This window comes from Salvia hispanica, chromosome 5, assembly GCF_029641045.1.
Source record: "Salvia hispanica isolate PSC_SH4W2 chromosome 5, Shi_PSC_v1, whole genome shotgun sequence".
Lineage (NCBI taxonomy): Eukaryota > Viridiplantae > Streptophyta > Magnoliopsida > Lamiales > Lamiaceae > Salvia > Salvia hispanica.
Window position 1 is genome coordinate 47,565,813 of NC_142696.1, and position 144,179 is coordinate 47,709,991.

A 144,179-nucleotide genomic window follows, 5' to 3' on the forward strand; every position below is an offset into this window, starting at 1 on the left:
CCATAAGATTGACAAATCTCATGGTTAGGATTTATTGTGGATTTTGTATTGAGATGCATTTTTGTATTGATCATATTCCTATCTCCTATAATTTAACATTGGAATATTATAGTTGGTGATTAATTGTTTCATATTTATTATTAATCTATACTTATTATATAAATGTAGTATTTCATTAAGAATAATAAAAAAAATTAAACTTTTACCATAAATATCACAGCGGAAGGATTCTTTATAATGTTCAAATGTCTACTATGCACATTCTATTTTTATAAATTTCATTATTTGCATAAAAGAAAAAAATATATAGGAATTTATCTTTGTATTAATGGACCATAAAAGAAAAGGAAAGTAGGCAACGAGATACTCTATTCGTTCTTGAAAAATATAAATTATTTCTTTATTACTTCATCGCTGAAAAATATAAACTTTCTACTTTTAAAATAATTAAACAACATAATATCCTACGTACTGTATTATTTTATTTATAATATTAGCATTGTGATACTAACACTACTTATTGGCTCAACAAGAAGGAAATAAAAATGTTTTGGGCTCACGATAAGTGGGTTTTCTCAAGTAAAAGAATTGGACTAGTAAAAATAATAAATTGCTTAGGCCCAAATACAAATTCCTTCTCTGTCATCTATACGTAACATGTTTGGCTCATTCGCATATTTCACATTGATCGCATAATCGACTACAAGAAACGTAAACCATTGTGGGCTATTCGATAAATCAGCAAAACAATCGACACTCTTGCAAGTTAATAAAAAAAAATAGGAAAAAGTCGAGGTGTTACAATGTTGTAAGTTAAATTTGATTGGTATTATACGTGCATGTATTATGTGTTGATATTAACCTGATTATTGAAAATATTAAAATTTCAAATAAAATAATCATATCATCCAAACATATGCAAGTAAGATCTCATTATAATCCTTATTAAATCATCTTAATTTGAATATATTTGTTGTGAAAAAATAGTTTAAATCGTGAAAGTTATATGAGTTCAAAGTTTTGAAATATTCTTTAAAAGTTAGTTATAACTAACAATATTCAGTTTCTATTGTTACCTCTGGTAGATATTGTTACAATAACTAGTTGACATTGCATATATCTCGATTGCCATTGTTACAAAATAATTTGACTCTGTTGATCTCCAAAGTAGAGTATTTCAAAATCGCAATAGTTACTATGTAAGACCACATTTATGATAAATTGCCATAAGGTTTAGCTAGATGCCGAACTGCAATACAAACCCATATATAAAGACCGAGAAACTTCATTAAATTTGGGTTTGAAATTGCAGTCAATCTCATGATGCGGCTCCAAGTTTCACCTTCATTCTTCACCCGCCATCTATTGCAAGTGACTACTGATCTTGCACAATCTCTATATATTCTAAGATTGGTGGTGCATTTCACTATATTTGATTGCACTAGTTTCATTTCCTACTTCCTAACTTCGTCATTGTCCAGCCAGAATAAAAGATAATTAATTTTAGTAGATATAGAAACCCAAAATAAAAAAATAAAAAATAAATAAAAAAAACAAAACTATTAATAATAGACAGAATTAGTATTAATAATAGCAGTAACTGAGAGTGTTTATCCAACAAATTGATGCTCACCAAACCGCTCCTTTGGTATTTAAATATAATATAAATATAGATAATTCATTTTTTATGAATAAATGAAAAAGGTTTTAAGCTTGAAGATAAGAGAAAAAGAGAAAAATTCTGCAGCTTCTTAAAGTCAATCCTTTATGAATAATCCAATTATAATAATCATTCAAAATATCAAAATTCACAATTAAGTGATTTGGTCAAACATTTTTAACATAATCAAAATCTGATGCTCTAAATCGGGTAATTTAGTGAAACATTTTGCATATAAATATGTAAGTTTGTAAACTGTAACAACTGATTCTATAAATATACTTAATTTCAGTCATTTAATTTATAAGGTTTCGTCTTAAAACCAATTTATTTTTATTTCATTTGCCAACACCGAAACCAATCTTGGCAAATTTCACCAACGAACCATCGCGTACCATTTGAATGGTACGGGTTGGCAACATGATATCGAGGATCCAATCCATCAAGCACATCTTTAAACGGCGAACCTACATTCATAAAAATGAAGTCAATCAATTCCATAAAAAAAAAAATATTGTTTTATTGAATTCGATAGCTAATTTGAATCAGTACATGAAATCACAAATTCTACTTCATTAATCACAATTCACATAAAATATTTAATTAGCTATCAATCTATCTAAATTCTCTTCTCAAAATCTTGGAGCAAATCCTCTGATCTTCATCGTCGTCGTCGTCGTCATCATCAACCGCCTTTCGTTTACGACTACTCGGAAAAACAGAGACTGAAACAGGGGATTGCACCTCCGGATCCAACCCCCACAATTCAGTTGCTCTGTAAAAATTGGTAACATCCCTCAAAGGCCTCCTGATCCATTTCTTCTTCCTCTTCACCAAATTGCATTTGGGCTTTTCTTCATTCGGGCCGGGCTTTTTCGACGATGAAAATGGGGGGATGTTCTCCTTGTTGTCATGCTCCAATGGAGAAATAGTCTTCACTTCCATTGATTCAATGGTGATGTTTGTGAGAAGAATGTGAGGGTTTGGGGGAATTTTATAGGCATTGAAAATTGGAGGGAAGTTTGAAAATTTGTGGTTTGGGTTGTGAAATTGTGAATGAAATTTTGGCATTTTGGAGTTTGGAAAAAAATTGAAATAATTTGAGATTCGGGGGAAAATTGAAATGTTTAGAGTGGAGGGAAATAGAATTAGTAAGTAAAGTATTTATAGGAATCTAAAAATGGAAAAGGGCGGGTGCCAAGTTTTTAATGTGTGGCGCCTTTTCGGTGTAAATTTATTGAATAAATTTTCCATTGGATTTTGTTTATAAAATCTAGATTCTTTAATTTAATGTGTTGAGTTCAGATGCTTTATTAGTGTTACGTCGATTAGATTTTGTTATTTATTGGAAGGGCACATTTGTTTGTATGATTGTGTTGTTTGGAGTGAAATGTTTATGGCGTTTGATTCGACTACTAAAAATTGTTTGAAAAAATAAATTAATAGTTAAATATTATGGAGTAAAATAGAACACAGTGTGTACTAAATCACTAAATTGAATAAATTTTTTGTCAAGCTTGGAATTAGAGTTTATTATTTAATTATTTTCAATCTAAAAAGGAATTTTCAAAAAAAACCAAAATAAAAAATTATAGTAGGAGTATTTATTTATGTTGCTTATTCTAACTTTTTTGTTTATATAATCCGTTAAAATTGAAACAAAAACGTCAAAACAATACAATGCTATAATTTAATTCTACTATATCCTATCAATCTTATCAAGTATCAACCACACTAATCCAAACGCCGACAAATAATATTAATAACATGAGTCATATGAAGATAAAGGAATAGTATATGAACATTGAATAATTAGCATTTCGCCCTCAATTCCAATTCAGAGAGGAAATTTAAAAATAAAAAAATAAAAAAAAATAAAAAACACTCCAAAAAAACTCTACTTATATTTTTAATAAAAATGACTAATCGTCGAATTCGATTGGGTTTGGGTCTTTAAGTTATAGGAGTAAAATTACTTAATTATGAGTATTTAAAATATAAAATGGTTACAGACTGAACTCAAATTAATTAATCCATCAACATTTCATTGCACTATTATCTCTTTTGTTTTACTTTATTTTCACTTTAACGAATTTATTAATACTTCCTCCGTCCCGCTTTAGGAGTCCCGGTTGAGTCGGGCACATATTTTAAGAAAAAAGTGTTTGAGTGTATAATAAATAAATGTTGTAGTGGATGTTGGGACCCACTATTAACACTTTTAACACTTTCTAGGTATTTTTTATTAATTTATACCAACCGGGACTCCTAAAGCGGGACGTCCAAAATTAATCAACCGGGACTCCTAAAGCGGGACGGAGAGAGTATCATTTTATTAAAATGTGTGGAAAAAAGGGTGACTCAGTTAACAAGGAACGGAGAAAAATATAAGTAGGGTCGAATCCACATGGAATAATCCAGTTACTACTTATACTCTCTATTTATTTTAACTTAAAACTACCATTTCAATATTTCGTTATAGCAAATATTCCAGCATCAGTTTTTTTATATAACTAAAATGAATCAATACATGAAACAATTGAATCCCAATTTCATCCTATATTCAATCAAAAATTCTACTTTATCAATCACAAAACCAATAATTCAGTTTAAATACATGATAATTATCTAAGCTAATCTATCTCTCTAAATAAATCATATATTCATCTATCATGATCTATCTATCTATACTTTCTTCTCAAAATATTGGAGCAATTCCTCTGCTCCGCATCATCATCTGCAACAAGCTTTCTTTTTCGACTGCTCGAAAAAACAGAGACTGAAACAGGGGATTGCAGCTTCAAATCCACTCCCCTCAATTCAGATGATATGTAAAAATTTGTAACATCCCTCAAAGGCCTTCTAATCCATTTCGTCTTCTTCGCCGATGTGCATTTGGGCTTTTCCTCATTCGGGCCGGGCTTTTTCAACGTCGAAAATGGTGGGATGTTCTCCTTGTTGTCATGCTCCAATGAAGATAGACTCTTCACCTCCATTGATTTGATGATGGAGGAGAAAGTGAGAGTTTTGGGGAATTCTATAGGCATTGATAATTGGAGGGAAGTTTGAAAATTTATTGTTTGGATTGTGAAATTGTGAATGAAAATGGGCATTTTTGGTTTGTGGAGGGATTTTAGAATTTTGGAGTTTCGAAAAAAATTGAAATGTTTTGAGTTGGGGAGAAAAAAATATTTAGAGTGGAGGGAGGTAGACTTAGTAATTAATTACTCTCTCTGTCCGTGAATAGGAGTCCCGTTTTTTCATTTTAGTCTGTCCGCGAATAGGAGTCCCGTTTTTTCATTTTAGTCTGTCCGCGAATAGGAGTTTCAGTTACCATAAATGTTAATAGGGTTCCACCTTCCACTAACTCATTTTACTCACATTTTATTTAAAACTAATACTCCCTCCGTCCCATTGAAGATGACTCAGTTTCCTTTTTAGTTTGTCCCAACTAAGATGACCTGTTACTTAAAATGGAAACACCTTTATCTCTACTTATTCCGTCTCTCTTACTTTACTCTCTCCTCTCAACACACAAAATAAATTTGCATAAAATCCCGTGCCGCCCAAGAAAGGGGTCATCTTCCTTGGGACCGAGGGAGTATTTACAAGTGAGACTCCTATTCCACTAACATTTTTCCATCCACTTTTCTTAACATTTCTTAAATCCGTACTGCACATAAATGAGATTCCTAATGGCGGACGGAGTATTAATTTGGAATGTTGAAATGGAAAATGGCGGGTGGGAACTATTTGTAACGAATTTTTTGAGTTCGGAAAAAAATGAAATATTTGAGTGGAGGGAACTAAACTTAGTAATTAAATTATGAATTAATTTGGAATGTTGAAATGGACAATGGCGATTGGCGGGTGGCGGGTGGGAACTATTTGTAACCAATTTTTTGAGTTTGGCAAAAAAATTGAAATATTTAATGTGGAGGGAACTTTTTGTAACACTGTGAAGGCGGCTTTTCGGCGTTGAATTTATTAAATTAATATTCGGATTCTATATGCATTGCATTAATATCTAGTGTTACGTAGATTAGATGTTGTTTTAACTTTTAAGTAATACATTAGATTTTATTATTTAGTCCAAGAGTGAATGTGTTTCATTTCAGATTGCTATGCATACAATATGGTTTATGATTACTACTATAAAATTTGTATTAAATAATTCATGTTGCACCGAATTCCATAATTGAATAGTAAGTTTATCATATCTAAAATCAGGATGATTATTTTAATTATATTTTTAAAAAATTCTAAAACATTTCCTCATAAAATTATCATTGCTTTGGTGTTATTTATTTTGAGAGATAAAATAGATAATAAAATATATGACCGATTAAAACAAATAGGGAGTAATTGATTATTTTAATAATTTTTCATCAATAAGTAGATAAATTAATATGGGTCATTCACCCATTCTTTTACGTGATCAATTACATAAAATTATACAACCAATTTATACCATATTGTAGTTTAATTTATCCTCCGTTTATTTTTTTCAATAATACTCATTAAAATATCCCGATCGTATTTTCATATATATGAAACAAGAATTCCAAAGTATTCTAAAATGAATTAGTACATTAAACTATTGAATCTCGATATAAAATTCTATGTTATTAATCATACAAAAAAGAATTCACATGATCAAAAACATGATGTGTATCTAAGCTAATCTCTATAAATATATGATTTATATATCTATACTTTCTTCTCAATATCTTGGAGCAAGTCCTCTCCTCTTCATCATCATCCTCAACGAGCTTTCGTTTTTTACTACTCGAAAAAACAGAGGCTAAAACAGGGGATTGCGCTCTCGAATCCAATCCCCTCAATTCAGCTCCTCGGCAAAAAATTGTGACATCCCTCAATGGCCTTCTGATCCCCTTCATCTTCTTCAGGCCGGGCTTTTTCGACATCAAAAATGGTGGGATATTCTCCTTGTTGTCGTGGTCAAACACAAAGATGTTCTTTGCCTCCATTGAAGATGATTGTGATTTTTTATGGTTAAAAAGTGAGGGGGTTTGGGAATTTTATAGGCAGTGGTGATTGGAGGGAAATTTAAAATTTTATTTTATGTTTAATGAAATTGGGAAAATTGAATTATTTAGAGTGGAGGGAACTAAAATTAGTAATTAAATTATTATTTGGAATCTTGAAATGGAAAAAAAGGGCGGGTGGGGACTTTTTATAACGATGCGGTGGCGCCTTTTCGGTGTTGCCTTTTTAAATTATTAATTAAATCGGATTTATTATTAGTTTTCATTTTGCATACACATTAGATTTGTTCTGTGTGAAGAGAAATTTTTGGTATAATTGCTTTCTATAGTTTCGCGTAATGAAAATATATATAGTTGATATAATGAATTAAAATATTTAAAAGCTTAATTAATAAAGGAATAGTATAATGTGGCTAGTTTTAATCCTTCTTTACATATACTAAATGTTACACATTCACTATACTTTCTAATTTTGTCATACAAAAATCAATTATACTGTTTCAACTTCACATGAACAACAACTCGAAGCTTGTCTTTGAAGTCTTGGAGTCGAGCCATAGAAGTTTACATCAATAAACCAAATCCACTACTCGGTACATCTTCTCACTCAATTGATTCTCAGACCGAGCACAACTACTACTTCAAAAAACGGTTTCTGCCAATTTCCCAAGGCATCAAGTTTATTCAACTCTCACATGGATCGGAGTAGGACATGTATTAGGATCCGGATTATGTGATCCTTTCCGGGGAGACTCCTAAAGTTAAATCTCGCATAGCATATTCCGCAGAGGATACCTAAACGATTTGCAAATGCTACGTCAATAATTTTACAAATCCTATTTCATTAAACACTAGTATAAAAAATCATGGGCTAGTCATCAATTCAAGGACTTCATAAATTACTTAAAATTTACACAACTTTTTTTATACAATAATCTAGTTTAATCTATCCCAAATTCATATTTCCTTAAAATATCATTAATTTCCACATTTTGATCGAGTTGAATTAAAGCAAATAGTCCAGCATCTGTTTTTTTTTCATTAATAAAATTAATCAATACATGAAACTATTGAATCTCATCGAGTAAAAGATGAGTTATCTAAGCTAATCTCCCTCTCTATCTACATGTATGTTTCATACCTATCTATACTCTTTTCTCAAAATTTTGATGATCTATAAAAATTTGTAACATCACTCAAAGGCTTTCTGATCCCTTTCGTCTTCTTCGCCAAGGCGCATTTGCCCTTTTCCTCATTCGGGCCGAGCTTTTTCAACGTCGAAAATGGTGGGATGTTCTCCTTGTTGTCATCCTCCAAAACAGAGATGCTCTTTGCCTCCATTTAAGATGATTGTGATTAATGTGATGGTGAAGAAAAGTGAGAGTGTTTGGGATTTTTATAAGGAATGGTAATTGGGGGAAGTTTAAATATTCATACATTTAAAGTTTTTGTAAGACTTTGAATCAAAATCAAAATTATTGTTTGAATGATTGGGGATTGAAATTTTTGAGTTTAGGGAAATAATTGAATCACTTAAATTAGAGGGAAATAAAGTTATAGTAATTTAATTATTATTTGGGACTTCAAATGGAAAATATGGCCGGTGGAGACTTTTTATACGGTTGTGTCTTTTCGTCGTTGAATTTATTAAATTATGATTCTTAATGTACTCATTTAAGGTACACTATATAGGGTGTTAGATGTTGTTTTTGCACAAATAATATGGGCGAAGAAAATCCATAATTTAAAGTTACACTTACAAATTATTAAAAGGAAAAGATTCATTGAAATCATGTCAATTGTTTTTTAAACATATTCTATCATATTGTCGGACTATTCAGTTACGGGTCAATCGAATTATAATGTTTCGGATTATAAATTGACCTTACTTTTACTAAATTATTTTACTCACATTCTACTATGGAGTATAAAACTAAATAAAATAAAATATTAAATAACTTCCAAATACTTAATCAAAATATATTTTCTAAGTACATTTTAAAAATATTTTACTAAGTTATTAAACTTTTGGAAAAATATTGAAAGTTAAAAACTGAATAATTTTTGGTAAAAAAGTACCCATTCTTTTTATGCTTATATACTATTTCTTCGTTTTATAAGAGGAATAATAGTTCAAAGCCCACGCTCAAAAGTTGTCTAAGAGTAGAACACAGGTGTATGGTCCAATTATTAATTATTGGGCTTTTTCATTTCCTGCAAAATTTACATCACTATTATATAAAATCAATATAGGTTCAATTATCCTCCATTCATTTAATGCCCCTTTTAATTATTTTGAAAACATATACATATTTTTCCCTTAATATCACAAATTGAAATTCCAACACTTGTGTTCAGTGGCAGACGCAGAAATGAACGGGAGTAGAGGATAAATTCTCAAATTTTACCTTAAAAATAAATTTGTAGGTAACTTAGATTATTAATAGGGGCTTTTATATAATAATGTGTATAGAATATGAATAAATTTTAGAACTTTATAGTAGAAAATAATTAAAAAAATGAATTCATTAAGGGCTAAAGCCCCTCCCCCATTAAGTGTAGGTCCGCCGGTGCCTGTGTTCCTTTTGTGAAAAAAGATTAAAGGCTCGTGGTTTACTTGACTTGATATAATATTGTATAGATTTTATAATGATTTTAATATGCAATGACATATTACGATATGTATCTTTATATTGTGTTGCTACCTTTCTATTCATAGCCAAATTCAATACGGACAACTTATTTAATATTTTGCCTAATATAAGAGTGACATGTAAATTTCAGTTTCTTAAAGTATACAAACATGAAATAGCTATTCTGATAAATTTATAGCCAGTTGGAAATGGAAAGAAGCTTTATCTAAATATAATTAAGAGATGCACAAGTCCTTGAACTCAAAGATCATCATTAAGTATTACTATTTGTAGACTTCAATTAATTGATGTACAAACCCGTGATGATGCATGTGCAATCATAGTATATATCAGCACACCTAGTTTCCCTTTAGGTTTCTACTTTTATCAATCACGCCGAATTCAGCCTAATGTTTGAATTCTACATTATAATTCATTGAATCTTATATAAGAGCATCACCAACGCAAGTGCTCTGCGCACTATACTATACAAGCACTTTGTCCTCGTGAGTCACTGGATAATAAACACTTTGTAATTACATTTAATTAACAAGGGCTCGTTCGGTTTACTTGACTTGATACGACAAGTTAAGATATTGTGTACATTTTATAAATATATTTTGAGTTTGTAAGATTTTTTTTAAATAAAACTAGGAAACAAAGTGAGCCATAAATATAAACACTTGTGAAGTGTACAAAATAAAATTCCCTTATCTATAATACATCAAAAAAAATTATTTTTTAACAGACTCATGGTCATCATAGTACCTACCAAACATATTTATTAATAATTAATTCAATTATGTGGATAAGCAGAAAAAGGAACGAAAATGAAAAATAAAACAAAAATTTGGAAATATAAAAAAAACCACCAAACAATGAAAGAAAAAAATGAAGAAAGATTAAAAAAGAAAGAAAAGGAAATATATTCAAACTGCAGCGCACACGACGCTGAGTCATGCACTGCACACAGAAGGTGCACTACGACGCGCCCAAGTTGTGCACTGATATTTTTATAGTACATTACTACATTATACTCCGTGTTAATATTGCACTAATATTTTTATAGCTTTTTTTTAGATATAAAATTGAATTTAAGTTAATGAAAATATACTACTAGTATTTTCACACATGTATGTATTTATATTTGCACACAAACATGAATAAAAAATATGTTTGTGGATAAAATAAAAATGATGCAAGTTGTTTCGTAGATGAATGGGACATGTTAGCATTTTGTGGAGTCATATATTGCATGCGGATAAATAATAGATACGGATTTCAGAATAATTTGGCGTATTCAATGATCACGCTCGTATATTCTGTGTCACATTTCATTTATTTTCATTTAACAATTTCCTCTAAAGTCGTCTGTCAGAATATTACATCGTTTTCTTACACTTGCCTAGCTCCAAATCACATCCACACATATTTCGACACCTTTCTACAAAGCTATTACTCCTAAGTCCTATGGTTGGCACCAACATCCATGTCTAGCTCTCTAGATGTGGGGCTGATGAACAGTTTATGGTTGCCAATTTACTCGATAATCGACCCGTAATAGTTCGTTACCGATTTACTCGTTATCTTCCGCTAGTGTATAAGAAAAAGTTCGTTTATACGGAGTAATTTTTAATTGATCTGTTATAGTCGACCGGTAAGCTAACTTAAGGCTAATTCCATTATTGGCCCACTCAAATTGAGGGGCGCCTCCCCCTGTTGTTGTCACAGTCTGTGCATATAAATATCGGCGTCGACTAAGTATCGATAGTAGTCATAAATAATGAGCTATATATCGATCCTCTAGATGGTTAAATAGATTGTTATGCTACAAATTTATTACTAATATTTATCTATTGATAATTACTATAATTTAAAATTGTAAACGTTTAATCAAATGTTGTTATGACTCAAGAATTCTTAAGTGAAATGTTTAATCAATATTGTTATGACCCAAGAATTAAAACTAGGTAATTAACATTTAAAAAAACTTGCCAAAGTATTTGAAAATACAAGTAAGTGGAGTAGTACTATAAAAGAAAGTTGATAGTTCCTAGGAGCTCTTCCATATATAGGTTTATTTATTATTTTTTCTTTTTTTTCTTTTTTTGGTACGATACCATACTGTACCGTATATATAGGTTTATTTTTATTAAAGATATTAAACCAACTAAGTTGCTTCGTCTTCGTCATAAAAAACATTAAGTAGCTTATTTATTCACAATTTATTTATCCCCAACTCGAGTTATAGTTTATAAATATATTCAATTATAATCCATATATAGAGGCTATATATGGGTTTATTATCATCCATAACGATTTTGATCCAATTAAAGTTAACTAATTTTCAATCAGAGTTTTGTAAAATCTTGTACTCCATTAAATAACAACGATCCATTTGTTTTAGGATTAGGTGAATTTATTACTACCATTAATAGCTACACAAAATGTAAGATGATTGAGAGAGACTGTACAAAACATCTATTAATTGACTATGCTTAATTTCTCACTTTCAGGCTTTTACGGCAGGTCAGAAAAGAAAATGTGTGCAAATTAATTGTTATCACAATAATAAAAGTAGTTGTACACACTAATTTAAGAGTAAATTAATTAGTTAGGCGACTGCATCGAATTAATTCATATTCGATCCTATCGTTTTTCGTTCTCCTACCAAAAGACTTGATATTTTCGTTTTGGTTAGGCAAACTTATGACTAAAACACACTAGTAACGACTATAAATAATTGTGCTTTTGTAATATTTTTTCCAAAACAATTGATGAAAAATAATTTGTTAACTATATACTCTCTTTGTTCCGCGATAATAAAGTCATATTTATTTTTATCAAAAAAATACACATATTTATTTTTATCAAAAAAATACACATTTAAATTCTCAAACAATTATTGTCTGCCTACTATACTCCGATTTTGTCATTTTACATTATTCTCTCTTTATTTATCTAATTTATTTTCTCCTTTTAATACACGAGGTTTTTATTTTTATTTTTATGCTAACACCTAATTTACATGTAGCATTTTCATTCATAAAAAAAAGTTTCTTGAAAATTGAAAAATAAAACTATATTGGTACATGCAAAAAACATGTGGTCGGTTACTTGAAAAAACAAAATTGCATAGTGTAAAACTTGTATACAAACTACAAAACCCTATTTTATAAATAGAACATTACAAACATGAGATTGAAAACATCAATTTCCAATCATTAAAAGATAAGATGATCAGAGAATGAGTGATGATGTGACCGAATATTAAATACTTACCAGTTAATTTTGACGTTGGCGTTTAGATTATAATTTTTTTTCTCCAAATATAAATATCTACAAGCAAGAAAGAACAACTATTATTGGAAATAGTTTCAATAATTGCTGGCCACACAAAAGCTGCATTCGATGACTCGAACTCTTAACATAAACAACCACAAATAAACTAACATATGCATGCCAAAAATATATTAAAACTTTATTAAATACTATCATAATTTAATATGCTCATTAAATCCCCAAAACTAATCCATACCCTTTTTTTGGTCCTCCTTGATAAGTAGTAGTTGAAGAACCTTAATTACATGCCAAAATTGGTGAGCAACGCTCAGAGTAAGTAACACCTACTAAAAATTAACGAAATCAACGTATATTAAAAATCAAAACAATATATCTGGAAAAAAAGCAGTAGAAGAACACAAGAAAACATGAACAAAAACTCTATTTACACATCTCGGCGTTATCAGCCAATTTCATCTATCAAAGGCAAGCAGTCTTGCAACAACTTCAAGCCAAAGTGGGACACAATCTTTTATTTTTGTGCTTTCATTGTAATAAAGGTTATTTATTGTGACTACTTTAGCAAGCTGTAGGCATAAATGCTAGAGATATGAAGTTACATATATACATTACCCCATCGAGCCAAGATCTTGTATTTGAAATATATGTTTGCATTTTGATTTCAAAAATTCTGTCTTTTCACAATGTATGTACCGTCGAAATTCAAAATTCAATTAATTCTAATGGTAAGTAGCTTGCAACAAATACGACGAGATTAACGTTGCAAACCCGAGATTAGTCTCGTTGTATACATTCTATATTACTATAGGGAAAAGCTATCTGACCATAATATATGGCTAGATATAAATTTAGGGCTGAAAAATCATGCGAGTTGGACTGTTATTGAGTCAACCTGAGAACGACCCGACATGTTAATGCTAACCCAAACACAATCTGTTAAAGAAACATTCAATCTGAATACGAACTTGATCTGCTACGTTCAAATCCCAATACGACACGTGCACGATGAGAATCCATTACCAACACTATCATATAAGTCTTGACATGGCACGATTATAGCACAAACATGACAACCACACAATACGACTTAGCCGTATTGCAGAGGAGATATGACCCAACGACAATGTCGTGGTGGTGGTGAAGGCAAGGAATGGAGGAGGCGTGGACTTGCGGAATTGGCGATGAAGACATGGAATGAAATGATAAGCTAGTTTGATAATATATTTATATCGTGTCAAAAATAGTTAGCCTCAGTATAAATATTACTCCCTCCGTCCCCGATTAAGAGTCACACTTTTCCATTTCGGTCCGTCCCCAATTAAGAGTCACACTTCATTTTTACTATAAATAGTAAGTAGGTCCCACATTCCACTAATTCAATTCATTCACATTTTATTATAAAATCAATATAAAAAAATGGGTCTCACGTTCCACTAACTTTTTCAACTAACTTTTCTTTAAATTTCTTAAAACTCGTGTCCGGTCAAAGTGTGACTCTTAATCGGGGGAGGGAGTAATAATTTAAGAGTGGCATAGTAAATAAGATAATGAACTTGAATTAGTGCATGCATTACTCCAATTTACGCATATAGCTTGTAGCATATTCGGATGAATTTAGAAATAAAGTACTACTTTAGTATTAATAATAATATGGTCAAATAATTCTACTCATAATTATATTGGTGCTATATTTCATAATATAAACTATGTAGGGGTATTTTCGACAACCTATTGCAACGTGTTTTAATTTTTAATGCTCATTGATTTCGACGTACATTATTGGTTGGAATGGTGACTAGTCGAGAATAATCACGCAATTATATGTATTTAATTATCCGTACAAAGATTGTTAAAAGGAAATATAATCTTAACCTAATCATGGCTAGATCCTTCAACAATAAAAATAAGAACATAGAAATTAAATAATAAATGAAGTAAATTTTAACTGATGTACCAAACATTGAACACCGATTTAGAGCCACGTCATTGAATTGGTACATAAAATAAAAAAATGTAATCTCGTGAATTGTTATACGTACCATTAGTTAAGTTGTATCTTGGATTAAAAATATTAATTACATTAAATTTTGGCTTTGTATTTGGGAGTATTAATGTGATATGAAAGGACATAGGATTGAAAAGATAAAAAATAAAGCTCTATTAATTCAATAGACCCACCACTTTTCTCAAGTCACGAGTGATGCAACATATATTAACTCATTTTACCAATAAGTATATTTTTCATTGTCAAGATATATTGGAATATTAAAAAGAAAAATTATCATTTAAAATATTACCATTGTCCAACAAAATAACCCATTTTCTTTTTTATATGTCAAAATGAAAATGATCCATTTATAAAAATAAAAATAATAAGTACTATACATATATTATTCTCTATCCATAGAGTACATAAGTAAAATGTTGTAAAACAATGATCATCTTTGTTCGGACGGAATGAATAGAACTTTACTTTATTACACGTTAGGACCACATAAATAAATAAGTGTCATCTCATTGAATAAGCCCCTTATATATAAAAATCAAAAAATTACTCATGGAACAATTGCAAAATATGGTAAATTTATAAAATTGACTTGAAGTCAACTAAAAACTAATAATTTAAATAAAACATTTAATTTGTACTAGTATAATTAAAAAGTTAATATATAATTGACTTGAAGCCAACTAAAAATAATAATTTAAATAAAAATATTTCAGTTAAAAAAAGTTTAGTTGTGTTTGTGTGTTGTGAGTGAGATGAGTGCTTTTGCCTTGTGGTATCTCCATCAAGCTTGGATATGAGTGGAAAAGAGAATGGAGCCCTCCAAGAAACGAAAACGACACAAAAAGAAAATAAAGATGAACAAATCTAAAAGAAATGAAAAAAAAAAAAAAACTAAAGTCAATAAAATATTCATCACATTCTTTTTCTTTAGAAAAACAAACAAGTGTGTGAAAAAGATGGATGGCTACAAATTCAACATCATTTAATATCACACCCAATTAAATTAAATTACATAAAACAATAACCTCATATTAATAAAAGCATATATATCTATCTCACAAACCCCACCCCCAATTACTGTTCCATTCATTTCTCTCACCAATTTCTCTCCCAACTCAAACCCTCTTCTCTCCTCCGCCCGCCGCCGCCGCCGCCGCAATCAATATATCTCATGCACCAGAGTCAAGAACCGGAGACATGAAAGATCCAGCTCAGGGCGGCGAGATCGTGGAGGTCGAGGGCGGCCAGATTCTCCGGGCCACCGGGCGGAAAGACCGCCACAGCAAGGTCTACACCGCCAAGGGGCCAAGGGACCGCCGCGTGCGCCTGGCGGCGCACACGGCCATCCAATTCTACGACGTCCAGGACCGGCTCGGCTACGACCGTCCGAGCAAGGCCGTGGACTGGCTCATCAAGAAGGCCAAGACGGCAATCGACAACCTCAACGACCTCCCGCTGCCCCAGCCGCCGCCCGGATGGAGCGACGGCGCAGCCTGGAGCCACTCCCCTGCAACAGCAGCAGAGCCAAACCCTAGCTCTGCTGCTGCCAGGGAGCAACAATCTCATGTTGGGAGCGAATATAATTTCGCTCCCAACACCAGCAGAAATAGCAACAACAGCAACAACAATAACAATAATAATAATAATAATTCGGCCTCGTCTTTTATGGGCGAGGCCGATCTCATGACCACCATGAAGTCCTTGTTTCCAACCAGCAGTTTTGCAGGTTTCGACAATGATTCTTCTGAGGGCTCGTCTTTTCAGACGAGAGACCTCGGCCTGTCGCTCCAGACGCTCCAGGCCGACAGCCGGGCGAACCCTGCCGCCCCGTTCCAAGGGAATTTCCACTGGAGCAGCGGCGGCGCCGTTTTCGCCTCGTTTTCCGAAAGGGAGCTGCTTCAGTCCAACGCGGGGGAAAATACGTGGAATCAGAGGCCTCAACGGCCTCTGGTTCCACCGAATCACCACGATCAAGATCCGAATCTTCATCAGCCTCGTAGCGCTTTCGAGCTCGGATTTCGCGTTCCGGCTCGGATTTACGGCGAGGAAGAAGCCGCGGAGAATCATCGGTGAATGAAATTCTTAGCCATTTCTTGCTTTCTAATAAATAGGTAATTTTATTTTCTTTCTTTACTTTTTTTGTGCCAGAAGAATTCGATGTTTATTGAATTGCTAAGCAGAAAATAAAATTGTGTTGTTGTTGCAAAATAGTACTAGTAAAACTCATGGTTGGAGACACCATTAATTAGTTGTGTTAATTTTATTTTTCTTTAATTTCTGCCAATAATTTTTCAGACATTTGTTGGTTTGATTTAATCAGAAATTTGGTTTATAAATTGGGGTGAAGTCTTAAGCTGATAAGCTTTTCTTTGCATGTATTTTGTCGTTTACACTTTATTTCATCTGCTGAGAGTAGATGAATATGCTTTTTACATAGAATTTTGTTGAGAAAACTGTGTTTTCTAAGTTTTGTATTTAAAATGTTGTAAGAAAATTTTTTCTATGATTTGTATTGTATTCGTAATAGCAAATTTGTGCAATAATTTATACTATAAGATATCAAATTTCGACAATATTATAAAAATATAAAGAATTCTTTAGCTTTGTGTAAAGTGTACACCATTCCATCTTAAGTATGTATATGTATACAGGGACGTGATCAAATGAAAGCTCTAAATATTGTACAAACTCAAAACTATGATCTGGACCATTGAAAAATATCAACAGATCACAAAAAAACATCAATAGGAAAATGTCAACAAAATTTCAAAGGTAGTCAATGATTGATGCTGTGTTGATATAGTGTCGACATTAAAATCTTGAAATTTGAAACTGTGTTGAAGCTGTGTTGAGGAGTTTTGAGTTTGTATAATATATAAGTTTGCATTTTATCACTACCCTATGTATATAATTTGATTAAAATAGTATAATGATTAATAGTTAAAAATAAAATTCAAATATCAAGAAATTAAATGTTTTTATCTGATCCTTAGATTAATATAGCAAAATGGTCGATTATTTTTATGTATAACAAAAAGTGTATACATTTGATAATCTACTTTTCCATCCAAAAAAACATCTTTATTCCATTGTGATGCATCCACAAATATTAACCCATTTTCATTTATATATATACACTATTAACCTATAATACTACTATCTTCATTTCTATATAGACACTACCCTAAAGAGAATCTGTATTTTTATTAACTCTTTTAGCCTATTTATGGTGTGCTAGGGTGAATGAATTATGTTTTGAAGTAAATTTCCAGAACTGGCATAACAGAACAAGCTCTTCTGTTGGTTGATTTACCATTATAGGAGAAGCATTGATTGTTTTTCAGGAAAAGTTTGAAATTTTTTTATCATCTGAAATTGGTGTATTTGAAATATATTGTTATTTCCACATGCTAGATAGTTAGGAAATTAAAGTTATGTGAATTTAAAATAAAGTTGTAAGCATCATAAGTTGAAGAGCATGTGTAAGAGGAACAGATAAGGTACTCCTCTTCAACTATTTGAATTAAAGAGTATGTTGGTGTTATGTACTACTACTTGAATATTTACTTATTAGAACAATAAAAAAAGTCACCTAACAAAAGGAGAAAATTAAATGAAACAAAAAAAAAAAAAAAACCGCAAAAGAGTTCAAAATCAAATTTAAGTTATACTACCTCCGTTCATAAAATATATTCTTAGTAGGGACCGATATGAGTTTTAATACAAAATTGGTAAAGTAAAAGACAGAGAAATAAACAATGAAAAGGTGGTTTATTTTTAGTGGAAAATATATCTCACCTCATTAGATAGATAAACTTACCATAAATAGATAGAGGCGTATCTAGGTGGATGACTCAAAAATGAAATATGACTATTTTTTGTAGAAAGAGATAGTATCAAACACCTCCTAAATTATAAATATATAATCAAATAAAGTTTGCACTCGGGAGCAAACACCACTGTCCGATCTTGACATGTCAGGGGTAGACACAGAAAAAAATGTTGGTACAAGCTTCATTGGGTCTATTTTCTAATAGTCAAATTGATATGTATACTTACTAAAGATAAATATAATACAAAAATTCATACTAATAATATATTTAGTAGTACATTTAAAAAATTTTACAATACAATAATCTAACTTATGTAAACTTTATTTCTTTTACTTTCTTCAATGTAAATTTCCTCTTTCTTTCTTAAACCATTTTTTTGCAGCAATTTTTCTCTGCTTGTTTTATTAAACCTCTGACAATTGATCTTCATCCACGTCAATTCAATAATATCTAAAGATGAGTTTTGACAATTTCAACAAAATTAATAATAGAAGAAAAAAAGGAAAAGAAATTTGTGTGATATAGATTTAAGCCCATTCACGTTTATAGAGTGGAGGTACGTGTAATTGTAGGGGTCCATGATCTCCCACTATTTGGAAAATTATGAATATACTTTTAAATAATTTTACGAAATTAGTTAAATTTAACAATTTAGAAATTTGCCCCATGTTTAATCTTAAATTGATAGGTCATGGTTAATTCTTTTTTCATTTTGATCTTCTTTGTTCAGGATTAATATCAAGAAATTGTAAATGAATAGGACTTTTGGATGTATAAGATTAAGTTTAAATTATATTTTAATTTTAAAGAGAACTTTATCGATGAAATTGTTAAACCGATGACATGATTTTTTACATTTTTAAATATCTGTAAAAAAATTATTTCAATATCCACTATATATATTTCAAAAAGTAACCTTATTTTTTTTCTTTCGAGTTTTAGTATAATTAACAAGTCATTAATAAAGTCAATATCTAAAATCAAGTTATGCAGTCTCTTGGAAATTTAACTGTACCAATAAAGCTCAACTGTCATAGTTGACAAATATTTAATGTGTCTCTCGGATAAGAACTAAAAACAATTGATACAAAGAAGTTGACTAGATATTAATTATGGGTTCTCACTTTTTAATAAATTTATTAAATTTAGCTTCCCACATCAATATTTTCACTAATTTTAAAACTTAGATATCAATTTGAGAGAAATCTTATTGTGTAAGTAGTATTAGTGAGAATTATTTAATTTACGCTATCATTATTTGATTTAATTTGAATATAATACATTAATGCCTCTAAAAATTACTCCTATTATTGATGTCATTAGTTCTACAATTTAAAAGTAAATCTTAATTTATTTATTTTCTTCATAATTTCAAATAAATGAATGAAAACCGTCTAAATGAAAGTGTAATTGGCCATATCAGTTTTCACTTTCAGAAGTCGAATTTTTACTCCTATCCAAATCTGGAAAAGTGTGCTAAAAATCAAATATTCCTATTCCAATTGAATAATTATATTTTATCATTTGACTAGACCCACATAGAACAAATATTCCTATTAATATAATATTCCTCTGAAATTCGGTGCAATAGAAATAGACCCACATAAAGTAAAACCCAAGGGCCAACATCAATTTGACTAGACTAAGAGCATGAGCAATGCTGGCCCATAGGCCAAGCCGCCCGCCTATTTAACTCGAGGGAGTCGGAGGCTCGAACCGTTCCTAAGGTTCATGAGCCGAAAGCCCGCAAAACATTGTCTTATTGTTTTAAAAACGAGAAGTGAACCGAGACTGCTATTGGCAGGCGGACCGAAATGAAAAAACGAGACTCCTAGTCGCGGACAGAGGGAGTATTTTTCATGAATTGCTTTAACGTTCATGAATCGTAGTAGCACAGGGATCTAGGCCACAGACCGCGACTCAATATGCCTACAAGGACCCCATATATAGCGGTTAGGCACATGAATAATGGTGGAACCATGAGTACTGCAAGGCCGACTTAATTTTTAGGATTTTTCTGGTCACGCCTTAAAAGCTGATGTGACATGTGAATATAAACTATACTCAGGATTTTTTTTTCCAGCGTACGATTTCATTGCAGCAAAAAAGACGATTCCGTCGTCCTGGCGGCCCCCACACTCCGGCCCGACGTCATGTGAGAGGGTTAAATCAGGGTACGCAGTAGCCCGTTGAGGGGGAGGCCTTAACCCACTGACTGCCAGAAGCCCATCTCCCAAGGCCTCACACTTGTGCCTGAGCGATGGAAGCAACTACACGACAACAGTGGGATTCGAACCCAGACTCATTGCAGCAAGATCTGCCCCCTCCATTGCCAACTGCGCTACGCCCCAGCCGTACGATTTCAATTGTCCTAAATGGGAGTCATCTCACACATAGGAAACAAGTATCAACATAATAAATTCACCAGACCCCTACGAGGTTCCTTACCAACATCAAATCAACATTGGTCAACTAAGACATATAAAAATCTAAGTGCGAAGGGTTTCAAATTTGCTCATCTAGATGCTATACTTTCTTTGATCAAATCAACAATCATCAGTTGCTTTCTCCATCACATCTCTCCAACAAAAGCATCTTGCTTTTGATGTTGCATCAAAGGGAGAGACATGTTCGTTTTATTTTTTCATCTTTTGCTTATTTTTTTCCATTTTGTCATTTGTTTTCCTTTTTTATTTTATTATTTTTTTATTTACCTTCCGTATTCTTTTTGATCAATCAAAGTCATGCAACAACAATTTTAGTTACAAGTATAAATGTCTACACATAGGAGTACTATATTATTTCTATGGATATGTTCATATATGTACTATCATACCAAATTTCACAACATTCATAGAATCTGTTTTCGTTTTCTGTTGTAACGTGCATGTATTTTAAAGATTAATGATGTAATTGTATAATAATTAATTTTAATTTAGAAATATCATAATTTAATTAGATATATAAAATATAAAATTAATAAAAAATGATAAATTAAAAATTTATTGATGTTTCTAAATTTTTTGTGGCATATAGTATTTTATTTTTATTTTATGACAGATAAATACAAATAGTCTGATTCTAAATTTGGGTTGGGTTGTGATGCCCCATAACGAGAACTCATTGGGCTAAGCTGCGAAGCTCAATTATGGATTAGCTAAGTAGTTATCTTCATTGTTTCAACTTTGATTCTCCCATATTTTCTATGCAGCTATTTTTTCACTAGTCACAACGCTCAAATAATATGATTAGTGAAATACACTTCCTCCGTCCCCGATTAAGAGTCACACTTCTCCATTTCAGTTCATCACCAATTAAGAGTCACACTTTATTTTACCATAAATAGTAAGTAGGTCCAACATTCCACTAACTCAATTCACTCACATTTTATTATAAAACCAATATAAAAAAATGGGTCTCACATTCCATTAACTTTTTCAATTAACTTTTCTTCACATTTCTTAAAACACGTGCCCAGTCAAAATGTGACTCCTAATCGGAGACGGAGGGAGTATTTGAATTTGTGAGATTATGTGTTTTTTTCAAAGTTTTGGACTTGTTGCTTCTATCCCTATATATATAGGCTATCTTATCTTGAGATTTTACAGGTTGATGGTAGTACTATTTTATTATGTCACTTCCAATAAATTATAGGTAGCAAATTTATTACTGTACATGATAGCCAAAAAAAGAAAGAATGTCAAACATTGTGATTTAATATGAATACAACAGTAGAAAATGGCCATTAATAAAGAGATCTCAATTCCATAATTACATATGGTATTTGCTCCTTTTTCCTTTTCTTGAAAAGAACAAACAGATTAATAATGCAGATCCGATCAGACATGGGGAAATTCAAAATAACAGAAAATAAAGAGGGACCATAATCTGACATCCAATGACCACTAAACCTGACAACCTCTTACACATGCATATGCATGGTCACTCGTAATCGAACCGGAACCGGCATTGTCCGGTCATGGGTCAAAAAAATCAGAACAAAAAATCTGCAGTTATCCGAAAATTCAAGATAGGTTGCATATGTGTCTTAGTATCATATTACACGGTCCGATCGATCACAGGTCGGAAACTTTTGAAAAAAATCGGCGATTGACCGACAATTCAGGATGAGTTACATTGCAGGCATAGGTGTAGGCTTTTGAAACAAGCACATGCCTTTAACCTCCTCTTTAGTACTCACTCCGTCCCGCTTAAGATGACACGTTTTCCTTTTTAGTTTGTCCCAACTAAGATGACAAATTTCCTTTTTTGGTAACTTTCTCTCTCCAATTAATACACTCAACCACTTTTTTTCACTACTATTAAAATATCCATCTTTCTTTATCTCTCTACTTTAATACTTACATCCACCTTCACTCTCTCCAATTAAACACTTTAACCAATAACTCCTAAAATTCCGTGCCGGCTAAGCAATGTGTCATCTTAGCTGGGACGGAGGGAGTAGTACAATGATATGTACAACCTTTGTCGAGCAAAAATGGCCTTGATAATGGACAACATGTGTAATACAAAATTGATAAATTAAGAGATAGGAAGAGAAAATTGGTTGAATTGTTAGTGGAAAATGAGACTCGCTCCATTAGTAAAAGATAAATTTACTGTAAATAGATAGAGACTAATTTTGGTGGACAGACTAAAATGAAAAAGCAAGACTATTTTTCGTAGACGGAGATAGTGATATAGTAATAGTTAATACACACATTTACATACATCCCAACAAAAACCCATTTTCTACAACAAACTTACATGCTTCTAAGAATAAAATTTGATGATTGGCTGATGATAAAAAATAAAAATAAAATAGAATTAAATAAAATAGAATTAAATAGCCACTCCCCTCCCTAAAATTAAGCCAAGAAAAGAGATTTTTTCTAATCAAACAAACATAAGTGCTTCTTAAATGTGAACTTGATTACTCTATAGTTCACAAAGGCTGCTCTTTATTTGGTAATGCTTTTCCTGCATCAAGGAGAAACTAAGTTAGGTATTTCGATATTATGTTCTATTTTATCAATACATGTCACATGTATAATATGGTAAATGCATAAAATAGTCAAAATTAGATTAGTACCTTGGAAATTAATGTGTGACATATGTCAGTTAACTGCTAGTTGCTCTTGCTCTGAAGTATCAGCAATTCTTGATGGTGAATCATTCTCCATTTTCTTCATGTTTTGTTCGTAGTATATTTGCCTCAGCCTCTCAATTTCCCTCTTTAATGCTTCTTGATGAGCTACAATTGTAAAAATAAATAAATAATACGTATGGAGTAGTAGTTGTAAAAATAAATAAATAAATAAATAAATAAATAAATAAATAAATAAATAATACGTATGGAGTAGTAGTTGTAAAAATAAATAAATAAATAATATGTATGGAGTAGTAGTTGTAAAAATAAATAAATAAATAAATAAATAATACGTATGGAGTAGTAGTTAACTATGAAGATGAAAATAATACTCCCTTGTCCCACTTCGAAGCGAAGCATTTCTTATTTGATACGGGATTTTAAGTAATGTTGTTTTGTGAATTAAGTAAAGAGAGGATAAAGCAGAGATATTGATATTTCTATTTTAAGAAATAGGTACGTCATAGAGTGAGACATCACGAAAAGAAAAATGTGTCACTTAGAGTGGGACGGAGTATAAGATTTTTAGAATTATCACAAGAAATGAATCTTGGAATATTTTAATTTTTTTTTATCAAATGAATCTTGGAACAAGGCTGTGAGCTTGTGAGAACATAATCATTTCATGGGTGTACGAAAAATAAACCTGTTAACGTTTATATGTTATTAATATCAAGAAATTAATGTGCATCTATTAATTTGGTGGATGTAAGTGCGAAGGGTTGGTGCTGTCACATTTATTATAGGCATATGCTAACAAATGTATCCACCAGAAACCCAATTATTGCAGGATTTTGGAATCTAGAGAAAATTTGTTACTCAATTTTTTTGGCAAAGAAAGGAAGATGAAAGAGGTACTGAATTTATCTTTTCTACTTTTTTGAATGATTGTTATTGTTTTCAATCTATAGTTGTGTAATTAATAATATTGATCAAGAAAGGAGATGGGATCCATCATGTGACTGTTCTCCCATGTTAAGGCTCTCTAGTTTCACATGCATGTGAAGATCTATCTTGCCTTAAAAGATACTCCCTATCTATCATACATTAATTTACAAATACTAGTTACTAACTTACTATGTGTGTGATAATAAATTTTAAATATTTTATTTGATTGAATTATATATAGTTCAGTGTGAAATATTGGAACCAATTACACTAGTTTTATCATTAAAAAAACATGTAAAAAACACCAGAAATTAAACTAAGCAAATTACAAACAACCCAACTTAAATTAAATAGTTTAGAATGTAACATAAAATCATGTATTCATGCACATATATTTGTAATTGTATCTGAAAATTTAATAAATCTTTGACTTGAAATCATATACTATCAAAAAGAGTAAATATTTAATGTGTTTATCTTTTATATTTGTGAATAATTCTATTATTATTTCCTAACATAATGTCAAGAAATCAACTTTATTAGTATTTGCTAATAATATAAAGAGAAAACCCTAATTGGAAAAAGAAACTCACCATCTTTGAAAACTTTATCTTGAGCTAAAGCTGCGATTCTTTGCTTGAGAACACTGTTATCAACATTTAGTACGAGGCGTTGGTGGTCCAAGTAAGCTACTCGTGGTGATAACACTGAGACTTCAGCCTAAATTAAATTCACCATTTCAATAAATATATATACAAGCAAATAAAATTACAGTGCAAAAACAATAAATTGATTGATTTTTAATTACTTGTAGAGAAGAAACGCTGCGCTCTAGCTCAGAAATGTAGTGCAATTTTCTCACTCGTGACCTCTGCGCAGATTGCCGGTTCGCCAAAATTCTGAAATTGTATTCAAAATCATTATGTTTAGTAGTTTTATTTACATGCATTATACATCTATATATATAGATACATGTATATACGTTGCAGTGTGTGTTTGTGTGTGAAAAATGGTGGTGAATAGTATGCCTTTTGATCCGCTTTGGATCGTTGATCCTCTCGCCGGAATTATCCGTTCCGGCGGAGGCGTATGGGCCGTCGTCGTCCTCCTGCGGCTCGCTCTTCGGGTGCACGGCCGACGACGGGCCTCCCGGCCCGTCGTCGTTGATGCTGTTGTGGTCGGACGGGGACGAGGGGTTCGAGGCGCCTGGCGCCGCCACGTCGTCGTTGAACATCGACATGAGCTGGTCGTCGTCGAGCCTCTCGAACCCGCCGTCCTTGCCGACGGCGGAGGAGTTCGCCCTGAGGCACTCCTCCGCCGTCGGGGCCTCCAGGAAGGCGATCGAGTCGCTCATCGACCGCCTGTGGGACCCGCGGCGGGCCGACGAGAAGTCGAGGAACTCGTCGATCCACATCGGATTGTTGTTGTTGTTGTGGTGGTGGTGGTTGATGGACAATCCCTCCATTTTTTGGTGAGAGAAATCAGCCCAATTTGGGGTGATGGTGGGGATTTTTGGAGGTAATTGAGCCATGAGACTTAAAATACAATATTGCAAGACTAAACTACAATATGTCAACATGAAGGGCTTATATATACACAATCCCACATGCACAAAAAAAAAAGAAAAAAAATGTAAATTACTCCCTCCGTCCCGATTAAGAGTCATACTTTTCCATTTCGGTCTGTCCCCAATTAAGAGTCACACTTCATTTTTACCATAAATAGTAAGTAGGTCCCACATTCCACTAACTCAATTCACTCACATTTTATTATAAACCAATATAAAAAAATGGGTCTCACATTCCACTAACTTTTTCAACCAACTTTTTTTTACATTTCTTAAAACCCGTGCCCGGTCAAAGTGTGACTCCTAATGGGGGACGGATGGAGTATGTTCTAATAATTTTTTTATAGCCACGGGAACATCATCATCACAATCACATCTCCATAATTCCATTATCTTTCAACAAAATTAAATAATTTTGTTTTTTAAAAAATAAGAATTTCTTACTGTCTATGAAGGTGGGGTCACATGGGAGAAGATTAGGACAGCTATCAACAGCTTAGTGGGTGGGGGTAGGGGGGTGAGGTGGGGGTGGGGGGTTGAGTTGAGTGAGAGTAGTTTATTAACTGAAAACTGAGTGGGAATCAGAAAGCACGTGCCCTTGTGGCCTCCAGCCCTTATTACACACTTAATTTTTTAGACAACATTCCCCACTGTTTATTTCATCTTCTTACAATCATTGGTGGCCGTTGGATCTCTCTTCCATCAACATTCATTCCACCCATCATGACCCTCGGAAGTCGGAGCAATCTTGCCAACTTATTTTTTAAATCTTTTTTTTGAGTATTGATTAGTTAAAAGATGCAAAAGAATGGAATGAAAACGAAATTTGTGGGTTGGGGCACAATAAAGACTGTCGTTGTTGCGACATCGGAAGGTTGAGGCAGTGTGGTGGCTATTGCTAGCAATAGACAGTGGATGAAGAACGAAAGAAAACACTATCGTATGAGGGGTTGGAGCAAGCTGATGGCTGATCGCTAGATAACTCACCCATGGATTGGATTCTATTAATAAAAATCCCTAGATGAGTTATCTATCTTACCAAACATACGCATAGCTATCCCAAACCCTAATGGTGTTGCACCGCTCGGATTGGCACTGCAACACGACTGCATTGTGGGAGAAAGTCGCGGTGTTGTGCCAGGTATACTAACGCGCTAAAGGTATGGTGCAAAAAAAATTAGCGAGCAACAAAACGTATCCATCGATAAATCGAATGAAACTTGGACATGTTAACCATCCCAAAAATACACGCCATAACTAAAATAGTAACACCAACAATGCATTTGTAAACAAATCAATACTCCTTCATAGCATTTCAATTTTCTAGCTTGGTATACTTCAATCCTACTCCCTCCATCCGTGAAATGTTGTCCACTTTTGCCATGTCCGTCCTCGAAATGTTGTCCACTTTATTTTTTTTTTCTATTTTTGGTAAATAGAGTCAAATTTCCACTAACTCATTACACTCACATTCATTATAAAACTAATACTCCTATATAAATGTGAAACTCACATTATACTAACTTTGTCTACACACTTTTCTTCACATTTCTTAAAACTCGTGCCGAGTCAAATGTGGAGAACATTTCACGGACGGAAGGAGTACTATTAGAACATTTTACTCAGAATAATTATCCAAAAACTCAAATATATACAACATAGTCATATTGAAAAATCACATGCAATAGTTAGATATGATATCTAAGTCATTAAATATTTTTTTATATCAAAGGGCTACCAGCCTAGCATACACGGATGATATCCGTCAACCTCATCCACGAGAGAATGAGAGAATGCCATATTACTAACAAAAGTTATATTGCAACATATATAAGCTGCTAACTAATCGACAACTATGTCATTTTCATTCGACATTTTTCACATATGTATACTAATAAATGATTGTAGCAGTAATCGTTTATATATTTAATTTTGAGCAAAATGAAAACTACTAATACCAAAGTGTAGAAAGCGAAGACGCGTATTCTTAATGATTGGAGGCATATTCTTGATTTAATTTTAAATAAGTTTATTTAGAAAAAGTAGAAGAAAATGTGGGTAATGGGAAAGGAGAGGTATTTTTGGATGGATGAGCTGTGGAAAGTGAAGGGTAATAGAAAGGGATCATGTCTACCCATGTGAAATGTTTGCATGCCCAAAACCTCTCTCCCTTCTCTTCACTCTATACTTGTCTACAAACTATACCCACATGTAGGGGCATCTCTATCTATATAGCTCTCTCCATAATATATATACTTACAACAGTTATTTAAGGTGACATTGTGCATAATAATGAGCAATATCGGATTCAATAAACGAAACTCATGGGATTGGACACCGTGATAAAGATTGGAAGCGAACCTCAACTCTGAAGGATTGGGGCGGATCTATCGCATTGTGGGATGAAGACTACTCAAAAAATCAAATTTAATGAAATTTTTTAACCCGTCTAGATCCAACAATTGAAATGAGTTATGTTTTGTAGTTATATACCGAAAGAGGGGAGAGTTATAGTAGCTGGATGCTCGATGAGTTATCTAGATCCCGACTCGATTAAATTTTTATTCGAGCTTCGTTTTTTGAAATTCGTTAATGAAGTTAAGGTAGGATTTAACTTTCGTTGTTGTGATAAAATGATAAATTTTAGTAAATTTATATGGAGTAATTAATTTGTTTTTAAAAGCAAATTAATAAATATTCAACCGAGAACCATAGAACCCAATTTATAGTAACGTGCTCACGACATACAATTATAATAAACTAATATACCTACGCTGATAAAGGACATATATTCTCTCTGTCAATGCCTATGTATTCATGTTAAATCTTTTTTCTAATTTCACCCATTTATATAGCAATTAGAATATTAAAAATAGTACTATTTTCATCATACGCGTTTAATATATTATAGATGACTTACAATCCGAAGAATAATATATAGCTCAAGAAATTCTAGTTATTTACAAATAGATTAAAAAAAACATAAACAAGTAGACACCACTCTAGTAACACTAAATACAATATGAAACTAAAACAAGATAGAAAATAAATAGTCCAACTGCATATGAAATTTAAACACGGAATAGAATGAAGAAATATATGCACAACACAGCATAGATGAAGCATGAAATATGCACAGAGGAGACACAACAAACTCATGGAAACAGAAAAATAGGGCAATCAGACATGATTCAAACAGAATTCCCACCAATATACGTAACACAACACAACACAACGCAACATAACAAAACACGATATGTATATTATGTAAGAGATCAGAAGCTAAACCTTATAACAAAGATTGCTTCCTCGAAATCCGCCTTGGCTTAAAAATGAAGATAGCTTCATCTGTTACAAGAAACAACATGTTAGCAATCGTGCTTGTGTGCATTCTGTGCATTTGCTCAGATGCACGTACAGAGAAGCCAACTGAGGAAGCAGCGGTCATGAAGAAGAGATACAAAACCTGGCTGAAACAACACAAGAAAACATACAGGGGCGACGAGGAATGGAACATGCGATTTGGAATCTACCAGTCTAATGTTAGGTTCATAGAATTCGTAAACGCACAGAATCTTTCTTACAAACTCACAGACAATCAGTTTGCAGACATGACTAACTTTGAGTTCCAGACCACCTACTTGGGTTACAAGAGCCGTAAGCGCCCACGTAATCAGCAGCAAAGCTACGAAGTTGGTAACTACGCAATACCGTCTAGCAGAGACTGGAGAAAGAAAGGCGCTGTGACTAAAGTCAAGAATCAGGGCGCATGTGGTACAAATCTCGCTTTCTTTATTTAACCTGTCTGTTTATGAGATGCAGTTTCTAAAATAAAGTAATCACCGTGCTATCTCAAAGTACATGCATTGAAAAATTTTCATCACAGGCAGTTGCTGGGCATTTTCGGCACTAGGAGCAGTAGAAGGACTCAACAAAATCAAAACGGGGAAATTGGTATCATTGTCCCCCCAAGAGATTCTCGACTGTAATTTGGGCATTGGTGATCTAGGTTGTCGTAGAGGTTACATGGAAAAAGTATATGAATTCGCGATGCTGAATGGTGGCATAAGTTCAGAAGAAGATTACCCATACAAAGGGAAACAGAGCATGTGTAACCTAATCACAGCAAGAAAGATAGCAGCAAGGATAACCGGCTATGTTCGAATACCTGAAAGGAATGAGTCGGCCATACGAGCTGCAGTAGCTCGTCAACCAATAGCAGTAGCCATTGATGCTAGCGCACCCGAGCTTCAGCTGTACTCTAGTGGAATATTCACCGGATCCTGCGGAAAAAAGCTTAACCATGGGGTTTTGGTAGTGGGCTATGGCACAGAAAATGGTGTGAAATATTGGATTGTGAAGAACTCATGGGGAACTGGTTGGGGTGACAAAGGATATATCAAAATGAGGCGTGGAACTTCTGATAAGAGTGGTATTTGTGGCATTTCCATGGAAGCTAGCTACCCCGTCAAAAAATAACTGAGGCATCCAGCCGTTTCGGCTGTCGGGTACTCATAAATTGAGTCAATATCAATTTAAATAGATATACACGCGCAGAGTAAAGTTCATGGGTAGAAATAGCCATAATAATAGTAGCCTTATAAGAATTATATGTTTATTCCTAAATTTATTCAAACAATATTCAAAATGTAATTTCTGTGTCTTGCTATGAATATAAGTTAATGTTTTAGTGCATAGAAGCTTTTCCATCTTTCTGCATTTAAGTCATAAACCTCTAGCACCCTTTTAGTCAGCTAATTTAATCAAACACTATCGTTTTAGTATACGTTGATTTATCAAGGTCGTGAACTAATTACATTCACATTTCTATACTTCTCAACAAAAAAAATCCATAGATTGGCAGGTCACATATACAAAACTGGACTTTGAATAATTAACTACCTGTGTTTTAGTATCATACACGCTCCTCGTGTTTCCACGAGACTACGACCTCAGATAGTTAACCTAATCTGTTTGATAAAATTAATTATATCTAAACACAAAGTACACTCTGTCCCTAATAAGACAACATAGTTAATCCTATGACAGAGAGAATGCGAGTAATGAAACCTTTTCATATAATAGTCACTGAGGCCTTCAAAGTCTCCAATCCGCTCTTCATGGTCTTGAATAGCAATGGTCTTGAAATGGCTCTTTAACAGCTGGATTCACTCCACACCTTATGTTGGCAAAATATTCCATCTTCCATCCATCACTCCCAAGAAGTAACGTGTGATGACAGCAATTATTTCCTCTGACATCAAATTGTAGGGGTCATAGCACCAAAATCTTCATTACCATGCCAATTCTCTGAAAATTATTAAGTTATGTAAACATACAGAAAAAATAGAGATTGAAAAAGAACGTAGGTGTCAAACTTATGAATTTGACAGAGGGTTAAAATATACCATGATGAAGATGTATATATTAAGGACACATCTGTCACCGAATATGTCTTCTTCTGGGCTTGCGGTGCCGAAAAAGACAAAATGCCAGGACAAAAATAAGAAGACCCACCTGGAGGTAGACCAGGGACTTCAAGCCTAGGAAAACAACTGATTGGTTACTCTTATGGAAGGGTGAACTCAAAGAATCATAAAGTAATTTGATACGTGGAGAAATACCTTTTTTAAGTTTCTGTGATGAGTCCTCCATCTTAATTCCAGGTTTGGCTTTTCTTGAGTTAATAAAATCCAGTTCCTGATTACTTTCTAAGTCATAATTTAATTTCTGATATGCAATATTCCCACCCATGACGCAATTGTTAGCACAAATGACAGTTCCATCATACTCATCACTTCCATCACAGCAGTCTGTATGCATGAGGTACCGCAAGCAAATTAGATGTCGAACAATGTTTTGTAGAAAGCAAACCTGACAAACTTCAATCTATAACATGCAGGCATAATCACCTTTCAATTAAGATATCGTGATTCATTTCTCTATCGAGGAACAAAAAAAATTCAGACGGGATAATGAAGGCCAGGAAGCAATTAATAACACTCTATCTATGCCATGATTTCAGCATTATAAAAGCTCGGGTGAGCGAAGCATGAATCAATAGCTCACAAATATATGCTAGTCAACCAACTATACCATGAAACCATTAGACGCTGAAGTGCCAAAGAATAGTTTTAACTCACCGCAAATCTGATCATTCACTCGAGAAGAAAACAAGAATCTGGGTGTGCTGCCTGTATTTTTACAGTAGAATTTGCTAGTTGGACATGCAGAAGTTCCTACATGACAAAGAAAAAAGCTCAAGGATATCAAACTGCATATAACTTGTTTCCAGTACTAAATTCAAATTGCATCTTTTAAAGCAGAAGCTAAAAGATTCTTATATAACCAAAAAGTTCAGCATCCTTGGGTTCATTAAAGATCATCTACCTTCAAAGCTCCTACATGCTTACAATAGTTACTACAATGCTCCCTGCTTCTCTCTCTCTCTGTCTCTCATATTGCATAGCCTTCATATATCAATTATAACTTCTATTTTCATTTCTCCAAGTGAAAGTGTTTACAAGATTATGAATGTCCCTCGCGGTAAGACTTCATCAACTAGTCAATCACATGATTTCCAGCCAAATATTGATGGTAACTAACACACTAAAGAAAGATGTAGAGACCTGAGCCTGCAATACTTATAGTTCCTTACATACTATCCTACTAAATGAACTTAACATTGAACACACTTCACACTCATACAGACTTCAATTATACACGGTTAGCACCAAAATTTGTAAACAACAGCTGGAGCAATTAACGAATTTCTACTTAACATAAAATGAAACTCAATCGAACTTCTTAAAATCACAGTGCCACATTAAGTAATCAGCTAAAATCCATCACAACACAACCGTTTTCCCTCTCTGCACCCCTAAATTAAATTCCATTCAAACAATTCAATCACCGATTCTCCACACATTTTAACTAAAAGAGCTGCAACTGATGATTATTTCTACCTACTCTCCTCCAGCGATCGACTAACAATTACAGAGCCTGTCCTCGAAGACTGAATCGAACAAAATAAAATACTCAAATGATAGAAAACGGTAATTTACCGGGCTCATCAGTGCCATCGGCGCAATCGCAGAAATCGTCGTTGAGACGGTCTCTGGTGAAGGATTTGGATCCGTCTTTACATCTGATCAGCTCCGCGTCGTAGTACTTGACATCTGTAGCGATCCAACACATATTTCACAGTTCAATAAATGTCGATCGAGAGAGAGAGAGAGAGAGAGTTGACCTAGAGGGTGGACTCCGATGAGTGGGCGAGAAGGAGAGGAATCGGAGTGGTGGAAATGGAGAGAAACGAACAAACAGGTGATGAGAGTGAGACAATTCGCCATTTTCGCCTGCATTTCCCACCACAATCGCCTTATTTCACGATGAAATTGAAATCACGTCAAATGCTATTTCAATTCATGGAATGTATATTCAAAATTTAATAATAATTCAATCTTAAAATTTGTTTGATTACATATTTTCTTCATTTACACAAATCAATCTTCATAAATTAATTTAAAATTATTTTCTCTTACAGAAGACTAGAGTCAAGTCGACTAACATCTCAAATAGAAAATGATTTATAAATTGGACAAAATGTCAAAATACTACTAGTCCATCAAAATTAGTTTAATTCTAAAAATGAGAAGTTTTAAATCAATACTAATCCTATATGTCAATCTAAAAATGGACTCTGCAATCCACTAACACTATCACATTTTCTCGTCTTCTCTCTTACTTTATCAATTACACGTTAAAACTCATGTCGTTTACAACTTTGTTTATTTTTTATAGAAGAAGATAGTATAAAATTTACTCCCTTGGTCCCATAATAGATGGCCCACTTGGGAAATGGTACGAAATTTTAGAAGATGTTGTTTTGTGTGTTAGGTGGAGAGAGAAAATAGTATATTTATATTAGAGGGGATTTTTCCAAAAAATGAAATATGACATCTTTTGTGGGACAAACTAAAAAGGAAAGTGTGACATTTATTATAGGACGGATGGAGTATGAAACTATAATCTGTCTTGAAACTTTATTTAGCCAAAAAAACCATAAATTTTGAATTTATTTGCAATATCCCATGACAAAAAAATGTAGTCGCTTACATGTAATACATCGTTAATGTTTTTCAACCAAACAACACTGTAAACATGTCGCAAACCTAAAATGCATATAAATTGTGTTTTCGTATAGATTATTGATAATACATCAGTAATTGTAAATGTCGCCACGGTTCACGGTTTTAAAATTTTGAAACGGAACCAGACCGCCTTAAATCACGGGTCCAGTCACAGTTGTTAGTGCACAGAATTCTTTACACGACACGATGCCTTGACCTGGTCAGCTTTTAGACACGCGATTTTGCAGTCTCCCGATGATCTGCTAAATCGCGAAGGATATACATTAGACACAAAAGGCAGAGCAGAAAGCAGATCAATGGCATTGTATGTAGACTCAGATCTTAAGATGGTTGAGCATCTTTTGGTTTGTTATCAGTTTCTTTTGCCACCCTTGATTTGAAAACGCCACTCAGGCCTCGTTCTTTTGCAAGTTGCTCGACCTCTGATATTCTACGCTTGAGCTGCTCGACTTCTCTGGCTAGTTCTTCGTCTTTTTGCCTCAGAAGCTGACGTGTTAGACGAAAATCAGTATATGGTCCACGAAAATCTTATATGCGTGTTATCAATACAAACCTCTAATTCTTGCTTGCGCGCTTCCTCTTTTCTGGCTTCTGACCTGGAGCTTCGTTGCACCTCGAAAACTAGAGCAACGCCTGCAACCTGATATGAACCAGTACAAGACTCGATCACCGGTCCAGATTTTTACAAACATGTTAAGACATTCATATACACTCGAAAATTTTTTTGAGGTACCGTGAACACAAAAAACTCGCCCACAAGGTCCGCAGCAGCCTGGACGGCTTTTTCTTCATCTAGAGGGCGAATGGCAACATCTGTCGCACGCCCATATATACGCCTTTGCAAATTCGTGGTGAGGCGATGGTTAGCCTGTTAAAGAATCACATCCGGTGAGTTTATTTCGAAATCACAAGCTGCATACTCTGCATTTACATTCAAAGGATGCACGGAAAGGACAATTTGCTATAGAAAAATGCGAAGGATGACTGACAGCGAGCAGTGAAAACTGAAAATGTCGAACAAAAACAGAAAGAACAGAATATAGAATTGACATGTGAACTGAAACGAACAAATGATAATCCTCTTACGAGGCCTTACGGTAAATTATCATCGTTAAACTAACTGAACATCCCTCTAAAATCTCAATGGACTTTTTATAGAGATTACGGTGAAGACCAAAGGTCTCGTGGAAGACAAAAGGCCAAAGATCTCTATCGCTGTCTCTAGCTTACCGACTGCTTTAGTTTATATTTACTTTGAAGCCGATGGCATCACGTCTCGAGAAAGGAGTATTTTTTTGCATAAATACGAGGGGTTGAAGTAGAAGATGAATCAAAAAACAGCAACCACAGTTCAGGGAGGGAAATATCAGTATCCGTAAAGGCCTCCAACGCCCTACTAATCGGGACCTAATCCCACCAAACAAACATCTGCTTCACAATTTGCAGTACAGATAAAAAATCCCAACTCAAACATAAACATAGAAAACAATCTGTAATTCATAATGCTGAAACATAACAAAATGCAGTAGCTAATGGATCAGAAACGACGCGAAAAAAACGAACCTCGGCCGTCTTTCTGAGAAGAAACAATTATTCTGATAAGATCAGTCAAGCAATTAGTACAGTGATTAAAATAATTGATTCAGAACTTATCAATGTGGTGAGCAACTCAATCCCTAATTTGTTTATCACACAAGATCATGATCATCTACAATTGAGATAGGCTATGAATTGCACAAATTAGCAAATAATTTCCCAAACATTCCATCTAAATCTAAGCAACATTATGTCAAATAGAGATCATCACAGATTCTCAAACCCTAATTAATTCTAGCTGAAGCAAAAACCTAAATTCAACTCAAATATAGCATAGAACTTCACAAGCCCTAGACAAAATCACCTGAGTTCCGCTCAATTAAGTAGTGGTGAGATGGTGAACCTGGGCGATGTTGATGATGGATTGGCGGAATCTGGGGTGCAAGCCGGCCTCTTTCTTGATGCGATTCCCGATGGGTTTGCAGAGAGTTTTCAGCGCAAGCGTCCCGAGCTTGAAAACTGGCAAAATCATTCCCCAGAGCTGTGTCGAACACCAGGTGTTTGATGTTTTGTCTGATAAACTCGAAATTCCCAACTACTGGAGTAATTAAATTGTCTACTACTACAAGTCTACGACAAAGTAAAGAAGAAAAAAATTTAATAGTCTTTGCATCCCTTGAATGGTCGGCGCGGATCTCCTAATCCATTTTTCCTACACCATTCCTAATACACCGTTAAACGGTCATCTTTATCACTTTGGTTTGCAGATTAATTAGTTCATTTTCACTAATAAACACTACGGTGCCGCATTGCTATGTGAACACTGTGTGCAATGTTGCTCGACCCCTACGGGCGCATCTAACATATTGCCCTAGGGTGAGCTAAAAAATCGAAAACTGAATATTCGAACCGAACCAAATTGAAATTTTGAAATTTGATTCGATTCGGTTTTAAAAATACAAAATTTTCGGTTTTCGGTTTGGGGAAAAAAAATTGAAAAGCGAAAAACTAAATTATAAATATTTATATATATAAAAAAAATATTAAATATATATTAATATTTTTTTTTTCGATTTTTCGGTTTTTCATATAATTTTGGTTTTTCTGGTTTAGTTCGATTTTTGAAGTTCGGTTTTCAATTTTTTGAGTTTGGTTTGGTTTGAATTTTGAACTAAATTCGATTTTTCGGTTTTGACAAAAAATCGAATCAAAGCCCCAATGCTCACTCCTAGTTGTGCCTAATTGAGTCTTTCACCCATATATTGTTGTAATCTTGTAATTAAGCTGTTGGTAGATGAGAGAATATTGAAATGGAGATGTGTCATGTGAATATTAGAAATCTAACTAAAATCTTGTGGCTATATTTCAGCAATAAAATATTTATTTGTACTACCTTTTGGCACATGCTCTACAAATTTCTTTTACTCATGGTAGTACTTTTAATTATTATTAATACTACAATTTTTAAATTTAGATTCTTTCGACGTATATATAATACACTAATTACTTTTATTGAAAACGATGTGTCGTGTCTTATTAAATTTATATTTATGGGATAGATGAAGTATACATATTCTCCATGCTTTTAAAGATTTAAAAATAAGGTGTACATATTGATAATAATTCACATTTCGAAAACCGGTATTTCAATATTTTTTTTGGTAAGAAACCACTTCACCATAAACTTGGTATTGTAAATTAAGAATAAGAAAAAATATCATGTCGTTCACTTATTTTTTAGCTCAAAATAGTGTTTGAATGATATATTGGTGTGATGTTTTATTAATATTTGTATCGACCGAAATACATTAGAACTTCTGGTGCTAACAATCAGTAATTCGAAAAGAAATTATGAAAAAATTAGAAAAAAAATAGATTTTATCCCTTTAAATCTCTCATTATTTTGTAAATCCTGTAAAATTATTTCACCATTTTCTTATTCTTTATTTTTACTATAATGAGTGACAATTATAACAGCAATATCTCGTATAGAGTAAAGGCCAAAACTGGTCCTGAATATATAATCATTTTACGATTTTGATCCTAAACTTTATCTTTTGAATTTTTTGGTTCTGCGCATTTCAAAAAAGATATTGAAATACCGGTTTTCGAAATGTGAATTAATACCAATATGTAAACCTTATTTTTAAATCTTTAAAAGCATGGAGAATATGTATACTTTCATCTATCCCATAAATATAAATTTAATAAGACACGACACATCGTTTTCAATAAAAGTAATTAGTGTACTATATATACGTTGAAAGAATCTAAATTAAAAAATTGTAGCATTAATAATGATTAAAAAGTACTTTCATGAGTGAAGAAACTTGTAGAGCATGTGCCAAAAGGAAGTACAAATAAATATTTTATTGCTGAAATATAGCCACAAGATTTTAGTTAGATTTCTAATATTCACATTTCAAATCGGATCACAACTAGTCCTCCGTTTACAATTCTGTTAATTTTATAACGCTCAACGGATTTAACTCAATTATGACCAATTTAAAATTATAATTTTTAAAATGATGAAATTCCATTTTTTGAAAAGAACATATAAAAAATGAATGATTTACAAGAAAATATTTTTAGACCTTTTTTACAGTAATAAATTTACAAGGGCCTACGAAAAGTTCATAAACAAATAAAACAAAAGGAGACAAAATCTATGATAAAGGGAAATGGAACCGGTAGGAAGATAGATTATTTTATATAAAAGTGACCATCATGATTCTTTTATACAATTATGAATTACTCCATTTCACTGAATATGAAAATGACCTTTCATGTTTAAAAAAAAAAGAAGATAAAAGAGTGGCAATGGGAGCCATCGCAGATAAAGTTGCATTTTGGCTCTAATATTAATTTTATGGTAGGTGATTATGTATTAAACAATCATGGCCAATTAGCCAATTAATGACATCTTCATACACAATGACCGTGTTGTAGGCTTAGTGATAGAGTTATTAATCTCGGATGACAAAGGTCCCGGATTCAAATCCAACGTGACACAGTCTTTAATTTGTTTAGCAAATTGGAAAAAAAACATAAATTTTGATCATATTCTAGTTCGTCTCACAATTTTAAAATCAGTTGTAAAAACCATGAAATTTGTCATTTTTCTCAAATTTTCATAAGGTTTAATTTGGATAAAATTGTATCGTGACATTGAGAAAAATATACTTATGAGACCAAAATCGGTAGTGAACTTATCAATTTTTCTCAAGACACTTTATCATATAGAAAATTGTAAAGTGTTGATTCAAATTAATGTGCATTTAAACCCATAAGTCACACTGTCACACCAACCATATTGCATTTGTATAATCAATCAATCATACACGAGGCAGAAGCTACAAAACACTCATATGACTCAACCCCACACAATTTCTAAATTAATTGGTTTAATCAAAATTTTCTTTTTAATCTCCAATTATCCTCCCAAAATATACTTGAGGCGACAAAGTGATTAGTGAGCCATGCAAATTATCCTCGTTTGATTAAATAAAAACATCCTAGGCCGGCTTTTGTCTACTAAAAATTATCTATACAATAGTCTAGAATTGTTTCATTTTGTGAAGAAAAGCAAATGGAGAAAGTGAGTGGAATGTGAGACTCATTTAAAGTATATGTCTTATACTACCTCCATTCATTAAAATTTGTTTTATTTTTTAATTTCCGTTCATCCCCCAAAATTTGTCCCATTTCACTTTTACTCCATCCGTCCACGAATAAGAGTCCCGTTTTTTCATTGTTGTCTGTCCACGAATAAGAATCCCGGTTCATAATTATCATAAATGGTAAAGATACCCCACATTCCACTAACGCATTTCACTCACATATCATTTAAAATTAATATATACAAGTGAGACCTCTATTCCACTAACTTTCTTCCACCCACTTTTCTTAACATTTCTTAAAACCCGTGCCATTTAGAAATCAGACTCTTAATCGTCGACGGAGGGAGTGCCATTTTTGGTAGTGGACCCCATCTTCCACTAATTCATTCCTACTCACATTTTATTATAAAACTAAGTAGAACCCACAATCCACTAACTTTTTCAACTCATTTTTCATTACATTTTTTAAAACTCGTGCCGGGTCAAAGTGGGACAATTTTGGTGGACGGATATAATAATAGATTGTGAATGTAAAAAGAATGTGGGGTCTGTATAATAAAAGTATAATGAAATAAATAGTTTTATAAACCGTGAACAAACTAAAATGGCAAAATGATTATTTAAATAGTGGAAGAGTACATATTTTGCACGCATGATGTCGCACCTTGTTTATTCTCCCATAAAAGAACAAACGAGACGGCTGAAAATAAGTGTTTATGCCAAAAACAAGATTCAAGCATTAGTTTTCCACTTCGAGACAAAATGCTGAAACCAAAGTGAATTGGAATCTTTCAAATCAAAGTTGACTTGAATCCATCATCAACTATACTATGTCTATATGTATGCATAATAGTATAGAGCTAGAGCCATCACTATTAGTATTATGGATTGGATATACACACTATTTGTATGTTGTGTTGCTCTCTTGGCACCGGCGGCGCTCCTCTTCCGCCTGCGCCCCCGGCCGGGCTCGGGCGCCTCGCGGCTGCCCCCGGGGCCAAGGGGTTGGCCCGTGTTCGGCAACATGTTCGACCTCGGCCCGATGCCGCACAAGACCATCGCCGGCCTCCGGACCGCGTACGGCCCGGTCGTGTGGCTGCGGATCGGCTCGATCAACACGATGGTCGTGCAGACGGCCGAGGCCGCGTCCGCGCTCTTCAAGGGCCACGACGCGAGCTTCGCGGAGCGCACGATCATCGAGGTCATGCGCGCGCACGCCTTCGACAGGGCGGCCCTGTCGCTGGCGCCGTACGGCCCGTACTGGCGGGCGATGAAGCGGATGATGACGGCCGAGATGCTCGGCCAGCGGCGCATCGGCGAGACGGAGGCGGTCCGGCGCCGATGCGTCGCCGACATGGTGGAGTGGATCGGGAATGCAGCTGAGAAAACCGGTCAAAGTCAAACACGCCGCGCCGTCCACGTGGCGAGGTTCGTGTTCCTGGCGTCGTTCAACATGCTGGCGAACCTAATGCTGTCTCGGGATCTGGTGAGTCCCGAGGCAGCGGAGGGTTCGGAGTTCCACGCGGCGATGCTGGAGCTCATGAACTGCTCCGGCACGCCGAATATCGTCGATTTGTTCCCCTTTCTCCGGCGGATTGATCCCCAGGGACTACGGCGGAAGATCGATCGAGGAATGGAGAAAACGTTGAAGATCGTCGCCGGATTCGTCGAGAAACGGAGGAAGGAAATGAAATCAAATCCTAGCGCTAGAAAGGATTTTCTCGAGGTGCTTCTAGAATACCGCGGAAACAGCGACGACGAGTGCGATCAGATCTCCGATCATCAGCTCCACATTATCATCATGGTAATTGATCGAATTAAACAGTAATTAAACTCCTAATTGATCGAATTTGAGATTCAATTCACCGCAGGAGGTGTTCCTGGCCGGATCGGAGACGACGAGCAGCACGATCGAGTGGGCGATGGTGGAGCTCCTCCGCCACCCGGCGGCGATGGCGGCGGCGAAGGAGGAGCTCCGCCGCGTGGTCGGAGAAGGAAACAGATTCGAGGAGGCGCAGATCGAGGATCTGCCGTACCTGCAGGCGGTGGTGAAGGAGACGCTGCGGCTGCATCCGCCGGTGCCGTTCCTGGTGCCGCGGCGGGCGATCCGAGAGGTGGAGTTCATGAGCTACCGGATTCCGGAGAACACGCAGGTGTTCGTGAACGCGTGGGCGATCGGGCGGGATCCGCGGTGCTGGGAGGAGGCGGAGGAGTTCAGGCCGGAGAGGTTTCTGGAGGCGAGGACGGATTACAGAGGGCATAATTTCGAGCTGATTCCGTTCGGCGCGGGGAGGAGGATCTGCGCCGGGATACCGCTGGCGCACCGGATGCTGAACCTGGTGCTGGGGAGCCTGCTGCATGAGTTCGAGTGGGGAGTGGATGAGGTCGGGGAGAAGGAGATGGCGGATGAGAGAGAGAGGATGGGGGTTACGGTGAGGAAGCTGGTGCCGCTCATGGCGATTGCGCGGAGGTGTTCGACCTAATGCCGGAATGAAGTTTGTGAATTGTGATAGTAATAGTATGGCTTTTCTTGTTGTTGAAGGCAATGTATTTATGTGATTATGTGTTTTTCAATCGCTCATGGCTTGAGCTTTATTTGTTACGTACTCCCTCCGTTCACAAATAGGAGTCTCGGTCGGTTTTTTACAGCCATTTTATATTAATGATACTCCCTCTATTTCATAAAAGTTGAGACAAAACTTTTGGGTAAGTAGATTAAGAATTTATATTAAATAAATAGGCGTGATGAAAAAGTAGGAAATACGACTCAACTTTTTTGGAATAGAGGGAGTAATAAATAGTTAAAGTGTGCAAATGGTAAAGTACATTATTCTCTCTTACTTTTCCATTTGTACACTTTAACTATTTATTATCATTTTTATAAAATGAGTGCGCAAAAGTGACCAGAACTCCTAATGGCGGACGGAGGGAGTATAGCTTATCTGAACTTAATCAACCTTTTAAAATTGATTTAGAAGCTAAAGATATCTTAACAAACCAATAAATAATTTTATACAAATAAATTCATCATATTATTGAGTGAAAATTACAAGAAAAAAAATACTATGTTTAGTCAGATTCTCTAGTCTTTTCGCTGATTTTATAAATAGATTATAAAAACCATGTATTTGTAAAATTGCACGGAAATGTATTCATGTCACCTATGTATATTATTGATGTGGCATATACACATCTGAATGAAGATTTAAATAGAGATAAAATTCATATTTTAGTTGTGTCACATCATATACAATTTCACTCAAATCAAAGTCTACGTAATAACTGACAACAACGTTAAACTTCATAGTTACTACATGGATCGAAAATTTAACTAAATTTTGTAATATTTCAAAAAATTTACTATTTTATTGGAATAAACAAAGTTAAGTGGAGATTTAATATGATTATTCCTACTAAGTAAAATATATAAGTTACATAAAATTAATAATTTTATATTTTTGTGTTTGATCACAGCCTTACCCATCAGACCTCACCTACCAGCAATATATAAAATAGTCTTAGAAGCCCAGCCCAACAATAATTCTTGTCCAATATGTGATTTAATCAAATTGTTATTCATTCTTTTTTCTTCTTCTAATGACATCATTTTTTGAAACGAGTGCAAAAAGGAAGAATCTCGCTTAAGTGGAACACAAGGGATATTAGTTTTTAGAAATTTTGAAATTAGAAATAATTGCAAAGTAGCCTAGAATGGTACCACCCAACCCAATGGCGAAACTTGAGTGATGAACTCCTCAATGCTCAAGCTCATATTTTGGAACTACACCAACACCATGTTAGTAAAATGCGTAATCCAAACACGACTTGCCAGCGACCACCACCCTTAACCGTTTGAGATAGTCCACAAGGCGATAAAGCATTCCAATGGTTTAGCTCAATGGTGGATGATGATGGATTGAAAGGGAAAAAACACTTCACTCTGATCACGGAACAATGTGATACAGCAGCATCTAACCTAATCATCACCGGCACGTTTGCACAAAAACCAGTCGATACAGCACAACTGGAACAACAAAGACACCGTAAAATTACTTAGGTCTCTCAATGAGGTTTATCCCTGACAAAGGATTGAAAGGATTATTGTGGGACATTTCATAAGTATAAGCACGAGATGGAACTATGATGTCATTGAGACTGAAATAGACTGTTAATTTAATGAAAACCAACTGAAATACTGCAACTGAGGAATTAAGTTCAAGCATAAGCCATAAAATGACATGAATACAGTATGATAGTCCAATCAAAACAGAAGGTGTTCCACTCTCCATCCATCCATTAAACATAGTTTCTGAAATCCGATCGGATTGGAAAATTAGTCACGCTCGCTGATTGCAGTCAGGTGCTCGTCAATTTCATCAGTCGACAGGACTTTGAAGATTTGATCCTCTTTCCTCACAACACCAACCTGCAAGAGGCCAAAGTTATGATGTGAAGTGTTAATCGCATTTTCAAGAAATAGAACGTACCATATTCAAACCACACAACTAAAAGATTACCTCGATCTCACTGGCCTTGAAATCCTCCTGTAGAACGGATTGTAGTGCTGAAATGGCAGTCTGTAAAGGAAAATGTTGAATAAACATCAGTCTCAACCTTGACATAGTTGGGAGAACTAGAGAGCAAAATAAAACTCTTCCTGGACATTCAAATAAAACTAACATCAAATCATAGTATGTCAATCATCCCCTATTATGTAGGTCATATGAAAAAAACCATTGGTATACCAAACACAACAACTCTCCCCTTTTGAACCAACATTTACTATATGGAATTAAGACAATTCTCAGATTTCTGATATGTTTTTAACCTGCACAGTTTCCTCATAGGTGAACTGAGGGTCATTTTTCATCTTTTTCTCCAAAAAGTTAATAGCCTCTTGCTCTTTCCCGCCAGCACTAGTTGCCTATCAGAAAATAAAATGGAATTAATTTATTATACCAGATGAGATATGAACTTTCTCATTAAAAAGTGTAGCGAACATGTGCAGTATAAAGTGAAGGGAATTCAATAAAACGTGCAAGTATGCCAATCAAAAAATGACATTAGAATCAGATTTTGAAGGTTTGAGAATTGACAACATATACAGAGACAGAAACTTCCGAACTACCTTATGACCAAAAAAGTGGCCAGCAGGATCACACTTGAAAAGCTGAGGACCTTTCTCTTCATCGATACCCAATATCATGGCAACTTTATAAAAAAATGAAGCAAATTATTGAAGAGAAACATGTGGTATGAACAACACTGGAAAGACTCATTAAGGATGAAAGAAGCAACAGACCTACACCAAGTGGTCTCATGTAGGCATGCTGGGTGTATACCTGAGACTTGTCCGCAATCCTGCATTGCATCAGTAACTAACATTACTACTGAAAACACATGCATTTCAGCATTCAATAGTTGACACTAGCAAGCTATCAGATAATTTCAAAAGCAAATATGAATATACAACCACAGCTGGATGCAATTTGTAGTAGAGTTTTCAAATAACTACACACTTTACATTCATAAAATAATATCCAAAAAATGTGTGAAAACTATAGTTCACATGAGTTAGACCAAATATTTCGTAGAAGTAAGTAGACTACAATGAAAATAGAAGAGCAAACAAAAAACAAAATGTATTTTTAGAGTAACAATGTATAACGACCATACCATCGTGCCAATACATCAACAGGCATTTCATAACCATATCTAAAGCGAAACTCAGCAGCCTCATTTCTTGCTTGTTGCACCAAAGTCCTTGCATCAGCTGTACAGGGGGAACACATTGAAATCAAATTTTCGATGAATACATGCCGAGGAAAGCAAATCTGTAGTCTTCCACGCATTAAGCATCAATTTCAGCACAAGCTTGTAAATTTATGCTTAGTCAAAGACTTGCCTAATACGAGAAAACTATCTTCAACTACCTAGATTTTCATATGGACACTCAAACTTTTTGTAATGCTTTAGAAAACCAAAGCTTCTTAACCAGAAGAGTACCAATAACAGCATAACTAGCACATACAAATCTCAATTCTTAATGAACATACACCATCCCAGCTAATGAATGACTACACAGGAAAACATAGACAAAAGAAACAATCACTACCTGTTATTCCAGTAGCCAATAAACCAAGGTACTTGGTGATTGGAAACAAAAGCGTGACGCTTGTCTGATCTAAGAGCTTGTCCTGGTCACAGATAATTCAATATAAGAAAACTCAACCACACAAAATAAAAATTTAAAAATAAAAACAAATCACACACTAAAAATCCCCACCGGCACTTTCTTCTGAGTAACAACACACACTGAATCCTTCCCTCGGACGCCAATCGAGGTGACTCCGGCGGCCTTGACGGCCTTGAAGGCATATTCTGCAAAAATTAGGGCAACAGAAATTCACAAACCCTAAATTATAAGAATCCGCCGAGAAATGCCGATGGACAATCACTGTTGAGCTAAAATTAGGGCTTTCGATTGGGGGAAAATCAGAGAAAACAATATTTCGTCGAAGTAGAATGCTTACCAACTTGGTAAAGCCGGCCTTCCGGAGAGAAGATCGTAATGTGTCGATCGTATCCGCCTCCACTTCCGCGGCTCATTCTTCAAATTTTTTCTGCTAAGATTTGGCTGTTTTTTCCACAAATCGGAAGATTTTTTTCAAATGAATAGGATTTGATTTGCAATTTTGAAGAGATGAAGAGAGACTGTGTGAGTGTTTTTGGGCTTAAATTTTGTAAACGAAGAAGAAAGCTTTGTGCACAAGACAAGCCAAGAAGAAATAATAGGATTGAAAAGACTGAAGTACCCCCCAAATGTATAAGGCAAATTTTATTTTGTTTATTAAAATTTATAGAGATATTTAAGGTATTTAATTTCTAATTATTAATTAAGTTTACTCCAATCATTTAATCATATCTATATATTTTATCTAAATTACACACTAACCAAATATTAATAGAATTAAATTAGGTTATTGTTCATATCTTCTTCTCCTGCACGCCATTGCGATTTTTGTATTTTAATTTCTCTTCGTTCCCTTTCTCTAAATTTGAACTTGAATGCAATAAATCAAAATCTGAAAAGTGTTTTTGGTATAGTTTTAGTGTAACTTAAAGATAGTTTTTTTATTCAAAAATCTAGTTTTATAATATTGGAGGTATTTTTCTACAGTATTTCAATTTTGCAGTACGGTTGAAAATGGTGTTATATGAGTGAAAATATTACATTATCATTATGAGATAATGGAAAATAAAATCTAAATTTTTAATTTTTTAATTACTTTTAAAATTACGAGATGAAATTTTAATTTGACCAAATTTTCCATTTTTTTTTTTTTGCAATTTGCCTAAAGAAGTTCTGATGTGATCCTCGTTTCGATCTCAAAGCTACGCACAAGAAGAGGAAATATAACTTGGCCCGAAATCTTGAGTTGGATGAAACGAGTAGAAGTAGTTATGATTTTCTATTATTTAGGAGCTAATAAGTTTAGTTAAAAAAATATTGGGATCAATCATATGATTTAATATTTATATTAGGTATTCTATATTAGGTATTAGGATTTACATGTAGTTAGACATTTGTAAGGATTTGGTTAAGCTATTATTTTAATAATTATATTCTCTTAGAAATAAGATTAGTAGTTATATTTATTAGATTGTTAGGTTTCATAGTTTGCCTATAAAAGGCGTGTAATATGAGTTGAGATGGGGAGAAGAATATTTTTGAGATTAATAAAGATTGTGCTTATTTCTTGAGTGTTTACTCTTGATTTTTCCTATTCGAATTCTTGCAGCAAGGTGTTTGTTTTTGAATAGTTTATCGACTTATCAATCAAACGTTCATATTCGATTGTGGCGTCATTCATTCCATTCACACCGCCCTCATCACGTCGAAGTTCACATCCATCGTATTATAATTATTTTTCAAATATCCATCTTAAACTGGAGGAATGTCATGGCAGATTCATTATTTTCGATTTATCACAAGTATAGCAAGCCGTGGCTAAAGTGAGAGGCTAATTTGTTCGGAGAGGTGTCGCGAGAGTGCCGCGAGCCAGCGAGGCTCACATCAAGTTCATTTTAAACGGTAGAATGTGAAAGATATTGGGCTGGCCCGAGGTCACCAGATTGAGGGATAAGCGCAAACCATATTATAGTATTTGGCCCAATTATACATCTTATCTGATTACTACTAATAAAACAGATAAGATGTATAATTGGGCCAATTATAGTATTTGGTTTCTAAAATCATGAACTTTACCTAAAATTTGGTATTTCCCATAAACTTTGAAATTGGTATATAATATCACGAACTTTGCATTTTGTTTGGTATTTCCCAAACTCACTCAAATAAGTTATTTTCATCAAAATCTTATTTAACGTAGGCAACCGTGATATGTTTTATAATATTTTGAACCACTTTTTAAGTTCATAACATGTAGGATAAAAAGTTACGTTGAAAATCACGTTGATTTAATCGTGTGAAGTATGATGAAAAAGCCTCGTAAGTTAGTCAAATATAGTAATAGACATGCCGTGGGAAATACCAAACAAAATGCAAAGTTCGTGATATTATATACCAATTTCAAAGTTCATGGGAAATACCAAATTTTAGGCAAAGTTCATGGTTTTAGAGACCAATTTCCCTAAAACAAAAGAAAATCTATTGTTGCCATTTAATAGCCTTAAATTAAAAACCATATAGAAAACATTCATTAATGTCCATAGTTATTTCTGATGCATAAATTGTTTAGCTTCAACTAAAATTCAAATAGTGTTTCTGTATATATAAAAATTCCCCGATGCATAATGCAAAAAAAACAACGCCGCAACTCTTTCAGTAATAACAATATGTGAAGCCACAAATGAGAATGGAATCAAACAAAACAAAATAATTGGCAACATCAACCAAACAAAGAGTAGTAATAATAGAAAAAAGCACACCAGCATGCATGATGAATTTGAGAAAAATAGAATCACAATTCACAACACCAATCCCAAAACGCCGCCGCGAGTCCGATCCCTTCCATTTTCCGACCGCGCCGGTGCAGGTTTGGTTCTGCACCCGCTGCTGGGGGCTCAGGTTATCCAGAGCCCCTGAAGAGCAACTTGTCGAGCGACTCGCCGAGCGACTCGTCGAGCGACTTGCGGAACGACTTGCCGAGCGACATGGAGTACTGGTAGGGGAGCGACTTGGTGAGCGTGTTGGTGAGCGAGTTGAAGAGCGATTTGTAGAGCTTGCCGAGCGAGTTGTAGAGCGAGTCGGTGAGCTGATCAATGGTCCCGGTCTGGTTGAGTATGCCAAGCTGCCTAATGATCCCGATCCCGTTGAGTAAGCGGAGTATGTCGTTGCATTGCCCGTCTCCCATGAGGATCTCGGTGACGTTGATGGGGGCCGGGGCCGGGGGCGGAGGCGGGGAGAGTTGGGCGTGGGCAGACGAGCCAAGGAGGAGGAGGGGGAGAAGGAGGAGGAGCATGGAGGAGGAGGACGACATTGTGATTGTGATTGTGATTGTGATTGTGATTGTGGTGGTGAGGTGTGGGATGGATGGATGGATATTGAGGGGTTTTATAGGGGGGGTATTGTGGAAGAGTATTATTCAACTCAATTAAGTTTAGAGATATTTTTTTGTTAGCACGAAGACTTCGAAATTGTATTAGAAAGATATTTGAATATCATACCACCTACCATACCGCAAATTGCTGTATGCAAAAATGGCATACCGAATGTTTCAGCATACCTCACTTTGGTATGCCAAAAATTCGGTATGGTATATTTTCGATGTCGTTAGCATACCACATTTTTACTGTATATCAAAATAAGGTACAACATACTTTTACACCTTTGTTCATACCGCAATTTTTAATGTAATTAGTTTTACGTATTCATTATTAAATATATTAATTTATAATTAAAATATATCCATATATATGATCGGTATATATCGTATGTTCGATATAAATTGATAAAGGTATGATACCGCATAGTCGGTATATACCTCATTTTTGGTATATTACGTATGTCCGATATGCCACAGTATACAAAAATCTATACCTTTATCGTATTGATAAGGTATCATACCGTATATCTATATACCACAAATTAGGTATTTTCGGTATCTATTCAGCGCAGTAAGTGTGATATTTCGGTATATTTACCTAGCCTTAAATCGAACCATATCTTTTGTGATAAAAGAACTACTTAATCCGGTGATTCGATGCAAATTAAATTATCTTTTACTAGCATAATTATGGATCGAGACCAAATATTTTGGCACAAAACTAATATTAGACAAGTTACTTTACTTAAAGAAAGGACAATTTTTTTGAGTGTGATACCACTATCCACAAACATTTATTTATTTATCAGTGGTAAAACTATTTAATTATCTATAGTTATATATTTATGTGATTGATGTACCACGATATTAATATTATTTATTAAAATATTGTTGAAATGCTGGCAAAAGTTGAAATGTACCCAAAGAAACAAAGTCCAAGTTGCCGACCTACAAGTATTTTATACCCCACATTATATGTATGTACACATGCATTTGTATAATTCATGTGATGAAATAGTAATTAATTTATAGTAATACTCCCTCCGTCTCACTTTAGGAGTCCCGGTTGAGATAAATTAAAAAATACCTACAAAGTGTTAAAAGTGGGTCCCAACATCCACTACAACTAATAAAAAAGTGTTAAAAGTGGGTCCCAACATCCACTACAACATTTATTTATTGGACACTCAATTAAAAGTGGGTCCCAACATCCATTACAACATTTATTTATTACACATTCAAACATTTTTTTCTTAAAACATGTGCCCGACTCAACCGGGACTCCTAAAGCGGGACGGAGGGAGTAATTAATAATTAATTTTGTATGTTAAAAATATTAATACAAACACATAAAATTATCAATCTTCTTGTGTTGATACATTTATGTCTTTTTATTAATATTTAAATTTACATGTTATATTGACATAGTTGTTATATATATCTGTATTGATAATTTTAATACACAATAATTGAAAATTATCAGTGATTACTCTAAACTAGTAATATTATTCTAACGCGACCTAGTGTTTGATATAGATTGTGCCTTTTTATTTATTCAAGAAAGTTGTTATCCTCAACTGATTGAATAGATATTGTTGTGATTGTGTGAATCTGAAAAGATATCATTCAGTCTAACTATTTCAATTGACCTTGTGATTTCTCATTCATTTGTTGGTGACATGTAGTATAATCGATTAGTTCCCTTTTAACTCAAGGGATCATTAATTAAATTGGGAGTTAATTATAGGATTATCATGATATAGTACTTATTAGTAGTGACAGATTTATATTGGCGCTCATGAATGAGATTCACTATTATGAAATGACGGTTTGTAAAGGAAAAAGTTGAAAATCATCAGTCTCAAAGTTGACATAGTTGGGAGTGAGTTAGAGCATACACAATGGTAAAATTTTGGTCCGGACGATCCCTCATCCGGCTACTGCAGGACGACGGACGAACATTCGAGCGCGGACGACGCGTCACCCGACTCTCGTCTAGAGCCTCGTCCGCCCACTGCAGGCCCACAGGCGAGCGCGAACGAGGACCAACGACACGTTTTTGTATTTTTTGTTATTCCCGCATTTTCCTTCATTTTTACACCTTTTCACCATTCTCATTTCTCTCATCTACTCTCTTCTCTCAATCAAATTTGAACCCCGACCAATTCCAAAAACTCGAACAACGCCGACAACGGTGTGCCGATGTTTGGCGGAAGTGGCGCCCGTTTGCCCGGCCATGAAGACTATAGGGTCGATACTCATGGATCTGTAGGGACCACAATCGATTCGGAAAGCGAGTTCGATTTGTTCTTCAACGCGGATTCCTACATGGTCGATGATATGGAGCCGAGTTGTGGGACACCTCCCGCTCCTGACTCTGGGTCGAGGCACAAGTCAGCGAGGAAAAAGTGGATGGCACGGAAGGATAAAGCCACAGCAGTCCCACTCCCAGCAGAGCAAGTCAACAACGAGTACGAGAGTTAAAGTAGTGTTAGTTGATATTGAAACTCACATTATTATTATTACTTTAATAGTATTTTAATGGTGGTACAAGTTGTAAAGAACTTGATGTATAGGGGTAACAAATTAAGATAATTTTTCATGTACGGAAATGCCCATATTTTTGTAGGATAGATGAAAATGGAAAATGCACATATTTTTTGAGGATGAAAGAAATATGTGAACTTCATTACCGATGAATTAAATGATGTTATCTATTTATAAAAAAATAATATTGTTCGATTGAAAATTAAATATAGACAAAGCAAATATAATTTTTCATTATAAGATAATGTAAAATAAATCTATACTTTTGAATTATTTTGATCAGATTTTTTAAATTGCGAGCGAGACGAAATATAATTAGACCAAACTTTACAATATGTTTGGCGATTTGCATAAAGAAGTTTATATCAAATGGCAGGGCTGTGAAAGGGTTTGAACTGGCCCGAACCCACCAGGCTGACCAGGTGCAAAATCAAGCCATTTTGTAGATCTTGGGCCCAATTAACCCCCCCCCCCCCAAAAAAAATAAAAAGCAAAAGAAAATCTACTTTTACTGCAGAAAAAAAATGAAACTCAAAATTTAAAGGCTCTTAATCAAATTAAGAGCATTTACAGTGGGGAGGGGGGAGAGGAGGGAGTCGCTTGGATATCCGACAAGCATATGTGGATATACGTTTTATGTCACTGCACGGTCGATTTGGCATATTAGAAACAAAATAGTTTTTCTGAGTTTTAAACCCAACTGGGGGTTCGAGCAGAGACAACTCTTATGACCGAATAGAACATTTTCCTAGCACTTTAGAGCTCGATAATGTTCCGTTATTAGCGAGCATTTGTGATATTCTCTTAATAGTGCTTCGTATTTGACATTTTTGTGCTATTGCGGTTATTGAAGATTGATGTGTTTCCTAGATTCATGAACTAATGGTCCAACTTCTAGTATTAATTCTATGTATTACTTTAATTATGATACATGTATTTGTGTAGGTTTATCCAACTAGTGCATTCCTACACTAGTATAAATAGGATGATCCGTGTACTCATTATTCATTCAAGTATTCAACAAGAGTTCTCTACACAAAGTATTCACCTTGTTGGTCTTGTTTCATTTATCTCCACATAAATTTCCAACAAGTGGTATCGAGAGCTAAGTCGTTCTTATATCAAGGCGTGGAAGAAAATGGCAAATTCTGGAGCAAGTCAACAACTGCCCATCTTTGTTGGTGAAAACTATGATTTCTGGAGTATCAAAATGAAGACATTTTTTCTATCAAAAGATCTATGGGATGTGATAGAAAAAGGCGTACAGATTCCTCCAGAAGGCAACACTGCTGCGGTAGAAAAGAAGGAACAACAAAAAGATGCTACAACATTATTCAACCTTCAAATGGCCGTAAGCGATGCCATCTTTCCCAGATTGATGGGAGCCACATCCTCAAAAGAAGCATGGGAGATCTTGCAACAAGAATTCCAAGGAAGTTCAAAGGTCAAAACCATTAAGCTTCAAAGCTTGAGAAGAGAAATGGAAAATCTCAAAATGAAAGATTCCGAGAATGCTATATAATATAGAACCAGAGTAATTGATCCTGTCAATCAAATGAGATCTTATGGAGAAACAATCGAAGAGTCAAGAGTTGTTCAAAAATTCTTGATCAGTCTCATCGAGAAGTATGACCATGTAGTTGCAGCCATCGAAGAATCGAAGGACTTATCTACACTATCACTTGTAGAACTCATGGGGTCTTTGCAAACACATGAGCAAAGATTGACCAGAAGAAGTGAAGAAACTTTGGAAAATGCTTTTCAATCCAAAGTCAATCTCAAGAGATCAAGTGATAGCAAATGGAAGGAAATAAATGGTGAATATCCTCCTTGTGGTATTTGCAAAAGAACGAATCATTCAGAAAGTGATTGCTACCACAAAGGAAAACCTCAATCTTCGCACTGCTCAAAGTTTGGGCACAAGGAAGCAGACTGCAGGAACAAAGAAAAGCACCATGCCAACTATTCTGAAGAAGACCACGAGTATTTGTTCTATGCTAGTCAAATTTCGAAAGAAGAAATCAATGACACATGGTTCATTGATAGTGGATGCAGCAACCATATGACGCCAAATGAGAGCATCTTCACCGACATCGACTGTTCCGTCAAAACAAAAGTCAAGCTGGGAAATGGTGAATTGGTGGATTCCAAAGGCAAAGGCACGGTGGCTGTCCAAACAAAGAAAGGTACTAGATTCATTAAAGATGTCCTTCTAGTTCCTTCTTTGCATCACAATCTGTTAAGTGTTGGTCAAATGATGCAACAGGGGTATTCCTTGCACTTTGAGGGAAACTCTTGTAGCATCTGTGATAAGAAAAACAACATGGAGATTTCGAAGATAAAAATGGGAAGTAGCAGGAACTTTCCTGTGATCTGGCCCTATCCAAAGGCCGATCATGTCGATAAAATTGATCCTCATGTTGTAGAAGATGAAGACCATCCATCACCAAATTCACTGCCGAGGAAAACAAGGTTACAAACTGAAATTTATGAAAGTTGTAACGTTTTTTTCCTCGATCTTCACAACCTTCCAGAAGCATATAAGGGATCCGTCTGGATTGAAGCCATGAAGGAGGAGCTTCAAAAGATCAAGGAGAAGGATAAATGAGAATTGATAAATCGCCCTTCTAACAAAGATGTTATTGGAGTAAAGTGGATTTCCAGACTCAAGATAGATCCAGACAAAATCATTCAGAAATTCAACGCAAGGCTTGTAGCCAAGGGCTATGCTCAACAATTTAGAGTCGACAAAAGCCCTTCCGAAAGCAAAATTTCACCTTATGAGAGAGAAGCTTGAAGTCACCGGAAAAACATTAAGGAGGAGTATTGAAGATTAATGTATTTCCTAGATTCATGAACTAATGGTCCAACTTCTAGTATTAATTCTATGTATTACTTTAATTATGATACATGTATTTGTGTAGGTTCATCCAACTAGTGCATTCCTACACTAGTATAAATAGGATGATCCTTGTACTCATTATTCATTCAAGTATTCAACAAGAGTTTTCTACACAAAGTATTCACCTTGTTGGTCTTGTTTCATTTATCTCTATATAAATTTCCAACAGCGGTATTGCATGCCCACCTCTGTTCATTAGTTTCATTGGGTTAGTGGTCCATTATTTTGTAGCTATCATGTGTTATTCATTGACTTAACACCCATTAATAGAGTCCAACGATAATAGATATGGATATCTAAATTGAATAAGGCGACTCTTCATCGATATAAGAGTTGCACTATTATTTAAAACATGAACCACCAAGGCAAGAGACCTCCTTTCAGAAGTCAACAGTCATGTAAAGATACATACTTATGACCAAATTTAGTGTTATACATTCATCAACAAAATTGCATCGTTTAACAAAAAACATAAACAATATAATACACGTATTGTTGTATATACCAAAAGTCAATCATACTTCACTTGTTATTTAACAATTTGCCCTATAAAGTAGTAGTATATATATGTGTGAATGCATGAGCTGCCCATGTGAAATTTTCTCAACTAGATCCAAATAATTTCTATTTAAAAATCCCCAAACTCATACATAATGCAAAAAAAAAAAAAAAAAAAATCCTTTATACGAATATGTGAAACCACAAATCAGAATCGAATCAAATAAAACAATTTAACATCAACCAACCAAATAATTATTTAAAAGAAAAAAGTAAAAACACCACCATAATCAATTTAAGAAACCAAAAAAACTCATCCCCAAAATCACAACACCAATCCCATGCACATCACCCAAAACGCCGCCACGAATCCGATCCTCCCGGCCCCATTCCCGTCCGGGCTCTGCGTCGACGGCGCCGTCGCGTCCCCGCCGTCCGCCTCCCCTCCCTTGGGCGCCGCGGTGGGCGCCTTCTTGTCCTCGTCCCCGGCCTCGTCGAACCGCGGCATCAGCACCTTGTCCACCTGGTACACCGCGAGGGGGAAGTCCTTCCTCACCGCGTTGTACACCGGGGCCACCACGGCCCCGGTGCTCACATTCACCTGGTTGTTCTGCCCGGTGATGTTGAGGCCGAACACGCCGCCCTTCTGGCCCGTGGTCAGCGTCCTGACGGGGTTGCTGACCGACAGGAGGTCGGTCAGCGAGTAGTACTTGGGGCAGATGTGGTTCTGCACCAGCTGGACCTGCTGCTGGGGGCTCAGGTCGTTGAGAGCCCCCGGCGGGAGGTTCTGGAAGGCGTTGTCGGTCGGGGCGAAGAGGGTCATGCCCTCGCGGGAGTTGTTGAGCTGGTTGTTGAGCTGGTCCCCGGCTTGGGTGACGTTGAGGAAGTGGATGAAGCGGGTGTATTGCCCCTCCTTTTCGAGGACCGCGGTGATGTTGATGGGGCCGGAGGGGGCTGGGGCGGGGGCGGACTGGGCGCGGGCCGAGGGGGCGAGGAGGAGGAGGGGGAGGAGGAGGAGGAGCGGCGACATTGTGGTGGTGGAGGAGGCAAAGGAGTGAGGTTTGTGGTGGTGGGGTGAGGGGTTTTATATGGGGATAAGAGTGTGTTGGAATGAGCTGGATGTGAATAATAGTGACAAATATTATTGAAATTTAGCCCTTATCTATATTATTCCCTATGTAGGGACCAATTATAGAATGAGATTATGTATATTATTGTATAGGTTAAATTGCTTGTGAAATTTCGTTTACAGAATGAGATTATGTATGTTGTTATTGTACAGCTTTTGAAATTTTAAACTTTAGCTGAATTTTGATGATTTATATCAGATTTATAATATGAATGTAAATTACTAAAATATTGATTTATTCTGATTTTGCAAGTATTAAGATTTCGACGCTGACGTAGCCTGATAGCTTACTTACGTGACACTATCGGATGTCAACTAAAATCATGTTATGTTTTAGGCAGCAAAACAAATGCTTCACTTGTTCATGATTTAGAAACTCATTCCGACTTGGTGTTGATTTGAATAAATTGTTTGATTTTTTGGAAGAAAAAATATATAGAAAAGGTTAGATGAATATGCATGAATCTTACTTTTATTTTATAAAGTAGTAGTTTTGTAATGAAATAACTCTAATTAATTAGTTATGAAAGTCTATTTGTCGAAAATGAGAAAAAGTAAAAGAGTTTTTAATTGTCGTGGATGTATTAAAATGATAAAATGAGTCATTAATTTGTGGTTATGTTGAATATATTTCGTATGTGGTGAAATAACATTTTTAATTCGACATTTTTTTTGGTAGCGAATTCGTGATAATTAAAGAGGAGGATCATATAGAAGTTTTCTTCTGTTAATTAAAAACAAAATTAAGATGAGTGATTTTGTTGTAATTTATGGTGATTATAGAAATAAATACTTATTATGCTATTACTTGTATGTTGGATGTTATTATGGCATGATAAAAAAAACATGTAGTGTATAAAACGCATTAGTAAGAAATATATGAAAAAAGGTCATGGAATATAGTATGAATGGATCGATGTGTTATTTAGTGTTAGTGTTTAGATTGATTGATTGATTATTATGTAGAATATATTAAATGATTATGTGTCAAATGCAAAATAAAAATAAATAAAATTGATTTTTCTAAAATGGTGCAAAGTGTATACACGGGAGGATATAACCGAACCATATTTTTGTGATAAAATAATTATTTAATTGGGTGATTGGATGCATTTTAATTTATCTTTTACTAGTATAATTATAGACACTATATATTTGGCAGAAAATAAGTTAGAGAATTTTTTTTAAGAAGGACAATATTTTTGAGTGTGAGGCCACTATCCACAAACTTTTTTTTTTATTAGTGTAAAACTATTTAATTCTCTACATTTATTTATTTATATATATTATATATATGATGCACAACGGTATTATATTACTAACATTATTAAAATATTATTGAAGACTTTGCTGGCTAAAGTTGAAGCAAACCCAAATAAACAAGTCCAAGTTGCCTACCTACTACAAGTATTTTATACATTATACGTATGTACACATGCATTTGTATAATTCATTCTATATATCAAATTAAAATGATACGAACAATTAGCACATTCACAACTGGCATAACATGGCATTTGTGACTCCCCACCACATGTTAATATCTTAATATATGAATATATGTGGTAGTTGTTGAAATATATTGTGCCTTTTATTTATCTAAGAAAGTTGTTATCCTCAACTAAGTGAAAGAGATGATTTTTGTGATTGTATGTATCTCAAAATATAGTAACATTCCACCTACCTATTTGACCTTGGAATTTCTCATTCATTTGTCGGTGAAATGTACAATCGATCGGCTCCCTTTTAAGCCAATGGGATCATTAGTCAAATTAATTGGGAGCTAACTATATTATCATAATATATTTGATTGGAGTGACGGGTTTATAATGGCAGTCGATGATACGCATGAGATCCTCTATCTTAGAATAATTTATATTCTCTTAGAACTATTAAATCTCGTCACTTGACTTGGTGATGATCCTATCTCATTCATATAATGATGGATAACCCTCCTTCTTATAAGGCATTTTAAAGGGTGAATGACCCATTTTCTAATATGGTATCAGAGCGGGCTCAAATCGATGATGGATTTTATCTCTTTATCTCTTCTCTTGTCTACCCACGTGATGGAAGTCCGATGTGCCATTCCGGCCCACACGTGAGGGGGCGTGTTACAACTATTAAATCTTGTTCCATATCGACTTGATGATGATCCTATCTCATCTATATAAGAATGGATAACTCTCCTCCTTATAAGGCATTTTAAGGGTGAGTGACCCATTTTTTAATATGGTATCAGAGCGGGCTCAAGTCGATGATGGATTTTATCTCTTTATCTCTTCTCTAGTCTATCCACGTGATGGAAGTTCGATGTGCCATTCCAGCCCACACGTGAGGGAGCGTGTTACAACTATTAAATCTTGTTCCACATCGACTTGGTGATGATCCATGCTATCTCATCTATATAAGAATGAATAACTCTCCTCCTTATAAGGCCTCTCCTCCTTATAAGGCCTTTTAAGAGGTGGGCGATCCATTTCTAATATATTCAATTAATTGGAATGAATTATTCAGCACGAGGTATTGTTACTGAGTATGCCGACCCTTGGTCTAATATAAAAAAAATGAAATAATGTGCTCTTAGCTTATCTCCTACATTTATATTAAACTCAAATCCATTTTAAATATTAATTTATTACAATTATTTACACTAAACTTAAATTTTATATACCATCTTTCAGTATATATGAATCACAAATTTTTTGCAATAGCTACAATACACACCCTTATTTGATATTGTTTCGTAAAAAAATGTAAAAATGAATTTTGGTTCGTTGTATGATTGGATTAGTTTTTTTACAACTATTAAATCTTGTTCCACATCGACTTGGTGATGATCCATGCTATCTCATCTATATAAGAATGAATAACTCTCCTCCTTATAAGGCCTCTCCTCCTTATAAGGCCTTTTAAGAGGTGGGCGATCCATTTCTAATATATTCAATTAATTGGAATGAATTATTCAGCACGAGGTATTGTTACTGAGTATGCCGACCCTTGGTCTAATATAAAAAAAATGAAATAATGTGCTCTTAGCTTATCTCCTACATTTATATTAAACTCAAATCCATTTTAAATATTAATTTATTACAATTATTTACACTAAACTTAAATTTTATATACCATCTTTCAGTATATATGAATCACAAATTTTTTGCAATAGCTACAATACACACCCTTATTTGATATTGTTTCGTAAAAAAATGTAAAAATGAATTTTGGTTCGTTGTATGATTGGATTAGTTTTTTTACACGCACGGTCTAGATAACATTTTTTTTTGGTAATTACCAAAGGTATCCACCGTGGATACAATGACTATTCCCCGCGCTGATTTGTAGGCACCTCAATGGGTGGGACAGCTGGCCCAAGGATTTAAAGCTGCTCCATTCCGCGGATACAATGACTATTCCTCGCGCTGATTTGTAGGCACCTCAATGAGTGGGACAGCTGGCCCAAGGATTTAAAGCTGCTCCATACTCAAAGGCAGGGATCGATCCTCTGACCATTTGATTAAGGATGGACGGGTCCCATGCCACTCGACCACACCCCTTGGGTTTCGATAACATTTTTGATAAAACATAAAAATCAAACCCAATAGTTACACTGCGTAGAATTTGAAGCCCAATTTGTCGCTGAGGATGTTAAATGGGCCACGGCCCAAACACAAAATGAAATTAATCTGGATGAAATTATAACAAAAAAAAAGGGAAAATGAAAATGAAAATGAAGGATTTAGAAATTAGAGAAAAACCCTTAACCCTACCATACTAAACCCTTCCCCAAGCTCTCTCACTCTCTAAAACCTCCTCATCATTTCATCTTTTCTCGCTCCTCTTCGCACATTTTTGTTCCGATCAAGGTATGTAGGTCTACCATAATTCTCTGTTTCCTGCTGTATGTGATTGTTGTGCATAAATGGCTGATTGTTTCTACATGCTTTGCGTTTGAATGGCATTGAATTTGAGCGAGTAATTTCTGCTGCATTTCAATTTTCAATATCTCCGCTGAGAGGAGGAATTTTGATTCAATTACGTTTCTGAGGTGTTGGATCCTTCAATTTCAATATCGCCCCCCTTTGTATTTGGTTCCTGCTGAAGCAGTCTCTGAGCATAGTTTCTTTTCATTTTTTAAGCTCAAAATTAAGGATATTGTTAACTGGAAAAATCATATGCTTAGGCTCTCTGTGTTGGTTGTGTAATGTGATGATCGGCTCGTCCTTTGACTGCTAAAATTGGATATGGAAGCCGTTTGAACTCATTGCATAATTGTTCGATCTGTCTTCCACTGGCAAGGAACCCTATTTTAGTGTTTTTTTGTTTTAAGTAGGAGGTTTTTTCAATTGGACTTAATAATGCGATGAGAATATGAGATTGTGCATGATCTGTTGAGTTTTTGTATATACTGTGTATTGCTCATAACACTTGTTTATAGGCTAGTGTTCAAGCTATACTAATAATCAACCCTGCAATTATGTAGTACAATTTGTGACTGTTAATCATTGATTGCTATGTAGCTTTATGTATCATAGGTGGTAAACTTGAGGATTTGTTCAGATATGGCTTTTTTCCTTGTATTTGATCATCCTATTACATGGAAAACGAATTGATGACATGTCTCTCTCTAATATGCAGCAGATTAAAAGATGAATTTCAAAAAGGTCAATGTTCCCCAGATGCCTAGTGGGAGTGGGGCATCCAAGCTAATTTCCTTTGGGGCTATCGCTGGGCTTACTATATACGGACTTAGTAACAGTCTCTACAATGTTGACGGAGGGCACCGCGCCATTGTTTTCAACCGCCTCTTGGGGGTCAAGGATAAGGTATTGTTACATTAATCTCTGTGAGACTTTGACCCTGAATGCTCTTTTTATAAGATTATGCTTCCAATTTCTTTTTCCAATGCTAAGAATTGTTGCCTCGGTGTGCTTGCTGTCTCATCACTGTAACTGCTATGGTACATTATTTATGGCTAATAGGTGAATCCTAGTCAACCCTTAGAGATTGAGATTCTTTGGTAAAGTCAATCCATGTGAAGTGTTGACATATATGGAAGACCACTGCCTTGTTATTTGGTAATGGTGTGGTCAGCAATATCTCCCCCCCCCCCCCCAACCAAATAATAATAATAGTAGTTACATTAACCTCAAGCAAAGCACATTTCCGAATCCCTGATTATACTATTTTTTAATAAATGACTTACAGGTCTATCCTGAAGGGACACACATACTGGCCCCATGGTTCGAAAGACCAGTAATCTATGATGTCAGGGCACGACCTCATCTTGTGGAGAGCACATCAGGAAGTCGTGACCTTCAGATGGTAATCCTTATTCTCTGTGTGTGCGTCTGAGTGAGTGCATGCATACCTCTCCTCATCTTTCATTGACATCCACCCTAACACTGCCTCTCTGCCTGCATGTTCACATAAGCCTTTGTTACTCTGGTTGTCATCACTTTTTTGGAGCTAGAGAAAGTTTGCTTTTCTCTGTCTATCTTGACACCTTTCAGAAAACAAGCTGTAACAAATATTTAGTTTGTACGGCACCATTACGTATAATCCCTGTCACTCTGCAGCCATTTTCTTCTGTTGAGAGGAAAGGGTTCTTGCCGAAGTTGTATCATGTGACTATGCCCTTGCAGCATGATGGCCTCCCAATTTCTAGTCACACTCCATACTTTCCTAGGTTCCTCTATTCCTCTTGTACCCTCTGAAGATGGTTGCTGTCAATGCTGTCATATCTATAGTGCTTGGATTGTACTTTTCATACTATCAGATCAATGACTGACTACAAAGCACCTAACATCCACTTGGTCCACTCTATGCTTGCTACAGGTCAAAATTGGTCTCCGAGTTCTCACCCGTCCAGTTGCTGATCAGTTACCAACTATTTACCGAACCCTTGGTGAAAATTACAATGAGAGGGTCCTACCTTCAATTATTCACGAGACTCTGAAAACTGTTGTTGCTCAATACAATGCTAGCCAGCTTATCACCCAGAGAGAGGTATAGTATGGCGAAAAAATTGGAGAAATAGTCCTTTGTTTATATATTATGTTTTCTGTATCTTATATCAGCAGAATAGAGTCTATGAATGATTCACGACTTCCTCTTCCCAGGTCTTTACTCTTACTTGACATAAGTTTCAACTACTGTTTGGTGAATGGAGTACTTTATTCCTTCATATAATTGATAAACTAGAGAATAGGGAATATAATTGATGAACTAGAGAATAAATACTTGGTTGATGACATCTCCATATCCGAGTCTCAATACTACCTGGATAAAGTAATGGTAATTTGTCTATGGATGTTATAACCTTGAGCGATACATAGTATAAGAGCTGAAATTCCCAGTTGATAGGACTTTTTGGAATGGAGTTTGAAATGAAGACCTTTTAGTATGTAACTTTGAAATGTTTTGAACAATGAATGCCTTTTTTTTCACCAGTAAATATAGTTGAGTCTCATAATTAGTGCTATAAGTGCTATATTGATCGTAATATAGCACTTAGGTTGATTTCATGTTTTCACTATAAGTGCTATATTGATCGTAATTTGCTTGGTGTAGAATGTCAGTAGGGAAATACGGAAAATTTTAACAGAGAGAGCTGCCAACTTCAACATGGCACTGGATGATGTGTCAATTACCAGCCTGACCTTTGGAAGGGAATTCACTGCAGCCATAGAAGCTAAGCAGGTAGCTGCACAAGAAGCTGAGAGGGCCAAATTTGTAGTTGAAAAGGCTGAGCAAGACAAACAAAGTGCTATAATCAGAGCACAGGTAAAATGCCTACCACTAAATAGAATTTTTTCTTATCAATTATACTTTTTCTTGCTCTCGGATAGATAACAACACGCTCTATTTTTTGGAATCTTCTTGGTTCAGTAAGCTTCATTCTCTATGTAACATTGAGCTTTTATGGGAGCATAAAGTATTAAAATCTCACCCTCATTGTTGTTTCCAGGGAGAAGCTAAGAGTGCTCAATTGATTGGTCAAGCCATTTCCAACAACCCGGCGTTTATCACACTGAGGAGAATCGAAGCATCCAAGGAAGTCTCACACACTGTTGCTGTTTCAACCAACAAGGTGTACTTGAACTCTGATGAACTGTTGCTCAACCTTCACGACCTCAACCAAGAGCAAACCGCTAGGAAGTAAATAACCCTCGAGATGATCGAGCTTCATATTTCGTTCCCACCAGGTCATATTATAGGAGTCTCACTAGGGATGCTATTAACAATTGGATGTTCTCTTCTTCTACTCTGCATCACGTTTTTGCATCTGATGCTTAAATAATGTAGTCTCTTACTGCTGTTCTTGGGGGTTTCCAGCTTTTGCCTGTGTTACTTCAGTTTGCAGTTTAGCTTCTCAGATAATCGTGTTTTCTTAATTGCATCCGGAGTAGCTTCTTCGATATGAACGAAGCTCCATGCTTGATCTAAATATGCAGTGTATTCAAAGTTCACAAGCTTACTTGAGCTGTGCTCCGATGCCATTTTCTGATGGAGGGCGTTGTCTCCTCCACTGTTACCTTCAGTTTTCTTTTCGTTTTTTTTGCCTGAACTGAACTGAATCAGAAAACCTAAATTTTCTTAAAATTAAAATCGAATCGGACCAAATTGTTTGAAAATGGAACCCATAAACTAAATCTGAACATGGAGCCATTTAAATAGTACTCCCTCTGTCCTAGATAATTCGACCCAGTATTTCATTTCGGACCGTCCCGTATAATTTGTCCCACTTTACTTTTACTATTTTTGGTAGTGGATACCATATTCCACTAACTCATTCCTACTCAGATTTTATTATAAAACTAATACTTTAGGACTCACATCCCACCAACTTTTTCAACTCACTTTTCATTAGATTTCTTAAAACCCGTGCCGGTCAAAGTGTCCCAAATTATCTGGGATGGAGGGAGTAAATTGTTATTTAAATCACAATTTTTTATTGATTTTTAGTTAATCACCTAATTTTCAAAATCAAACATTTAAATCATAATTTTTGTGTATTTGTCAATTTGTCTCGTACGATTAAATTTTTTTTATCAAAATTATCCTTTAAATAATAATATTTGGTTTTTCTAGATATTTAGCATTGTTCTATGTTGTGATAGTCGGTGTCTATATATTACTTCATCCGTTTCACCAAAAATAACTCACTTTACTTTTTAGTTTATCTCTTTATCTCTATTCTTTCTCTTTTACTTTATTCTTTCCACAAAACACAGCATAAAATTTCGTGCCATCCAAGGAAGAGTTCATCTTCCTTGGAACGGAGGGAATATTTTGTAAGCAATAATGATATAACAACGAAAAATATACCAGTTATAACAAATTTTATAAAAGTTTTAATCGTATGAGACAGTTGAAAAATGTACAAAAGTTCAGATTTAATTAGGTAATTTTGAAAGTTATAAAATTAAACATTAGTCAACTAAAAGTTTAAATTGTCAAAGTTATGATTTAAACGACAATTTTTTCTTTAAATTATTGTCTACACTTCTTGGGGCTAAATATAGTTGGGCTAAATATAGTTATATTTCATTGGTGCTTCTGCAACATGGTTTCGAAAGAGAGAACAAAAAAAGCACTTACACCAACCTAAGACATTCCAATAGAAAATATGAACTTAGGTACATACTTATCATTTTTGCAAAATAGCTACTAATACAAATGTCTCAACTTTCAGTTGAATGTTTCTGGATTTAAAATTTTGTTTGTATAAAATGGTGCATACAATAAATTGTAAACCATAGAGAAATCATTCAATCCTGACTTGGAATTGATAGTTAGCCTTTACATTAGCTCGACAACATCTAAAGGATATTTAAGAAAACCGAACAAACAAAATAAGGTTACAACAAAGACAGCCTTGTTGTTTGCATTTTGAAAAAACATTAAATGGTATCTAACCATGAATCAAAATCATCAAAAAATTCAGATTTTGATGTTGGATTCTTACTGGATGATATAGTTGCAATGTGTGCCTTGGACACTTGCGGTATCTGCTGGTCTGCAATGGTAAAACTCGAAGTTTCCTCAATAAGAATATCAACAGCATCGCCAGTCAACGGAATGCTTCCACCCGACTCCTCAGGAACTGGAGCCTCGCCGAATGAGTTCAGAAGCATGTCAAGTTCTGCTTCTGCAGTGGCTGCCTCAAATGTGGATGGCTTCCCGGAGCTGGAATCTGCAGGGTGTTCAGAAACTGGCTTTGGCGAAATGCTTCTGTTGGTTGCTTGCGGCTGCAAGATCTGATCTGTCGTTTTCTTTGTAGGATACGGTTCTTCAGAGGTTTGAACAAGAAGATCTCCTGTGGTGGTTACTGCCTGATCATTAGTGAGGGATGAAGACGATGCAAGAGTTTGAGGATTATGTTCGTCTTCATCGCATGCCTCGTCTAGCTGGAAAAATTGCAAGGATATAGCTTGTGAACTTTGGTAAAGATACAACTCAAAGAGAACAGAGAGTAATAAACATTGGAGATGAAGCTTGTCATTTGGAATAAGAATTTAGACCGTCTATTGTTTTTTTTCGTTTCTCCTGTTCCATTCTTCTGATGGCACTAGTTCATACAAATTTTACTGAAGTGGAATCAGCTAATCTTAGGATAATAGCAAACATGAAATTTACCAGTTATAGCAGATAGGTATACATAGAACTAGAGCCCAGTCATCAATTCTTAAGCAGGAATGTTGAAGCAGTTTAGCAAGTATTAGATGTAGACGAACTTGATCAGTAGATGACTCATGCAATCAGATGCAATAAATATTAAAGGTCAATTGTCTTGATAACTAAGAATAAATTTCTAAATTGATCTACCAAACAACTGAAGACAAGTTATGTTAGTGACTCCATTTAGATCACCAACATATAAAAAAGCGAACAAAAATGAGCAAAAAATGAAAGAAATCATGATACCTGCTCCACGAGTAAAAGGTCTGATTGTAGATATAACCTCTCTGACAGCTTTGCTTTTGCAAGTTGTTCGGCAAGTGCATCTAGATTAAGGGAAAGAAATGGTGGCTGCATGACCAAGAGAACATTGAGAAATATCATCAGACATAATATCTCATGCATGTCCTCTTACAGACAACTAAAAGACAGGTTTTGGGATACTAATGAAAGTATAGCAATCAAAGTTAAGAAAAATGATCTGAAGAGGAGAAATATTCTGATTGCCATAGGTTAATTTACGTGGGCTGGAGTATTAATGATTTTTGTTAAACAAACAAGAAAAATAGTAACACTTTTAAATGGCATATCTTAACAGGTCATTCATTCTATGATCCTGCCATGAATTAGAGCAAAGAATATTGTCAAGAAAACATGCTGCAGAGTTTATTCAGGATAATTTTGACAATTATTAACGAAATATATACTGCTCACATTCATTAACAACGGCTAGATTACCAGCTAAAGCCAAAAGAAAATCACCTGAGGTGCGATGCTTGCCTTGTCTTCAAACTCAAAACTATCATCCGCAGTCCACGAGAGCATGCTTTGCCCCTTGGCAGCCAGCATTGGACCAAAATCCTGCATAAAGTCTTGAGATATATCGTTATTAATCACCTGCTAATATCTGCCAAAGTAGTCATTTCTGTGATTCTATAGAGTTTATCACTAGACTCATCCAGAACAGTTTATGTGAGCTCGATACGTAGTGGTTATTTCCACAACGACACATCATTCGAGAAACGTAGCAACAACACATCATCATACTACAAATTCTTCCTCGAAAAAGATAGCTTAAAGTCACGGTTCATTACCACATTTATGCATAAGTTTCAATCTATGATTTTCAATGCAATCAAACTTCACAATCATCAATCCAAACAGGAACTTTACCACACTAGATTTCAATCAATAAGCCATATTGCCAAATAAATTCAAATACAAACGACATACCGCCAATGAAATCATCGAGCAGAGGCAAATCATCTGAAGAATAATGCGGCTGAGATTGAGCCTTTGCCTCTGAAATCATGTGAGCATAACCCGCACCTTTACTCTTAGGCATCACAAACTCAGCTAACTGACTCGAGCTCGCCTGTGCATTTCCAGATGCAGAATCCAAATCTTCATCATCGTCATAGCGATTCCAATTCGAAGGAAGTGCCCTCGAGCCTTGACGTTGCGGAGTTCTCTCTTTAGTCTGCTGACCCTGAGATTTCTCAGGTCCTTCACTAGTCTTCTTCGCAGCATCCGAACCAACTGAAGGTGAAGGCACTTTCGACCCGTGGTGTGAATGGTGCTTCTTCTTATGATGCAGAGAATGAGCTCTTTTCGATTTCGCCAACGCTTTGGAATCCATCTTATCCTAATTTAAGGTGAATTGAATTGAAGTTCCGAGATACAGAGGATTGTAAATCAACAAAATCCCTAGAAACGTGGCTTTCCCCCAATTCAATTTGTCAGTGAATACGTATATTACTTCACATCAATTCTTAAATTCAGCCGCTCCAAAACAGAAAAAACGCCTTAGCGTAATTTTCCTCGGCGCCTATGTTGCTGCTGCTGTCTCCGGCGAAGGACGGTGGCCGTAGGCGGCGATTTTGGGAGGCGATGATAGGTGAAATGAGAAGAAGGAAAACTGGAGTGAGAGAGAGAGATGGGTTTTATATGTTGGGCTATTTTTAAACACATTGGGCCTTTAACCGAAATAATCTAATTGGGCCTATAAATAAAGCTTATTCTTTTGGGCTATGAATGAAATTGGGCCTTTAATGGGCAGGTTTAATCGGGCATAATAAATATTTTTCTATTTTACGAAATATTGATGTTGTTATTTGCATATATTCCGTCCGGCCTAAGCTAAGAGCATCCCCATCGGTGTTTATGGGGAAGGATGGCGTCCGTGCCGTTAGCACGACATGCCCCTGTCCGTCGTTGTGCTCTTGCCAACGGCACATCCCTGATCGATGTATAGAGCACGTCCGTGCAGCTGAACAGGGCAGCATGACACGTTTTTATTGGCCGTTGGCATTTTCTTTCAATTTTTTTAAAAAAATAAAAAATAATACCAAAAATAAAATTTAAAAAAATCCGGATTCGCAAAAATATAGCCGTTTTATTACCCTTTATTTTATTTTATTTTTTAAAAAATTTAATCCCAATATCATCTATAAATACACACACATTCATCATCTATTTTTCCATACAAATTATGTGGGTATTTTTAATGCATTTTAATATTGTGAAATTTTTGTTATTTAAATTGAATAATTGAATAGTGGGACTCTTGAGCATGTTCTTGCGGAAGAGCATAGATGTGAGTGTTGTGCTCTTGGGAAAGAACAGAGAGTAAAAAATGAATAAAAATGGGTCCAGACCCACTTCCATGCTCTTGTCAAAGAGCATGGATGAGAATGCTCTAAATAATTCGTATTTCGTTCTATAACGTCCTAAGATAAGTGATGCATTTCCTCTTCAACAAAAATTAACTCATATTCTTTCTTCCCTCTCATACTTTGTTATTTGTAAACACTCATTTCTTAATCTCGATATCTAAAGAATTGCATCGTTTCACTTTGCTATTGATGTTTGAATTTTGAAATATTGGGATGTTTGCTAAATATTTGTATATTCAAATTATTTTAAAAGTGGATCAAAAAGTTGGAGCATAACATATGATTAACTAATTTTTACAATAAGAGTATTTAAAGAATAAAATACTAATGATAATATAATTGATCTGATTTTCAATAATTTAAATAATTAAAGCGAATTAAAAAAGAAAATGCCACTCTTGAGACTGGCCGACAAAAGGGAGAGTCCATAATATTGTGGTGACATATTGCATTTTGAGAAAAATAATTTCTGTAACTATCGTAGGACTATAGTATAGTATAATAGTATTAATTTGAACATAATGCTGTCTTAATCGATTTTGCTTTTTATATTTATCTTTTTTAACCAAAATATCAAATTTAGCCTAGCTAGGCAACATCTTCCTAGGTTTTAGTAGCATTTTATAGTGGCAATTGGACCCCTCTTTCATAATTGATTATGACATTCCCATAAATATAATATTTAATTTTATCATGAAAATAACAAATTAACTGAACTTTGTTATCCATCGACTTTTTGACTTTAAATCTACATCATTAGGAAATAATTGTGGGATATATTGCAATTAATTTTACGCCAATATACTCGCATTTATTACAAGTATAGTGATATTTAACTATATTATAACTGAAATATAAAATATCTGGTTAATTTCTAATCCGCCCCAAATTTTATAAGAATTTAAAAATAAATCACCAAGTTTATGAGATACTACCATTTGCAATAATTCGATTCTTCTATTTTCTGGCGAATTACGCGTTGATTTGACGATCGGATTAAAACACGTGAACAAAGTATTGAACACAACGACAACGTCTAATTAACGTGTTTCTTTTTTATTTAGGGATACACGACTAGATAAGCAAGTTATTGAGAACAATATAGAGGGTGGACCATGCACGAGAGACAAATTTATGATTGTTTTGGTAATAAAATTACCTCGATAGATCAAAATAAAGTATATACATACTTGAGAAATCAACCATTAATTGTCAATTTATTTGATCAAACCAATTTTCCTTCCCCGCCAAAAAAACAAATTACAGTTATGTATAGGGCTATTACTAGATTATATTTGATGTAGAATGAAAGTGGGAACTTTATAAAGCATAAAAGGGACTTTTATTAATCTTTTTAGATTAGATATGAATAATGATTGCCTTATCATTGTGGTCATTTAACTTATTTTATTTCATTGCCTAAATGTCCATGACAATTGACACACTACTTTATGGTCCACGAAAGTAATTAATTGAAGCTTTGATTGGAAATCATTCGAATAAGTTTGCTCTCTAAGTATCATATGGTGATTTTTAAGAATTAATTAATTAACAAAGATTCGTATGATTAGTGTTTGATTGCTTTTTCTCCCTCGAAATAAATCTTTGTTGATTGCTTTGTCCCCCTCTCATATACAGAGCATGCATGGGATGCTAAAAATTAGCATAAATCCTTATTTATTAGTCTAGCCTAAAATAATTAGTAAGTTGTAAATATATACCCCACACATATGTATCGATCTTGCAGTATACATCAAAATGAATCAAGTGACGCCCGTATGGCAAACGATACAAACGTCGTACTTTCGAAATGTCATTGAATTCGTTGTTTTTCTTAAATATCGTGTGTGGCTAAATTTCTTCGCACGAATTTGCAAACACTATACTTTTTGTTTAGCAATAAATTTATCAAAGTGAAAAAAGTAAAAGAAAATATAGTCCCTTAGCTAAAGAGGTAGGCAACTGTGTTGCGCATGTGATGGCCTAACGACGCTTAAGATAAAAAAAAATCTCGAATTCAAGTTAATCGTGACACAGTCTTAAACTTATCGTCACCTCCTGGATTCGAAATGAAAAAAAAAGAAAAAGAAATAACTTTTCTCAACAAACACAAAGTAGAACATACACACATTTTAGTCAAAATTTTGAGCACAAACTAACAAAAGTCTCCATGCATATATGGAAGTCTATAACCTCGTATAAATAACCTCATGTCATACATTCCAAATCCTAGGATACAAATACAAACGCATGGAGAGAATGAATAAGACACTACTCAAATTTAGCATTGAAACTCGAAGATAACAAAGAACAAATAATATTATAACATCCAACATCCAATTATATACTCCTATTAGATAAGAAGACGACAATTAAACCCTAAAAAACAAAGAAGCAACATTAGTTATTTAGATTTTCGAAGTGCAAGAACTTGGACTAAAATACATTAACTAAAAGACAAATATGGGAAACAAACATGCCCTTGATGACAAGGTTTTACTTTTCCCTAAATACATCATGTATACCTAGATAAAGAGAGTAGTTACAGATATACCTTTACAAACTTTTAAGAAATAAATTCTTATTCCTATTCAAATTTAACATATTTTCTCGATGTAGTATAAACGCTCTGGTCATGTAAATGGCGGACGAAGGAGGATATTTAAACGACAACAAACCAAAGCCCTAAACTATGTCAGGGGACAGTTTTTGAGAATTTAAAAGTGTCTTATGTCAAGCCAGTTGGCAACTACAAGATAATTTAATTGCAATATGTAGCGTACGAACACAAGAAAACAGAAGCAAACAGGTAACACATATCTTGGCGTTATCCGTCGACTCATCCACCAGACTGATTGGTCTCACAACAACATTGAGCTAAATGAGAGGAATAAGAAGATCTAAACAACAATCACTAAACACATAAAGTAAACAACAACCAACAAAACCTTAAATTGTGTCCCATTTCCAAAAATTTAATAGCATCATATGTTGAATTAGTTGGCAACTACTAGGAAATGTAACATAGCAACACAAATAACTTTTAATGCCATAACTAACAATTCCAAAAGTTTCTTTATATATAGATTAATTAACACCTTATACACATGCACTTTACTTCTCTATCTTAATTTGTTCAGATCAAATCGAATATTTCTTTTGATTCAATTTCAAAATTCAGTGTACACTGCACATGATCATGAAACATGGTGGATCAACCAAGAGAGAGAGGGGAATAATTGAGCAGTATATATGCATATATATATTTAAAAAGTATGTATGGAAAAGCAAGAGTTGGATCTTGAAAGTCGAATTAGCAGGCTGTGAGAGTAGTGTGGGAGATGGGAAAGAATATTCGAAAATCACTTAAATTCAACAGCTAAACTCCAAAGATTAAATTCTAAACAAAGGCATAAAGCAAATGCACACATCTATATAATTATTAGATTATGATTAAAGGGTGTGTGCTGGAAAAGTCAGCCACAACTACTAAAATTTACGAAATTTATATTCTTTACAATATCACTAGGAATCTGTATTTTTAACACTTTAAATCTCATTTTTTCAAGATATAAGTATGATTTCATTATGCTTGCGAGAACCAAAAAATTCAATAGATTATGCATCCGATTTAATTATTTTACGAGTCATAAAAGTAATTCTAACCAGTTCAAGAAAACCCTAAAATTAATCTTAATTTAACTATAGTATTTTATTTAGTTGAGGTTTAATAAAGTTATTGAAATCAAACATAGGAGTATACATTTTGGATTCAACACAGTATTACTTTATTAAACTGAAAAACAAATTTGTTGAATTAATAAGAGTATTATTAGTTAATTAGGAAATAATTAATTAAATACAGTGCTTAAATTAAAATAACTCCAGGGCATATTCCTCAAAATCTAAGTGCTTTAGTAACTGCAGTTCTCCTAGAGAATAAATAAAGTGGTCATCATCTAACATTCTTTGTGAATGAAACCATCCAACTGTATATCAAACTCTCTCTCTCTCTCTCTCTCTCTAATAATATACATCTACTAACATTCTTTGTGAAGAAAACCATCCATCACTCTCTCAACCGACCCTCTAATACTATATTTTGAGTGAAAACTTTATATGTTTTGATCAATATTTCATATAAAAATTGTAAAATACTAAAAGAGTTAGCTAGAGACACAAGTTTCTTTGAAAAAGATAAATTACACGAAAATAGTGCATGATTGATATCCACAAGAAATATATATGTAAACAATTAGAAACCACCATCCAAATCCAAAACTACCTAAATAGAGTATTTATTAGGAGGAAGGTCATCCTCCCATGATTAATTATAAATTAATTGAGGACGCCTGAGTCACTAAATGAATTAAAAATACAAATATACTATTTTAAAAAATGGTTTGGCATGGATATAGTTAACATTACAACTTGTTGTGAGAGGTCATAAAAACCTCAATTTATGATAAAAAGAAGAATATACTTTATTAAATCAAGAACGCCCAAAGAAATTGGGAAAGTGGATAGGAAATTAAGAGTGGATTCTCACATTTCCGTTGTCGTTTTTTTCTTGGGAATACAAAATGGAATTATTATTATTTTTTTTTGAAAAGTAAATTAATTATATATACTTTGTTAGTGGGGCAAAAAAATTGTTTATCGAAATGTGAGATGGATTTTGGTAGCCAATGGGTTTAGTCTGTCGTTAGGACGATTCTTCCCTTTTTATGCTAGTTTTGCTTGTCGTTCTCTTTGGAATTCAACTTCCTTTGACTATAAATATATAATGCACATATATATACCAATATTTTGTGTAAAACTGATCTGGTAGTAATTAATTTCTTGTTCATATCGATCGTACCATATATATATATTTATTTATTTAAATGAAAACATAGATGAAAAAAATTAATTAATTAATTATAGCTAAAATGTGGCTATTTAACGTTTTACTAGCTATTTTTCGTTAGAGTTTGAATTTAGAATGTGTCTGTGTAAACGACTTCAGTTACACGCGGTTAAATTTATATATAAATGGTAAATAACAAAATAAAGGAGCCAATGAATTTATTGTAGAATTCTTATTTGCATAATTATATATTAGAGGCATCATAAAGATTATACGCTTCAAGTAACAATTTGAAAACAACAAATTAAAACTAACTCATTTATACCTATGATTCAACACAAACTTAATTTGAGGTGATTCCCAATTTCAACTATTTTCATAAATATAATTGCATCGGCCATTCGACTCAATTTTGAAATTTAGTTGATTTAGAATCATATACTAATAGACTAATTGGCAGTCAAGACGGACTATGAAACAGTAAAAATGTACAATAGTAGTAAAATAATTACAATATCGCATGTCAATGTCAATCAAATCAACCAGAATTACATAATTTGGAAGTGGGGCTCTTTTACACATTTAATCAAACACAAGAATTCACAGGAGACCATATTTTTGTAACTATGTTCTAGCATAATAATATTAATTAATAGTAGTAAAAATATAAAAAAACATAAAGCAAACAATTATGGGGTAATCATTCCAACCAGAAAGCCATACACTCACATTCTTTTTTGGACCTCATCATATGTGTCATCATCCACTCTCTCCCACACACACACATAATATATAGTAACATTTTTTTAAAATTTTTTTAAAATATGTACACATAATAATAATAATCCCTAAACATAAAAATCTCACCCAAGTCTGCCAAATCCACAGTATCACCAACTTGAGTTTGTTAAATAAGATTAAAAACCCTTAATCAACCCACTCATAATTCTCTCTACTTTGGAGCCTAAGAGAGAGAGAAAGACCTAATGTTAATTCCTTGCATTTGATCACATCACTTTAGAAAGTTATCTTTTAGCTCTTCCCTTCTTACAACAACAAAAAAGTCCCATCCCTTAGCTAAATTGAACCAAATAACTCAAAGATGAGATCTACGGAAGAAGAAGCAATCTCGGTCACATCAGCTCAAAACGACGTCGTTCAGCCCCCACTAAAGAAGAAGCGGAATCTCCCCGGAAATCCAGGTATAAACACAGACTTCTGTCTATCACATCATCGCGTATTTTGAAAAATTAACCTAAAAATTAAAAAAAGGGGGTTTTGTTTTCCGTGCCAAACAGACCCCGAGGCGGAGGTGATCGCTCTGTCGCCAAAAACCCTAATGGCGACGAACCGGTTCTTGTGCGAGATATGCGGGAAAGGGTTCCAGCGGGACCAGAATCTGCAGCTGCACAAGAGGGGACACAACCTGCCGTGGAAGCTGAAGCAGAGGACGGGGAAGGAGGCGAGGAAGCGGGTGTATGTTTGCCCGGAGAAGACGTGCGTGCACCACCACGCGTCAAGGGCGCTGGGGGACCTCACCGGGATCAAGAAGCACTTCTGCAGGAAGCACGGGGAGAAGAAGTGGAAGTGCGACAAGTGCTCCAAGCGATACGCGGTGCATTCGGATTGGAAGGCACACTACAAGACTTGTGGCACTAGGGAATACAAATGTGATTGTGGTACTATTTTTTCAAGGTATGTGTCAAGTTTCTTTTTTCTTTTTTTAAGAATTTGTTTTTGTGATTAACTTCTATATATGTTGGATGTCATGTGCATGTGTGTGTGTTTCTTGAATTGATTTGTAGATTATTTTTGAATAGTTTAGAAAGATTTCACCCAAGAATTTGTTCTTCAATATCCTCAAATGTTATTGTGGTAGTACTATTTTTTTAAGGTACATATGTATGACTAGTTTCTTTTAAAAAAATCTTTTTTGTGTTTACTTTCTTGAATGGGTTTGGATGAATTAGTTGTTTTTTTAATGGTTTTTGTTGAATGAGTTGTAGGTTTGTTCTTGAATATGCTAAAATGTTTGATCTTGCAAAATTTTGAAACCCTTCTTGATATATGAAGGTTTGTGATATGAAACTGAATTTTGCATTGGAGATCCTCTAATTGTCTAGTAGTTGTCTCACTAGCTAGCACTATTATTTGTCATTTTTTTCATGTTGGTTTCTTGATTCAGTTCCATTTTTTGTGTGTGTTTTAGTTTAATTTTTAGAGTTGCACTTGGGATTCGTTATATTCGATCACTACAGCTTTTTTTTTTATGTTAGGTCAAATTATTTTATAACTATAATAATATTAAACTTCAATTTTTGCAATAAACAATAACTAAGCTTCATTAATTATAATTATGTGAAGTAAATAGTAGTATTAATATAATGAATTTAGTAGTGGGACACTAGAGGGTAATAAAAATATCATAAGGCGGTGCTTTCAATCAAAGAATTAATATTTGCTCATCTTCCTCCATAGTGAACAACTTGTCTTTGTCACTTGAGCAATATGGTAGAAAACACAAATGAAATTAGTAAAATAAACAATGATATAATGACTACATTGGACATTAGGTTTGGATACTTTTTATTGATTACATTCAACTCTTTATATAGAATATTATTCAATTATTGATCTTGATTCGTTCCTCGATCTTGTCTTCGTTCCAACACAGGAGAGATAGCTTCATCACTCACCGAGCCTTTTGCGATGCCCTAGCCGAAGAAACGGCTAGATTCACTGCAGCATCACACATGAACCACAACAATCCAAATCTCAACTACAATCTCATTGGCTCATCTCTAGGGTTAGGGCAACAAAATTTCCCTCCAATCTTCAAATCAAACTCAATCAACAACCTTTCAAACATCCCTAAAAACCAACCCCTATGGATACCCCAAACCAACCACCCCAATATACACATCCCCCAAAACAACCCCATCCCAAAAAGCCTTCAAGAAATGCACCACCATCAAATCACCCTTGACCACCCACTCATCCACCAAAACCCTAATCCACCACCCTCTTCATACCACATGATGAATTGGGATTTCGGCCCGAATCAAAACCCTATGATGAGCAACAAAGAGGTTAACGCTCCGTCCCTCTTCAGTGCTCAGCACCAGAACCAGAACCAGAACCAGAACCAGAGCTGTGCGGCCATCTCTGCAACGGCTCTATTGCAGAGGGCCGCGCAGATTGGGTCCACCACCACAACTACGGACTCCTCCAACATCCTTGGGAAGTTTGGTCGTGACGAAGACGGAGACAAGCTTTGTGGGTTGTACAGTACAACCAACTCGGGGACAAGCGGGCTTGGGAGCGATGTGGAGGTCTCATTGTACCCTCCCGTGAAACGGTGTCGTAGGGCGATGACCGGTGATGAGGAGATTGGGTTGGGAGAAACGAGGGATTTTCTTGGAATGCAGAGGATCTGCAATCCTTCATCAATCAATGGATGGATATGATATGAATCATATGATTATTGCATAAAGAAATATCAAGAATATTGTTGTTGTTGATGGATATGCATATCATAATATTGTACCAAGGGAATAAAGTGGAGTTTGATGCTGAAAGAGAGAGAAGACAAAAAAAGGAAAGTAAAAGGAGAAGAAATTTAGTATTGCAAGCTTTGAGGAGAAGGAAGAGGAAGATGCATAGAAATATTTATTTGGAGAGAGAGACATAACTAAGATTCATGCATATCCTGTCTTAGAAAACATGAAAATATGTGTTTATAATAATATTTCACCTTTTGAAAATTGTGGGCTACACTATATCTTTTGGTGGAAAGGGGGGTTTAATATTTCGTGGGGGGCAAAGAAAAGAGGCTCCATTATTGCTTTATTTAAATTGTGCCCTAGTTGTTATCTTCTCAAACCCCATATGTACTTAGAAAGATGTGTAAATATATTATTATTCTCTTTTGTTATATAGCCTTTCCAAAAAAAATATACTAGAAAAGAATACATAAATGTTTCATGCAAGAATAGAGGAAAGAATCCTAGATAAGTATGGTTAATTGACTGTATTCTCGATTGTGTGAGGCAACAGATATGGAGTTTATGGACTAAATCGAATATCGCTACATGGGTCAAACTCCGAATTATCTCTCAAACGTCACAATATGACTGGCTCCTTTTTCAAGCCACCGCCTCGAGCCATCAGACGTCTCGATAAACACACACCAATGTCACTAATTACACAACCGATGTGGGACAACACTAGAGTTTGTAAATTGTAAGGGAGTAAAATGCACTAGTTACATTTACATATATTTGGCTTGGAATTAGTCACTAAATATTCATCAACTCGACTTAGACATATGAGATCTGTTTAAATTTTATTTTACCAATTGATATAAATTAAAAAAAAAAAAAGAGTCGCCCATAACTTCAAAGAATATAGTAATATATATATATATATATGTATGTACGTGTTTCATACACAACCCCACTGAGGATATAATTTCAGTATAAATTTTCAATAATTTGTTTTAGTGGTAGGCTCAGTTTTGTTTTCGTGTTATCACCATTGTCCAACTCATTAGCGACCCACCTTGTTTATTAATGCACGCACTTCAAAAAATATAAACCAACGAAATATATCGTCGATATTAAATATAATTACGATTTTATCCATAATATATTTTACATCAGAAATACTTATCGTCAATTCGTTACTAAAGTTTAACGATGAAAGCCCACGTTGTTAAGTTTTTCCAAGTCTATATAGTTATAATCAGACACACAAAAGAACCAAACGACAAAACCACGACCAACAGACCTTCCACCAACAAATAAAGCAATAAAAAGAGTGATGATACTTTTTTTATAATATAATTCATCTAATTTTTTAAAGGTGGAAAAGAAAATAAAATCGCCACAATGAAAATAATGATCAAAACCTCTTTATTCCATATTATAGAATGTGACCACTTATTATAGTGCAGTTAATGGGCCTTATGCTGCTCACTTTAGCCCAATAAAGATCCAATTAGGAAATTTTTCTGTGGTGTGGTTTGAACTCGTTAATGGGCCTTATATATGCTGTCCACTTTAGCCTTGATTTTTAATTAATACTTGCATCATATTTAATGAAGATTTTATAACTTTCGAATTTAAATTATGACTTAGCTTGTCTCTACTAATGAAAAAGGCTGGCACCTTCACATAAATCATTTATTGCTTATTGCCTCTTAACGTGATGTCTCATCCTCTTGACTTATACTTCCTTTTTTCTACATAAGTCAAAATCACTGTTGGATAAACTCATAAAAGAATAGTATGTACTCTACTCTTTCTTATCCCTATTTATCTTTTGGTTTGGATTTTAACGAATTGATTGAGTGTTCTGAGTTGGATAAATGAATAAAACGTTAACTTGTAGTGATTTTATAAATAGAATGTCGTTTAATTTGAATGGATTATTAGAGTCTTACTTAACAAAAAATGTAAGGTTTAGAAAATCATGATATTTGGTCAATTTGTTCTACGATTACATAAATCAATCGAAAAACTGTGCATTTTAATTTCGTTAACAATTATGCTACGATAAAAAAAATCTACTACTTACGTGTACTATATTACTGATGTTTTTCAATCACACAATATGATATCTCAACTATCATATCAGATACAGTTTCACGCATAAAAATTGACATGCGAAAAAATTTAACTATTCAATATGATATCTCAGCCAAGATACAGTTTCACACAAAAAAAAAAATTGGCATGCGAACAAATTTAACTTTTACAGATTTTTTTTCTAGGTTAGGTATATACACTTTGACTAAACATGCATCACCATTTTCTCGACAATTTACTCTTAATATAGTGAGTAGAGTATAATTTACTAAAATGACGAAATATATTTGAGTAGTGGTCGAAGTGTCACACCACACCCTCCATAAAAAAAATATTTGCAAAAACTTATAAATCTAACACCCATATATACAATATTTATTGATTCCACCTAAATCTAGAGGACCCAATTCAATAAATGAGGGATGGCAAAGAATGACTAAATGCACCAAAAAATAAGACAAGACAACTTCGATGCTGAAATATAAAGAATAATATATCCTTACAGATTTTTTGTAACTGAACTTTTTTTTTTTTTTTTTTATTGATCCTTTTCTACGGATCGACTATATATGCACAAAACGAATAAAAGTAGGTTTGAGGAGTAAACTAACAATGGCGAAAAAGCAACGGAGTCGACTCGAACATTTTAATGATTTCAATTGTGAAATTAATGATTTCGATGGTGAAATTATGATCTAGGTTTTGATATAACTTAACCATAGCAAAAATACTACTAACAATCATGATCTACGCTTTCTTATGAATTCATGTTTGTCCTTTCTTTTTTACACATATGAACTTAGGGTAGTGATAAAATGCAAACTTATATATTGTACAAATTCAAAACTCCTCAACACAGTTTCAATACAATATCAACACAGTGTAAAATTTCAAGATTTTAATGTCAACACAGTATCAACACAATATCAACACAACATCAATCATTGACTACAGTTGAAATTCTATTGATGTTTTTTTGTGATCTGTTGACATTTTTCAATTATAGTTTTCATTTGATCACATCCCTATGAACTTAATCCTTGTAATTAAACCAACCAATAGACATATAAGTCACAAGTGTTTAGTTTTCACTTTCAGGGTGATCGAATTAGCAAGCTTGCTGATGAGATATTAGGGTTAATATTATCTTCGATGAGCTTGAAAGAAGCTATAAAGACAAGTGCACTCTCCTCTCGATGGAGGAGCTAGTGGATCTTCACACGCAAACTAGATATAGATCTAGATTCGACAACAATACTAGACAATCGGAGAAACTCCTATAACATTAACAAATTAAGGTTCAAGTATGTTAGATGGATTGATCGTCTATTCACCATACTCCCGAAATCCTCCACGCTCCACTTACTCCTACTCACGAGACGAGTGTTACTATTTCCCATACCAAAAATGGAATTTTCCCGACAATCTGAAGTTGCTCAAGAAGCTGAATTTGCATTATGTGAATGTGAGTGGTATGGCTGTGGCGTTTTTGTTGGGAAACTGTCGTCTCCTTGAGCAACTGTCCTTGTCCTGGTGTGGAAATGGGCTTTCGTCTTTGGAGGTTGTTGGGACCTCGCCGGTGTTCAAATGCCTAGAAATCACATGTTAATTAAGATGATATACATATATTGATATTGTGCAGGACACTTTGGAAAAGATAATGCCTAAACTTAAGGAATTGGTGGTGGTTCTTAGCAGTGAGTACAAGGACAATTGTTCTCTCGTGCTAATAATAAGCTGGTTTGGTGTGGCACCTTGCTTGGAGAGATTTATTCTAGAGGTAACTATCTATTTATATTGCCAAGGTTGGTCAAATTCTGTATTGTTAAATTATAAACTTTGCATGATTATCTTTTCACTATTCATATGTAATTTGAGTCTTCCGAACATAAGCCTTCTCTTCTGCAGCGATTTCAAGGTTGCGGTTATAATTTTATGCTCATCATCGTGTATCTTCACAGCGGCGGTATCCTCGATTATCCGCGTCTTGACGTTCGACGTCACTTCCAGTAGCTCTAGCCTCCTAGTAGCGGCGACATTGAGGTCGATACTGTTGCAAAACATTGCCGGGAACACCCCATTGGATCTTCGTTGGTATCCATCCGAATTTGAGAATGAACACCCCATTGGGTCTTCATTATTATCCATCCGAATTTGAGAATTTGGGGAGAAAGAGGGATTTTTCTGAATTTGAGAATTTGGAAAGAAAAAGGGAGTTATTCACGTCTTGATGTTCGACGTCACTTCCAGTAGCTCTAGCCTCCTAGTAGCGGCGACGTTGAGGTCGAAAATTGTTGCAAAACATCGCCGGAACACCCCATTGATCGTCATTGGTATCCATTCGAATTTGAGAATTTGGGGAGAAAGAGGCAGTTTCCTTTGAATTTTAGAATTTGGGAAGAAACAGGAGTTTTTGGTGGGGAGAGAAGGAAGGGAAAATATATAGGATATATGTTTGGAGAAGTAATTTAGTTTGGAGGAAATATTTTAGAGTAGAATGGGTGAAATATATGAAAAATGTTTTAGAAACAAAAGAAACACTTTTTTTTCTCAAACTTTTCAACTTCTAAACTTATTCAACTTATTCAACCTGTTCAACTATTTTAAAATGGTATAACTCTCACATATTTATAGGCATACATCTCATATTCTAGAATTCTCTACTAGAATTCTACTTAAATGATAATTCTATAATATCTAGATATTTGTATTATATCTAGATAATTATATTAAAAAAATCAAGTTTATTAATTTTAATTCCAACAATATATCATATAAATAGGAAGCTCAAATACCCGCCAACGATTTATCCCTTTCTTTTTTTATTTCAATTTTTATTCCTAGCGTAGAATTTGAAGCCCAATTTTTATTCCAAGGGGAGAAGGTATGCGTAGAATTTGAAGCCCAATTTGTCGTTGAGGATATTAAATGGGCCAGAGCCCAAACACAAAAGGAAATTAATTAAATTGTAACAAAAATAAAAGGGAAAATGAAATGAAGGATTTAGAAATTAGAGAAAAACCCTTAACCCTACCATACTAAACCCTTCCACAAGCTCTCTCACTCTCTCTAAAACCTTCTCATCATTTCATCTTTTCTCGATCCTCTCCACACATTTTTTTTCCGATCAATGTATATAGGTCTACCGTTATTCTCTGCTTTCTGTTGTATGAAATTGTTTGTGCATAAATGGCTGATTGTTTCTACATGCTTTGCGTTTGGATGGCTTTGTCATTGAGCGAGTAATTTCTACTACATTTCAATTTTCATTATCTCCGTTGAGAGGAGTAATTTTGATTCTATTGCATTTATGGGGTGTTGGATCATTAATATAATATTTTAACTATAATATTATATATATTCTATTAATTAATATACTATATAATATATATTACATTATTATTTTTATATTTTATATATATATATATATAATAAAATAAATTACACATATATATTACTAATATATATGATTTTTTTCGGTTTTTCGGATATTTCGGTTTTGTTCGGTTTTTTAAGTTTGGTTTACGGTTTTTCTGTTTCGGTTTTTCGGGTTCGGTTCGGTTTGGGTTTTGAACTAAATTTGGTTTTTCGGTTTTGATTCGGTTTCGGCAAAAAACAGAACCGAAACCCGAATGCTCACCCCTAGTTGCAGAGGGCCGCGCAGATTGGGTCCACCACCACGACTACGGACTCCTCCAACATCCTAGGGAAGTTTGGTCGTGACGAAGATGGAGACAAGCTCAGTGGGTTGTACAGTACAACCAACTCGGGGACGAGCGGGCTTGGGAGCGATGTGGAGGTCTCGTTCTACCCTCCCGTGAAACGGTGTCGTAGGGCGATGACCGGTGATGAGGAGATAGGGTTGGGAGAAACGAGAGATTTTCTTGGGATGCAGACGATCTGCAACCCTTCATCAATCAATGGATGGATATGATATGATTATTGCATGAAGATATATCAAGAACATTGTTGGTTGATGGATATGCTCATATGCATATCTTAAGAGAGAAGACAAAAAAGGAGGAAAGGAAAGGAAAAGGGGAAGGAATTTAGTATTGCAAGCTTTGAGGAGATGCATAGAAATATTTATTTGGAAAGAGAGACATAACTAAGATTCATGCATATCCTGTCTTAGAAAACATGAAAATATGTGTTTATAATAATATTTCAGCTTTTGAAAATTGTGGGCTTCACTATATCTTTTGGTGGAAAGAGAGGGCTTAATATTTGGTGGGGTGCTAAGAAAAGAGGCTCCATTATTGCTTTATTTAAATTGTGCCCTAGTTGTTATCTTCTCAAAACCCATATGTACTTAGAAAGATGTGAAAATATATTATTTTTATTACTATTATTTTCTTTTGGTTATATAGCCTTTCCCAAAAAAATATAGAAAAGAACGCATAAATGTTTCATGCAAGAATGGAGGAGAGGAATCCTAGGTAGGTATGGACGTATGGTGGAACAAGCAATGAATATAGAGTGTATTCTCGATTGTGTGAGGCAACAAATGTGGAGTTTATAGGCTAAATAGAATATCGTTATATGTGTCACATTCTGAGTTAGCTCGCAAATGTCACAATATGAATGGCTCCTTTCTCAAGCCATCACTTTGAGCCGTCGGACGTCTCAATAAATACACACCAATATTACTAGGTACACAACTGATATGGGACAACACTAGAGTTCGTAAAGGAGTGAAATTAAACTAAGTACTGGTTACATTTACATATATTTGGCTTGGAATTAGCCACTAAATATTCATCAACTCGATTTGAACATATATATTGAGGTCTATTTAAAATTTATATTACCGATTGATATAAATTAACTAATGAACTAATATTTATAGCAACAGAATATTTCTCACTATATAATTTATTTTTTAGCTGAGGCCTACCTGAAGTGGCAAAACCAATATAGTATAGTGATACTACTTTTTTTCTAATTTAATTCATCTAATTTTATAAAGGTGGAAATGAAAATAAAATCGACATAATGAAAATAGTGATAAAAAAAAACCTCTTAATTCCATTTACAGCATGATCACTTATTATAGTGCAGTTAATGGGCCTTATGCTGTCCACTTTAGCCCAATAAAGATCCAAATAGGAAATTTTTCTGTGGTGTGGTTTGAACTCGTTAGTGGGCCCTATGCTGTCCACTTTAGCCTTGATTTTTACTCCTTTCGTCCACGATTAACACTCTCATTTCTAAATGACGCGGGTTTTAAAAAATGTTAAAAAAAGTGGGTGGAAGAAAGTTAGTGGAATAGGGTCCCACTTGTATATATTAGTTTTAAATGATATGTGAGTGTAATGAGTTAGTGGAATGTGGGTCTCTTTACCATTTATGGTAATTATGAATCGGGACTCTTATTCATGGACGGAACAAAATGGAAAAATGGGACTCTTATTCGTGGACGAAAGGGATTAATTAATACTTGCATCATATTTAATGAAGATTTCATAACTTTCGAATTTAAATTATGACTTAGTCTCTACTAATTAAAAAGACTGCCACCTTCACATAAATCATTTATTGCTTATTGCCTCTTAACGTGATGTCTCATCCTCTTGACTTATACTTCCCTTTTCTACGTTGGAGACGACCAATGATTTATTGATTTACTTAAGTCAAAATCACTGTTGGATAAACTCATAAAAGAATAGTATGTACTACTATTTCTTATCCCTATTTATCTTTTGGTTTGGATTTTAACGAATTGATTGAGTGTTCTGAGTTGTATAAATGGATAAAATGTTAACTTGTAGTGATTTTATAAATAGAATGTGGTTTAATTTGAATGAATTATTAGAGTCTCACTTAACAAAAAAATATAAGGTTTAGAAAATGATGATATTTGGTCAATTCTGATTTGGTCCGCGATTACATAAATCAATCGAAAAAATTGTGCATTTTAAATTCGTTCGCATTTATATTGCGATAAAAAAAATTATTACTTACGTGTACTATATTGTTGATGTTTTTCAATCAAATAATATGATATCTGAACTGTCATATCAGATACAGTCTCACACAAAGAAAAAATTGACATGCGAAAAAATTTAACTATTCAATATAATATCTTACCTAAGATACAGTTTCACACAAAAAAAAAAATGATATGCAAACAAATTTAACTTTTACAGAATTTTTTTCTATTTTTTTTTATTGTTTTAGGTATATTCAATTTGACTAAACATTCGTCACCATTTTTTCGACAATTTACTCAAAATATAGTGAGTTATTAAAATGACGAAACTATATTTGAGTAGTGGTCGAAGTGTCACACCACCACACCCTCCATAAAAAAAAATATTTGCAAAAAATTATAAATTTAACACCCATATATACAATATTTATTGATTCCACCTAAATCTAGAGGACCCAATTCAATAAATGAGGGACGGCAAAGAATGACTAAATGCACCAAAAAATAAGACAAGACAACTTCGATGCTGAAATCCAAATTGTGACATCTAATTAAATGATATCATATCTCATATTCTAGAGAACAATGTTGCATAAGTATATTTAAATCTTGTGATTCATCACTTTACTAGTTAATTTCAGATGAATTAAATAAAAACCCCACCAACAACCACAAGTTGATAGTATAATCCATATCATTTTTTCTATCTAAAATTAGACTAAATTCAAATGGTATTCATGGGCTTCTTTTCTTGAGATTTAGGTATCAAAGCAATTAATTCCTGCAGCATATTCACAACCCTACGCATGGAAGGCCGAGTGTTGGGGAGGTTGCTAGTGCACAGCAGCCCGATGTCGAGGAGCCGGCCAACGTGCTCCTCGAACTTCTCCAAGCCGAGCTTCGGGTCCACCACGTCGCTAGTCCCGTGCGACTCCAGTGTGGACCGCAACCACGCGGCCAAGTCCTTCTCCCCGAATTCGGGATCAATTGGCGGCCTCCCCGTCACTAGCTCGAGCAGCACGACTCCAAAGCTGTATATGTCGCTCTTCTCGTTCACACGTAGCGTGTACACGTATTCTACAACCAAAACACATTTTTTTTTATCATAATCGTAAATAATACCTAATAACAACAACAATTGTGTACGGACATACCGGGCGCAATGTAGCCGTACGAACCGGCAATAACGGACATGGACTCGAGGCCGTTGTTGGCGGTCTTCTTAACCACTTTTGCAACGCCAAAATCCGCAATCTTAGCACCGAAGTCTCCATCGAGCAATATGTTGTTCGACTTCACGTCCCTGTGCACGACCGGAGGGACAGAGTCGTGGTGCAAGTACGAGAGCCCCTCGGCAGCATCCAGCGCGATCTTGAACCTCGTTGGCCAGTCCAATATCCTCTTCGCGCCCTTGTGCAGCGCGTCGCCTAGGCTCCCGTTGGGGAGGTACTCGTACACCAAGAGCTTGCATCTCCCCGCGCTACAGCAGCACCACAACCGGACGATATTCTTGTGCCTGATCCTCCCCAGCGTCTCCACCTCGGTCTCAAACCCGTCCCCGTCCGAATCAAGGCTGCTGATGGTGGCGTTGCTGCTCGCGTCTCTAATAGCCCGGTCGTGCAGCTTCTTCACAGCGACCGTCTCCCCATTGCTCAGCACGGCCTGGTAGACCTTCCCTGAGGCGCCCCTCCCAATCACGTTCGCCTCCTTCAAGCAGTCGCTGATCTCACTCTCGCTGAACCCGAGCTTGTAAAACGACGTCCACTTGGTCACAGCGCCTCGATTCCTCTTCATCCGCCCGAGCTTCCTGTACTTGATCACGAAGCAGACAACGCCAACGAGGAAGACCAGCGCAGCTGCAGCGAAGATAGACCTCAATACCCACTTAAAGACTCGACCACGCCCACTCCCTCCCCAGCTACACGAACCAGAGGCGCGAACACAGAGCCCCGGGTTGCCAAGAAAGCTATCACTGTAAGCATCGCTAGCAAACACGGGAGGGGTGATCCCGGTGAGCAGATTGCTCGATAAATTCAGCTTATTGAGCCTCAAATTCTGCAACGAAGCCGGAATCTCCCCGGAAAATCTGTTACCAGAAAGATCAAGATAGTTCAACACAGGCAAGTCCCCAATCTCATCAGGGATTGGACCAGAGAGCCTATTTTGAGCCAAATTAAGCTCATTCAACTGTGCTAATTCATGAATTCCAATAGGAATTCCACCAGATAAATCATTGTTGCTTAGATCAAGCCTCCCTAGCTGCTTCAGATTCACAATGGAGCTCGGGATTTCGCCACTGAACGCGTTATCACGCGCAGACAACTCAATCAAGGCCTCCAACGATCCAATCTCACGAGGCAGGCTCCCCGAGAAATTATTGCTCGAGATCGACAGCGTGGACAGGTTCGTAGCCCCTGCAATCAGCGGAGAGACACCCCCCGAGAACAAGTTCCCGTGGAGCTCGAGCAAGTAGGCATTAGGCAGCCCCCAAAACTCATCCGGAACCTCCCCGGACAACCGGTTCCCACGCATCCTAACCCTCTGCAGCGTCCTGCATTTGGCAACACTCGCGGGAATGCTCCCCGAGAAATCATTGTATATCAATATCAACGCCTCGAGAGCATTATTCGAGCACAAGAACTCCGGGATCCCACCGGTGAGATTGCAATACGACACGTCTAAAATCTGCAAGGCCGAGTTCTTGCCAAGATCCCTCGGAAGCAAGCCGCTCAGGGGATTCGCAAACAGCTTAAGCTCAACGAGATTCTCGGATAAGGCAATGCTCTCGGGGATCAGCCCCCCGAGCTTGTTCTCGTACAGGTTCAACGACTCGAGAGGCAAGGCACAGAGCTCGGCTGGGATGATCCCACTCAACATATTCATGGAAGCATCAAATCTCCTCAAATTAGCCAAATGAGACCATCCAAGCTGAGGCAATGAGCCACTGAAAGAGTTGTTGAAGAGCTCCATCTGCTCTATGCTGGTGAGCTCCGTGATCTGGCTCGGGAGAGGCCCGGAGAGGAGGTTATCCGAGAGGTCGAGGTTCCTGAGGCGCTTGAGCCGGCCGAGGCTCGGTGGGAACGGGCCAGTGAGGCCGGAGTCGCTTATCCAGAGCTCCTCTAAGTTAATGAGGCTGCCTAGCTCCGGTGGAATGGGGCTAGGTGAGAAGTGATTGTAGGCGAGGAGTAGCCTTTTGAGGGTGGTGATGTTGCCGAGACCCGCCGGAATCGGGCCGGTAAGGAGATTCTCGGTGAGGATTAGGGTTTCGAGCTGCCGGAAAGTGCCGAAAGAGGGGGGAATTTGGCCGGAGAAGCTGTTTCCCTCTAAATTAAGGTACCTGGATTGAAATTCAATTTGCAATTGATTAGAATTGCATCTGAGAATCTATGGAAATCGGAATTGAAGTGAAGAGGCGTTGTAATCACGATCATAAATGCTGATGGAAAAGATTGTTCTAGAAATTAAATGAGAGTTAATAATGGAGAATTCAGATAGGCTAAAAACATGATCTTTGCGTATACTTGACGACATCTGATGAAAATTCAGACTCAATTAAAAAGGTGATTTGCAGATGAACACTAAATTTATCTTTTTTAACCGTAAAGATTGAATCTTTTTTACTGATTTTTAACCGTAAAAATTGAATCTTTATTACGATCTTTTACTTAAAAAGGCTGATTTCTATTTAAACATTTTTACCAACTGGCTATTTGCAGAAAGATGAATTCAAATGAAGCTAACAAAAAGAAATTCTCCCTTTTTTAACTGTAAAAATTGAATCTTTTTACTTAAAAAGGCTGATTTCTATTTAAACCTTTTTACCAAGTGGCTATTTGCAGAAAGATGAATTCAAATGAGCATTAAATTCTTGCTTGATTTCGAAATTAACAGTAAAGATTGAAACTTTATCGCATACCTGAGGAAGGGGAGGTCGGAGAGGGAGGAGGGGATGGGGCCCACGAGGAGATTCTGGGAGAGGTCGAGGCTGACGAGATTCCGGCAGGCGGAGACGGCGGCGGGGAGGGAGGAGTTGATGGAGTTGTTGGAGAGGGAGAGGTTGGAGAGGGAAGGGAGGTCGCAGAGGGAGATGGGGAAGTCGCCGGAGAGGGAGGCGCCGGAGAGGGAGAGGGCGGCGACGGAGCCGAGGCCGTTGCAGGCGACGCCGGTCCAGTTGCAGGGGGTGGCGGCGGCGGCGGACCAGCCGGGGATGGGGAGGTTGGCTCGGAGGAGGAGGAGGCCCTCTTGGTTTAGAGCAAGAGAAAAAAGGGGTGTGGATTGGAGAATTGAGAAGAGGAGGAAAAGGGGAAGGAATGGGGAGAGGGAAGGTGATGGAGGCATTCTTGATGATTGAGAATGAATCATGCAAGAAGATGAAGAAGATTAAGTATAAGAAGATTCTTGCTTTAAGTGTGTGTTGTGTGTTGTGTGTGTGAAGTGATGTGTTGTGTGTGTGAAGTGATGGAGTGTGGAGGGAAAATTTGTGGGTTTGGAATCTTGGTGGTGGTGGAATTAAATGAGGAAAGTGTTGGTTTTGGGACTAGAGTAAACCTTTTAATTGGTTATTGTGTTTATTTATATTGGGATAATAGAATTTGTGATTTTTGCATAGTGATTAAAATTTTTATGTGGTGATTTATCTTATTATGGTAGTGAATCGGATTCGAGACGATTTAATGATGCATTAAAGTACGAGGTGGTCGAATCGGCCGACATTGTTTACCGAATCTCGTTGTTCTTAGTGAAACTATATGTGCTTAACTGGAAATGATTTTTATATGAAAGCATATTTTTGCATAAATTCGATTATGTTAGGAGAATCAAATGAAAGCGAAAGTTCGGTAGTTATAAGATGTATTTTTTAATTGTCGTATAAAGCTCGAATTTAGTGAAGTTTGCCGGTTCTGTAAAATATGCTCTTTTTCTTTAGATTTTTAAGTTGTCGTGTAAAACAAAAATTTAGTGAAATACGCTATAAGAATATATGATCTCTTTGTCCACCGACACTAGTCTTGATATTTGATTACGTAAATTTTAATATACTAAATTGACAAGTATTAGAGAGATATAGAAGAAAAAAAACTGTTTAAAGATTTTATTAGTGAAGATCAAGACCCGCATTATTAAAGATGGAATCTAATCATAAATGGAACACAACTATTTTTTGTTAACGGCCCGAAAAAGAATAAAATGGTTATCGACAAATTAAGTAGTATGATATATCATAAAACTCAATATTATCTAATTTGTGAAATCGAAAACCACTTTTAACATTGCACTGAGTGAGCATATTCTTGTCATCCCAAATTAATCGAAGCAGTTTTTCATCACGAGGTTTAAGAAACGGATATTTATTCAGTTAAAATAAGAAAAAAAAAATAGATATGCAGAGAATATAAAATATGAGCAATAATATGATAAGAAATATTAAAAGCAATGATTTTTGTCAAAAATGATTCATTTAATTTGAGACTTTAGAAAAAATATAATGACTCGGTTAATTTAGAAGGAGGAACGAAATATACATCTTTTGGAATTAGTTTAATATTGTTGTGATAGGCTTTAACTTTTCTTAGGAAAAGTTCGTCTTTGGGATAGATTGGGATTGGAGGAGGTGAGAAATGTGACAAATTTATTTATGGGAAAAGGAAGGAATTTGAAGAGTTGAAATAAGTGTGAATTTGTTATGAGTGGGATCCAGCAAATTTTTATTGGGACTATTTGGATGGGATAAAAGCAAATCTGATAAAAGTTTGTCTCGAATTAGTGGGATAAAGACAATGAACAGAATTGTATCATTAATTAATTGTATTTTGATAAATTTCAGTTTTGAAAATGGAATCAAATTATTAGACACGTCTGGCTCTTGGTATATAAAAAAGATATGGCTGAATTTATGTTCTATTTTCAAAATATTAGTGTAAATGGAAGATTTACACTTTTAAAGAGCAGCTATAATTAAATAATAAATGTGGATGGGTTTTATTTGAATTTACTATTGTTCGATGATTTTTTTTTCACTCAAGTATTTTGAATTCTCGGATAATTCACACGTTTGAATTGGAATGTGGTAGATGATGATGGTTTTCTAACTATAACTACTATTTGGACTAAACTTGGAAGTTGGAATTACATATTGTACCAGTTTTACAATATTGGCTATGATTCTAGTGTGTTTAACATTGTACAAGTCGATTAATTGTCGATTTTTAATTTAAAATTGAGAAAAAATATAAAAAAAATGTGAAACTTCGAAAAGAAACATTGGCAACGTGAGAAAAGGCAAAAAAAAAAAAAAAAACCCGACACAAGCCATCGATGCTTTTGTCTGGTCACATGCTATTCTAATTTTTCAGAACTATAACTGTCATTTCACAATTGAAACAACCAATTATCCCAACCCAACAGTGGCTCATTGAAGCGAGAAAAAGGCAAAATCTACGCAAAAATCAACAATTTTGAAGTGAAACTGACGATCAATGCCTTTGTCGAGTTAAATACCATTCCAATTTTTCGAAACTTCAACAGCTAGTTCCGAATCAAATTCAACCCAACAGTGGTTCATTGAAGCGTTGGAGAAAAAGACAAAATCTACGCAAAAATCAACAATTTTGAAGTGAAACTGACGATCAATGCCCTTGTCGAGTTAAATACCATTCTAATTTTTTGAAAGTTCAACAGCTAGCTCCGAATCAAATTCGCCAATGCATCCATCCCTACCCAAAAGTGGCTAAACATAATGTAAATAGCCACCTATATTTAATAAATAACTAAAATGATTTTCCAAACTCGATTAAAATACAAATTGATATATGATGGTTAAGCTCCATTGAAAAAGGGAAAAAATAAACAATTGAAAATAGCTGCTCATAAATTTACTGCTGTCGCTCTCAAGAAAATCAAAATTATTGTTGTTATGACTGGAAAAGGCCAGACAATACTTTATATATGAGTTACTATCAAATTATTGAAATAGCAATAAATCAAGTGAATAAAACATAGTAATTCTTACATATACAAGTTTCGAATATAATTTAGGGGCTAAAGGCTATAGAATATGAGGTAAACTGTGGGGCAAAAATCAAGAACATTGATTAATATATGGTCAGTTCTATGATTTTAAAGATTAGGAGTAAAATCACTAAATTTTGTTTGTTCGAAATTATTTTAGGTGAAATTGTAGTAATGTGGCAGCGGAAAATATAAATAATTATTTAATTTAAAATTTTAGAAATATATTATATGTAGTGTAGGGGATAAATTTTTTTTACCATCGCATAATTGTGAACAAATTTATCAAAAATATTAAATAGAGTCAAAAAATTAAATAGAGTCAGAAGTTTATATTGAAATAAATATGAAAGTAATGTAGTGTCGGTGGCCCAGTGAATTTAATATTGATCCCACTCGTGGGCTTGAAGTGATTTAATGAGAAACTTCACATCATAATTGATACCTTAATCTACGGATATTTTTTCATTTAATCAATCAATTATTTATATATTTATTTTATATTAATTCAAGTTACATTTTTATCAAAATACTTTGAAATAATAGCCTAGTAGTGTGGTGAGTATTTTTAAGACTAGGTTTTAATAATGTTATAGAAGTGTAATAGTACTATGTACTTATTCATTAGAGATGTCAGCATAGTTCGAAACTCGCAAATGGATCAAAATAGCTTGTCAAATTTAGAGGATGTGAGTATAATCCATTTAGTCTTTAATGTGAGTAAAAATGACCCGAAATTCAAAAAATAGTCCAGTTATACGTTAACACTTTTAAAAACACACAATCTTAATTTTTGGTTGTTAGTTTTTAACTCGATTAATCAACTTGGTTAGCTCGAAACCTGAACATTTAGGCTAGCTCGAAACCTGAACACTCAGGCTGATTCAAAATCAGATGAATTGACTCGATTGGTCTCTCATGTTTTAATATACAAGCATAATGAGCATAACAATTGTAAAATCAACCAATGAATAATGAATAGAATCTAAGTTAGTCCATAATTTCAAACTTCATTTCAAATGTACTAATAATTGGCGATGGAATTGTGGAGAAAGTCTTCAATTTTGAACTGCTCTTATTTGACTCTACCTAAAAAAGCACAGAAATTAATCCAAACATCAATCTTTTCTTCCTCTGTTTTTCTTCATTCAAACATTATTAATTGGTCCAATTAGCCTAACTGTTTGGTTTGTTGTCAATCAGTTTAGATTGACAACTAATAATAATAAAATTAAAATTTTTAATGACAATAGAATGGAATTGTATCAATCACTATCCGAATTAAATTGATAGGCTTGCTTATAAATGATGTGGGCCAATGAGAAAGCAATAAGTCATTTGGGCCTCAAAGTTTATTAAGATCCATATAGAAAAGCCCATATATGTGATTGGATAAACTAAATTTGATCCTTTTCTCCTGAAATTAAATGAACTTGCTCATTTAAATATTCAAATATTGTGATGTTAACAAAATTAGAGTAATATCTGTGCGATTAATAAATCATTAATTTTTTATATTTGTTTAATTTTTAAATAATTAAGTAATGACATAAAAAATAACACTGTAAATAAATATACATACAATACCAATTTTAGCCTTGTACAAAATAATAAAAAAAATAGTAAATTCATAAATAATAATAGTAATACATTAACACTTGTGTTAATAAATCTGAATAAACTTAAAGTTTAGAATTTTAATTAAAAAGAAAGCTCCTATAAAAAGTGAGTTTTTGACCTTTTAGAATATTGCTCTCTATTGAAAACATGATTATGAATCGAGAAGGTGAGACGACACACAATAAAATAAAATAAAAAAAACCCACGAAGCCAAAATTGAATATTCCCACCCAATGTGCTAAAATTTGAAGAGATTAGCATTGCTGATGAGTGAGAATGAATCATACTACAAGAAAATGGAGCACTTTCTTGTTTAAATTGAGTGGATGAAGCCAAATATGACTAGTTTTTTGTGAATGACCCCCCAAAAAATAGATGACTATTGGTTATGAACCGACAAAGTATATTTCTTTTTCTTTTTCAATGGTCTAAGATTATTTTTTCTTGAGATGGTATGGAATCGAATTAACCAAGACCAAATTTTTCATCGGGAAAAGGTTGAGACTTTTAAGTCAAAATCAATCATTCATGTCACTGTTCCAAGATTAAGTATCAAACTTTATCTAATCAATCAAATAACATTCATAAAATTCAACCTTATCTAATTTACAAATCCGAACACAACTTTTACATTTGCGCTGAGTGATTATACTTTCATTGTCTCATATTAATCAACATGTTTTGTTGCGAGATTTAAGAAACCGGTGTTTAATAAATTAATAAGATCATTAAGGTAAAGTATGTAAGAAAAGATGGATAAATAGGAAGATAGTAAAATACTACTAGTATAAATTATATAATAAATAAATAATAAAACCACTAATTTTGTTGAAAATTGATTCATTTAATTTGATACTCCATGTCAAAAAAAAAAAAATAACTCAGTTGATTTAGCAAGAACCAAAATCCTACTCCATATGTTTTGGCATTAGTATAATACTGTCACGAATTACGATAGCCTTGAATTCGTTTCCAAAAAAAGTTAGCCCCCTCTGAATGGAATTGGTTGGGGTTGGGGTGATGAGAAACGTGACAATTTTATTTATGGGAAAGGAAATGAGTTGAAGAGTTGATAATAAGTGTGACTTAGCATTTTCCAATGAGTAGAAACGTAGAATCCAACAAATTTTTCTTTTGACTTTTTAAGTTTGAAAAAGCCAAATTTTGTTAGGAATGGAGTTTTGGAGAAAATACCAAAAATGTCCTATAAATAGCAAAATTATGAATAAGAAAAAACAATATTACTACTAAGTACTATTCAAATTTAGGAATAATTTTAGAAATATACTCTCTCCGTCCCGCTCAGTCTCATTGACTTTTCTGTCATTTTTTTGTAAAAATGATAAAAAATAGTTACAGTGGAAAAATGGTAAAATAAGAGAGACAATAGTGTAGATAAGATTTTTCTCTATATTAGTATTTATCATTACATATGGCCTAATTAAGAAGGTCAAGATTTCTTTCCCCACTACACATTGATAATGCTGTTTATCATCAATTAGAAATCAATGATGGCAGGAATTGATTAAGAGCATAACAAAAATCTGAAAAATCGAAAGTATTTAGTGGTGGGGATCACGGCTGCACCATTACCAACAGAAATGGTACATGAGTAATGTGACTAAAACGACAAAATCAATTAATAAGCATTAGTTGTTAATGCTGTATATATATAGAAGAAGTGGTAACCAATTCAATCACAAACACATACTCAAAAAAATGGATTCAATTATGTTTTTCACCATTGCAACTCTTCTAATCTCCACAATTTTTGCGATGATTCGAAGGTCGAGAAATCGGAATCCGAATCTGCCCCCGGGCAGCCTCGGGTGGCCGCTCGTGGGCGAGTCGCTCGAGTTCCTCCGCGCCTCGGTCGACGGGGAGCCGGAGGAGTTCGTGCGGAGGAGGGTGAAGAGATATGATTCTCAAGTTTTTAAGAGTAGCCTAATGGGGGAGAATATGGTGTTCATGTGTGGGGCTGCCGGGAACAAGTTCTTGTTTAGCAACGAGAGCAAGGCGGTGACCGTGTGGTGGCCGGGGTCCGTGAGGAAGCTGCTCGGGCCGTGCTTGGCCACGAGCACGGGAGAGGAGGCGAGGCTCGCGAGGAGGATGATCGCGTTGTTCTTGACCCCGGATGCCTTCTCGAAGCTCTATATCAAGACTATGGAAACGGTCTGTCACCAGCATATCAAAACTCACTGGGAAGGTCTTAATTAGTTTCTCTTATTTTATTCTCTCTTTGTTTATTTTTTTAAAATATTGTTATCTCGTGGTGTGTGTTTTATTTTTTTTTGCATTGACCAGGTAAAGATGAGGTCAAAGTGTTTCCGACGATCAAGCGGTACACGTTTGGGCTTGCGTGTCGGCTTTTCATGGGGCTCGAGGACGAGGAGCATATCGGGAAGCTAGCTTTGATGTTTAATATTTTCCTTGCAGGTTTAATCTCGTTTCCGATAAATTTTCCCGGGACGAGATTCTGGAGGGGAAAGTTAGCAACACATGCGATCAAGGATGAAGTGCTAAAGATAGTGAGAGCGAGGAGGTCTAGTTCCGAGCAGAAACTAGACCTTCTTAATCATCTGATTACCACCCCGGATGAGAGAGGCAATTATATGACCGATTCCGTCATTGTCAACAATATCCTCATGTTGCTTTTCGCGGGACACGACACCACTAGTGTCACCATCACCATGACTTTCAAGTGTCTCGCGGCACGCCCAGATATTTATGAAAGGGTTCTCAAAGGTATATATGTTTGCCTATCTATCCCTCTTAATTTATCAATTTTATAATTTTATAATAAAATAACGACTGTTGATGTTGATGATGACGTTGCAGAGCACGAGGGCATAGGCGAATCCTTGCAGTGGGAGGACCTACAGAAGATGAAGTACACGTGGAGCGTTGCGTGTGAAGCTTTGAGGCTTACACCGCCCGTCATTGGTGGGTTCAGAGAAGCCTTGGTTGACATAGACTACATGGGCTACCACATTCCCAAGGGATGGAAGGTGTAATATAATCTTCATATACATTGTTGCATCTTATATGATATGATATAATATGATATGTAATATGATTGATATTTATGTTAGTTGTTTTGGAGCGCCTCCAACACACACATGGACTCGGGCTTGTTCCCGAGCTCGGCCGACTTTGATCCATCGAGATTTGAGGAGTCATCGGGGCCGGCCCCATTTACGTTTGTGCCATTTGGCGGGGGGCCGAGGATGTGCACCGGGAAAGAGTTTGCTAGGCTGGAATTGCTTCTACTAATGCACAATTTGGTGAAGAGATATAGGTGGAAGCTTGTGTATCCTGATGAGAAAATTTCATGTGATCCAATGCCCACACCTCTCCAAGGTCTTCCTGTTCGTCTTCAACCGCATAACTAGTTGAAGTCTTTTCTATTGGAAATCAAGACCGGGTTTTATTTTGTGCAACTGTTGTGTTAGAACTTTTAATTTTAATGTCAAGTTTAATTTTATGTAATGTCTTGAAATTTGTCTATCATTCATAAGTTTACTGATGTATGTTTCCAGAAAATAAAAATTGTTGTTTAAGTTAGAAAAGGCCAAACCATACTTTATAACCTTACTTTATAACCATACTGTTATCGAAGTCAACTAAAATCACGTTATGTTTTAGGCAACAAATCAATTTGTACTATGCTTCACTTTCCATGCTTTAGAAACTTATTCTGGCTTGATGTTGATTTTGAAAAAAATGTTTAATTTTGAAGAAAAAATTTACAGAAAAAAATTTGTAGCGAATTCGTGATAAAGAGGGGTGGTTCAAATAAAAGTTTCTTCTGTTCACAAAATAAAATTAAGATGAGTGGTTTTGGTGTAATTTATGATGATTATAGAAATAAATACACTTATTATGCGATTAATTGTATACTGGATGTTATTATGCGATAAACAGTTGTGTATAAAATGCATTGAATCTATCTAATTTAGTGATAGTATAATACTTTCGTCATCTCATATTAATCAAAGCGTTTTCACGATTTAAGAAACTGGTGTTTAATAAATTAAAGAAATAGAAATTAAAGTATGTAAGAGAATAAGGTTTATAAAAATGAAGATAATAAAATACTAGTATAAGTTGTAGAATAATAAAGTAATAAATTAATAAAACCACTAATTTTTGTTTAAAAACTTATTCATTAGCACACGTAAAAAAAGATGACTCAGTTGATTTAGGATTAAAAGTTTGTCGCATCTCACATTTTATCATTATGGGTAGTAGATCCATATTCTATTAACTAATTATCACTCTTATTTTATTATAAAACTAATACTTTTGTTAAAAGTAGAATCTACATTCGAATAACTTTTTTAATCCACTTTTTATTACACTTCTTAAAATATGTGCCCGATCAAAATGTGACAAAATTTAAAGAATTGGAGAAATGCTACCTATTAAAATACGTTATACTATTATACTTACTCTTGTGATTAGCAATAACTATACAAATTCATTAATAAGACCCAAAAATAACTTCTCTCTAAATATGCTCAAGCATCTCAAATTTTACAACAATCAATCATTCGATAATATAATTGAGAATTAACGAATGAATCACACTAAATTAACAAAGACCATCCCAACAATTATATAAACATAATATCTATAATTTTAAGATTCTAAATATCCATTGCTAATAAAAATACAAAAGAATCAATATCTAGAGTCTAAAAGTTAATAGTAACTCCACTAATAAATTCTCTCGCTTTAAATGGATAACAATTTCAAAGTTTCGTGATTGAATTATTCGGGCCTCACGGGCATGGGTTGGGCCTGCATAGCCCATTTGGCCAATTTAGCTTCACTATCAAATCACCCATTTTATTAAATATTATCTTCATCAACTAAAAAAATTGTCTCACATCTCCATTTCCACCATCCAAAAAAAATAGTCTTATAGTACTTAAAATGAAAAATGACTTCTAATTTATTACTCATTTATTATGTTGTTCTCTTTTACTTTATATTCACATTTGATCTTCGTCTTTCATATTTTATTCACTTTATTTCTTTATATCATATTTTCTGAATTTCGCATTGGATGCAATTTGCACAAACTACTTTTCCATAGTTAGTGCAAAGTTAGGTTAATAAAAGCAACACAAATTGAACTTATATCTAATGGACTCGTATTGAATTCGATGTTCCGCCTAGTGCCCATTTTTGGAGAACATGTATTGGGGAGCAATAAATATTACACTCTCCGTCCCTAAAAATTTCACTTATTTTCTTTTTCGTCCGTCTTTAAAAATTTATCACCTTTCATTTTTATCATTTTTGGTAATAGATCCACATCCAAAAATTAGTCCCTACAAATGCAGTTTTGAAAATACAATTAAAAAAAATTATAATAAATTTCTTGCTAATCTATAATCCATAACTTATAATATATCTATATCTGATCTATAATCTATAAATATGTAAAGCAACAATCTTTTTTGAGAAAATTTTTGGGAGGAAATGAAAGAGAGTTTCTGCTAATTTGCTAGAAATTTGTATGATTTTTATAATTGTATTTTCAAAACTGCATTTATAATTCTTAAGACCATTTATATGGAGTATGTAGAATTGACAAATTATGCAAAAATGTATTGAAATATGTATTTTAATCCTTTTAATGTCATTAACCAATGATTTATTTTTATCTCACATAAAAAAAAAACTATAGAGATTGTCTCAATGTATACATTTGTTTCGCTCAATGTATACATTTGCCTTTTATTTATGTTTTGTGCAAAACTACCTAAACTTCTTCAAGGAGCTATATAATTGATGTAACTTTTGGACTTTTTAATTATCTTTGATTAATTGTAAACCAATCAATCAATCAAGCTTTTGTTTTGTACAATAGACAATTTACATTTTATATGTATAACATAACCCAAAAGAATGAATTATGGAGTACTATTTTTTAAGATATGTTCAATATTCATCCAACTCAACTATACATTTTTTTATGCTTTATCAGTGACTATCCAACCACGCCAATATATATTTATTGTTATATTTTTTATAATAATATTATTACATGAAATATTTATTATTGCAAAATAAAAATTGATAAAAAGCACAATAAATGATATATTATTTTTATGATAAAGAAAGATAGCAAATGTGGTCTCTATTTATAGAGGATGAAAAATTATAAATTTTTGTATAATTTTTGTAATTAATTAATATAATAGATTAAAGATATAAATTTTTTTTAAAAATATTTATCAACCAATGAAATTGTGTCATTTGGTACATTGATTTATCTATTGACCATTGTTTATGGAGTAACATCTATTTAATCACATCAATAACACTCCACATTTTTTGTGTATTATCCAATGTATAATGATGCTTTATTCAGTTACGATCTATGATGTCATGCATCTTACATTAAATTTCTATAAACATGCTAAAAGATTTATACAACATACTCAAAAAAATTTATGAAACCGAGCGGGAAAACAAAATTTTTTCCAACTTGACTTTTATGTATGCATAGATGCATAGATAGATAACTATTATTCTTATTATTATATTATTAAAAAAATTATAAGAAATTATAAAAAATGACAAAATAAAATTGAAAAAATAAACAAAAGCCATAAGTTGCAATAGTTACAATACAAATAATTTTAGGAAGGTTTGAAATTTTAGAATTAGAGAACATATTATTCTTATCATCCATGTGACATACTTGGATTTTGCTTGGTTTTAGAGAGTAATCTTGCATGGTTTTGATCTCATTTCGTCTATTATCGGATATGATTATGATTACTTCTCTATTATTTTGGTATTTGACCATTTTCTTAAGAATGTGTAGAAAAAGGTACTCCCTCCGTCCCACGGAAGATGACCCTTTTCTTGGGCGGCACGGGATTTTATGCAACTTTATTTTGTGTGTTAAATGGAGAGAGTAAAGTAGGAGAGATGGGATAAAGTAGAGATAAAGGGGTTTCTATTTTAAGTAATGGGTCATCTTGGTTGGGACAAACCAAAAAGGAAAGTGGGTCATCTTTAATGGGACGGAGGAAGTACAAACTATGTGGATGTGCAGCAGCCTTGGTTTGAGACAATTTTTAATAGAGATTTTGAAGTCCAATCAGCCACTAATTTATATCAATCTCTTTGTCTTTTAAAGAGCTTCGCATTGATATCTCGCACGCCTCAATCGGAGTTTAGAAGAAGAAGTTATGGCCATTACAAGAACATTGCGATGTCCAGAAACTTTCACGCGGCCGGGTGAATTATTACACTGTAAATTCACCCGGCCGGGTACCGAAAATCTGCGCTGAAAGAAGTCAGAACGGGGTCGAAAATCTTCACGCGGCCGGGTGAATTTATAGTGTATTAATTCACGCGGCCAGGTGCACTGTTTTGGCGAATTATATTGCAGAAAATACGATTTTTGAGAAAAGAAAAAAAAGAAAAAAGGCTAGGGTTAAGGGATTTTTCGACAGCTACCGCCTCTCACTCTCTGATCCGCCTCCGAACATCCCAATACACCAATTTTCGTCCAAGAGCAAGAGAAGGGCGAAGAGTTCAACCATCAAGACGAAGGATTATCAACCCCCAATTCATCTCTGGGGCATTTAGTATCAATTTACTTGTGTTTTCCATGTTTTCTACCGATTATTTTGTGGGATTCTTGTAAACATGAGTAGCTAGATACATTTGTGGAGCTTTGGGTGAAGATTACTTTGAATATGTTTTGATTTAATTGAATTGAACCTTCGCCTAGCTCTTGTGGTTATTTTGCTTGTTCTCGTGCTTTTATTGTTCTTTTTTTTGGCCAACATTAGAACTATGTCCGTCTAACTAGATTAATCGAGAGATAGCTAGTTTTACGTGGTAAAAGTAACGAGTACAACACAAAGGTTTATCTACACTCGAGAGAGGGGACCCTTTGTGAGGGTTTGAGTCTTAGGAACTTAAGGAATTAGAATCTAATCTATTGGAAGGAGACTTTGATAGTTAGAATCTAATCAACTGGGTAGGTGCACTCGAGAGAGGGCTTATCCTATGGTAGCGACTTTCTTAATAATCCTAGAGACACAAATAGGTGAATCGACCTTTGAATGTTATGCTTGGCTCATGTAGTTATTTTGTCATTTCCGCACCTTTACATTCATTGGATTAGCTACCCGTTTGAATGCATCTTTACATTGTTACAATATACGAGAGTTGATTAACAAATGTGTGATTTGGGAGTGGACGGCACCTTAATCAATATCATCTGAGAGGAGTGAGGTTTTGTGTGAGGATATAAATCTTAGGAGCCTTTTGGAGTTGTGTGCTTACACTATAAGGAGACTTTGGGCCTATTATGCAACCTACAGGTCATGTGCATTCAAGAGAAGGCATGATCCTACCTTCGTGATAGCTTAGTAACTCTTGAGACCCCAGTCGACATAACTCGAAGATTGATTTAGAGGTTTAGTGAGATTAATCAAGACTATAACCTTGTAGTTGGATCCCAAAGCTCTACTCTTTCTCCACTTTCTCTTCAATTCACTCATCTTCATTTTATTTACTTTGTTTTGATTCATTGTTCTTAGGATTTAAATACAAAAACCTAATCTTAGGTTGTCTAAATAGCGAATGATCTTGATTCGAGGTACTTAAGCACTTGATTAGTCTCTGTGGATACGATACCCTTGACTTGCCTATACTACGATAGCCCCGTACACTTGCGGGTATTTCTCGTGTTAAAATAAGCTGAGTCACCATGGTGAATAAATTGAAAAAAATGAGAAATTATAAAATACAAGAAAGATTATATATTGAGAAAAATAGAGAATTTTTTTTGAATAAATCTATAGCAAATGTGATCTCTATTTATAGAGGATAAAAAATATGAATTTTAGTATAATTTATATAAATATTTCATTTAATATATAAAATATATTTTAATATTAATTAAAGTTTATTGACCAATTATATTGTAACACTACAAAAAAAAGTCTATTTACTAGCGGAAAATTTTGTTGCTAATAGTCATAATTCCGCTGCTAAAACTGGTTAGCAGCGGATTAACAACAGATCTACACCGCTACTAAATCGTTTGCTGCTAAATTTTAGCAACGACTAAATTGTGCTACTATTATTTTAGTAACGAACTAGCAACATAATGACTTCGTTGATAATTGTTGGAATAAAAAACAGATCAAAAACTTTAGCAACAAACTCAGTTCATTAGTAACTATTAGCAACGGATTAGCAACGTCCTAAATCTTCCACTAAACTTTTGGCATCAAAAAGAGATCATAAACTTTAATAGCGGACCTAGCATGTTACTAATTGTTAGTAGCGGATTAGCAATGCACCAAATCCGCTCCTAAAATGTTGGCATCAAAAAGGGATCAAACACTTTAGCAACAAACTTAGTCCGTTATAATTTTTTACCAACGGATTAACAACACACTTAATCCTCCCTAAAATTGTCGGCACTAAAACCATGGAAAACTTTTGTAACATACTCAGTTCGTTACTAACTATTAGCAACAAATCAGCAGCAAGCTCAATTTGCCCCTAATGTAAGTATTTTTTAAAAACATCATCGATTGGTATTTCGCTATTAAGTTCAAGTTACACATTTCAATTATTTGCTTGTTGATCCAATTATAACAAATTGCTTACAACAAACCAACAAATTATCAAATAAATAAACATCAATCTGTAGACAAAAAAAAGAAGGGTAACGGTTAAACTACAAATGTATTTTTTCAAAAAAATATGAAGTTTAAAACCGTTCTGAGTTTAAATTATAAGTCTATAAATAAAAAAATTGATGTCAATCTCCTAATTCTGCAAAATCATCCCGACCAGATTGAGCAGTAGAGTTACTCGAGTGCTAGGACTGTTGGGGCATGTATTAGTCGATCATCTCTTTTATAGTCTTCACTTCATATGTTCTGCCATGAACGATTCATACACAATCACTGATAGGTTCAGCAGGTCGATGGAAACTGGTGAGGGGTGGCGGCAGCAACGGCAGCAGAGAGGAAGTGGTGGCGGCGGCGGGATTGAGTAGAATTCTGTACAGTGAAGAATTATGTGCTATTCGACTTGACCTATTGTGGGATATTGACCTAACTAAATAAGATTTTCGAATAGAGGAAGAAGATATACCTGATTTATGGAGAAGGAAGAACTTGTTTGTTGAAGAAGATGACCCAGAAACGCTATGTAAAGAAGAAGTGGTGGCGCCCCCTTTTTTTAGGTTTTTATTTGTAGGTGTCAAATGGGCTTTGGGCTGATAATTTCAGTAAATAAGGTAAAGCCATGTGAATTAATTTGATTGGAGATTCGCATATTTATTTTGGAGATTGGCGTAATTTAAACTTTTTTATACTACTATTTAACTAATATTATGGGCAGTGGGCGCATACTTTTTTTAAGTTAGGCACATATTTCTAATATTTTAAATTCATTTTACAATAAGTCTTAAATAAATTATTAGTAGTATTAATTATTTTTTTAATAATATGTGATTAAATATAACATGATTTAATACTATAAGTAAATAAATTATTGATAAATATTGGGGGGTTAATGTGTAATTTAGATAAAATATGTAGGTAAGATTGAAAAAGTAAAGTAGGTGAATATGAAATATTCTTTTGGATTTTGTGATAATGGTTGGCATAAATTTATTGTTTAATGTGATATATATTGAAAATGGGTTTGAGTTTGGTGTAAATGTTTGGAGTAATATAAATAAAAAATCTCTATATTTACAATTTATACTATTGATCACTATGAATTAAGATAATAGGGTCAAGACCTACTAACTCATTTCACTCACATTTCATTTATAACTAATAGTATATACAAGTGGAACTAATATTCAACTAACTTTTTTTACCCACTTTTCTTAACATTACTTAAAATCCGTACCGCCAAGAAATGAACTCTAAATGACGGAAGAAGAGAATAATAGATTTCATAATATAAATTTCATTAGCGACAGTTAGGGCTGGGGAAAAATACTGAAAAAATGATATATCGCTCGTATCGTATTGAAAAATATCGAAAAATTATCGAATTTTTGGTATATCGTAATTATCGATACGATACGGTATCGTATCGTAAGTTTCCGATACGATAACGATATGAATTTCTTTGTATCGCGATATATCGTTTTATATCGAATATATCGAAACGTATTGAAATTCAATACATATTGAAGTTTAAAATTATAAATATATATAAATCCATTTAATTCATTCATATATTTAGAAAATATATATGAAACCCTAATAAGAACACTATTTATTTTATTGTGTTGAAGTTTTATTAGTTTTTGTGTTATTTTTCAGTTTTGAAATTATATTTTTCGATATATAGGTATTCGATACGATAACGATATTTCGATATATCGTATCGATCTTACGATATATCGAAATATCGATACGATAACGATATTGATATTATCCATTTCGAAAGTTCGATATATCGAAACTTTCGATACGATAACGATATGAAATTCTTTCATATCGATATTTTCGATACGAAACACGATACAACGTTTTTTATACGATATATCGTATCGACCCACCCCTAGCGACAGTAGCAATGTCCCGGTACTAAATTTGCGTTTCACTCATACTGAATGTTTATCAAACTTTTCATAATAGGTATAACAAATTGCTCGATATTAGTTTTTCTTGATGCGATTGATTATACATAATCTGCTTTTGTTCCTTTTTGTCATACTTCTTAGTCCTTGCGTTTTGTTATAAATGATTGATTTCTACCGTAGACTAGATTTTAGAGTTATTATTCATTACTAATATTTTGCAATTTTTTGTTATGATAAATATCGACATCCGGCTCCAAATTTGAGTTTGGATTTGTACATACCTTTTTATTTCTTCATGAAAGAGAAAATATCACAAACGAATTTTTTTCGTTGTTGACCTTCCCACGGACCATTCTCTGCTAGTACTTTTGGTAACCAAGATCCACTACAATTCTTCTGATAATTTATTGCCAGCGGTATTTGTCCGTTGATAATTACATGTGGACCATTTTTCGTTGCTAATTCGTTAGTAATTTATTACCAGCGACATCTTTTATGTTGTTATTTAGTAGCAGACCATTCGTAGCTGCTAATCTGTTGGTAATATATTACCAACGACATTTATTCGTTGCTATTTACCAGTGAAATTTGTTCGTTGTAATTTCGTTGGTAATTTATTACCAGCGACATTTTTCCGTTGTTGATTAATCGCAAACCTTTTGTCGTTGCTAATCTGTTGGTAATTTATTGCCAACGACATTTGTCTGTTGCTACTTACCAGTAAACATTAGTCCGCTACAATTTTGTTGGTAATTTATTGCCAACGACATTTGTCTGTTGCTACTTACTAGTGAATATCATTCCGCTACAATATTGTTGGTAATTTTTTACCAACGACATTTGTTTGTTGCTATTTATCGGTGACCATCAATCCGTTGCTATATACGTTGCTAATTATGACACGTGATCGAGGCATCAAAATCCACCATAAATTTGCTGCAAATTCCGCTTGTAAAATTACTAGTGGACATTCCGCCGCCAATCCGCTACTAATAGCAACATACTAAATCTGCTACTAATTTTCGCTGGTAAACCAACTGTTTTTTGTAGTGTAACAAATGGCATAATCATATTAGTCAATAAATAAAGGGAGAGATCATATGGTCTTATTTTATGCAACATAAGAATAATCTTTAAGAGAATTTTCATTATAGCCATTGGATATATATAAGTGTGATTTGACTGATTTAATAATTCTTTATAATATATCTCATATCAATCATGGGTTAATATACCATAATATATGCTATTGAAATTTTTTAATATAGTGAATAATTTTCTATGAAACTGGGCGGGAAAATGCATTCTTTGAAATTTTGCTTTTATATATTTATAGATTAGAAATCAGCATTGATCACGGCTGCACCATTACAAACTGGCATCACTAATGTGACTAAAACGACAAAATCAATTAAAAAGCATTACTTCCTTCGTTCCTGAAAGTTTGTCCCATTTTTCTATTTCTATCAGACTCACAAAATTTGTCTCATTTCATTTTAAACCATTTGTTGTAATGGACCTCATATTTCACTAACTCATTCCTATTCGCATTTTATTATAAAACTAATATATAAAAGTAGGACCCATATTCCACTAACTTTTTCAACTCAATTTTCATTATATTTCTTAAAACTCGTATCGAGTCAAAGTGAACGATATTTGGGGGATGGAGGGAGTAGTTGTTAATGCTGTAACCAAGTCAATCACAAACACAAACACTGACACTAACAAAAATGGATGCAATTATGTTTTTCACCATTGCAACTCTTCTAATCTCCACAATTTTTGCGATGATTAGAAGGTCAAGAATCCCCCTGGCAGCCTCGGCTGGCCGCTCGTCGGCGAGTCGCTCGAGTTCTTCCGCGCCTCGGTCAATGGCGAGCCGGAGGAGTTTGTGCGGAGGAGGGTGAAGAAATACGACTCTCAAGTTTTCAAGAGTAGCCTAATGGGCGAGAATACGGTGTTCATGTGCGGAGCTGCCGGAAACAAGTTCTTGTTTAGCAACGAGAGCAAGGCGGTGACCGTGTGGTGGCCGGGCTCCGTGAGGAAGCTGCTTGGGCCGTGCTTGGCCACGAGCACGGGAGACGAGGCGATGCTCATGAGGAAGATGATCGCGTTGTTCTTGACCCCCGATGCCTTCTCGAAGCTCTACATCAAGAGTATGGACATGGTCTGTCAGCAACATATCAAAACTCACTGGGAAGGTCTTATTTAGTTTCTCTTATTTTATTCTCTTTTTATTTTTATTTTTATTTTTTTTTATTATTGTTATCTCGTGGAGTGTATTTTATTCTTTTTGCACTGAGCAGGTAAAGATGAGGTCAAAGTGTTCCCGACGATCAAGCGGTACACGTTTGGGCTTGCGTGTCGGCTTTTCATGGGGCTCGAGGACGAGGAGCATATCGAGAAGCTAGCGTCTATGTTTAATATTTTACTTGCAGGGGTAATCTCGTTTCCGTTAAATTTTCCTGGGACGAGATTTTGGAGAGGAAAGTTAGCTGCGCATGCGATCAAGGATGAATTGCTCAAGATAGTGAGAGCGAGGAGGTCTAGTTCCGAGCAGAAACTAGACCTTCTTAACCACCTGATTACCACTCCGGATGAGAGGGGCAAGTATATGACCAATTCCGTGATTGTCAACAATATTCTCTTGTTGCTTTTCGCGGGACACGACACCACTAGTGTCACCATCACCATGATTATCAAGTGTCTCGCCGAACGCCCTGATATTTATGAAAAGGTTTTCAAAGGTATATATCCTTACCAACCCATCTTTCTTACTTTATTAATTTTATAATAAATAATGATTGTTGATATTGATGACGATGATCACAGAGCACGAGGGCATAGGCGAGTTCGTTCAATGGGAGGACCTACAGAAGATGAAGTACACTTGGAGCGTTGCGTGTGAATCGTTGAGGCTTACTCCGCCCATCAATGGTAGTTTTAGAGAAGCCTTGACTGACATAAGCTACGGGGGCTACCACATCCCCAAGGGCTGGAAGGTATAGTAATAAACACTCGGTATACATTACTAGTTATAGTTACATCTAATATGATATAATATGATATGTAATATGATTGATATTTATGTTAGTTGTTTTGGAGCGCCTCCAACACACACATGGACTCAGGCTTGTTCCCGAGCTCGGCCGACTTTGATCCATCGAGATTTGAGGAGTCATCGGGACCGGCTCCCTTCACGTTTGTGCCATTTGGCGGGGGGCCGAGGATGTGCACCGGGAAAGAGTTTGCTAGGCTGGAATTTCTTCTACTAATGCACAATTTGGTGAAGAGATATAGGTGGAAGCTTGTGTATCCTGATGAGAAAATTTCATGTGATCCAATGCCCACACCTCTCCAAGGTCTTCCTGTTCGTCTTCAACCGCACAACTAGTTGAAGTATTTTCTGTTGGAAATCATGATGGGGTTTTATTTTGCAATTGGGTTTAGTAATAACTGTTGTGTTAGAACTTTTAATTTTAATTTTAATTTTAATTTTATGTAATGTCTTGAAATTTGTCTATCATTCATAAGTTTACTGATGTATGTCTCCAGAAAATCAAAATTGTTGTTATAAAAAAAATTGGCTAACCATATTTTATAAGTTATGATAAAACTATTGAAATGGTAACAAACAAGTGACTAGTACAGTTTAAGTATAAAATTGGTATAATTATCCTAGTTGTTGGTTTGATGTCAATCAGTTTACACTGACAACTAATAATAATATAATAGTCCAAGTTGCCTACCTACTACCAGTATTTTACACGTTATATGTATGTTTAATTCATTCTATATATCAAAATAAAAATGATACGAACAATTAGCACATTCACAACTGGCATAACATGGCATTTGTGACAAACTGACACCCCACCACATGTTAATATCTTAATATATGAATATATGTTTTATCTAAGAAAGCTGTTACCCTCAGGCCTCAACTAAGTGAAATGTACGCATGAGATCTTCTATCTTAGAATATTTTTTATTCAATTGGCGTGGACAAATCGACACAGAGAATAGTAGAGTTCGCTAGCGATTTCCCTAGCCAAATAACAAAAAAAATGAAATGAAATGAAATAATGCATTCTTAAACTATATGTCAACCATTTACACTAAACTCAATTTTATTTTTAAGTATATACTATCACACTTAAAAATACTTTTACTTCAACCATTTATACCGAACTCAAAATTTACACCGTTTTTTTTTAGTATATACCATGTCTCACAAAAATTTGCAGTAGCTATAATACACATTCGGTGTTGTTCTGTAGAAAAACGTAAAAATGAATTTAAATTTACAGTTTAATTGAATACTCCCTTCGTCCCTAAAACTTTGTCACTTTTCACTTTTACCATTTTTAGTAGTGGATCATATATTCCACTAACCCATTCACACTCACATTTTATTATAAAACTAATATATAAAAGTAGGATCCACATGTCACCAACTTTTTCAACCCACTTTCTATTACATTTCTTAAAATCTGTGTGCCGGGTCAAATGGTGACGAATTAATGTAACACCCCCTGCCCGATCGCTGACCGCCCGGGTAAGAGACGTCACAATTCTGATACCGTAAAACCCGATAAATTTAAAATCCATTTTAACGAGCATATCATAAAAATATTCATAGCAAAACACATTAAGTCTAATTCTGGAAGTAGCAAAATCATATGTTTTTAGATAATTTACAATGTAGCTAAATCTAATATACAAAAGTTAGATACATATATTCTCTAGTCTGAAAAAATTAGATTTATAACCAAAAAATGATAAGTGATCACACATGGCGCACGCAGTGTTGAGGCAGACAAAACAACTAAAGGAATCCAGAACTTAGCCACCTGCACTATATTCACCATTAATTCCAAATTCAAATAAAAACAATATGTCGTAGTAATAATTTTCAACATGTACTTTAATTTACCATCAACAACCATATTGTCCGATCTCAATAGTAAGTACTTGGTCAATCTACTAACCATGACCCATATGAGGGTGCCAATAACCCACATGGGGTGACGATAACCCATATAGAGTGTCGATAACTTGTATAAGGGTGCCAATAACCTATATAAGGTGCCAACTGCCAATAACCCGTGTCCGGGTGCCAATAACCCGTATAGGGTGAATAATCTTCACATACAGTCATGTATACCAAATAGCATAACGTCGACTATTGAAGTGATGGGATTGTTACCTCAAAATAAACGAGCTTCCATGCTCGCCGATTCCTACTCTTAGTTCTTTTCTAATTTTGCTAAGAACTTAGAAACCAAACCACCTAGCATAAATCCTATACATGTTTTCGGACATCATCATTTTTGTCCATAATTTCAATTTAATTTTATAATTCTTACTAGTTCTATAACTAATTTCTTCATTTTTATCAATAGAGCTCTAATAAACATGATAGTTAATTTTCTTACCTTGTCTTTTGCTATAATCGAACAAAGGGATAAATCCTTGAGCTTGAAACTTACCTCTAATGGTGACTAAAGAGAAAGGAAGAAGAAATAAGGGCTCGTGTGGGTTGGGGATAAATCGCAGCTACTCAAAAGCTGGAAGAAGACTTCGAGAAGATATCACTATTGTTTTCTCTTCCAATTTGTATCCAAAAACAAGAATATATGGGAGATTATATCCATTCTCTATATCCGTTACTTACTACTACTATTAAACTATTAGTTTATTTTAATTTTAATGCCTATTTATTTAACATGTGGCACCAATAAAATTTGATATTCTTATTTATATAATTATTCCATCCTTTCAACATTTGTGGAGACAAAATTATTGACAACTCCATAAAATATTTGTTTAACATAATTATTTACACCATAAAAAGTACTTCCTTTTATTATTCTATAATAGTTTTAAAATCACTTTCTTTTAAATCCTTAATACTCCTATCTCATGGTAATTAACTCTCTACTTATTCTTACATGTACTAATACTAATTTTAGCATTTCATAACTATAAAATATAAGTACTAAAAAAATGAATCATGTATAAATGAATAATTTCAAAGTTTTTATCGATGAACTCCAATTTGATAATTTTTTCATTTTTTTTTTTTGTTCTTTCTTAAAATAAATTTGGCTAGTCCTATTTTCGGGATGTTACATATTAGGGACGAAGGGAATAAGTTTTTTATACCAAAAATAAAATTCGGGTTGGTCTTAGTCCCTTGCAGATCTTCATACATGTAAAACATAAAAACCAACTCCAATATTTACAATACGTTAGAATTCGAAGCCCAATTTGAATATTTTAATGGGCCAAAGCCCAAACACAAAAGGAAATTAATAGACTGGATGAAATTAATTATACTAAAAAAAGGGAAAATGATAATGAAGGATTTTGGAATTAGAGGAAAACCCTTAACCCTACCATACTAAACCCTTAACCCTACCATACTAAACCCTTCCCCAAGCTCTCTCTCTATCTCTCTCTCTCTCTCTCTCTCTCTCTAAAACCATATGATATGATATTCTCTGTATACATTACTAGTTATAGTTGCATATGATATGTTATTATTATGATATAATTATTTATGTCCGTTATTTTGGAGCGCCTCCAACACACATGGACTCAAGCTTGTATCCGAGCTCGGCCGACTTTGATCCATCGAGATTTGAGGAGTCGTTGGGGCCGGGCCCCTTTACGTATGTTAATTTACTGCTGTGTGTCTCGTGAATCAAAATTGTTGTTGTTATGAAAAAAATAGGCTAAACCATGTTTTATGTATTATGATCAAATTATTGAAATAATAACAAACCAAGTGACTAATGCAGTTATTGTTACGATTTCTTATCAAAAGCACATACAAGTTTCCTATAAAATTGGTGTAATTGGCCTAGGTGTTGGCATTGGTGTCAATCAGTTTACATTAACAACTAATAATAAAAAAACTTTTAAATAACAATAATTGATTGAATCAATCTTTTTTTTGATACTCACTCCTAATTAACTTGATTTGCCTGCTTATAACTAAGTATGGACCTATAAAAAGTAATAAGCTATTTGGGCCTCAAACTGTATTAATTCTCATAGAAAAGCCCAAACAGTGACTGAAAACCCTGTCACCAATGGGGCTTCTTGCTGTGATAGAATGGAATGTGATTCCTATTTTCATTCTATTCATTTGCTTGGATAATGGAATTGTTGAGTGAATGGATGAAAATGCAAAGAAAATCCAAGAAAATTGACATTTTATTCCTATCTTCAATCCATTCCAACCTCCATTCCATTTCACTCTCATTTCATTCCATCATACCAGAGTGATGGTTGATTTAGAGGTATTGTGTTAATGATTGTTTTAATATTATAATTAAATCTCCGTTATTCACTTATTCTTTCCACAATTATTTTTAAATAAATATTATAACCATAAATTATGCAGTTAATTCCTTTTATCCTCATAGAGATATAATATATGAAAATTTTGAAAAATAGATGTAATTAACACTACTAATTAATTGCACCTATATGAACCAGTGCTATAAACAACAAAATTAAAATCGACACTAAAAATTTAGCACTATAAATAAATTAATAAAACTCCATAAAATTTATTGACGGTTGAAAACGCATTAAACTCCCTAATGAAACGGTCCTTTAATTAGATTAACTCCCTCCAAACCTATATATACATTTAAACCCCATTTATCAAACAAAACTCATTTTAATTAATTCCTCTCACACCATTAACCTTAACCGGAATTAATTAATCAAAATCAAATCCCCAAAATCAATAAAAAAAAATTAATGGAAAATTCAGAAGCTCCGCTCCTCGAAGCGGCGGCGAAGCCGGCGAAGACGCCGCGGCAGAAGGTGGTGCGGAAGGCGTTCAAGGGAACGGCGCACCTCTCCAACCTCCTTCCCACCGGATCCGTCCTCACCTTCCAATTCCTCTCCCCGATCGTGACGAACGAGGGAAAATGCCGGTCGATCGCGAGCCAGGGCGCCACCGCCGCCGTGCTGGCGTTCTGCGCCGCCACGTGCTTCGCGATGAGCTTCACGGACAGCTTCAGGGACGAGCGGGGGAAGGTGCGGTACGGCGTCGCGACGCTCCGCGGCCTGTGGGTGGTGGACGGCGCCGGCGGGCTGGCGGCGGAGGAGGCGGCGAAGTACCGCGTGAGATTCGTGGATTTCGTGCACGCGTTCCTGTCGATCGCGATCTTCGCGGTGGTGGCGATGCTCGATAAGAATGTGACCGGGTGCTTCTGCCCCTCGCCGTCGGAGGAGGCGATGGAGATGCTGGCGACGCTGCCGGTGACGGTGGGGGCGGTGTGCGCGATCTTCTTCGTGGTGTTTCCGACGAAGAGGCACGGGGTAGGGTTTCCTCTGTCGCGGCAGTGATTGGATTGGATTGGATTTTGGGGATTTGGGGATTTGATTTTTGGAGATTAATTAATTAATTGATTAATTCAATCTTAAAGGTTAATCGTTGCGATTAATTTGTGTTTTGGAAAATGATTACGTATTAATTATATTAATCGTGAGTTTTGGAATGAATCCGTGCATGATCATTGGCCGCATATGTTAATTAACTTCTTAAACATAGAAAATTTGATAAAAGTAGGGATGTCAATCGGGCTAGTCCGTTTGGGTTTGGGCCAGCCCACTCGGGTCGCCGAGCTATTTGGGTGCGGGCCATTCGGGTTATGGATTTTTCGGGATGTAAATTTTCAACCCTAACCTGTCGGGTTTTGGGCCAACCCATCGGGCTATTCGGGCCTAAAAGCTTTCGAAAATAATCTCTTGTATCAAAAAAAATTTCAATAAAATGATTTTAAATTTTAGATACTTTTTTCTTTTTAGTTTAGAATCATATAAAATCTTCAAATTTTCATAGTTTTCTTCAATAATACTTGAAAAGAAGCCTTTCCTCTCGATCAACTACAATATAAATTAAAGTTTGTGTTCGTGTCATTATTATGACATTATTCGTAACTAATTCTTTATGAAAATTAAAAATCATATGTTACATGAATCATTATTAAAATGATAAATATATTAAGATTTTGATGGGTTAGTTCTTAATTTTGTCTTAATTGGCTTTGGTGGTGGTAAGACACTAGTGGCAGATGATGGGACAGTGCAATAATGAGTTGAGATGGAACTTGAAAGCTGATATTGTGGGATCGAGTGGAAAAGTGTAGAATGAAGATTGAATAAGACTAATGATTGTTTAGAATGAAGATTGAGGATTCAAAAATAAAAAAAATTCCTAAAACTTGATATTTTATAATTAAAACTCACAACCCATCGACCCGACCCGCAACCCGTTCGGGCCAACCCGTCTAACCCGCCAACCCATTCGGGCCAACCCGTTTAGCCTGTTTTCTATTCGGGTAATAAAATTACAGCCCTAACCCGTTCGTATTATCGGGTTGTTCGGGTCGGCCCACGGGTTTCGGGTTGAATTGACATCCCTAGATAAAAGTAAGTAAGGTTTTCATCTAACTAGGGTTGGCAAATGTGTTGTGTCGACATCGTGTCGACACAAACACGACACGATAACAACAAACACAAACACGACCCGTTAAGAAAACTCCAAACACGAACACGACTCATTACCCTCAGACACAAACACGACACAAACTCATTAACGACACGAACCACTTCGGGTCAACACGACACGATACAACACATACATATATATATATATGACATGACACAATAACGACACTATAATAATAATATTATAAGTGTATTAATATTATTTCTAATATTAAATTTTAAATTTTAAAATTTAAAATAAATAAATAAAATAAAATTATTATAATATATTAATATTTCTTTGCGTATAACACGACACGAACCCGACACAAACCCAATAAGCTTTGACACATACCCATTAATTTCGTGCGTGTTCGTGTCGAGTTATCGTGTTGTGCCACAAATTGACAGTCCTAATCAGAGACGGACCCAGGTGGGGTCGAGTGGGGTCGACCGACCCCACCGCTGGACCACCGGGCACTGCCGGAGAATGTCAAAATCGACCCTCCTCCCATCACAAATCCACTCCCGACCCCATCCATCCAATCCTTCGGCCGAAATAAGAAGAGAGGGGGACAATACTGAGAAGAATAGAGGAGAGAGATTGGCGAGGTGAGACAGTAGACTGAAATATTCTATGGTGGTGAGTTAAGGAAGACGGAGGTAGTTAGGTTAAATGGCCAAAAGTTTTTGGCCTATTTTTTATTATAGGGCTTCAATTAGTTTTGGTACTGGATTAGTTAAACATAGTAATTTTCAAAATTATTATTTTATTAGTTTATTTAGTATTTCATTTCATTTTACTTTTTTTTTCGAATTAATAAAAAAAATGTTAGGTACTAAAAAATTAGTCACTTTTTATATTCAAATAAATCAACTATCCCAAAAAAAATCTCGGACAAAAATTGTGGCTATTGTAACGTTTTTTTAAATAATTATTTAAATATTAAATTTTCATTGTATTCGACCCCACGGGTACTATTTTCTGGGTCCGTCATTGGTCCTAATAGTAACGGAATCAAACAAAGATTAGAAGTATGGAGGAAATAGGGAATTCAAGTTGCTTAACAAAACAAATAAAGCAACCGAATTAGCAAACTAGTTAACTACTGTTTAAAACTAAATTTATCCTTTCTAGCTTTCTCCTTCCCTTATGCCACCTACTCATCAAACGGTATGACGTTCTGTAGTAGGAATTCCTCGAAAATAGTAGATGCCTTAAGGCACCAAATAGCTATCTCTTGGCTTTCGTGGTAGCGCTCAGTCTTCTTCTTGACCGCAGCATCTACCCACAACCAAAATCCGGTGATAAAATACGGAATAAGAGGTATGACGGCTATGAAGGATGACGTGAGTGGTATGTAGTGTGCTACAACAACGGATATAAGGAGGCTGATGATGGCGTATACGAAAAACTTGAATATCCAACCCATGACAGTGACACAAAACGCTTTCCTCTTGATGTCATTGACGACGGCTTCAGCGTTCGCCCTTGCGTCGCGGAACCTCAGCCATACTAGCGTGAGGTCATCTGGGACCAGGTCTGGGTTGCTCAAATCAGCTTGCAGATCCGCGAGTATGTTTATCACGAGCACGGCGAGATGGAAACAGGGCATAGTGCAATGCCCTGTCACCCGACGAACTGCAAGCATCTCCTGCGCCTTGGGGGCTAGCTCAGCCACATAGTCCTATTGCCTCCTCAAATCCGGGAACACAGGCGGTGCCGGTGCAGGTCGTCCAACTTTTAAGTGAAACTCAAGTATGTCGCGGGAATGATAGCAAGTAGAGATGGTGTTGACCAACTCTCATACGAGCTGTGTGGGCTGAAAAGCCATCTGTACCAAGTGAAAATTAAGTGAAAGTAAGAATAAGAGACGCATAAAAAGCCTGTATTTATGAAAATTAATTTTCTACGCATACAGATTATGAGCTTCCAATACAGAGATACATAAAAATCAACAAAAATCTGTACCACTCTCATAACTCATAATTTCATCAGATAGAACATATATCACGCGATGAAGTACAAAAGTCTAAATCCAACTAATCAATAACATTTGAAGTGACACGCGTAAAAATTAAAAAATCTGAGACTATGAGATTGTGCTGAGAGGTTGCCTAAAAAGAGCACATAAAAATTATAAGATTTCTAGCGTTTTCTTAACTCAGATTGAATAAACTTAATCACATAGAACATATATCACGCGATGAAGTACAAAAGTCTAAATCCAACTAATCAATAACATTTGAAGAGACACGCGTAAAAATTGAAAAATCTGAGACTATGCGATTGTGCTAAGAGGTTGCCTAAAAAGAGCACATAAAAATTATAAAATTTCTAGCGTTTTCTTAACTCAGATTGAATAAACTTAATCACATCAGTGCAAATGAACTATCGAACCTCCACCAAAAACTAGCATTTTGGAATCAGAAGTTAACTTCGAAGAAAATTAATAATTCCTACACATCTAGATTAAGAGCGATACATATTGAAGAGATGTATAAAAATTGAAAAATCTGGATCGATAATCCGATGTTCTATCATTTAAAAATTGAGTGTTATTTTCGTGTGAGCGACTGTACGTAACTATATATAACAGAAACGGGAAAAAGTTTATTCTTTAATTTTGATTATTTGAAAAACCATTTTATAGCATTTTCACGATAATATATTTCTCCCTCCTATAATAATTGTCACTCTTATTGTGGGCACGGGCAGTGGCGGATCCAGGATCCGGTAACGGAGGGAGCGGAATATTTTTTTCGTTGTTTTCGGGACGACGTCGGAGGCAAACAGAAGGGGCGGACGTGGTAATTTTACGTCCCGATAAGGGGAAAAATAGTCGCACGGGTTTTAAGAAATATAAAGAAAAGTTGGTTGAAAAAATTAGTGGAATGTGGGACCCACTCTTTTATATTGATTTTATAACAAAATGTGAGTGAGTAAGTTAGTGGAATGTGGGAGCTACTTACCATTTATGGTAAAAATGAAGTGTGAAAATTATTGTGGGACAGACCAAAATGGAATAGAGTGACAATTATTATGGGACGGATCCCTTCTTCCCCTCATTAGGAGTCTCGATTTGTGATATAGGGAAGTAAGAAACACTTTCTTTTTCAAATTTCTCAACTGGTTAAAAAGATATAACTCACTTCTATTTATAGGCATTCATTGGTTATTATAGAATTCTCTACTTCATTATTTAATATTCTATATCTAGATTTTTTCTTATAAAAATCTAGATATTTTACTAAATAACCATATGTAGATAATTTTATGAAAATATGTAGATACTCTACTACATAATTCTAGATAATCATAATACAATATCTACATACTTGTATCATATCCAAATAATTCTACCACAGAATCAATTTTATTTATTTTTATTCTAATAGCCTCCCTCCCGATGTCTTCCAAGACGGCTTGAGCTCTCATTCTTGCCAAGTGGAGCCTCCTGAAGATTGGCATAAGCTGAACGGGGTTGGCCAAATCTGCCTGTAGATCGGAGAGTATGTTTATGGTGATCACAGCGAGACGCAAACAGAGTATAGTGCAATGACCCGTCTCCCTACGAAGAGCAATCATGTCCCTGCCGTTGTTAGCTCAGTCATATACTCCAATCTCCTTCTCAATTCCGGGAATAGAGGCTGATACGAGCATAATATTTCTCATTTATCCTTTATTTAGTCTATTATTGATTTACCATATTTTTTCATATATACTCTCGTTAAGTTAGGTATTAGCATTATGAATAGGAGACATTGTCAATTTAGTATTATACCAGTAGCTACGATTTTCGAATTGTAATTAGTTTTGACAAGTCGAACTGGAAACGGCTCAGTGCTACTAGTCCGATGCAAATATCTTGAACCGTTATTTGACGGTTAACTTTCTATCTTGGTTTGATATTTGGAAAAATTATTAAAAAATGATAAAAATTCGTTAGTTTTTAATTGAAGCTATAACTGTTGGTTTCGATGTAAAATGCATTTGCAAAATTTCTTTATGATTTAAATTGTGGTTACCAACCGTTGGAGTTGGAACCGGCAATTTTTGAACCGGAATCATCGCTATGAGAGCGGCAATTTCATTGGGCTAAGACACTTTTCAGATTCATTTGTTTAGACGTTGAGCTATAATTAATCAGCAAATTGGGCTTATATTAATTTAATTTATAGACTAGATTAGGTTTAAGTATGTTATATTTTCCAAATGTTGTGCCTATAAATACTCCTTCAATATTCTTCCCTAGAATTTCACCTTGTTTCGCATTTGTATTCTTAGAGCACTCCCAATGGCGACGGCGAAAATCCGGCGATTTTTCGCCGGATATCGCCGACTTATCGCCGGCCATTGGGAGGAGTTCGGCGATTTTTCGGTGAAAATCCTACCGATTTTACGCCAAGCGGCGTTTTAACGCCGGGCTATCGCCGGATCATCGCCGGCCACTGTGGGAAGCTGTTCGGCGATTTTTCGGCGATGATCAATTTTATTTTATTTTTTTTTTCCTCAACGGTCATATTCTAATTTCCACCCCTATAAATATTTCATCCTCTTCCTCCATTCATCACCCACAAACTTCATTCACACAAATTTTCAATCTTTTTTCTCTCCATCTTTATTAAATGAGTTCTGATTCATCGTCTCGTTCAGTCCGACGAGGAAATATCACATTCTTCTTCCGAAGAAGAGGTACCTCCCGCTCCCACCGGATGGGATGTAGCGGGTTTCGCCAACAACCCAATCAACAACTATATCTCCCGCTGCATACAAAGCGAGATCGCTCGAATGCAGCAGCCACCCCCCCAACGGCCAATCCGCCGGCGGCGCCGATACATCCCTCGCAACCACACTGGTGCGCACGATCGGCTGTTCGCCGATTATTTCGCGGAGGAACCACGTTATCCGGCAGATGTATTTCGTCGCCGGTTCAGAATGCGCCGCTCCCTCTTCCTGCGCATTGTTAATGCGTTGTCCGCGCGTTACCCCGAGTTCCGGCTCCAGCGAGACGCAGCAGGGAAGCCCGGACTATCGCCCCTACAGAAATGCACTGTTGCCATCCGGCAGTTGGCATACGGAGGGTCCGCCGACATGTTCGATGAGTATCTGCAATGCGGCGAGACGACTGGCAACGAGTGCCTGAAGAATTTCTGTCAGGGCGTGCGAGAGATATTTGGGGAGCACTACCTTCGCTCGCCGGACGCAGCTGACTGCCAGTTCCTACTGGATTGGCACTGGAGGACCCACGGCTTTCCGGGGATGCTCGGCAGCATCGACTGTATGCACTGGCAGTGGAAGAACTGCCCAACCGCGTGGCGAGGCCAGTTCACTACCGGCTACAAAGGTACGCATCCCACCATCATTCTTGAAGCCGTTGCCGACCAACGACTTTGGATTTGGCATGCTTATTTTGGTATAGCCGGGTCGAACAACGACCTAAATGTTCTCAATTCGTCGCCCCTTTTCAACGAGCGGATCAACGGGTTAGGCCCCTCCATCGAATTCACGGCCAATGGCAATGTGCATAACATGGGGTACTACCTGGCTGACGGCATCTATCCGCAATGGCCCGTGTTTCTGAAGACGATCAGATGTCCACTCGGAGATAGAAGAAGGTATTTTGCCCGAGCGCAAGAGTTTGCGCGCAAGGATGTGGAGAGGGCATTTGGGGTGCTCCAATCGCGATTTGCACTGGTAAAGGGCCCGACGCGCTTTTTCTACCAGGGGGATATTGCCGATATCATGTATGCGTGCATCATCATGCATAACATGATCATCGATGATGAACACGAAGGCGTCCTCGACGTCATCAACGACCCAAGTGTTGCATCATCGAGTCACGGTGTCTCAACCGAGTCCGCCCGCCAGGGTGTACTGCACAACGAACATGAACGGTTCCAGGCGTTCATGGACATACACCAGAAGGAGGCCCATCAAGCACTACAACACGATATCATCGAAAAATTGCGGGCAAATAGAAACCGCGCCCACCGCCCTTGAATTTTTTTTTCTTTGAATTTTTTTTTGATTTTTTTTTCCATTCGTGTACTTTTTTTTTTTTTAATTTTCTTCGTTGTAATGTGTACCCGTGTTTAATACAACGAACTTTATTACTATTATTTGTTTTATCTTATAAATTAAATAAGCTAGCTTTATTATATATAAAAATAAAACAATTAAATTAGTGATGATGTAAAAATGAAATGTTGAGTTAGGGAGAAATAAGGGAGAAATAAGGGAGAAACCATTGCAGAGGTTGGCTAAAAGTTGGCTAAAAACTGGGGATAAATTTTGGTGCTGATGTGGCGCTGATGTGGCAGGAGTTAGGGAGAAATAAGGGAGTTTATCCCCAAACCATTGGGAGTGCTCTTACATTCCATTCTTTATTCTATTTGATATTTGAGAGTTTGGATCTTGCTTTTGTCCTCAATATCTATGTTTATCTTTCCGGTGTCTAGGTTTTTCGTATTATGGATGATGACATTGAGATTAAGAAAATAATCATGTCAATATTTGGTCTCGTCATACTTGTTCTAGTAACCATCACAATATTCTACATGATGATAGTGCCGTCTCAAATCCACATACAATGATTGCACATTCGAGAAGATTTCAATAACGCCTCAAATCCTAATAGTTCTAAGAAGCCGATAAGATTCCGTTGATGATTCGCATCACAACTTTTTAATTTTCTTGTTTTAGAGTCATGTTGGAGTATAATTTTTCTAAAACACGTGCGTAAAGAAATGGGTCATCTTAACTGGAAGTAGGGATATATAATACACATTTAATTCCACGTAGTATTTAATGCCACATAACAATTTGATTGCCGAACGCATGCAATTCGCTAAAATTCTAAGTGGAAGTTTATGATATTACTAATATTAATTTAGTATAAATGAGTGTAACTTGAATTACATAAAGTGGTAGTAGAATTTTATAAATCTCGTTTTTGTAGTACTACATTAGTTTTATGATGAAATTTGAATGAAATAAATTCCGCCAATGAAATTTGAATGAATAAAACAAATCATGATATTTTTGGATACGTGGAATCAAGATCATCACTGAATGATTGATTCTCATGAATTCTTACCATGTAAATAACGTGAATTGGAGAATATATAACTCATGATCTTGATATCAAATTGAAATGTGTCTCTTTCACCTATGGTTATTTAATTTTACAATTGAATAGGAGTAGTTTAAAAACCATATACCTCCAAATAAAAATACCAACGGAAATGTGAAGCTTATACGTCCGTACAAACAAACTAATGGCAACCACAAGAATAAAGAAGAAACAAAAATAAGAATAATACAGGAACGAAAATAAATTATATATGAGCATACATTTATTAATTCATAAATAAAATTTTGTTATATTTATGCTAATATGATAACAAAAAGTGTATTTGTAATAGCTGTTTGCATTATAGTTGTCTGAACTAATGTACTTAAATTTTATATACATATATAATTAGAGTTTTTAGGTATTTTACATTTAAAACCGATTCAAAAATACTAATTAATTTTCAAAATAAATTTATGTTTTTACATAATTACCCTCCTGCAGTAGATTAATAAAATATTTAATGGGATGTACTTAAAAAAATAACTAATTTTAAAGTTACAACGTACATCCAATCTCATGCTGTCACGTGACACAAAACATGCAATATTGTAAACACCGAAATGCAATATATATTTATATAGTATAAATTTGAAAGTACGTCCAATAAAACTCGTGAGTTTTCAATTATTCAATAAATAAAACACAACACTTATTTCGGTAAGCAACGCAAACTTCCGAACAATAATATTCGATTCTTGAGTCTTGATTGATTTTCACCGTATAATCATAATTATTAATTACTTTGACTAAATTAATATACCATCAATCGATTAGTAACAACTTGCCGTAATCTAAATGCTTGATACAAAATCGCAAAGCAAATTACTCTTAAATGAAATGACATTATATACTATCTCCATCTACATATATACTACTCCTTCTAATTATTGATTTTAGATAGTCGACCAAATCTAATCGCCTTCTATTGCTTTTACAAGTGTTTGGCTTATTAAGGTATATCTCATTCTTCAGTAATAACACAAGTCAATTTATTTTTCTCTTTATCATTTTATAATTTTACCTCCAAATAGTGCTTCAAAACCGCCGGCCGAGTACAGTGGTTTTTCGAGCGCTATTGCAAGGGGAGAAGAGGGGGGCATTGGCCGCTTGCGGCGGGATTTCCGGCCATACACGGACTTCAAGTTTTTTTGGTTTTTAAAACTATACATCTTATCTATAAATACCCCTATTTTTAATATTATGTTTTTAAATCTATTTTATTTGCTAACTCAAAAACTTGAAAAAAGAGAATGATAAAATAAGTTGTTAATTTTAGAGCTTATTGTAGGTGCTTTGTCTGAAATTTAAAATATTGATATTACAAGGAAAAAATTGGATGTGACAAATTTTGGGACCGTTTTTTAACCGTGGATGCCCTTAGTAATTTTGTACTCCAATGCTCTAAGTCCACTAGACCACTACTAATATCGAAAGTACTACTCCACCAATAGTGGTGACATATTTTAACCGTGGAGTACTATTTATTTTCATAGGATCCCAATTGTAGTGACAAGAGTATAATGTCCACGATTAAGACATTAGTGTCTTTTCTAAGCAAAATGCTATCATGTCCACAATAACAATAATAATAATAATAATAATAATAATAATAATAATAATAATAATAATAATAATAATAATAATAATTAATTTTGTTTTTTCTATAAGAGCTAAAAAATATTAACAACGTAGACATTCTATGAGTCAAATTTTGTAATAATATTGTGCAATAAATACAATCATGATACATCTGACCTTGAAAATAATAGATATAGGAAAAATGCACCAAAATATATCCTAAGAACTGACTTCTCAAACCGAATAGATTTGCAAAAAAGGAAAATGAGAAAAATAAACAAAACAAAAAGAAACGAGAAAAATATTTTTTCAATAAAATCTAACTTGTGTGGTAGAAATGGTAGAGGCTTTTCATCAATGGTTTAGATTTTATTGTATATGTGGCTTCTAAATTGGACGTCATATCTTTCTTAAGTTGTCAATTTTATCGTAGATATATATCCACCATGTTTTACAATAGTTTTTGAATTTGTGGAGTATTACATAAATTTCTTAGTTCTCCATATAAACTCTAGTAAAAATATAGTCTGCACCAACAATTATTTATTCATCGTTAAAAAAATGGAAAATTCAAAAGCTCCGCTGCTCAAAGAACCGGGGAAGCCGGAGGGGAAGCCGGAGAAGACGCCGCGGCAGAAGGTGGTGCGGAAGACATTCAAGGGGACGGCGCGCCTCTCCAACCACCTCCCCACCGGATCCGTCCTCACATTCCAATTCCTCTCTCCGATCGTGACGAACGAGGGGAAATGCCGGTCGAAGGCGAGCCAGGGCGCCACCGCGGCTGTGCTGGCGTTCTGCGCCGTCACGTGCTTCGTGCTGAACTTCACGGACAGCTTCAGGGACGAGAGGGGGAAGGTGCGGTACGGCGTGGCGACGTTCCGCGGCCTGTGGGTGGTGGACGGCTCCGGCGGGCTGGCGGCGGAGGAGGCGGCGAAGTACCGCGTGACATTCGTGGATTTCGTGCACGCGTTCCTGTCGATCGTGATCTTCGCGGTGGTGGCGATGTCCGATCAGAATGTGGCCGGGTGCTTCTTCCCGTCACCGTCGGTGGGGGAGATGGTGATGATGACGATGCTGCCGATGATGGTGGGGGCGGTGTGCTCGATCTTCTTCGTAGTGTATCCGACGACAAGGCATGGGGTAGGGTTTCCTCTGTCGAAGGAGTGAGTGGGTTTGAATTTGGGGATTAATTGATTATTTGATTAATTCAATCTTAGAGCCGAGGTTAATCATTGTTATTAAATTTGTGTTTTGGAATATGACTTACTATTGATTTTTATTAATCGTGAGTTTTGGAATGAATCCGTGCATGAATATAACTTCTTAAACATAGAACGGCGGCGTTTTGATGTCGTTTTGTTGTCATAGGAACGTAGTGTAAGAGAGATTATTTTCACCACTGTATTTGTTTGGTGTAGTACTTCAGTTAATGGATGGATGAAACGATTCGATTCAAAGATATTCCCTCCGTCCCAGATAATTTAGGACACTTTGACTCGGCACGGATTTTAAGAAATCTAATGGAAAGTGAGTTGAAAAAGTTGGTGGAATGTGGGTCCTATTTTTAAAGTATTAGTTTTATAATAAAATGTGAGTACGAATGAGTTAGTGGAATATGGGGTCCACTACCAAAAATGGTAAAAGTGAAATGAAACAAATTATGTGGGACGGCCCGAAATGGAATACTGGGTCGAATTATCTGGGACGGAGGGAGTGATAATTTTAATTTAGAGAGAACAAAGTGATATGATAGTCATGCATTTGTTGAATCGCACCTATCGAATAAATCTGGTATTAGACCTGTGCTTAATTGAGAGAGAAGGAAGTGATATGATCGACATGCATTTGTTAAATCACACTTGTCGAATCAATCTGGTATTAGACCGATGCTTATAGTTTTTGAACCGCAATCAGTCTAGACGGTCTAAACCGGAATCAGCTTTATCAATTTACTAGTTCAATTCAAATATCTTCAGCCATAAAGCAACAGTTAACTCTAGCTCGGTTTGATATTATAAAAAATCATTGAAGTACTTATTATGGTTTTCATACTAACACATAGGGATGTCAATCGGGCTAACCTGTTAGGGTTCGGGCCAACCCACTCGGGTTGCCGGGCTATTTGGGTGCGGCTATTCGGGTTATGAATTTTCCGGATCATAAATTTTCAACCCTAACCCTAACCCGCTGTGTTCTGGGCTAACCCATCGGGCTATTCGAGCCTAAAAGCTTTCGAAAATAATCTCTTATAATCAAATTTTCCTCACTAAAATGAATTTAAATTTTAGATATTTTTTCTTCTTAGTGATAGAATCATATAAAATATTTAAATTTTTTCCTCAATAATAGTTGAAGAGAAGTCTTCCCTCTCGATCAACTACAATCTAAACGAAGATAAATCAAAATTAAATCAATTAATTTCAATTAAAGTTTGTGCTCGTGTCATTATTTTGGCATTGTTCATAATTAATTCTTTATGAAAATTAAAAATCATATCTTACATGAATAATTATTAAAATGATAAATATATTGAAATTTTGATGGGTTGATTCTTAATTTTGTATTGATTTATGTTGGTGGTAGTAAGACAGTAGTGACTGATCACGAGATGATAGAATAATGAGTTGATATGGAACTTGAAAGTTGATAATATGAAAGTTGATAATATGACATTGAGTGGAAAAGTGTAAAATGTAGATTGAAAAAGACTAATGATTGTGACACATGAAATTCAAAAATACAAGAGTCCGTAAAACTCAATATATTTTAATTAAAAGTCGCAACCCGTCGGGCCAACCCGTTTAGCCCGTTTTGTATTCGGGTTATAAAATTACAGCCCTAACCCGCTCATTTCACCGGGGTATTCGGGCTGACCCATGGGTTTCAGGTTGAATTGACATCCCTTAACGCAATTAGACATTTAGAATTTTAGAGGAAATAGGGAATTCAGCTTGCTTAATAATACAACAGCGGATATAAGGAGGCTGATGATGGCATATACGAAAAACTCGAATATCCAACCCATGACAGTGACACAAAATGCTTTCCTCTTGATGTCATTGACGACGGCTTCAGCGGTCGCCCTTGCGTCGCGGAACCTCAGCCAGATTGGCGCGAGATCAGATGGGACGATGTCTGGGTTGTCCAAATCCGCGATATATTGATCATGAGCACGACGAGATGGAAACAAGACATAGTGCAACGCCCCATTACCCTACGAAAAACAAGCATTTCTTGTGCTTTGGGGGCTAGCTCAGCCACATAGTCCTATCGCCTCCTCAAATCCGGGAAGACAGGCGGTGTTGGTGCAGGTCGTCCAAATTTTAAGTGAAACTCAAGTATGTCGCGGGAATGATAGCAAGTAGAGGTGGTGTTGACCAACTCTCATACAAGCTGATATGTGGGCTGAAAAGCCATCTGTACTCATGAAAATTAATTGTGTACGAATATACGTGAAAGTATGAATAGAGTATGTGAACTTTATTTACCTATAGTAGGACATATATAAACTTATTCACCGGCTACGAGTGCAAGTTTGGCCATGTCCAACCTCCACGGAACCCTAATCTAGCCATTATACCTCTATATAAAAAGATATTAGAAAGAAGATTAGTGACTTAATTCACCTACAATTTTCGTTGCCTACTTTCACCGGTAGTGGAAATTTTCGGTTCTTCACAAAATTGAAGACCTATGTTCTTTTCTAGTTTAGTCCTTTCGATTTTGATAAGTTTTGCCCACTCAAATGTCATTATATGAGTTCGGGATCTGAAAATTAATGACACTCAAATGTCATTATCTAAGTTTTAAACTTCTAACAAAATAAACTAAACAAACAAACTAATTTGTTAGAAGTTTCTCTATTGTTTGTGACTAATGACCTTTTAATTAGTTTGTTAAGAATTTGAATTAATCTCATAATTCCTTTCCAAATTGGTTTGTCTGTTTAGTTTATGAAATTATGACTATGATAGGATAATAATCTCAAGAATATATATAGTTTGCTTCGTTTATTTTGACTTATGAATAAAAAAGATATATTTATAGAAAAATGTAACCTATCCCAAAATTCTGTATACTACTAGTACTTTTATTGAAACAGAGTTGGGTTATTATTTTAGGACTTATATGCCCCTACTATATGGAGTACTGTTTTTCAATACTATAATAAAATGACAATGATTTTTTATTTCCATCTATAATTTTAGAAATTGGTATAACAACTTAATATCCTACATATTCTTTAAACTATAATTATGAATTAAAATAAAATTCTAAAAGTGTTTCATATCAAAACTCTTCATATTTATAACATATAGAGATAGAAAGAAATATCTATACTAAATAAATCAATGACATTTTAATAACTGTGGGTGGTGGACGGCTCCGACAGAGGAGGCGGCGAAGTACCGCGTGAGATTTGTGGATTTCGTGCACGCTTTCCTGTCGATCGTGATCTTCGCTGTGGTGGCGATGTCCGATAACAATGTGGTCGGGTGCTTCTTCCCCTCACCGTCGGTGGGGGCGATGGTGATGATGACGATGCTGCCGGTGATGGTGGGGGCGGTGTGCTCGATCTTCTTTGTGGTGTTTCCGACGATAAGGCATGGGGTAGGGTTACTAAGAGAAGAAGGACAAAGAAGATCTATAAAGAAAGAAGAGTATAGGCAAGGCATAAAAATTTTCAGATTTTCAAAATATGTTTCAACAATTAAAAATAGCAGTTATAAGGATGGTGAATATAGAGTAAACGACGAACTTGAATATCCAAGCAATGCCTGAGACACACCACGCTTTCCTCTGGATGTCTTTGAGGACGGCTTCAGCGGTCGCCCTTGCGTCGCGGAACCTCAACCATACTAGCGTGAGGTCATCTGGGACCAGGTCTGGGTTGCTCAAATCAGCTTGTAGATCCGCGAGTATGTTTATCACGAGCACAGCAAGATGGAAACAGGGCATAGTGCAATGCCCTGTCACCCAACGAACTGCAAGCATCTCCTGCGCCTTGGTAGCTATCTCACCCACATAGTCCAACCGCCTCCTCAAATCCGGGAAGTCGGGCATTGTCGGTGCAGGTCGTCCAAACTTCAAGTGAAACTCAAATACATCTCGGGGATGATAACGAGTAGTGTTGACCAAGTCTCGTACAAGCTGATTTGGGTGCCGAAAAGCCATCTGTAGTGAAAATTAAGTGAAAGTATGAATTATGAAAATTAATTTTCTACGCATACAGATTATGAGCTTCCAATACAGAGATACATAAAAATCAACAAAAATCTATACCACTCTCATAACTCATAATTTCATCAGATAGAACATATATCACGCGATGAAGTACAAAAGTCTAATTCCAACTAAACAATAACATTTGAAGAGACCCGTAAAAATTAAAAAATCTGAGACTATGAGATTGTGCTGAGAGGTTGCCTAAACAGAGCACATAAAAATTATAAAATTTCTAGCGTTTTCTTAACTCAGATTGAATAAACTTAATCACATTAGTGCAAATGAACTATCGAACCTCCACCAAAAACTAGCATTTTGGAATCAGAAGTTAACTTCGAAGAAAATTAATAATTCCTACACATCTAGATTAAGAGCGATACATATTGAAGAGATGTATAAAAATTGAAAAATCTGGATCGATAATCCGATGTTCTATCATTTAAAAATTGAGTGTTATTTTCGTGTGAGCGACTGTACGTAACTATATATAACAGAAACGGGAAAAAGTTTATTCTTTAATTTTGATTATTTGAAAAACCATTTTATAGCATTTTCACGATAATATATTTCTCCCTCCTATAATAATTGTCACTCTTATTGTGGGCACGGGAAGTGGCGGATCCAGAATCCGGTAACGGAGGGAGCGGAATATTTTTTTCGTTTTTTCGGGACGACGTCGGAGGCAAACAGAAGGGGCGGACGTGGTAATTTTACGTCCCGATAAGGGGAAAAATAGTCGCACGGGTTTTAAGAAATATAAAGAAAAGTTGGTTGGAAAAATTAGTGGAATGTGGGACCCACTCTTTTATATTGATTTTATAACAAAATGTGAGTGAGTAAGTTAGTGGAATGTGGGAGCTACTTACCATTTATGGTAAAAATGAAGTGTGAAAATTATTGTGGGACAGACCAAAATGGAATAGAGTGACAATTATTATGGGACGGATCCCTTCTTCCCCTCATTAGGAGTCTCGATTTGTGATATAGGGAAGTAAGAAACACTTTATTTTTCAAATTTCTCAACTGGTTAAAAAGATACTATAACTCACTTCTATTTATAGGCATTCCTTGGTTATTGTAGAATTCTCTACTTCGTTATTTAATATTCTATATCTAGATTTTTTCTTATAAAAATCTAGATATTTTACTAAATAATATCGACATATGTAGATAATTTTATGAAAATATGTGGATACTCTACTACATAATTCTAGATAATCATAATACAATATCTACATAATTGTATCATATCCAAATAATTTTACCTCAAAAATCAATTTTATTTATTTTTATTCTAATAGCCTCCCTCCCGATGTCTTCCAAGACGGCTTGAGCTCTCATTCTTGCCAAGTGGAGCCTCCTGAAGATTGACGTAAGCTGAACGGGGTTGGCCAAATCTGCCTGTAGATCGGAGAGTATGTTTATGGTGATCACAGCGAGACGCAAACAGAGTATAGTGCAATGACCCGTCTCCCTACGAAGAGCAATCATGTCCCTGCCGTTGTTAGCTCAGTCATATACTCCAATCTCCTTCTCAATTCCGGGAATAGAGGCTGATACGAGCATAATATTTCTCATTTATCCTTTATTTAGTCTATTATTGATTTACCATATTTTTTCATATATACTCAATTTTTTTTGTTCGTTAAGTTAGGTATTAGCATTATGAATAGGAGACATTGTCAATTTAGTATTATACCAGTCGCTATGATTTTCGAATCGTAATTAGTTTTGACCGGTCGAACTGTAAACGGCTCAGTTCTACTAGTCCGATTCAAATATCTTGAACCATTATTTGACGGTTAACTTTCTATCTTGGTTTGATATTTGGAAATATTATTAAAAAATGATAAAAATTCGTTAGTTTTGAATTGAAGCTATAACTGTTGGTTTCGATGTAAAACGCATTTGCAAAATTTTTTTTTTTATGGATTAATTGTGGTTACCAACTGTCGGAGTTGGAACCGACAATTTTTGAACCGGAATCATCACTATGAGAGCGGCAATTTCATTGGGCTAAGACACTTTTCAGATTCATTTGTTTAGACGTTGAGCTATAATTAATCAGCAAATTGGGCTTATATCAATTTAATTTATGAAAACTGTTTTGACTTTTGAACAATATTTTGGTTGGGCTTTTGTTCTAAGGGAAGGCTAATTTTTGGCATGGGCCCTATTTGTAAAGTAATTCTTCATTTACACTTTCTTTTAAACCTATTTTAGGCCTTTATAAATTCTTTTCCATGTACATGATAGATTCTAATTTATCTACAAAACAATCTTCCTATAATAAATTAAACTACTAAACTTTGAAAAATTATTTTTAAATGTTCCTTTTCAATAAGGGCTTCCAATATAGTGAATTTTTGGCCTAAAAAGCCCGAAAATTTGATTTCTTTTTATTTACGAAGGATTTGTAAGTTTGTATAGGATGGATTTATATATGTAAGTAGCAAAAGAGAGGCGACACGTAGTGCACCGGACCGGATGCGTGCAGTGTGCCCTGTGCACAGTGAGACTTCATGCGGCCAATATGTTCGTTGTGGTTGGGCGACTTGCTACAATTTTTTTTCTCACTTTTTTTTAAATTTTAATAAATGAACCTTTTATTTTTTATTTCTCGGTCAATTCAACTCTTTATTTTATTTTATTTGTTTTTTATTTAATTTCCGTTTTTTCTTCCATTTCATTAATTTTTTCGGGCTTTTTTCGTGCCCATTTCTCTTCAATTTACCTTTCTTTCTTTAATTATTTATTCGATATTTTTAGTTTATGAAAAAAATTCTAATATAATAAAACTTGTGAATAATTGCTAATATAGTTGAAAGCAAATTTGTTTGTACTCATTTCTAATATTACAAGTAAACTTTATTACTGTAGTTATTACTGGTAGGTGAGAAAACACCCCAACATAAAATTTAAACCCTACCATTTATGGAAAAAGGTTATAAACGTAAAACAAGAAAACACAACGCATTTCGGAAGCATATTCCTCACTCGTCGCCACATATCATCGATAGTAACATATCAATGGCGTATGCCTCTTTTTATGTGGAAAATTAATTTAATTTAAACTGTTTTAGAATATGTAATTAACCAATTTGTTTGTTCATTAATCCTTCCTAATTTGTGCACATAAGGATTTAGACCCTCATCTATCCTCTATATTTGTCAATGTTATAGTCAAACGTTTAAATTAATTACTTAATTTTAATGTTTGAGGGCGAAATTGAGAACATATGTCAATTCCAAGATTAATTTCACAAAAACTGTAATGTTATTAACAGTAATTACAACAAAGGCTAAAGATATAGATTCAAATTGAAATTAGTCTCTTTCATAAGTATATTTTGGGGAAAAAATAGACAATTCACATGTCCGCCACGCGCGTGCGGATTGTACGTGCGGATGTGTCACTATGCTAGTGCACTTAGTTAATTTATGTAGACATTTCATTTAATTTTATTTTCAGCTTAACACCCCCTCTATTTTGTGTAAATTATGTGTATGTTGTTATTGTACTAAAACCTCACGACCTCATTAATTTTTGTCTAGGTATGGGTATATGTTCTTAGAGTGAGAATGCTTGACAATTAAACAATAGAGAAACCAGGTATAAAATCGTAGGATCGGATTCAGTGAAAAATGTTGTTGTTCGTAATAAAGATTGAGGCGATGGTAACTAGCAATGGACCGACGGTGAGACGGTCTACCCCGACCCGGCCACGGGATATATGGCCAATTGGCCATTGTTCACATACAAATGGAACAAGTGAATAGTTATAATTGACAACAAGAGTAATAGTATTATAAATTTGACATTAACTTTTTATGGTTCTATAAAATGACATGAGATAAAAAAAAAAAAATTCAATTAGTTTAAAGAGATAAAATATTGTAATAGGACATTTTGGTGAGTTATATGAGTATATATATTAATAAGTATATATATTTGTGTTTGTGTATAAACTTGGTGAATTTTATGTAATTATTTACCACATGCACAAAAAATACTCCTATGCAATAGAGAAGTGGAGAAACGAAATAATGATTTCTCAACTTGGTCACAAACTCATCAAATTCCATAAATGCGATATTTAACAGATTTCATACTTACGTATACATAACTCTTGATATTTAATTGAATGTGTCTCTTTCACCTATGATAATTTAATTTTACAATTGAAAAGTTACATATACCTCCAAATAAAATACCAACGGAAATGTGAAGCTTATACGTACATACAAACAAACTAATGGCAACCACAAGAATAAAGAAGGAATAAAAATAAATTATACTATATGAGAAATATACATTTATTAATTCAGAAATAAATTTTTCGTTATAATATTTATACTAATATAATACTACTAACAAAAAAGTATTTGTAATAGTTGTTTGACTATTTAATTCTACTAAAATAGTAATCGATGTACTTAAATTCTATAAACAGAACTAGAGTACTTAAATTTATATAAACATAATTAGTGTTTTAAGGATTTTACATTTCAAATTGATTCGCAGATATTAATTAATTTTCAAATATATACTTATTTTATAATTATCCTTATGCAATAATTTAGAAAAATATAATTGAATGTTCCAAATTTAGGAAAAATTAGTTAACTTTTACTTAGGATATCTGTGCAATTATATGCATATCAAATTTAGAGGAATTTAATAAAATCATTTATATAATTAACAATAAACAGTAGCCGTATTAAGTCTCTAAATAGTTTCATTTGTTACAAGAAAATAACTCATACAGTATATTATTGTTGAGGTAAGAGTAGTATTTACTTTTTATATTTATATATAAAAAGTAAATACTATAAATTTGAAAGTACGTCCAATAATACTCGTGAGTTTTCAATCATTCAATAAATAAAACTCAAGACTTATTTCGGTAAAAAAGCAAACTTGAGAACGACAATATTCGACTCCTGAGTCTTGATTGATTTTCAGTTTTTCACCTTAATCATAAGAATTAACTTTGACTAAATTAAGATGCCATCAATCGATTAGTAACAACTTGCCCTATATATATTTGATACAATCTCAAAGCAAATTACTCTTAAATGAAATGACATACTATCTCCATCTACATATTCTATTATTCACTTTAGATAGTCCATAAAAACTAATCACCTTCTATTTTTGTTGTAATGGTTTGCTTTAATAAGATATACTACTATCTCATTCTTTAGCAATAACATACTCAATTAATTTTACTCTTTATCATTTTCATACTTTAGTAATTATGTATTAAAATATTTAACGTCCACTACTAATACCCGAAAATATTATTATTTTATTTTTTCTAAAGGCCCCACATAAGATTTTGAGGGTGATTGAAGCATCTCCATGCCTCTCACACTAGAAATTTAAATTGTTTCCAGCCTTGAGTAATTAAGATGCATATATATAAACATGCTCAGATACCAATATACAAATAGACACACTCATACACATGTGTGTGTAAGAAAAAGAGAGAGAAAGTTGATAATGATAATTATAACCAGTCTGAAATTCAATAATGGAAGAAAGGTAGGGTCTAAGGCAGCAATCTTGATAGGGGGGACCTCTTTAACACAAGTCCTAATAAAATAATTACAAAATAGTTGGAGGGCCTTTGAACTAAAAGTAAGTGAAATTAATAATACAAGAAAACCAACAAGTCTAATTTATTTTCATAGGGTCCCAATTGTGGTGACAGAGTATCATGTCCACAATTAAGACATTGGTGTCTTTTCTAACAAAATGGTAACATATGTGTCATTTTAAAGTGTGTCCAAATAAGATGGCTCAGTCATGGTCCCAAAATCCACACTCCATTAGACCCCACCATTTTCTAAGATAAACCCCTTCACCATTTCATGGTCCATGAAAACAACTCCTTTCACAAACTACACTCATTTTTTTAGGTGGCACAATCTTTTTGCTTCATTAAATAGTTTGATATCTTGATGATGGAATTGGATGTTTGTATATATAGAGAGAGATGGAGGATTAAGTATAATTTGTGTTAAAAACTTATTTATGTGATGTTGATCTATTGTTTTTATTTAAAGAGATTTTTTCCATCAAACAATAATGTAAAATTAGACAAAATACAATGGTAAGGAAAAAAAATACACACACAAAGAATTACCAACAGATAGAAGAAAAACTGCAAGTAATAGCCGAAGGATCTCCAACTCTTACAACAACTAGCAAACAACCACGAAAAAATAGTAATAACACAACAAAATTAAGTCACAAAAGCAAATTTAAATCACACCCAAGATACTCAGTGGAAGCTCAAATGGCTAGAAAATTAAAGAATTATTAAGAGAACATACTTATACCTAGGAAGTTACAAATAAGAAGAGTTATCATTTTATATGCATACATAAATGTTTGTTGCCATTTATTCCCAAATCAATAATCCTTTTTAAGCATATACATTAAAAAAATCCTTTTTAAGCCATTTTTTCTTATTGTCGTAATTTAATTATTTTTGGGTTTTTATACTAATACTCCAATGCCAAAATTATAATATTGGAGGAAATTAAGTTGAAATATATGGAGAAAAGAAGGTCTATTTTCAGTACGTTATATTCTTTTTTGGTCTTGCTCACTGTTCATCAACACACATGCATGAGTTTGATTATGAGCCAAGTGATGTTGATTCTTTACTTTATTATTTTATAAATATTCTTACGCATAAATGGTCGATTCTCAGTTTAGGTCTTAAGATGCCAAGAATTCTTATAGTGGAATTTATAATGTTCTTGAGTTGTGTGTATTCATGGTGGATCCAAGAAGAATTGGACCGATCAATTCTACTTATGGTACGTGAAAATTGGAAAATTTTATTAAATTCGACTTTTGAAGCGGCTATTGACTCTATGGAGTGGGCTGAGGCAGTTCCATCTCAAATTTCAGGGTTAGAGTTAACTTTTCTTTGCATCCGCCATCCAAGACCAACTATGGACGTTGCATCACTTATGTCTTTCAACATCGTTGATGACCTTCTTCATTGTATTTTCATGCTTAATCCACTTTGACTTAAAAATAGCCCAAATAAAATTTAGTCTTTGTCTTAACTAGAAATCCATATAAATCGCTAAATATATCTAATAAATTGATTAATATATGTACACAATCAACTAATTCTATTTTCATTCATATTAATTTGTTTTATTGATAAATGAATAATAAATAAATAGTGAAAGCCACTTCTAATGGACTTGAACCTCAAACCTTTCGTCTCCGGTATTAACCACGTGCATTTCCATTTATGGTCATATTAGCTTTGCATAATTAACATCACATTATTATTATTATTATTATGGTTTACAATTTTATTTTTTCTTCAAGAGCTAAAAATAATTAATAACGTAGACATTCTATGAGTCAAATTTTGTAATAATATTGTGCAATAAATACAATCATGATGCATCTGACCTTGAAAATACTAGATATCAGAAAAATGGACCAAAATATCCTAAGAACTGACTTCTCAAACTGAATAGATTTGCAAAAAAAGGAAAATGGAAAATAAACAGAACAAAAAGGAAAACTTAAATGTCGGTTTGAGAACGACTACGAGACAAATATTTTTTCAATAAAATCTAACTTGTGTGGTAGAAATGGTGGAAGCTTTTCATTAATGATTTAGATTTTATTGTATGTGGCTTCTAAATTTGACGGCATATCTTTCTTAAGTTGTCAATTTTTTCGAACTATATCTCCAATTATGAAAAAATAATAATTCATGGGGCATAACATTATATATAGCTTACACATAAGATATATATCCACCATGTTTTACAATAGTTTGTGAATTTGTGGAGTATTATTGATATTACATAAATTTCTTAGTTCTCCATATAAACTCTACTAAAAATATAGTCTGCACCAACAATTATTTATAATTAGATTATTTATTCATCTTTATAGTTTTTTTTTAATGTTATCATCTCAATAATTAACCAAACGCTGCATAGTCTTAATTAAGGGGTGAGAATTGTGTCTCAAAGCATAAATACTTTATAACTGAAATATTTCCCAATTCCTGGACGAATTATGATTTAAAAAGCATAAAACAGTTCTATATGATCTCGTAATATAGCATGTTAAATAAATCATTCTCTCTGTCGTAAACGTATATTTACGTATATTTTATTTAAAATTTTATACATGCATTATTTTGATAAATTTAACTAGTACATGTTAATAAAGCAATATAAAGCTTTTTTTCCTTTAAAATAACTAGTGGAGAGTGAAACATATAGAGATAGAGAGAGTGCTGACTTAACAGATCTTGAATTGGCCATATACGGACCAAAATAATTCTATGGTTTATTATGAATTTTGGATACACATATAGATTTTTTTATTAAATTAAGATCAAATTAGCATTAGAAGTATACATGTATTCTAAGAGCTTGCTCATAGTTTTATGACCTAATAAGTTCTAGGGTCATCTAGAATTAATTGAATTTAAATAATTTTTCATGTTTTTTCAGGGACAAATATAAGTATTATAGAGTACTGATATAGGGCAACCACTACTTAAATGCACAATTAGAAAACATGAATTTAGTTCACTATTAAAGCGTTTTAGTTTACAACACGAAATTGAAAACAGAGTGAAATAAAACGCCATTATAGTGAACTAAACATTTCACGGAGTAAATACTTCTTTACAAATATCAAATATATATGCTCAATGAAAATATATGAGAAAAATATATTTTTCCCCTTAAAAGTTTGGATCATGAAAGAAAAATTGTATCACTACCAGATGTAGTTAGTATAAATCTTTTTTTTTTCAAACTGGATAAAATCATATGCGACAGATATTATATACGGAAGTATACATGGATTTGAATATTTAATTACTTGTATTATATTCGATGGAATTTTTCCTATTGATAATAAAACGAGAAAATGTAATTTTGAAGGAGACTGTGGGGGATGCTGACTGGATATGGGGACTACATTTGTACGGTGATAATCGGTAAATCAATCTTGTTTGTTGGTCACGGTTAGTGCTTGTACTAGGTGATTATTATATGTCTAAAGTTTTCACTTTAATTCTTTATTAGTTTTCACTTTAATGGTAATTCTTGGAGTATCATTTATTTTACTCGATATAGTATAAGGCAAGTCTACACACCAACCACACATTCTAATTATAATAATATTAATATAAGCATGATACATAAATAAAAGAGAAAATCTAACACAATGAGATAATTAATAGTAGCATAGAATTTTTTTCTTGGCCCATTTGTAACTTACTTTTAACTTAAAATTCATGTATTTTTCTCCAAAATCGTAAATAATACTACCTCCATCCACTAAAATTTGTCCCACTTTAATCCGGCACAGATTTTAAGAAATGTAATGGAAAGTGAATTGAAAAGATTAGTGGATTGTGGGTCCTACTTTTATATATTAGTTTTATAATAAAATGTGAGTAGAAATGATGAGTTAGTGGAAGATGAGGTCAACTACCAAAAATGGTAAAAGTGAAATGAGACAAATTTTGGGGGACGGACGGAAATGAAAAAATAGGACGAATTTTGGTGGACGAAGGTAGAAATAGCTAGCTAGTACTCCCTCCGTCCCCCATTAAGAGTCACACTTTTCCATTTCGGTCCGTCCCCATTAAGAGTCACACTTCATTTTTACCATAAATAGTAAGTAGGTCTCACATTCCACTAACTCAATTCACTCACATTTTATTATAAAACCAATATAAAAAAATGAGTCTTACATTCCACTAACTTTTTCAACCAACTTTTCTTTACATTTCTTAAAACTCGTGCCCGGTCAAAGTGTGACTCTTAATCGGGGACGGAGGAAGTACTATATATTATTCATTATATCCAATCAACATTCAATATATTTCAATACTTCATTTCATATATAGCATTTGATATTTGACTATTCCATAAGTAATATAGTAGTATAATTTAAAGTTTTTATTTGTTATAATAAATATTAACTGTGATACATTATACTAATATAAATATGCTTATAGCAAATATTATTAAAAGAGAATTTTTTTATGTAGCCTAAAGTAGTTTGCCAGTCACAAGTAACAGCGTGCCGTTTGGTAGATAGATAGGATAAGATTAACGTCAATTTTTTCCATTTGAGTGAGTTTCAACCACATTTAATTTCAAGATTAAAGTCAGGTTTATGTCATGTCACTGTGCATTAACCCTTTTAATCTTTTTCCCGATTTTTCACAAAAATAATGGGACAATTAGACATCCCAAATAAGATAACAAAGGGGATAAGGGCCCATATATTAATTATTATGGCTTTATTTGAAGTCAATTATGGGATAATGAATAAAACTTTCTATTACACCAAACAAGGTTCTTCGCTTTCGTGGGCACCTCTCTATCGCTGTTGAATAATCGTCTTATAAAAAAAATATTCTTTTAATAGGTGTTTATATCATTATTTGTATAGTTTTATTTTTGTAGGATAGTTATCATAAATTTCTTGTCAATTTCATAATTTTTTAAATTTGAATATAAAATTTTTCAATATTAAAATAAAAAATAATGTAACAATAATATCATATTTGATTGTCACATTAATTTTGATTTTACTCATTGTAGGATAATTGTGAAAAAATTGAAATTTAATTTTAATTTAAAAAATTATGAGAAAAAATCAAACATAAAAAATGTCCCTTAATAAAAACCAAGTATATAGGAGTATCATTTTATGTTGTCCACAAATTTATTAATATTTTATTATTGAGCATACATCTGCATGTAACTAATAAAAATTCAGAAAAATTTGTCCATTCTATTATAAAGATTTATATACATGCAATATGCTATATAATATGTTAAATCAACTATAGTATGGGTGAATTAAATATTATAGAAATGATTATCGAATTTCGTAGACATGCATATACTAACGTGGAGCTCATCCGACTTCAAGTTTTGATTATATTTTATTCGATTTTCCGAATGTGAATATGATTAATTTGTAGAAATATAATCACCTTGCTCACAAAAGTATGGGCAAAAGTTGGTGGCATTTACAGGAACCCTACCCTTTCTTGCACTTTCCAACATTGGGACAAAGTTCGTATATCTTCTTACTCAAATGATTTGATGGAAATGCTTATTAAATAACATATATGTTGGACTTTCATTCATTCCACACAATAAAATAAATCAGTAAATAGTTTATATAGTTTAAAATTAAGCTTGAGTCCGAATGAATCATGTACTAAATGACAATATATTCATCAATTGGGTAGTGATAAAATGTAAACTCATATATTGTACAAACTCCAAAACACGGTATCAACACAATGTCAACACAGTATAAAATTTTAAGATTTTGATATCAACACAATGTCAGCACAACACAGCATCAACCATTAGCATTGTGTTGACATATTTTGTTGCTATTATTTGATCATCTGTTGACATTTTCTAACAATCCAGATCATAATTTAAAATTTGTACAATATTTAGAGTTTGTATTTGTCACGTTCCTTGATCAATGAATACAGTTGACTAATTGACCAAACTCTATTTATGAAATTAGGCTGATTGACCAAACCAACAAATTAATTACTCCATTTAGTGACCAATTATACAAAAAAGGAATATACTAGGATTACTTAACCCTAATTTCAACACGTCAAACATTGCAAATTTGCAACACTTATCCATAGTTTCCTCCTCAGTTGTCTTTGTGATGCAATTTCGTTGTGTTCTATAGTACGATTAACTGAAAAACGATTACTCGTTTTGATGTATAGTTGGAGATGGTCGTATACAACGTGACCGTGTCTACGTTACTATTGTACACAGATAAGATCCCTATCATTTTACTGTACAACAGATATACATTAGCTAATACTATAACATATCATTGCCTCTCTCTTTCAACTCACGAGCAAACGCTTTACACTCTCACACAGATTTTTTTCAAACTTCAAAAAAAGGCCATCCACAAACCCTCACACATACACACACATACGTACAACGTACATGTTGGAAAACATTATACATATATGTATATAATACACATAAAACCAAAAAAACAATAGCATAAAAACAAACTGTGCTTGAGAGCCAAATTGTGGTGGACATCTCATTCCTCCCCCTCTCTCTCTACTGGCAAAAATTTGCACTGCTTCAGATTCAAATTCGATAAATTTTCAATCGACGAAAATCGTGTAAGCTCAGCTCCTGCCAAAGCTTACATCACAACCAATCCAATCCCAACGCATATTTACCGATTGCGCGAAAATTAAGCGAGAACGAGACGCTAACCGATCGGATTAGTAATGCTGGCTGTGTCGCCGCTGAGGAAGCATACGAATGAGAGGGAAGGCGAGATGGAAGCCTTCTCGATCGACGAGAGCGAGTTTCCGGACTTCTCCGGCGGAAATCTGCTCGACAGCATTGACTTCGACGATCTCTTCCTCGGCATCAGCGACGGCGACGTCCTGCCGGATCTGGAGATGGATCCGGAGCTCCTCGCGGAGTTCTCCGCCGGCTCGAGCGAGGAATCGGAGGCGAAGGCGGCGGCGATCGACAAATCCGACGACGAGAACACCTCGGAGAAGATGACTCCTCCTCCTCCTCCGGCGGCGGCGAAGGCGGAGGAGGAAGCTGTGGCGAATATCGATAATCCGTTGAAGGAGACTGAGAGAGGAAGGAAATCGATCTCTCAATCCAAAAACGGGAAGAGGAAAGTTAAGGTAATTAATCGTGATTAATCATAGCTAGGGTTTATCCGAATTTGAATTTTTCCCCCAAAATTTCTCTCTCATATTTATGACTCTCCCGCGATTCATGGGAAAGGATACATATATGCATATATATATATATATATATATATATATATATATATATATATATATAGGTCACGTGAATCTGTGTGTGCAAATTGCAATCCAATCTCCTCCTATGAAATGTAGTTTTCAAAATTAATGAAACCTTAGCCAGAATGTGTGTGTGTTTACCAAATTAAATGAATTTTTGGTGTAGGTGGATTGGACGCCAGAGCTTCACCGGAGATTCGTGCAGGCGGTGGAGCAGCTCGGGGTTGACAAAGCCGTTCCCTCGAGAATTCTCGAGCTCATGGGAATCGATTGTCTCACTCGTCACAATATTGCTAGTCATCTTCAAGTATGTTTATTTATATTTATGGTTAAGTAATCAAATTTTACTAAGTCTGATTAATTTTGGTTTTGGAGAAATTTGGACCCATTATTGTTGTTTTCAGTACTTCTGCATAATAGTATCAGTATTTCTGCACTTGTCTGCAAATATTTGTCTTTTAGAAATTTGGACAGTTTTATTTCTTTATGAAGTTTGTCACATATTTTGCTAAATTTTTTTATTCCGATTTTGCTTCCCTTTATTCTTTCTCCTTCAAATAGTATTATCATAAAATATAATCTAATGGAATAATGGATGGGCTATGCAGAAATACAGGTCCCACCGGAAGCACTTGCTAGCGCGGGAAGCCGAGGCGGCGAGCTGGAGCCAGAGGCGACAGGTGTATGCTGCCGCCTCTGGCGGGAAGAGAGAGCATGTGAGCCCTTGGATTGCACCAACGATGGGGTTTCCGCCGGTGAATCCAATGCCTCATTTTAGACCCCTACATGTGTGGGGCCACCCATCCGTCGACCAATCAGGGATGCCCATGTGGCCAAAGCATATAACCCCTCCGCCACCGCCACCGCATGGTTGGCATCCGGCACCGCCGCCGCCGGCTGACCATCCGTTTTGGCTACCCCACCACCACAACCATGTAAGTTTGTCACATGCAATCTTCAATTAGCCTCGTGCAATTAATTGATTAGTCAAGGACTCATCTTATGTGTTATGTAGGTGCCTACTCAGGGTACGCCTTGCTTCCCGCCGCATCTGCAGCCCACGGTAATATTGAATTTTCGGTATACTGTAATTTAATCTGTATGTTGTATGAATAAATAGATTATAATTTTATGGGTTTTGCAATATTTCACAGAGGTTTCCAACTCCGGCGGTTGCAGGCATACCGCCGCCCCCTGCCATGTACAAAGTGGAGCAGGGCGGCATCGGCAGCCCGATGCCTCCACCGGGGCAAACACTTCCGCAACCCCCTTCCGACATTCATCCGGTGAGCCTCTTTTCTTATATATTTTCTTTTTCTACTTATAAGTATACATTCTAAAAAAATAGTACTAGTAGGTCATTTTCTATTTGTCCACGCCTTTCAAATTTTGAATTATAAATCACAAAATTTCAAAAACTCTCAATTGTCACATTTAACCGAATTTGTGTTATTTTTTACTTTCTTATGCTCAAAATAAGGTATTTTAGTCGCGGGCGTCGTCAATTAATACACATATGCATCGCTATTCATCCAAATCACCCAAAATGTTATACGTGTACACCAATTTAACATCGTATTTGCCCGGCAGTATGTCGTGAGACGATTTAGAATTTTTAAAAACTTTGTTCTTTGTCATTCCAATTTTGAAATAAGCGGGACAGACCAGTATTTACATAAATTCGTGATTTTACAAACAATTAAATTATATATCTACAAATTTTATAGTTCTAATACTACTATTTAGGATAAACTTTTTTCATAGTGAGACAATTAAGTGTGTATGGACCATGTATAGAGAGATAAGACGATGCAATTAAGCAGCATGTGACGATAGAAAAATCTCTTTGTTTTTAACATAGCAAACAAATCTAATTTACAAAAAAAAATAGTTTGATTTATTGTGGTTAATAGTATATCTAAATAAAAATCATGGTGGGTGCAGTCGAAGGAGAGCGTGGACGCGGCGATAGGAGACGTGCTGTCGAAGCCGTGGCTGCCGCTGCCGCTGGGGCTGAAGCCGCCGTCCGTGGACAGCGTGGTGGTGGAGCTGCAGCGGCAAGGGGTGCCCAAAGTGCCCCCGGCTTGCGGCTGAGCTCCGCCGCCGATATAGTTCTTGGGAGTTTTCGACCAAGGAAAAACCAATTCGACGACATTTCAACTTTTCTGAATTAATTGTTCTTACTTATTGCTTCGTGTACAAGATGAGGATGGTGAAGCTTTGGACTTGATTAACTTTTTGTAATGTGAATTATCTTATGATCATCATAAATATATAGAGAATTTAGAGCATCCACAATGGATGCCCTAGTGCATGCCCCAGTGAGAGCCCTAGTGGTTGTCACGTCAGCATGCCTTATCTTTCTGCAATGGTGGAGCCCTAGTGCATGCCCTATCTATTATCCATTTCTCATTTCAATTTTAATTTTAATTTTTTTTATGTTTACCAATTATAAATAGCAAAATTAGACTTCTAAATTAAAGAACTAGAAAAAAACATACATTACTTAATTTTTTTCTAAAAAAAGTTACAATAAAGAGGCACAATTTCAACGACCACTACGTGTCCAAACTTCTTCAATCATGTCGTTCATGAGATCAAGATGAGCTTGTTGGTTGCACATGCTCTCCTGAGCTTGTAATCTCTCGCTGAGTCCATAGGGTAAACCTCGAATGACCGGCGGGGCTGCATAACCTGCGCTCGGAGCGGCTTCATCGTCGGACCACTGGCTAGCTGCACGACCTTCATCGTGAATAATCATGTTGTGCAAGATGATGCATGCGTACATGACATTGGCGATATGATGCCTTTACCAGGAACAAGCCGGGCCTTTCACTATTCCCCAACGCGCTTGAAGCACACCGAATCCTCGCTCCACGTCCTTCC

The 144,179-nt window shown here is 34.8% G+C and overlaps 16 protein-coding genes and 1 pseudogene across 19 annotated transcripts; 10 read left to right on the forward strand and 7 right to left on the reverse strand.

Moving 5' to 3' along the window:
* The first annotated feature begins 15,672 nt into the window (after positions 1-15,672).
* On the forward strand, positions 15,673-16,974 carry LOC125187322 (uncharacterized). Its single transcript, XM_048083886.2, has one exon. It carries the CDS (start codon positions 15,811-15,813, stop codon positions 16,684-16,686), a length of 876 nt encoding a protein of 291 aa, XP_047939843.1. The 5' UTR covers positions 15,673-15,810; the 3' UTR covers positions 16,687-16,974.
* Positions 16,975-23,106: 6,132 nt separating this feature from the next.
* Positions 23,107-26,205, reverse strand: LOC125187709 (basic leucine zipper 6-like). The gene is made up of 5 exons (XM_048084337.2): positions 25,512-26,205; positions 25,292-25,382; positions 25,077-25,203; positions 23,539-23,700; positions 23,107-23,426 (listed from the first exon to the last, which is right to left on the reverse strand). Exons 1-4 carry the CDS (start codon positions 26,147-26,149, stop codon positions 23,564-23,566), a joined length of 993 nt encoding a protein of 330 aa, XP_047940294.2. The 5' UTR covers positions 26,150-26,205; the 3' UTR covers positions 23,107-23,426; positions 23,539-23,563.
* Positions 26,206-29,210: 3,005 nt separating this feature from the next.
* Positions 29,211-33,535, reverse strand: LOC125190240 (kinase C substrate, heavy chain-like protein). 4 transcript variants are annotated; one of them, XR_016130617.1, is made up of 7 exons: positions 33,300-33,527; positions 33,115-33,228; positions 32,194-32,289; positions 31,675-31,863; positions 31,459-31,593; positions 31,121-31,360; positions 29,211-29,398 (listed from the first exon to the last, which is right to left on the reverse strand). XR_016130617.1 is itself a non-coding variant. In XM_089058854.1 (6 exons), exons 1-5 carry the CDS (start codon positions 33,412-33,414, stop codon positions 31,493-31,495), a joined length of 615 nt encoding a protein of 204 aa, XP_088914980.1. In that variant the 5' UTR covers positions 33,415-33,535; the 3' UTR covers positions 30,856-31,304; positions 31,459-31,492. The 4 variants fall into 4 exon arrangements, 2 of the variants coding, with proteins under 2 accessions (XP_088914980.1, XP_047943444.1); XR_016130618.1 differs by lacking the exon at positions 29,211-29,398 and adding an exon at positions 30,213-30,333; XM_089058854.1 differs by lacking the exon at positions 29,211-29,398 and having other exon boundaries at positions 30,856-31,304; positions 33,300-33,535.
* LOC125190238 (vignain-like) lies at positions 29,348-30,761 on the forward strand. The gene is made up of 2 exons (XM_048087486.2): positions 29,348-29,824; positions 29,937-30,761. Exons 1-2 carry the CDS (start codon positions 29,383-29,385, stop codon positions 30,527-30,529), a joined length of 1,035 nt encoding a protein of 344 aa, XP_047943443.1. The 5' UTR covers positions 29,348-29,382; the 3' UTR covers positions 30,530-30,761.
* A 609-nt stretch (positions 33,536-34,144) lies between the features above and the next one.
* Positions 34,145-36,386, reverse strand: LOC125190241 (uncharacterized). The gene is made up of 4 exons (XM_048087489.2): positions 36,143-36,386; positions 34,937-35,071; positions 34,757-34,843; positions 34,145-34,689 (listed from the first exon to the last, which is right to left on the reverse strand). Exons 1-4 carry the CDS (start codon positions 36,269-36,271, stop codon positions 34,525-34,527), a joined length of 516 nt encoding a protein of 171 aa, XP_047943446.1. The 5' UTR covers positions 36,272-36,386; the 3' UTR covers positions 34,145-34,524.
* A 3,711-nt stretch (positions 36,387-40,097) lies between these two features.
* On the forward strand, positions 40,098-41,965 carry LOC125188786 (cytochrome P450 76A2-like). The gene is made up of 2 exons (XM_048085841.2): positions 40,098-41,163; positions 41,231-41,965. Exons 1-2 carry the CDS (start codon positions 40,243-40,245, stop codon positions 41,840-41,842), a joined length of 1,533 nt encoding a protein of 510 aa, XP_047941798.1. The 5' UTR covers positions 40,098-40,242; the 3' UTR covers positions 41,843-41,965.
* Positions 41,966-43,489: 1,524 nt separating this feature from the next.
* Positions 43,490-46,112, reverse strand: LOC125188787 (proteasome subunit alpha type-6). Its single transcript, XM_048085842.2, has 9 exons — positions 45,893-46,112; positions 45,646-45,740; positions 45,475-45,556; positions 45,036-45,132; positions 44,662-44,720; positions 44,488-44,570; positions 44,188-44,283; positions 43,877-43,936; positions 43,490-43,785 (listed from the first exon to the last, which is right to left on the reverse strand). The coding sequence occupies exons 1-9, from the start codon at positions 45,966-45,968 to the stop codon at positions 43,693-43,695; spliced, it is 741 nt and encodes a 246-aa protein (XP_047941799.1). The 5' UTR covers positions 45,969-46,112; the 3' UTR covers positions 43,490-43,692.
* An 8,959-nt stretch (positions 46,113-55,071) lies between these two features.
* On the reverse strand, positions 55,072-55,929 carry LOC125187098 (fasciclin-like arabinogalactan protein 9). Its single transcript, XM_048083617.2, has one exon. The coding sequence runs from the start codon at positions 55,903-55,905 to the stop codon at positions 55,201-55,203; it is 705 nt and encodes a 234-aa protein (XP_047939574.1). The 5' UTR covers positions 55,906-55,929; the 3' UTR covers positions 55,072-55,200.
* Positions 55,930-59,734: 3,805 nt separating this feature from the next.
* LOC125186220 (prohibitin-1, mitochondrial-like) lies at positions 59,735-63,398 on the forward strand. The gene is made up of 6 exons (XM_089058140.1): positions 59,735-59,867; positions 60,643-60,827; positions 61,210-61,326; positions 61,840-62,010; positions 62,575-62,787; positions 62,972-63,398. Exons 2-6 carry the CDS (start codon positions 60,651-60,653, stop codon positions 63,164-63,166), a joined length of 873 nt encoding a protein of 290 aa, XP_088914266.1. The 5' UTR covers positions 59,735-59,867; positions 60,643-60,650; the 3' UTR covers positions 63,167-63,398.
* A 1,373-nt stretch (positions 63,399-64,771) lies between these two features.
* On the reverse strand, positions 64,772-67,594 carry LOC125186887 (phosphorelay protein). The gene is made up of 4 exons (XM_048083371.2): positions 66,919-67,594; positions 66,448-66,557; positions 65,932-66,036; positions 64,772-65,414 (listed from the first exon to the last, which is right to left on the reverse strand). The coding sequence occupies exons 1-4, from the start codon at positions 67,322-67,324 to the stop codon at positions 64,908-64,910; spliced, it is 1,128 nt and encodes a 375-aa protein (XP_047939328.1). The 5' UTR covers positions 67,325-67,594; the 3' UTR covers positions 64,772-64,907.
* A 6,549-nt stretch (positions 67,595-74,143) lies between these two features.
* On the forward strand, positions 74,144-77,143 carry LOC125187274 (zinc finger protein MAGPIE-like). Its single transcript, XM_048083829.2, has 3 exons — positions 74,144-74,411; positions 74,508-74,904; positions 75,884-77,143. The coding sequence occupies exons 1-3, from the start codon at positions 74,312-74,314 to the stop codon at positions 76,674-76,676; spliced, it is 1,290 nt and encodes a 429-aa protein (XP_047939786.1). The 5' UTR covers positions 74,144-74,311; the 3' UTR covers positions 76,677-77,143.
* An 8,232-nt stretch (positions 77,144-85,375) lies between these two features.
* On the reverse strand, positions 85,376-89,269 carry LOC125186320 (uncharacterized). Its single transcript, XM_048082671.2, has 3 exons — positions 88,646-89,269; positions 85,884-88,066; positions 85,376-85,806 (listed from the first exon to the last, which is right to left on the reverse strand). Exons 1-3 carry the CDS (start codon positions 89,089-89,091, stop codon positions 85,454-85,456), a joined length of 2,982 nt encoding a protein of 993 aa, XP_047938628.2. The 5' UTR covers positions 89,092-89,269; the 3' UTR covers positions 85,376-85,453.
* A 5,779-nt stretch (positions 89,270-95,048) lies between these two features.
* Positions 95,049-96,846, forward strand: LOC125187459 (beta-amyrin 28-monooxygenase CYP716A378-like). Its single transcript, XM_048084057.2, has 4 exons — positions 95,049-95,563; positions 95,662-96,102; positions 96,196-96,365; positions 96,450-96,846. The coding sequence occupies exons 1-4, from the start codon at positions 95,077-95,079 to the stop codon at positions 96,747-96,749; spliced, it is 1,398 nt and encodes a 465-aa protein (XP_047940014.1). The 5' UTR covers positions 95,049-95,076; the 3' UTR covers positions 96,750-96,846.
* Positions 96,847-106,628: 9,782 nt separating this feature from the next.
* On the forward strand, positions 106,629-108,507 carry LOC125191313 (beta-amyrin 28-monooxygenase-like). Its single transcript, XM_048088837.2, has 5 exons — positions 106,629-106,652; positions 106,761-107,166; positions 107,272-107,712; positions 107,798-107,967; positions 108,060-108,507. The coding sequence occupies exons 1-5, from the start codon at positions 106,629-106,631 to the stop codon at positions 108,357-108,359; spliced, it is 1,341 nt and encodes a 446-aa protein (XP_047944794.2). The 3' UTR covers positions 108,360-108,507.
* A 4,163-nt stretch (positions 108,508-112,670) lies between these two features.
* On the forward strand, positions 112,671-113,767 carry LOC125191257 (protein DMP7-like). The gene has a single exon (XM_048088772.2). It carries the CDS (start codon positions 112,745-112,747, stop codon positions 113,336-113,338), a length of 594 nt encoding a protein of 197 aa, XP_047944729.1. The 5' UTR covers positions 112,671-112,744; the 3' UTR covers positions 113,339-113,767.
* Positions 113,768-123,650: 9,883 nt separating this feature from the next.
* LOC125190772 (protein DMP7 pseudogene) lies at positions 123,651-124,496 on the forward strand (annotated as a pseudogene).
* Positions 124,497-140,516: 16,020 nt separating this feature from the next.
* Positions 140,517-143,662, forward strand: LOC125190263 (putative transcription factor GLK1). The gene is made up of 6 exons (XM_048087520.2): positions 140,517-141,170; positions 141,460-141,600; positions 141,902-142,228; positions 142,309-142,356; positions 142,448-142,579; positions 143,238-143,662. The coding sequence occupies exons 1-6, from the start codon at positions 140,754-140,756 to the stop codon at positions 143,385-143,387; spliced, it is 1,215 nt and encodes a 404-aa protein (XP_047943477.1). The 5' UTR covers positions 140,517-140,753; the 3' UTR covers positions 143,388-143,662.
* Positions 143,663-144,179: the final 517 nt, after the last annotated feature.

Bases quoted from the DNA above. Each gene is read 5' to 3' on its own strand.
- LOC125187322 (XM_048083886.2), top strand. From the start codon at position 15,811: ATGAAAGATCCAGCTCAGGGCGGCGAGATCGTGGAGGTCGAGGGCGGC.
- LOC125187709 (XM_048084337.2), bottom strand. From the start codon at position 26,149: ATGACTCTTAATCGGGACGGAGGGAGTAATTTACATTTTTTTTCTTTT. The intron at 25,204-25,291 runs GTAATTAAAAAT...AATTTAATTTAG, and splicing joins GCAGCGTTTCTTCTCTACAA to GCTGAAGTCTCAGTGTTATC. The intron at 23,701-25,076 runs GTGAGTTTCTTT...TTACAATTGTAG, and splicing joins AGATAAAGTTTTCAAAGATG to CTCATCAAGAAGCATTAAAG.
- LOC125190238 (XM_048087486.2), top strand. From the start codon at position 29,383: ATGAAGATAGCTTCATCTGTTACAAGAAACAACATGTTAGCAATCGTG. The intron at 29,825-29,936 runs GTACAAATCTCG...TTTTCATCACAG, and splicing joins CAAGAATCAGGGCGCATGTG to GCAGTTGCTGGGCATTTTCG.
- LOC125190240 (XM_089058854.1), bottom strand. From the start codon at position 33,414: ATGCAGGCGAAAATGGCGAATTGTCTCACTCTCATCACCTGTTTGTTC. The intron at 32,290-33,114 runs GTAAATTACCGT...TTTGTCATGTAG, and splicing joins CGATGGCACTGATGAGCCCG to GAACTTCTGCATGTCCAACT. The intron at 31,594-31,674 runs GTATTTCTCCAC...TTGTTTTCCTAG, and splicing joins ATCACAGAAACTTAAAAAAG to GCTTGAAGTCCCTGGTCTAC.
- LOC125190241 (XM_048087489.2), bottom strand. From the start codon at position 36,271: ATGATTTTGCCAGTTTTCAAGCTCGGGACGCTTGCGCTGAAAACTCTC. The intron at 35,072-36,142 runs GTTCACCATCTC...ATTCTTTAACAG, and splicing joins CCATCATCAACATCGCCCAG to GCTAACCATCGCCTCACCAC. The intron at 34,690-34,756 runs GTTTGTATTGAT...CTAACACGTCAG, and splicing joins CGCGCAAGCAAGAATTAGAG to CTTCTGAGGCAAAAAGACGA.
- LOC125188786 (XM_048085841.2), top strand. From the start codon at position 40,243: ATGGATTGGATATACACACTATTTGTATGTTGTGTTGCTCTCTTGGCA. The intron at 41,164-41,230 runs GTAATTGATCGA...AATTCACCGCAG, and splicing joins AGCTCCACATTATCATCATG to GAGGTGTTCCTGGCCGGATC.
- LOC125188787 (XM_048085842.2), bottom strand. From the start codon at position 45,968: ATGAGCCGCGGAAGTGGAGGCGGATACGATCGACACATTACGATCTTC. The intron at 45,741-45,892 runs GTAAGCATTCTA...TAATTTTTGCAG, and splicing joins AGGCCGGCTTTACCAAGTTG to AATATGCCTTCAAGGCCGTC. The intron at 45,557-45,645 runs GTGGGGATTTTT...ATCTGTGACCAG, and splicing joins TTACTCAGAAGAAAGTGCCG to GACAAGCTCTTAGATCAGAC.
- LOC125187098 (XM_048083617.2), bottom strand. From the start codon at position 55,905: ATGTCGCCGCTCCTCCTCCTCCTCCCCCTCCTCCTCCTCGCCCCCTCG.
- LOC125186220 (XM_089058140.1), top strand. From the start codon at position 60,651: ATGAATTTCAAAAAGGTCAATGTTCCCCAGATGCCTAGTGGGAGTGGG. The intron at 62,011-62,574 runs GTATAGTATGGC...TGCTTGGTGTAG, and splicing joins AGCTTATCACCCAGAGAGAG to AATGTCAGTAGGGAAATACG. The intron at 62,788-62,971 runs GTAAAATGCCTA...TGTTGTTTCCAG, and splicing joins GTGCTATAATCAGAGCACAG to GGAGAAGCTAAGAGTGCTCA.
- LOC125186887 (XM_048083371.2), bottom strand. From the start codon at position 67,324: ATGGATTCCAAAGCGTTGGCGAAATCGAAAAGAGCTCATTCTCTGCAT. The intron at 66,558-66,918 runs GTATGTCGTTTG...ATATATCTCAAG, and splicing joins GCTCGATGATTTCATTGGCG to ACTTTATGCAGGATTTTGGT. The intron at 65,415-65,931 runs GTATCATGATTT...CAATTTTTCCAG, and splicing joins ACCTTTTACTCGTGGAGCAG to CTAGACGAGGCATGCGATGA.
- LOC125187274 (XM_048083829.2), top strand. From the start codon at position 74,312: ATGAGATCTACGGAAGAAGAAGCAATCTCGGTCACATCAGCTCAAAAC. The intron at 74,412-74,507 runs GTATAAACACAG...CGTGCCAAACAG, and splicing joins GAATCTCCCCGGAAATCCAG to ACCCCGAGGCGGAGGTGATC. The intron at 74,905-75,883 runs GTATGTGTCAAG...GTTCCAACACAG, and splicing joins TGTGGTACTATTTTTTCAAG to GAGAGATAGCTTCATCACTC.
- LOC125186320 (XM_048082671.2), bottom strand. From the start codon at position 89,091: ATGATTCATTCTCAATCATCAAGAATGCCTCCATCACCTTCCCTCTCC. The intron at 88,067-88,645 runs GTATGCGATAAA...ATTTCAATCCAG, and splicing joins TCCGACCTCCCCTTCCTCAG to GTACCTTAATTTAGAGGGAA. The intron at 85,807-85,883 runs GTATGTCCGTAC...TTTTGGTTGTAG, and splicing joins GTACGGCTACATTGCGCCCG to AATACGTGTACACGCTACGT.
- LOC125187459 (XM_048084057.2), top strand. From the start codon at position 95,077: ATGGATTCAATTATGTTTTTCACCATTGCAACTCTTCTAATCTCCACA. The intron at 95,564-95,661 runs GTCTTAATTAGT...TGCATTGACCAG, and splicing joins TATCAAAACTCACTGGGAAG to GTAAAGATGAGGTCAAAGTG. The intron at 96,366-96,449 runs GTGTAATATAAT...TATTTATGTTAG, and splicing joins ACATTCCCAAGGGATGGAAG to TTGTTTTGGAGCGCCTCCAA.
- LOC125191313 (XM_048088837.2), top strand. From the start codon at position 106,629: ATGGAGGGAGTAGTTGTTAATGCT. The intron at 107,167-107,271 runs GTCTTATTTAGT...TGCACTGAGCAG, and splicing joins TATCAAAACTCACTGGGAAG to GTAAAGATGAGGTCAAAGTG. The intron at 107,713-107,797 runs GTATATATCCTT...CGATGATCACAG, and splicing joins TTATGAAAAGGTTTTCAAAG to AGCACGAGGGCATAGGCGAG.
- LOC125191257 (XM_048088772.2), top strand. From the start codon at position 112,745: ATGGAAAATTCAGAAGCTCCGCTCCTCGAAGCGGCGGCGAAGCCGGCG.
- LOC125190263 (XM_048087520.2), top strand. From the start codon at position 140,754: ATGCTGGCTGTGTCGCCGCTGAGGAAGCATACGAATGAGAGGGAAGGC. The intron at 141,171-141,459 runs GTAATTAATCGT...TTTTTGGTGTAG, and splicing joins ACGGGAAGAGGAAAGTTAAG to GTGGATTGGACGCCAGAGCT. The intron at 141,601-141,901 runs GTATGTTTATTT...TGGGCTATGCAG, and splicing joins ATATTGCTAGTCATCTTCAA to AAATACAGGTCCCACCGGAA.